This window comes from Chelon labrosus (genome assembly GCF_963514085.1).
Source record: "Chelon labrosus genome assembly, chromosome: 17".
Lineage (NCBI taxonomy): Eukaryota > Metazoa > Chordata > Actinopteri > Mugiliformes > Mugilidae > Chelon > Chelon labrosus.
This window is the reverse complement of record NC_140350.1, coordinates 8,978,057-9,122,235: the sequence shown is the minus strand read 5'-3', so window position 1 is coordinate 9,122,235 and position 144,179 is coordinate 8,978,057. Positions and strand designations below refer to the sequence as shown.

Here is a 144,179-nt window from a genome sequence, read left to right as displayed (position 1 = left end):
CAACTATGGGAGAGCTGTGTGTGAGCAGATGGGCTACAACTGGTGTGTATTGTCTTCTGAATGTCCACTGTCCAGTTTCTGAAGTGCATGCTTTATAAAAGTTAACACATACTCTCATTCAGAGCATTTCTGGTACCTTATAATTTCTGTGATATGCTTTTATTGGACATTAGAAGCACAGAAATGCAGCTCAAGGGGCAGTGTATGATGCATTAGGGTGCAGTTCAAAGTTAGATTCCTAGTCCTTCATACCCTACATTAATGAACAGATAACTAATACTAACAGTAAACACAACTTAAAATGGTCAGGTACAGCAGGTTGCCCCACAGACTAGAGGGTTAGCAGTTCGATCCCTGGAACATGCCACATGGCAAACTCTTGAGCAAGACCCATCAGTTGACATTTTGGTATGTGAATGTGTGAGTGCTTGTGTTAGCAAATGGGTAGATGTGTCACTGTGACTGTAAAGCGCTTTGAGTACCAATAGGCAGAAAAGCAAATGGGAATTTTCTGTGTGTATTATAACATTCAAATTTCTAGCCCGTGCAAATACTTGATAATGCACGACTTACTTTGGCTCAGTGTCAGAAAAAAGAAGGAAAGAAAGATCATTTCCACATTCTGCAGATTTGGAGAGGAGTAACCCTCCTGCATGACATGAGTGTGGCAGTTCAAACTAAGCGCAGCATGCCGGTCTCACCTCACTGGTCACGTGTTTGACCTTGTGTGTGTCCCTCAGGCTGGATTATGTATCCTACGGTCAGACCAGTGCTGGTTCTTTGGCCTCCAATGGATACATGAATATCGTGGTGGAGGAGTTTGAGTGTCCTAATGACCCTAGGAGCTATGCTGTCCGGGGCAATTTGCCCCTGGTAGGGTCTCCCAAGGCAGATTGGTCTTAGGCGAAGGGCCAGACTAAGAACGGTTCAGAAGACCCTTGATGAAGAATAAGAGCAAGAGAAAGTGTACCCGGCCCGGAGGGCTACCGGGGCCCCACCCTGGAGCCAGGCCTGGGGTTGGGGCTCGTGGGCGAGCGCCTGGTGGCCGGGCCTTTATCCATGGGGTCCGGCCGGGCCCAGCCCGAACTGGTGACATGGACTCGCCTCCCTGTAGGCCCACCACCCGCAGGAGGATCATGAAGGGTCCGGTGCTTTGTGGATTGGGCAGCAGACCAAGGCGGGGGCCTTGGCGGTCTGATCCTCGGTTACGGAAGCTGGCTTTTGGGACATGGAATGTCACCTCTCTGGCGGGGAAGGAGCCGGAGCTTGTGGAAGAGGTGGAGCGCTATCGACTAGATATAGTCGGCCTCACCTCGACACATAGCGTCGGATCTGGAACCCAAGTCCTTGAGAGGGGTTGGACTCTCTTCTTTGCTGGAGTTGCTCCGGGTGAGAGGCGGAAGGCCGGGGTGGGCATTTTGCTTGCCCCTGGACTATCTGCCTGTACGTTGGGGTTCTCCCAGATGGACGAAAGGGTTGCTTCCCTACGCCTTCGGGTGGGGGAACGGGTCCTGACTGTTGTCTGCGCATATGCGCCGAACAGCAGTTCAGAGTACCCACCCTTTTTGGAGGCCCTGGGACGGACACTGGATGGTGCCCCGACTGGGGACTCCATTGTCCTGCTGGGAGACTTCAACGCTCATGTGGGCAACGACAGCGTGACCTGGAGGGGCGTGATTGGGAGGAACGGCCTGCCTGATCTGAACCCGAGCGGTGTTCAGTTATTGGACTTCTGCGCGAGTCGCAGTTTGTCCATAACTAACACCATGTTCGAACATAAGGTTGTTCATCGGTGCTCTTGGCACCATGACGGCCTAGGTCGTAGGTCGATGATTGACTTTATAGTCGTATCATCTGACCTGCGACCGTATGTTCTGGACACTCGGGTAAAGAGAGGAGCAGAGCTGTCAACTGATCACCACCTGGTGGTGAGTTGGATCAGATGGCAGGGGAAGACGCCTCGCAGACCTGGTAGGCCCAAACGAGTAGTGAGGGTCTGCTGGGAACGCCTGGTGGAGGAACCTGTCAGGATGGTCTTCAACTCCCACCTCCGGCAGAGCTTCAACCGCGTCCCGGGGGTGGTGGGGGACATTGAGTCCGAATGGGCCATGTTCCGCTCCGCCATTGTTGAGGCGGCTGTTTCAAGTTGCGGTCGCAGGGTCGCTGGTGCTGGTCGCGGCGGTAACCCCCGAACCTGCTGGTGGACACCGGAGGTGAAGGGAGCCGTCAGGCTGAAGAAGGAGGCCTACAGGGCATGGTTGGTCTGTGGGTCTCCTGAAGCAGCAGACCGGTACCGGATGGCCAGGCGATCCGCGGCAAGGGCAGTCGCTGAGGCAAAAACTCGGGCGTGGGAGGAGTTCGGTGAGGCTATGGAAGAAGACTATCGATCGGCTCCAAAGAGGTTCTGGCAAACCGTCCGGCGCCTCAGGGGTGGTAGGCGGCAACACGCCCACACTGTTTTCAGTGTGGGTGGTGAGCTGCTGACATCAACTGGGGATATTGTCCGGCGGTGGAAGGAATACTTTGAGGAGCTCCTCAATCCCACCAACACGTATTCCATAGAGGAAACAGAGCCGGAGGGCCTGGGGTTGGGTGGTCCAATTTCTGGGGCAGAAGTCGCCGAGGTAGTGAAACAACTCCGCGGCGGTGGAGCTCCGGGAGAGGATGAGATCCGCCCCGGGTACCTCAAGGCTCTGGATGTTGTAGGGCTGTCTTGGCTGACACGTCTCTGCAACATTGCGTGGACTTCGGGGGCAGTACCCCTGGAGTGGCAGGCCGGGGTGGTGGTCCCCATTTTTAAAAAGGGGGACCAGAGGATGTGTTCCAACTATAGGGGGATCACACTCCTCAGCCTCCCCGGCAAAGTCTACGCCAGGGTGCTGGAAAAGAGGGTCCGGTCGATTGTTGAACCTCAGATCGAGGAGGAACAATGCGGTTTTCGTCCCGGACGTGGAACCATGGACCAGCTCTTCACCCTCACTAGGGTGCTGGAGGGGAGATGGGAGTTTGCCCAACCAGTCCACATGTGTTTTGTGGATCTGGAGAAGGCTTACGACCGTGTCCCCAGGAGCATCCTGTGGGGGGTGCTCCGGGAGTATGGGGTGGATGGCTCCTTACTAAGGGCCATTCAGTCCCTGTACCAAAGGAGTGTGAGTTTGGTCCGTGTAGCCGGTAGTAAGTCGGACCTGTTCCCAGTGAGGGTTGGACTCCGCCAGGGCTGCCCTTTGTCACCGGTTCTGTTCATAGTTTTTATGGACAGAATTTCTAGGCGTAGCCGGGTGGGGGAGGGTATCGGGTTCGGTGGGCGGAGAATCTCGTCTCTGCTGTTTGCAGATGACGTGGTCCTCTTAGCTTCATCGAACAGCGACCTTCAGCTCTTGCTGGGGCAGTTCGCAGCCGAGTGTGAAGCGGCTGGGATGAAGATCAGCACCTCCAAGTCTGAGGCCATGGTCCTCAGTCGGAAAAGGGTGGACTGCCTACTCCGGGTCGGGGAGGAGGTCCTGCCTCAAGTGGAGGAGTTCAAGTATCTCGGGGTCTTGTTCACGAGTGAGGGTAGGAGGGAGCGGGAGATTGACAGGCGGATCGGGGCGGCATCTGCAGTGATGCGGATGCTTAACCGGTCTGTCGTGGTGAAGAGAGAGCTAAGCCGAAAGGCGAAGCTCTCAATTTACCGGTCGATCTACGTCCCAATCCTCACCTATGGTCATGAACTTTGGGTAATGACCGAAAGAATAAGATCGCGAATACAAGCGGCCGAAATGAGTTTTCTTCGCAGGGTGGCCGGGCTCAGCCTTAGAGATAGGGTAAGGAGCTCGGACATACGGGAGGAGCTCAGAGTAGAGCCGCTGCTCCTCCACGTCGAGAGGAGCCAGTTGAGATGGCTAGGGCATCTGGTAAGGATGCCTCCCGGACGCCTCCCTGGAGAGGTGTTTCGGGCATGTCCCACCGGAAGGAGACCTCGGGGCCGACCTAGGACACGATGGAGGGATTATATCTCTCGTCTGGCCTGGGAACGCCTGGGGGTTCCTCCGGAGGAGCTGGCTGAAGTGGCTGGGGAGAGGGCTGTCTGGGTTTCCCTGCTGAAGCTGCTGCCCCCGCGACCCGGACCCGGATAAGCGGGAGAAGACGAGAGGGATACATGAAGCTGAAGAATGGAAGCATGTATGGAAAATACGTACAGTCACAGTTCACTCACAGGTATACATTCCCGTCTATGGTATCATTTATACACAGTACAGCAGTGATGAATGTGCTGTCTTAAATATACACCTTTTTTTTTTTGTCATCCTTTCCTCTCACAGCCAGACGTGCTCAGCCCTTGCCGTCACACTTAAGTGTATTGGTAAGCTACTGTTTATGACATGTGACATGTGCAAAGCCGATTTAGACAGTGGTACTTCTTTTTGATAAGGGGTTATACATTTACATCTGTGGCTCAGGTTTTTTTCTTTTTTTTTTTTTTCTCTAAAATAAACATAAGTCGTGTTACGCTCCTCCTTCCTCAGAATGCGGCGAGAGTTCAGCAGCTCCCAGTGCTCGAATCGTGGGAGGCACGGATGCTGTAAATGGGGCCTGGCCGTGGCAGGTCAGCCTTCAGATTAATGGCCATCATGTTTGTGGAGGCTCCATTATCAGCCCATACTGGATCCTGTCTGCTGCACACTGCTTCCAAAGGTCTCATTATATTATATTATATTATATTATATTATATTATATTATATTATATGCATATAAAACTCTTGAGAAACAATGACCTGTTACATCTTAATTACCATGGCGTGCCTAGATACACTGCCTGGCCAAAATGGCCTGAATTTAACTAAGGAAATAGGTACGACTCTCCTATTGGATAATTACTGCATGGGGGATTATCTTTCAGCTGGCAACAAGTTATTTCACCCCAACTGATGCAACGAGTAGCTTCTCATTTCTTAAATAACCATGTCTAAAGACAGCCTGTGGCCGTGGAAAATATGTTAGTCTGTTTGAGAAGGGTCAGATCATTGGCATGCATCAATCTGAGAAAAAAATCTAAGGAGGTTGAAAAAAACTACTAGAATTGGGTTAAGAACTGTCCAGTGCATTAGTAAAAACTGGAAGGATAGTGGGGAACCATCGCATCAGGGAAGAGAAGCAGATGAAGTGATGCACCCATCATGCCTAGTTATTCCAGCAATGGATTTTTTCTTCCCTGATGGCACGGGCATATTCCAAGATGACAATGCCGGGATTCATGGGGATCAAACTGTGAAAGAGTGGTTCAGGGAGCATGAGACATCATTTTCACACATGGATTGGCCACCACAGAGTCCAGACCTTAACCCCATTAAGAATCTTTGGGATGTGCTGGAGAAGGCTTTGCACAGTGGTCAGAGTCTCCCATCATCTGTACAATATCTTGGTGAAAAATTAATGCAACACTGGATGGAAATAACCCCGCGACCCTTAACAGGAATAAGGGAGTACAGAAGATGAATGAATAAGGAATGAATGGATGGAAATAAATCTTGTGACATTGCAGAAGCTTATTGGAACAATGCCACAGTGAATGTGTGCTGTAATCAAAGCTAAAGGCGGTCCAACAAGATATTAGCGTGTGTGACCTTTCGTTTTGGTGGCAACTTTTTTTTTGGCCGGGCAGTGTAAATTTCCAGTGACACAGATCACCGTATCAGTATCATTTATTACCACAGTGATTCATGAATTGCCAGGATGGTTAGTGATAGACTGTGAAGCATGCATGAGTGTAAAATCAATACCCACACCTTATGTGTAATTCAAACTTAAGCTCTCTTTGTTTTTTGACTGACATTCAAGAAAACAATCAGATATATATTTTGTGTTTTCTTACTCCCCTCATTATCAGCTACTCCAGTCCAACAATATGGAGGGTATACTCTGGTGACGTGAAGCTGTCTAGAATGTTCTCTAGCAAAAGAGTTGAGAAAATCATCAGTCATCCAAATTATAATTCAGAAACGAGCGACGATGACATTGCTCTCCTAAAGCTGAGTACTCGTCTGGATTTTTCGAGTAAGTGCTGGCAAGTCATATTCATATTACGTCAACTGAATCACACTGGTATTCCAATGAATGACAACACTTGAAGCTCACATGGGTTTCTGTCTCAGGCAGAGTGAGGCCAGTTTGTCTTCCCAACATCGCCATGCCTATAAATTCTCCTGGAACTCAAGCCTGGATCACAGGATGGGGAGCTTTGTACTCATCTGGTGAGTAAATATGAACCACCATGTGCAGTGGAATGGAGCTAATGCTATAAGCTGAGAAACCTGTAAATGCTTTCATTCCTCCATGTAGATTATTTATTCAAATGTTTCAGTGGTCAGCTGATTTTTCTGACTTCAAGATCAAGTAAGAAAACTGTGGGTTAACTGTGGGTGTGCAATCATTATTTTTTTCTCAGGGCCAACGCCTAACATACTAAATCAAGCCCAGGTGACCATTTACAGCAGAGAGATCTGTAATGAACCCGACATTTTAAATGGGCAGGTCACTGAGAGCATGATCTGTGCAGGCAAACTGGAAGGAGGAGTTGATTCCTGTCAGGTTAGTCTGAGTTTGTTTTCTCCATCGTGGCCCCGGGCATATACAAAGACATGTACACACTAACTGAGATATCTGTGTTCTGCAGGGTGACAGCGGAGGGCCCCTGGTGGTCCAAGTTGGGGATGTATGGTTCCTCGCTGGGGACACCAGCTGGGGGTATGGATGTGCTTTGAGGAACAAGCCAGGGGTTTACGGCAATGTCACCTACTTTATTGACTGGATATATGAACAAATGCAGCAGGTACAGTGCAGTATGTTGGTACAATAGAGATGTACTCCTCCAATATGCAACAGAGAGAAATCTTCATTATTATGAATTAACATTAAGCCTTGAAGCACAATAGCTCTGGCAGACCAGTCTTTTGATTTGTTTTTTACCAAATACATTCTCATTTTCTGTTTTTGACTAACCATTTGGTTTATACACCGATCAGTCACAACATTAAAACCACTGACAGAAACAAGTAAATAACATTGACCATCTTGTGACAATGCAATGTTCTGCTGGGAAACTTTTGAACCTGGTATTTGTGTGGATGTTACTTAGACATGTACCACCCACCTAGACCAGACCAGGCACCCCCACCCCATAGCAATGACACTCCTTGATGGAAGCAGCCTGACACAGACACACACACAAAAACGGTTCAGGAACAACTCAAAAAACAGCACAAGGTGTTGACCTGGCCTCCACATTCACTAGATCACAAACTGATGAAGTGTCTGTGGGATAATGCACAGAGGGCCCTCCCCTCAACCCAAAGGACCCAAAGGCCCCCACTAACAACAGTATGTTTTTGAGGCACAAGGGAGACCTACACATTATTAGGAAGGTGATCATAATGTTATGCCTGATCGGTGTATGAAGTTAAAAACATTATCAAAACATTTAGTTTGGACAAAAAAGACCAAATAGCTGTAACGTATCCTCTCATTTGAGAGGCTTGAAATTAGTATTGTTTACTACTTATGCTTGAAAAATGACAGTTGTCATTACTTTACAGTTTGTAGTTCGCAAAGTAGTTGCAAATTATTTTAATTTTGGTCAACTACTCTTATCAGCTCTATTCCGCATTCGTACTAAAATTCTAATGGTAAATGAACAATAGAAAACATATGACCAGCATTCACCAGACGCTTTCTAAGATCTAGACTGGTACAGTAAACTGGGCTTCAAGCATACTTCAGCCATATTAAGCTACAACCAAAAACAATGATCCACGTCACAAGTAGAAAATAGAGCAGGGCAGCAGACTGGTACACTGACTCTCAGTTGGATCAGTTATACGAGCAGTGTTTTATATGTTTTGTGAAATCACATAAGAGGGTTGTGTTTATTAATCACACAAGAGGGTTGTGTCATAAAAACAGAGAGGTGCTGTAAAATATTGCAGAAGGTTCTTATGATGCAATAGAAATGTGTTATTTATCTGACAATAAATAATTAAGGAATACACAGCATAACATTGATGAGAAAGCCTTATAGTAGCTAAAGCTAATCCACCTTTATTATCCTGATCCCATTGCAGCTTTTGAAATCTATGTAATATTATTGGATCAAACTAAATTTCAAGCAAAATTCAAGTTTAGCTCATTAGCTCAAATCAAATTAGGTTTTCCAGTTTAAACACCTGTTACTCATTTTGGTTAAGAACCTTCAACTGAAATTTATATTCTCATACTGAGATATAACTTTTTTTTTTTTTAATCTCTACAGAATCTTTGACGGAGACGGTGGTGAAGTACTTTATCAACTTTGCACTTTGAATGTGAAACACTGATGGAATTTATTGAAAGCCATTTAAACAAAGCCATGAGACAAAACGAATGAAACACATTATTTTTTATATGTCTGTTTGTAGCTTGCACTCAGTGCCTGTATCTGAACAAAATAAGCTATTTATTTGTTCTAATAAAATAAATTGTATTTGCACAAAGAGCTGAGTTTTACATTTTTCTATTTATGAGATTTGAGAATTGCATTGCTCTTTTATTTCTTACTTCCGTCAAGTGCCTGGCAAGTGGGACAAATCCAGTAAGGATTTGCTTGCACTACGCTCTGCATTCACTGCAACACAATTCCAAATCTCCTTTTGTGAAACTTCTTTAGAAAACAAGATGAGAGAAGATCCTGTGATTCAAAGTTTCTTCTGAGGAGAGGACACTGGAGCAGTCAGGTTCAGACGTAAAGATTAGAGTTTATTTCAGTACCACAAGTTCTACATCAATAAACCTGAGTTGCCTCTGGATCGCGACTGATTTCTCGTTGTGTCACACCAGCAAAACGCAATCTCTTCACTACAGTTCAAGGAGAGCTCAGAACCACTGCTGGCACTAGCATGAGCAAGCCCCGAGATCTCCTATGTCATGAGCTAGCTTGTCCAACCTGGATTACATGACCTGGTGCTAAGATTTCTCAGATAAAGCTCTCTCTCTGACCATCTTCTGATGATCAGATGACACAAGCAAGCAGTGGATTTTCCAGGATCCCTCCCCTCTCTGTTTCTCCTTGTTCTTCTGTTTTGATATTTTTAAGCATTCGATTCTACATTACATACATCTACACCAAACAAGTTTAATATACTTTTTAGCACATGCATCTTTTCAATACAGAGTATATACACCGATCAGGCATTATATTATGACCTACCATTATATTATGTCCCAATATTATCTAGGTCTCCCTTGTGCCTCCAAAACAGTCGTGACTCATCAGACAATGGACATGGGCCTTCTGAGGGTGTCCTGTGGTGTCTGACAACAGAATGTTGTTAGTGGGAGCCTTTGGGTTGAGGGGAGGGGCCCCTGTGGATCAATCATCCCACAGATACTTGATCAGTTTGGGTTCTAGGGAATTTAACATCCACACGAATGCCAGGTCCAAAAGTTTCCCAGCAGAACATTGTCTTGTCGGGCGGCACAGTGGTGTGGTGGTTAGCACTGATGCGTCACACTGTGGAGTTTGCATGTTCTCCCTGTGTCTGCGTGGGTTCTCTCCGGGTACTCCGGCTTCCTTCCACTGTCCAAAGACATGCTCATCAGGTTAGTTGGTGATTCTAAATTGACCATAGGTGTGCATGTGAGTGTGAATGGTTGTCTGTCTCTCTGTGTTAGCCCTGCCACAGACTGGAGACCTGTCCAGGGTGTACCCCCGCCTCTCGCCCGATGACAGCTGGGATAGGCTCCAGCAGACCCCCGTGGCCATTAACAGGAATAAGCGGTTATAGAAGATGAATGAATGAATGAATAAACATTGTATTGTCACAAGCTGGTCAAAGTTATTTACTTCTCCTGTCAGTGGTTTTAATGTTAAGGCTGATCTGTGAATTTTCAATACAGTTGGTCTGTGTGTACTGGTGCACATAACTTAAAGTTAGAATGTTATTTAGCTTCACTCATCAAAACAGTTGTTGGTTATTACCTCAGCGCAGCTTGAAAGAGAAAAACGCCATAGGCAAAACAGCAAATATTGACCGTGTCACATAATGACCTGCTATACCACCTACTTCTTGAGTCAGTAATTATATGAGAAAAGCATGTGAGTAATTTCAGGACAAACTGTGTGGGGTGGAAATGTTTTTTACAGCTTGATTATCTTCCATGACTATATTCATATTTACGTCACTGTCCTAGAAATTAAAAACACAGAATCATTTACTCAAGGAAGGCGTGACTTTCCTGGCAGGTGCATGACTGTAGACAAAGGTGTATCTTTACAGACACTATGACCTGAAACCATTTCCTCAAGTGCTCTGTGCATTTGACCTGAAATTGACACCTGCGCAGTTAAATGTATAAGCACAACTTAATAAACATAATTATCAGTATAATATATAGAAAAACAAATACACTCTTTTTAAAAAAGCCTTTTACAGTGTAGTGCAACATTTGATTACCATGGGAAATCTTTTGCTATACTAGTAAATGTTTGTTTGATGGCAAATTAAAATAGACCATTCATTTACACTCTGAGCACACAGTTATAATACAAATGAAAGGGTTAGAAGATTCTTTTATAAAAGTTATTCTAATGAATGAATTCATTTATTTTCTGTAGCTGCTTGTCCTGTGAAGGGTCCCGGGGGGCAGAAAGGCCCCAGTCGGCCTGGATTCATCATCAGTGCTAACCATGTTCTTCCATGTAAGTCATGTCACATGGAAACAAATTAGATGCAATCTCTGCGCAACTCTAATTTGGAATGTGTTGTTTTTTGTTCTTTCATAAAAGCAAGTCATGTACCTGTAGATTTCCCTTACATTACTGTTGCACAGTTTACCCTTTTTTATCATGTTGTTTGTGTGTCTATCTCGTTGCACTTACCTTTTCATTTCTGTGAAAGCTTCCTTGACCTAATATCTGAAAAGGTGATAAAATTGTCTGGTATGACATTATGATTCACGTTTCCGATTGGCTCTAGAAAGCAAAGTCCAGGAAGCACAGCTATAAGGATGGAAAATGGCAGTGACAAAGAGTCCAAATGTGGAGCACCTCTTTTGCACAAACATCATAAAAATAGCGCAGTTCTTGTCATCTTTCCTCTGTGTTCCATCATAAACAGAGGAGCACAGTAAATAATCTTTCCTTTTGGCTCAACAACTAACACTACAAAATGTATTATTGCTAATTAAACACACTGATCAGGGATGACACTTCAAATGTTGGCCAGAATGACAACCAGGAAGTGTACCGTGGCCTAGTAGTCATAAAAGCAGCTTTGGGACCATAAGGTCAGAGGTTTGCGTCCCCATGCTGTATATCAATGGCTAAGGTGCTTGAGCAAGCTCCCAACCCCCAAACCACTGCCTGGGTGCCCCCCTCGTGGCAGTGTACACACTGTTGTGTGAACAAATGGATAGGTTAAATGCATTTTAAAAATTACTGCGTGGCAATAGAATAGATAAATATGTTCAAAGGTAGGCTACCTAGCAACTATATCTATTTCATGTTTCATGGTTTCGTTTACTCGGAACGTGCAGTCATTGGCTATAAAACTGGGATCTTACATTTATACATCCCTGTAGTTTGCATAGCTTTTACAACATACAACGATCAAGCATAACATTATGACCACTGACAGGAGAAGTAAATAACATTGACTATCTTGTGACAATTCAATGTTCTGCTGGGAAACTTTTGCACCTGGCATTCATGTTGATGTTACTTAGACATGTACCACCCACCTAGACAAGACCAGGCACCCCCATCCCATAGCAATGACACTCCTTGATGGCAGCAGCCATCCTCAGCAGGATGCAAAAACTCAAAAAACATGAAAAACAGGTGTTGACCTGGCTTCCAAATTCCCTAGGTCCCAAACTGATCAAGTATCTGTGGTATGATCCACAAGGGCCCCTCCAATCAACCCATAGGACCCAAAGACCCCCACTAACAACAGACACCACAGGACACCCTCAGAAGGCCCATGTCCATTCTCTGATGTGTCACAACTGTTTTGGAGGCACAAGGGAGACCTACACAATATTAGGAAGTTGGTCATAATGTTATGCCTGATCGGTGTTTAATAATGACATCTGAAACTTAACCTGAACCAGTAACAAGTAGAAGCAACTGCAGGTCTGATCATTATCATTTCATCACTGTAAAAACACTATAAAAAACAGAAAGAACACAAATAATGCAAATGCATAACCAGAAGATGTTATTTATAGTACTGTAACATTTCCCCTTGCAGACAAAGGGCCTCTGTAAATTCTTCAAATACAGGATTATAATAGATATAACAGAACAAAGTTCACGAAGCTAGTGTATATTAGCAAAGACACATTTCCCCACTGTGCTCTGGAATGTCAGCAATAACAGAGCACAGTGGGGAAATATTTTCTTCTTGACAGATGCATTTGTCTCATAAGTCAAAGAACCTGTTTTACTGATTACACCAGTTGAAATGAATATGAAGTCTTCCCGAACATTTTTTAAAAATTTATTTATTTATTATTATTATTGTTATTTTAATGGTATATAGTGTGTTTTTCATTGTGTGTTATATGTGTGTCCTGGTGAAACAGGACAAAATGCCCAGTCAGTATTTTTTTACAGACAGATGTTTTCATGGCAGCACCTTCAACCCAGCTATAGTTTAAGGTATGTTTTAATGTTTTAAGTAGAGACAAATTCCTTTTGTCCACTTATATTTCTTACTTTTACATCTGTTCTTTATGTTTGTTTCATTGCCTCATGAATGGCAGTAGTCTTGTCTTATTAAAGTGCAGTACAAATGTACCTGCTGTTTTTATCAGTGCTTCTATAACGATGAAAGTATAGTTATATGATAATGCTTAATACGCAGTAATAATTCATGCATAATTATACAAAACTAATTATTTAATTCTGAAAATCCACACAGTAAGGAGGGAATGTAAATAAATGAGTGTATGGATGAAAAAACATTGAGTCGGGAAGAGAATCAAAAAGACCGTCAGACTTTGTCTGTATCACATCGCCACCTCCTGGCAGCCAATTTCAATTTCAAACATCAGCTCAAGTAAAAAAATAAATAAAATGTGTCATAAAATAAAATTACGTGTTTTGTTACTTGCGTGATTCTAATTCCTTACTTATTCCACCGGATTCAGATTGTACTCGTGTATGTTTTTGTGTATTTGTAATAAAACACTTCAGTCAGTTGTAGCAGTAAATCGCCAGCAGGTGTCAGTGTCGTTGAGGAAGTGTGAGCCACGACCATGGAGACAGGTCAGTGCGCGAGACAAATCAAATCTAGACTGCTCCAACGCGGGAAATTATGTTGTCAAACGATATCAGGATTTTCAGTCAACAGGTGAGCTGGTGATGTTGAACACGTTTGTTGCCTCACTTACGTTGTATTCTTTCACAATGTGAATGTGTCTGTGTGTTTAGGTGTTGTTGACAAACTTTACAGTGATGTTGGTAAGCTAGCAGAAAAGCCAGGTCTTCTCACTGCAGTGGTAGAACTTAGCCATAAACTTTTTCACGGCAGACATTTTGACATTAAAAAAGCAGATTAATGTGATTAGTAACAACTGTGTGGATTGTCTTACGTTTGTGGTCCCTGTGTTTGACAGTGGTGCAGGAAATGCTTCAGTCTGAATCTTGACCTTTTACATTTTGCAGAAAAACATTTAAACAGACAGGCTGTTAAGTCTGTGTGAGAACATACCAACCCAGAGGAAGACCTACAGGCAGTGGTCCATCAAGAAGAGATGGACAGAAGGGAATCATGGGGCAGTTAGAAGATGATATGCGTTGTGAGCCAGGTAGGGTACCTGCATTTTGAATGATTGTAATGGATTAGTGTTTGTTTTTTTTGGTATTTTGGTATTTTTTGGTAAATCGGTATCTGAAAAGCCAGTTACTAAAAAGCTCCAAACAGGCTGAAGCCCACATTACTAAATCTGTTCTTTTATTTGTGCAAAGCCATTGTTCAAGTATAAAACAGTATAGGTACTACTAGTAGGCCTACCATATTTATAGAATGATTCTGAATCATAACCGAGAAATTTCTGAAATGGGGTAAATAAGCGAACATCACACTATTATTAAAAAAACAAAACAAACAAAAAAATAAAAAATAAATAAAAAAGATTTTCATCATAAGGCTGAATAATGTCCACTGAGTACATACTGTAGGTTTAACTGAAAGAGAATGCACAGTAGAGCAAGTATGCAAAATGGAAGCAAAGACTTTAATTTTCGTATCAACAACTCAGACTTGGTTCTAGTAGTGCTGTTGCCAAGTTTGATAGAGTATTCAGGTTCCCCAGACATTGTACATCAGTTAATGATAGTTTAAGGCAGGGGTGCCCAATATGTTGGCCGCTATTGACCAGTAGATTGCCTGCCATTAAGAAAAAAGGCCTGTCTGACATCTCCCCACACATGCGCGGTCAAATGTGCGAGCTGTAGTATAATGATAGTATAGTATACTGTTCCACCTATTTCAGATTTGATTTGGTCTTCAGTTGATAGCAACAGTAAATCGCCAACAGGTGTCAGTGTCATTGATGAAGCAAGAGCCATGACAAGGGAGACAGGTCAGTGCATGAGTCAAATCGAGACAGGGAGGCAACAATGCGGTCAATAATATTGTCAAATGAAAACATGATTTTCAGTCAGCAGGTGAGCTGCTGATGTTGGATATGTTTGTTCCCCGTCTTATGCTGCATTCTTCCACAGTGTCTTTATGTGAGGTTGAAAAACCTTTAAGTGATGTTGGTAAGCTAGCAAACAAGCCAGGTCCTGTCACCACAGGGGTGGCTTTTGCCATACACTTTAGCTGCAGCAGACATTTTACTGCGGGAGGAAAAGCAAAGGTGTAATCACATTAAGGTTGTTCAGTAAACTGCTACAGTAAGCTATTCAAAACCAACCATAATAGATACTAAAAGCATCTATAGCTTTTGTTGTGTTGAGTGAAAGGTAAGTGGTAGAAATATGACGTTGACGTTTTATAGTAAGCAATCCAATATAGAATAGCACGCCACAATATTATGGGGTCAAATTAGAGTCAGTAAGATTTTTACATTGTAAATAATTTCAAAATTTGTGCACTTAAATCAATCTTTATCAACCTGTTAAGTAATTCTGCATAAAAATGGACAGTTTGTGGACGCACAGTAAAGATTTGAACTTGTAAAATTTGTGTAAAAATGCATGCGTGGAAAAAATGTGATTGCACTGTCCAATCAGATTCAGTTGCAAAGGGAACTTTGGAGTGTTGAGTTTTGCAGTTTTCTTGGATAGATCCATCCTGTTTTGTATAAATGGTGGTTGCATAATTGTGTGGGTGAGTTGAAAATAGTCTCAATAGCAGGGGTGTCAAACTGATCCGGGAAAGGGCCGCTGTGGCTGCAGGTTTTCATTCCAACCATGCAGCACCCATTCAGTGGGTGTGGCTGGCAAGTTTTTGTTCCAATCAAGCAAGAGGACACCTGAAGTGACTGTGTGAAGGCAGTTCAGTTGATTGATTGAGCCAAGTCAGGTGTGCTGCTGCATGGTTGGAATGAAAACCTGCAGCCACAGTGGCCCTTTCATGGATCAGTTTGACACCCCTGCTCAATAGTGTCTCAGTACCACTTTCATGGTGCAAAATCACATAATTGCTCATCTGATTTGGTCAACAGGGATGAATTAAGTATTTGGAATAAGGTGCAGAACTGCACCCATTCTCTGCCTCTCTACCATCTGTGTTACCAAAATATCTTGTTACATATTAGCAGCAGAATATTGTTAGGATGAGATTTTTACTTTTGTTTTAGTCTATATGGAAAACCAATTGAATGCCATGAATTTAATCACTCATGTTTTACAGCCACATCAAACCTTTTTGTAAAAAAATATCATAGTAACAGCTTTTAACTGAAAATCTATGAATGACTGTTACGACCCGGCTCGAGAGGCGCAACATAAAGTGGAGACAAATGACAGAGTTAGAAAAATAAGGGTTTATTCAATTATCAAACATGGTGAGCCTCTGCAGCTGAAGTGATCCTCCTATGCTTCTTCAACAAGGCCTTTTATTCGGTCTTCTCAGGTGTGGCTGGTTAAGGTGATTAAGCACAAGCCAAACACACTTGTACAGCCGGTGGAGGAGCAGAGGGGCGTAACAATGACGAATCCATTTACAACTTTTACTTTTACCTGTTAATACTTTTCATCACATGAGCAAAAATTTATTCAGTTCATACCTAATTAGGATATACATTGTTCATCATATTCTGTGGAGTATATGTTATTTGAGAAGCTTGAGCTGATCAAACTTGGAAATACACCTGTATTAGTTATCAGCAAACATTTGCTTACGTTACACTCCTTAGAGTTTAGTTTAACAGATATATATGGACAGAAACTTTACAACTTGCCATTGCCCTTGAAAGCATAGACATACTAGCAATTAGCATCACTCCGTGCTATGTTCAAGTCTGAATGCCTCAGCGTATTCAACAAAAAGCAACATATCTATGTGATCATTCTTATCAGTTACACTGACACATAGTTCATTTGAATAACATGTTATTAATACATATGTGTGGGTGTGGGTGTGTAAAATTTAAGAAATATAAAGGTGTTATTTTATAACAGACCTGGTAGATGTCTTCCCGTCTAATTTGGTGGTTAAATGAAAGAGCTGAATTTACTTATCCTACAGTTGTAGGCAGTGTGCCACTGTGATGTGACAATCTTTTCCTCCGCCAGGAGCATCTGCTGGTACAATGTTGGCTTGACAGCTCCCATGCCTAAGTAGGACCTTCAGCTTGTCGCAGTCTGAACATATTGAGAAACTGTCTTGATTTTTAGCTCAAAGTGATAATATTTGAGGCTACGCACAAGTCTTAACTGCTTGTTAGTGTCTCCTGTGTGAATTCTATGTAACATGAAAGCAGTTGCATAGTTTCTATTTACTGTCTTCAATGGTTTTATGTTTCCTTAACCCATGAAGTAGTAATGAAACAAATAGTTTTACAAAATTAAATCATTAGTAAAAATGTGTATAGAAGGGAACCTCTCCTCTCCTCTCCTCTGTGGTCTCCCTCCACCAGCTTGGCTGTCTAATCACTGTTCATGGAGGTTGGCTCACTAGTTGGCAGATGCTCAATCCCAGAGCCTGCATCTGCTACCTGTTTGTACCAATTAACGGGCCCATGATACTGCACTGACACCTCTTCAATGGGTTAACAGATGCCACAATTAGCCACTCATTTGAATAGCTGCCTGCTTAGCGTGAGGACCCTTGTTGCATCATCTCCAACTGTGGGGACCGCCTTTCATCTATGTGTCTTTTTTCTTGTTGCCTCTCAAATGAGGCGTGGGAAGGCCAGGAAACCCCAGTGTGTTGAGCAAACAGTCTTTTCACTAGATCCCTAAATTAGCTCTTCAGATGCACTGTTACGGCCGAGGGGGTAGACTTTACATGGCAAATGCACTGCACTGCATACATTAGAGTGGGGTGGGGGGGGCTTACATTTGAGCCATTTCCCGGGTGTTGCTTGCCAGGGACATTTGAATCTGTCCAGTCCACCGAGTTGACTGATTTGTGTGGCAGTGTGACTTGAAATAGCGGCTGTTTTAGTCGATCAGCGCCATTACACTGCACAACACTGCACTGTTGTCAAGCTGTTGAATGTTGGGTTGAGGTGGATATATTGGTCTCTAGTGATTGGTTAGGGAAATATGAAAAGGAAACAAGTTGACAGTTGTATTGAGAGCAGGTTTTGCATAGTGTTGTGAGAACCCACATGCTCTATTGTGTCCCATAACACCGATCCTTGATAGTTAAAGAGATATAGGGTTGGTTATTTTTTGGTTGTAGCAAGCTTGGCTTCTGTAGCAAACATGATTTTAACATTTTAAATAAGATATATAGATAGATAGATAGATATTTTATTTATCCCGTGGGAAATCAAGTAGCATCATTACACAGAGACAGGAGGAGTTTCAATCAGCAAAAAGGGTCAAAAAAGAAAATTAAAATGAGGTAGAATGTGTAAAAAGTATGTATAAAATGTACAAGTCTATATAAACACTATAAAAAGTGTGTAAAATATAAAAAAGTATATATAAGCAACAAAAGTATATATAAAATATACAAAAGTGTATATAAGCAGTACACAAAGTATAGATACAAAATTAAATGAAAATAAAATAAATATAAAGAATATATAAAACATACAAAGTATATAGATATATGATATACAGTAAACTAATATATACATATATAAATGCAATAATATAGATATGAAGATATGTGGTAATACAGATGTAACATGTACAGTATATAGTAATATATATCTGAGATATGTAAATGTAAGATAATAAAAAGAGTTTAAAGATTCCCTTCGGACATGTCCTAAAACATATAAAATATACTTACCTGCATCATTACTTGTGCCACACATGGTTCTTTCCAGGAAATAAAATTTAACTATTCAAATTTTTCCATGAAGTCTCCAGTGAATTAGATAGCAGAGCGCTATTTGTTTCCTCATATGAGTGTGTTTCCTGTTAAAACGAATCCAGGGACGTTTGCCCTCTCTCTGAACCGCAGCCAGCAGTGCTGTTGGTGAAGGGGGGATACAGGGGGTGGGAGGAACTTGAAAATTGAAGAAAGTGTTTCATTGGATGAAAAATTTGTATACATCGCAGAGGGTAGGATGAGATATCAACGTTCGAAAAGATGGTTATGTTCAAAAACATTTAGCATGAAATATATTTGGGATATTTTGCCTAAATGCAGTGTAATGTGTTTTAGTTTAGTCTTGTCGCCCCAGTCAAGATTCAGTGAACGTCAGTAAAGACATGATCATTATTTAACAAATCTTATTTCACCAACCAGGTGATGCTCATGTTGTCAAGTACATTTTCAACCTAAATGATTGTATTTAAGTAAAAGCGTGAACTACATGCTGCTGTGAAAAGCAGCCTGTTCCTGAAGAGGAAGCAGTGTTGACATTAAGTATGAACCATGGTGGGTGACGTGTAACAACAAAATGACAGCACTGTTACTAGGGGCTAAGTGCTAATCTTGGGTGGGGGGAAAATGAATTCTCAGAGGATATTTAAATAAAAAAAGAGGCTTAGTGGTGTGATTCTGCCCTAGTTCTCACCAACACTTTGTCACTGTGCGAATGTGATACGTGTAATTGTGCGCGTGTGAGTGTGATAGAAAGTGCTTGTGTTTGTGCACATCTAAGCCTCAAGTGTGGATGTACACACACAAGCTGCTGTGTGTGGGTGTGTGTGTGTGTGTGTGTGTGTGTGTGTGAGCATGTTACTGTAATCCTGTCTGTGTGTATGTGGATCAAAACCACATGTGTCATTTTTGCACAAGGAGTATGATCAATGCAACATTCTTCCGCAGCCAATGAGGAGAGAGCCCTTGTTACTGGGCAGTTATGTGTTTATCCCCCCCTACACACACACACACACACACACCCACCCACTCACCCACCCCCCTGTTCTTTCGTGAGGTCGATGTCACGCGTCAAGCCTCATAGACTCTCAGATCAGCATGAGTCTTTACGACACACCAGGGTCCTCCGGTTGTGGTGAACATCAGCACTCTCACTGGTTTTGTAGGTCAACCAATATTGAACTACGGGTGCAGCCCAGCTCACAACACATGTATTTGTATACGCTGCTTTTATGCATAGATCAAAGGTCACAGGTATTTCTGCTCACAAAAACCTGATTATTGGCTGACGTTGGTGAAATGAAATCTCCACCACTTAATCGGATTTCTCTAATTTCACTTTTTTTTGCTGACATACTGTAATAAGATAAATACAGGTCACTCGTATAATTTTTGCCGTTATTCCAACCTAAAAAGAAAGAGGATAAAGAAGTTACTGTGTGAGCAGTGATAGCTGAATGAACAAAGCTCAACTTCTTTGTATGTGTATTATTATTATTATTACTACTAGTGGTATTGCAAACATTTTGTACATAATTAATCAAGCACAAATACTAAATATTTACTGGTTCTACGATCTCAAATGTGAAAATCTCCTGCTTTCCTCCCGTTTGTTATATTATGAATATAACAAGTGAATATTATTGTGTTTTGACAATTAAACATAAATTATATACAGGTTTATCAAAGCAGAACACCACCCACCTCAAAATGATTAGCCAACACCCATTTTTTTTTTTTTAGAGCAATTAAAATAAATATATAATATACACGATTTAAATATATACTGTAAGTCAGCCTCTAAAAAACAATGAACAATATGTTAGTAATTACATAATGTAATCTCCATGTGTTGTTATATAGGTAACAAAACAAAATCAACCATACTGATAATGACAGCTACAGCCCTAAAGTTTTGTATTTAAAATTTGGACTTTAAAGTAAAGTATAAGGGATGATTGGTCGGTGGCCTAAGGTAGAATGAGATGAGTTATACACGGCCCTTGGTGCATGCATATGCAGTTCAGCTGTGAGTGATCATGCAGAAAGTTTGAGTTAAATAACTTTTGAAATATTTCTGTTTTGGGCATTGAAAATTGCAAGTCAGCTGCTACCTTTGGCCTCGAGGGCTTAGGATGCAGTGAGGTCCACGAGGACATGGTGGCAAAACTGAACTGGGGTAGCGTGTCCGTTCTAACAGTGCAATCACGAAGAAAGGATCTCCATGCTCCACAACTGCTGGAGCACATGTGTAAATGCAGAACAGGCCTATTTTGAATATAAACTCACTAGGTTTTCTAAAATAGACTCCTACATCCTGTAAGTCCAAAAAGTTATTCGAATGCAGTACATTTCTAATGCCATTCAATTTCGCATTATATATTTGTATAAAATAATAGTTAACATCTTGTGATATTACTTACTGCATATATCGGGCCTTGAATACAATATATTTTCCAGAATACCTTAATAATAATAATAATAGCTTGGACTTATATAGCGCCTTTCATAGTACCCAAGGTCGCTTAACAATGGGAGGGGGGGGGGGGGGGGGGGGGGGGGGGGGGTTAGGGGTCAAAGGACTTTGTGAAAAGAAATGTTTTGAGGTGCTTTTTGAACATGGGCAGGGACGGGGCAGAGCGAACATGGAGTGGTAGAGTGTTCCAGAGTGTGGGAGCATTGACAGAGAAAGCTCTGTCCCCAAAAGTCCGCAACCTGGTCCGGGGGATGGCCAGCAGGTCCTTGTCAGAGGACCGCAGGGAGCGTGACTGAGTGTAGGGGTGGAGGAGATCAGTGAGGTATTGTGGTGAGAGTCCATGGAGAGATTTGTAGGTGAGCAGGAGGATCTTGTAGGCGATGCGTGACTTGACTGGCAACCAATGAAGCTGTTGAAGAATGGGAGTGATATGCTGCCATGGCTTTGTGTGGGTTAGAACCCTGGCAGCTGAGTTCTGAACAAACTGGAGTCTGCTAAGGGCCTTGGTGGGCAGTCCAGACAGGACACCATTGCAGTAGTCCAGGCGGACGGTGATGAAGGCATGGATGAGTGTCTCAGTTACTGAATGTGTGAGTGAGGGCCGGAGTCGTGAGATGCTTCTGAGGTGGTAGAAGGCAGACTTGGTGACACTGTTAATGTGAGACCTGAAGGAGAGAGTGGAGTCCAGGATAACACCCAGGTTGCGCACCTCAGTAGATGGGGAGATGGAGCAGCCATCCACGACCAGGGCCAGGTCTCCAATTTTCCTGAGCAGTGGTGCAGGGGCCACCACCATGAGCTCTGTCTTGTTACTGTTAAGTTTGAGTAGGTTTGTGGTCATCCATGATTTGAGTTCCTGCAGGCAGTTGACAAGTTGTGTGGGTGGGAGATGGGAGGAGGGGTTGGTACTGATGTAAAGCTGAGTGTCATCGGCGTAGCAGTGGAAGTTGAGTCCATGTTTACGGATAATATGACCCAGGGGTAGCATGTAAATGGTGAACAACAGAGGACCAAGCACAGAGCCCTGCGGCACGCCATGGTTGACGGGTGCTGGAACAGAGTTGGAGCCTTTTAATGTGATGAATTGTTTCCGGCCTGTCAGGTAGGACCGGAACCAGGACAGTGCTGTGCCACTGAGGCCGATGAGTTCAGAGAGGCGACGGAGGAGGATGGTGTGGGAAACTGTATCAAAAGCTGCAGAAAGGTCAAGGAGGATGAGAATGGTGACGCGGCCATTGTCGGCAGCAAGCAGGAGGTCATTCGTGATTTTGATGAGGGCGGTCTCAGTGCTATGATGGGTTCTGAAACCAGATCTTTGTATATTTTTGCAGAGGATGTTATCAATGAACAAATATAATAACACTAAAAATCAGCTCAGAAAAGAACACTTTAGTTAGATCAACGCTTGCATATTACTTTAGTGTCAATCATTTGTATCTAAACCTTGTTAATATAAAACTGTGTATCACTTAAATTAGAGTTTGTCTCTATATCTGTATTTGTATATTTAGTTGCATCACAACACACATAGCAAGGCAGGTGATCATAAAACATTCCTAGGATTATCTGTAATGAATGTAATAACCTTATAACAAGAACACTATTTTATTATTTTGTCCTCAACCAGCAACACCACCCATGACCACATGGTGGCATCACTCCTCACCCACTAGGCCATGACTTAACCATCACTGATGAGCTGAATGTTGGGAAATCCTCTTTCCTGGAAGGGTTAAACTTTAATCTTAACAATCTCTTTACACACTTGATCTAAAAAAAAAACCCAAAAAAAAACATGCATCAATAACAATAAGGCAAAAACATCTGTCTTAACCCCTCCGACAAGGAGAATAACAATGGATTTACCAGTAAGACAGCTTGTTACTGGTAATAAGATCTCCTTGGATCGCCATATTATTTTCTAATGGTGGATACATGTATTTCTCTTAGAGAAAACGTTGAACTTATTTTGTGAACTTTAGTAGTCATCTTTTCCACATAAGACATTAACATCTGCCTTTAGAGACATGGATTCCCTGACCATATATTTTTATTTGTACTCTTTTTACAGAGTTAAATGTTTGTCTCCCCAGTGTTTTGGTCGGTCAGTGTAGTATTGCTGTTGACAATTTTGTATTTAGGTCAGTGTGGCCCCCTCAGGGTCTGACAAACCACTTTCTCCCCGAGTCCCCGTGATTGACACATTTTCTTATAGCAAATGAAGTCTTGCTCTTCCAGTTTTAAATTCTTGATGAGTAACATGTTATAAAATACAGCACTAAATGCTGCTGCTTGTGCACTCTCATTTGGATATCCCTGAATGCCATTTAGTTATCCCCAGAATACCACTAATAATACTATTAATACCAATGAGTGCAATAATATTGCAATTATATATCAGTCTGTCTGTATATATTTATCTGTTTATTATCAAAATGTTAATTCCCACAAACAGACATGTGTCCCCTCCGGGTGTATAGTGTCTTGTTGTGTCTTGTGTAGACTGCACCACGTGACCCGTCCTGCATAGATGGCTACCTGTTGTCATCTGTGCTTCCTCTCACCCTCACCACTTCTAGACAGCATGGTAATAATCAGCAGCCTGGCAAAAACCAGAATTACCAGGACATCCTCTAAGAACATAATGCCTGTCTTAGACACTGGGCATCTGGTGGTATTTCCTCGCAGTACGCTTGATACAGGGGAGGGGGTCGTGGTGAGGAGCAGGAAGAGGTGGAGGGAGGAAGAGAGAGGGAGGGAGGAAGAGAGAAGGATAGAGGGAGGGAAGGAGCTTTAAGTTGGATTAAGGGGGAACTGTGAAGGGGGGAAGATAGAGAAGAAATGACCTGACCACATGCTCCATCCGTAAAGCGCTTTTCTTCTGTTCTGGCCCTCTGCCCTGAGCAGCCAGTCCAGGTCAAACCAAGAGCCCCCACTGGGAAGTGCCCCATGCTGCCGCCAACAACCATTGTGATCTGCAGGTCTGCTCAGTCAGCCTCTCCGATCTGATGTGTCATTTTGGGGAAGAGTTTGACAGGTCTGGCAGGTAATCTACAACTCTGTGGTAAAACATTTTAATCAAGAATTGCAATGCACGTGATTAAAATGTTTAGCAACAGTACTATACAGTACAACTTCATTGCCACAAGGTATTTACAGTCTTCCTTCACCGCAGCTTTTTTAACCTTGATGTTTGTCATCCTGGAAACCCTGGGCCTCTTTAATTGGTCCAAAACATACCTGTCATTGTTTAATCACGTGGATGCCATTTACCTAATTCTATGAGACTTGCTCATAAATGTAGTATCAAATCACATGTTTCAGATACCATACTATATGTTTTTGGGAAACTAAATTCATCCATGTTTGCTCGTGTATTGCCCAAGTAACATTGAAGAAAAAAAAAAAAAAAAAAAAAAGGAAAATAGTAATAATTCCCTTATTTGATCACAACAGTCTATCTTGGCAGGCTTCAAGCTATGCTTTTGGGGGTTTTGGACCTATGATAATCTAGTTAAACTTATTCTAACTAATAAACTATTTCCAGTAGCCCAAGGTCATATATTTAAATTGGTAGTTTTGTTGACAGAAAGTCTAAAACTGCGTTTTACTCTATATGTACAGTTTACTGTAACAAATGGCAAAAGACATACAAACATAAAATCCTCAGGAGAAACCAGGACCAAGGTAAGTTGACATTTTTATTTGTGATGCAACAAGGTTTTACCTAGAAAAAGAAAATTTTTTAAAATGTAACACAGATGAAACCGTTTTCTTTTGAGCACTGATCATTTTCATTTTTCCGGTGGTTTGTCTGGAGAGTTCGGCTGAGCATACATATATATAATTTTATTATACAACCTTCAATGACAATGAAGTGTCTTATGTCATGTATCTCTTTAATCACATGATTGGCTCTTAGAACAATTGGGGAAAATCTTACAGATCGTTTTTTTTTATTTCAGTACAGTCATCATCTCTGTCTGTTTGCAACATTAGGGCCATAAAACTATTTTTTTCTGCCCTTTTGTCTCGGAGCATACACATTTTCCACATTGTGCCACATCAAACCTAGTGCACACTATGAAGTTGCTTTTAGATATTTTAGATTGAAATAATAGAAAGGAGAAATGGGATCAAGGATAATCGTAGTTCCTTTGCACTTACTCTCTACAACCACAGTATAATTGTGAGTTCTCTTTAATTTTAAAGAAAGCGGCATTTGAAATCACTAATCACTAGTCACACTCATCAGACGTTGCATTTCATTAAGTGTAGACAGCAGAGTTTGAACCTCCCTCCCACCATCTAAACTCTACAGACCAATCTCCAAGAGGGTACAACATTTTGCGCAAGGTGACTTCCAAGTCCTGACAGGCTTTCTGTCGACGAAACGTTGAAGATGCCTCGGGGCAGATCGCCAGCACCAAGGCCAGATGGGAGCCCCAGTCTCTACCTGCCACCCCCCTCCACCCGATGCCAGTCCCCTGACACCCCCCACCACCCTCGCCATCTGTGCCGACCTGCCCCTAGCTGTCAACAGTTCAAGAGCGGGTTGTGGCGTTTCAGTCAACAACACAGCTGTGCAGATGTTGTCAGGGCGAAAAGATGGCGACAGCGAGGCTAACATCTGTGCTCCCTGTGGGAACAACAGAGCAGCACTTTGCAAGAAAGCCAGTCGCTGTGATACTGTGTCAGTGAGCTGGCAGACGCAGTGCTTAACGTCCTGTGTGGAATCATGAGCACTGCTCCTGGCTCATTAAGGCCGTGGAAAGCCCCACGCAGCCACACACACCTCCTCCTCTTCATAATACCTTGTCAGTTCCATAAATATGTTCTGTGGATTAAACACAGATTAAACACTATAAACTAGCCAGATTTACATCAACTAAGCAGATCATAGAGATTTGATATAGAGAGCACACGGAACACATAATCCAGATATTATTATGTTACTTAAATCTGCATCCCTTGCATGGTTTCATTTTTAGTGGCATAAAGGAAATATTTCAATGAAAATGACAGAAATGAACCTGCTGTCAGACCTGCATCCCTCTGCTGTTTCCCTGTGTACCTTGTGACTGCTGATTTTCCTGTGACTGGATGCTCTCCCCCACCTCACTCACTCCAGGCTGCTTGATGCAGTATGTGGCATGTGTCAGGTATAGCCCTTCATTACCACCCTGCTGCTGCTCTCCCCCATCTCTGTCTCTCTCTCTCTCTCTCTCTCTCTCTCTCTCTCTCTCTCTCTCTTTCTCATACACATACACATACACACAAGAAAACACATTTGGGTTATGTCTGAATTGTGTGTGCATCTGAGAAATAGAGAGAGAGAGAGAGAGAGAGAGAGAGCGCACACCAGAGAAGGAAAATGAATAAAAGGACTTCATACATTTTTATGACTGTACCGATAAGGTCAGTCATGTGCTGTGGTTACTAAGCAACGCTGCCACCCCATGTTGGACAGTTACGGACCAGGAGAGTCAAACTCAAAGATGTTTACTATTGCTCTGAGAACAACAGTCTCTGGTGAGTGCTATATCACAGTCACTATAGGATGAAGATGAACATACATACATACACACATCTCACGGTGTCACACTAAACAATGGAAATCCTTTACTCTTAAAAGTTATTACATGATACAGTAAAGTCATACATAAATTAAGTCATTTATCAATCGGTAAGAGAGTAATTCTACAGGTTTTAAAATCGTTTTTAGAGGATTTTTGATTGCTATTGCAACCTATTAACTGAATAATGAAAATTATGACATTTAGAATTTAGAATTTAGAATGCTAACACCGTGTTTTTTTCTGACTTAAAACAGTAAATAAATATATATATATATAAAAGAATAATTCCTGGAAAGATGTACCCAGTACTGAATGTTCCTGGAGCAAACCTAAAGTAGGAATGTTCAGGAGACTGAGGGTGATCGATCGAGTCGCTCTTGTGTTGTGTCTGACACTGATAAGGTCAGCATAATGAGGTTTTATACAGTTTTATTTGCTCAGTGAATGTGAGGGGTATCTTGTTCAACTTTAAAAAAAAAAAAAAAACAGTTTTAAATGGAAAATTAACTTAGATTTTTTTGACTTCCGATTGTCCTATCGTCGGATGGGAATAAACATTAGGGATCCGTAGAATTTGGATATACCTGCACAGTGCAATGTATGCAGTCATAATATAAATTCCTGAAGCCATCGCAACATTCATTATGGCAAAACCGTATTATAAATTGTTGAAAAGGAATTCAGTTTTGTGAATCTCATCAGGCAAACAACTCAGAGTACACAGTTATGAATTCTGCATCTTAAATTTCAAAAGACTTGTTATCCTAGAATTACCTCTGGATGACCCTGCTGTCCACTCAAGCATTGAGCAGTGAGATGCGAGGAAGTCAATGAGTACAATCAATGAATAGATCTGCTAAGGTGGCCCATCACGGAACTCAATTCCACTCAATTGGTTGCTACCGTACAAGGTAAGATCATTATGGAAACCACTAAAGTAAAGTTAGTGTATTTCATCCCCATTAACTAGGATACTAGCAGGCATTTGTGTATTTCTCTGTTCTTAAATGAACCAGTTAATATTCAGTGAAAAGTAGGTCAATTGGTAACAGAGTGGAGGAATTTGTGATTGCATCTATTTAGTCCTGCAGTATAGTAATCAATGTACATGTGGCAAAAAAAGAAGTTATAAAACTTTGAGACTCTGTGACAGACAGGATAGGAGGAACGTCAACAGATTTGTTTCTCTACAGTATATTCCCACCTGGATTTGTCTTTTAAATTCTCTGTTGGCTTTGAGAGCAGAGTATCATTTCGTGTGTGACCCGCAGTGGGAAGCTTATGGCACATAGCTAATGTTCAAGCAGACACAGCACTTTCTACCCTCTAATGGCAAAGAATTACTCTCAGAGGGAACACGATTTCTCCATTTCTTTATTCTGCAGACATGTCGACTCATTAAACTTGAATTGTGACTTTGTCTCACATTCCTATCAGAATTTATGGGCAGAGAGCAGGATTCAAAGATGATCTAATAAAATGAGGGTCTCAGGATGTATGTTAGACTACTGTTTCTCCATTTTTACCTCATAACGCGGTTTGAATTATTCAGCAGCCTGACCCCGGCAGCAAAGCTCCCTCATTTCTTATGAGTTGCAGTTTGAGATGAAGCTGCCATAACCGGTCGTATTTAAGACATGGTCTGACTTATATTTTATTGTGTATTTTGTTAATAACTGCCATTAACGTTTCCCTGGAGGAATCCAGATCTTTGTAGTTATGATCAATGGATACGGTTGAGCAGGGATCCCCTGATCCTTAACGGGCCAATAAAAGCCTTTTTAAAATGATCGCTTCAGCCCAATTTTTTGTTATAGTTATTTATTTTAGGTTTGCCATAAACCAAAGCTACATCCTTGTAGCAAGAAAACGTCTTTGTGCTCTCCATTGCCTAGCATCAACACTACAAAAAATTGAAATAGAAGAAGAAGAGGAACCAGACAGAATTTCAGACAAAAATTTGTAAATTTTGCAATGTTCAATGTATGGTATATCGTATATAGGAGATTGTCAACAAAAAAATAAATAAAACAGAATATGCTGTGTAGACTCAGGCAAAGGCTGCAGCAAAACAACAACAAACACTGAACGCTGCATTTAAAAGAACAGAAAAGTTTCTCTAGGAAAACGTGAAGGTGAAAAATATTACAGAGAAGGTTATGGAGTTAGACCAGTCCATTTCTGGAGCAGAGAGCACAGCTACCCTCTCCACACTACATTAACTTTGACAGATCTGTTTATTGGTGCACAAGTGATTTTGGGCAACAAGTAAGATTAAAAAAGCCTTAATGAAGGACATTTTGTTCATTTAGGCTTGGAACTCGGCCGATACTGAATATTAAAAGATCGGTATCAGATCAGGCAGCAAAAAATAATTGATGGGGACATCTTTAATTGTGAGTCATTGGTCTTATATGCACCTTATATTGTAAATGGGTGGTGACTTCAAAAGTTTGGGCACCTTTGAGCCAGTGACTTGTGACTTTTGCTGCATTGTTCAGTGAGTGGAACACAGAGCATTTCAGCCACTGGTAATGGTGTGTACTATAATGCGGCAGTTAGCTGTTTACGCATCATGTCACTTTCCATCAGAAATCTATGGTAGATATGGGAGCATTACAGGCCAAACAAATGACTTTCTTCCCCCTTGAGAAATGCATGGCGCTCTGTTTGAATCCATTTTGACTTGGTTCAGTGATTTCAGGAATATCAACCAGGAGTAAAGACAAAACCAGAAAGGAAAAAAAATTAAAGCTTGGGCTGTATAAGGTCAGTTGAATGAATTGGACCCTAATGATTCATCTAGTCCCACCAGTGGAAAGAATGTTTAACCAGTATAGTCTTTAATGATCAAGGTCTAGAGAAATGCTTGTTGGGCTGCAGGTCATTTTTGTTGCGATACTGTGCGAGACCTCATCCATTAACACATCCATTCTTACTTTCTAGTTATTTTGTAGACACTAGGCTTCGTGGAGGTTACATAAGAATATATATATATTCGAAAGATTCACGATTCCAAGTACAATATTCTACTTCTGTAATAGATTCACTAACACACATGTGAACACAGACAACATTACACCTGTTAAACATCACCATGTCAGCGTTTTCATTTTTAGCATGTAAGCATGCTAAACCACTACCAGCTCAGCATGGCTAGTCTGCTTTAATGTCCAAATCATCTGCAGTGGAAACACCAGAAAACAAAATAAGGAGTAATCCTCAGATTGTCAACTTCACCAAGCTGCTGAAACACTTGTTTGTTAAAATACTGTTTATCAAGACTGCATTTCAGTAGAGTAAATGGCATTACCGTATTTTTCGGACTATAAGTCGCACTTTTTTTCATGGTTTGGCTGGCCCTGTGACTTATACTCAGGTGCGACTTATATATTAAAATATATAATTTCACGTGTTCGTTATTTTCACACTGACAGCCGCGAGAGGGCACTCTAGGCTTGTGTGCCAGTATCTGCTACTTCTTTTACTCCTGCGTAATAGCGGCAGTGCGCCGTCTACCTCCGAAGTTCGCGGAGTTGCTTAGAAGTGACACAGAGGATGAAGAATTCAATGGATTTAGTGATTTGGAGTGAGATCGAGAGTTTGGTAAACTTGTTATGTTATGTTGTTTATGCTATAGTTATCTGAATAGCTGTTAACATACCAGACACCTATTCAGCCCGTTGTTCTATTGTTAGTACTATAACTTGCCTTTCAAGATGAAATGTGTTCTTGGTCTCCGATTTTATCAAATAAATTTCCCCCAAAAATGCGACTTATAGTCCAGTGCGACTTATATATGTTTTTTTCTTCTTCATTATGCATTTTTTAGCTGGTGCGACTTATACTCCGGAGCGACTTATAGTCCGGAAAATACGGTATATAGCATCATAGCTGAATGTTACATATTATGAAATCTGTTAAAAATGCTATATAATACTGACATTAAAATGATTACTGTTTGACACAGATGCTTAAAATAACAATTATCACCAACTTGTCAATTTTTCCAGAAGGTAAATATATCAAACATAGGTATCTTAAGATAAAGACAAAGTACGCCCTATGTGTAGGGCATTGAAGGAGCCTGCAGAGATGTTTGCCTGTTTAACATTTAAATAGCAGAAGGATTTAAAGAGGATAATACCTTAGATTTGATCATAACCTCACAACATACCGTTGTGATAAAGCAGGGATTAGAGAAAAACGGACTGAGCTCTTTATGACCATACAGCCAGTGATTTTAATCCAATCTATGTACACAAACATCCACTGGGATGAAGACTGGATGGAATCATTCACCATATGGTTAAATGATGAGACACAGCAAGACAAAAAAAAAAAAAAAAAAGCCGGTGGATCAACAAGAAATGGGAAATGGGTCAGTGCCAAGTTGATTGTGTCTCACACAAACAAGTGAGTATATGTCAGCTGTAGATAAGTTATCCTGTATATCTCATAGCTGTTTGGTTGTGTGGATTAGACCCCTTTATACTGCAGTTATATCCTTGAGTTTGATTTACCACAAATTTGTTTTGCAAACTTGGCTTCAGTATTTGCGTTAAATATTCATGAGTTACTGGACAAATCACTGACAAAAACCACACCTTAACGGATGCAAGGTCCACATTTAGTGGCAGACAGGACATGAGGGAAATGGAAGGAGGGACGTGAGGGGTTGAGGGAAAGAGATTAGAGAGGGAGAGGGTTCAGACAGGTAAGCGAGGGTTATAGAGTGACATGGAGCGTGAGCTTGTTCCTGAACCTAAGTTATAATAACTTGCAGTAATCCAGGCAGGATTACCAGTAGGAAGTTACCTGCACTTGGAGCAGAATATGTACAGTAGGCTTCTTATTAACAATCCGTTTGAAAATGGTATTGGGGTGTTGAGAGTGCCAGGCTGTAGACCTTAGCTTTAGCTAGGTAAAAGAAAAGGAGGTGTGCATGTAACAGCAAACACAACGTCATAACTGGATGAACAACAAACCCCCTTGGTGTTAGGAACCAAGGAGACTGACAAGGACAGGCATTAGGAAAAAAATCCACACAATACTTTGTATACAATGTGTGAGGAAAAGTGCCTGTTTTCCTCCCTGCTATCTTATTTCAGCTGGCTGGAGTCAGTGATAATGATCTGTTTTATTTTGGGGGTGCCTGGCTGGAAGCGCATGCAGGGCCAGACAGGCAGTGACAGGTCCTGTATTCCTGGTGCAGAGCATGTTCATGTGCAGGTCTGATGTGGATGCTAAGCCTAGGAGACAGACACTGTATCCGGGCGGCGGGCTAAAGCCTGAATCGTCTTTGAACATAAATGGGCCAAGCTAAATTCAAACGGTCACATGGCAGTGGATGTCACTGTAGCTACTACTGTGTCGGTGAGGGCAAAATCATTTGGGATTCAGCCTGTGGTGCATATGTGACTTTCTTAACACCCTATCTAAAAGAACGAGAGGCGTTTGCTCGCTGAAGATTTTAAAGTAAACACTTATCGCCCACACGCTCTCGTTGTGTCTCAAGAAAATCCAGATAATCACTATAGAAATTCTACAGTTGACATTTACAGGTACATTCCTCCTTATTGTAACCAAACGCTTAGTCAAAATGTTAAAATAGAGGTCAGCACTAATCATTTTATACAACATATGCTAACTCTACGCTCATTTCCTTCTCACATTATTTAGCTTTCTCATTTTAATCCACAGCCGCCTCCTCCTGTGGGGTTTGATTGGAGGTGAACTCATGTGGGGGGGCTGTGGATGTCTGACATGGCCGCTGTTTGATGCCCTCTGGTGCATTGGGGGGGTCGCTACTTATATTTGTCAAGGTCAATTAATGAATGCAGGGCTAAGGCTGGCGGGGTCCCCAAAACGCCCGTGGGGCTCATAAATTATCCAGAAAACACATTAAAAGACAGGATTTGATCTCCTCCAATTAAGATAATTTAGCTTTTTTCCCCCCCTCACCAAATGCCCACATAGCATCCAGTCAGGTGTAGCCTACATCACTCCCTCTCCCTGCCTCCCTCCCTCCCTCAGCATCCGTCCTCCAGCCTGCAACACCACAGCAGTAGCAGCAAGCCTTAGAAGGATGTCCTGCATGGGCTAATTCATGCTTATGTTAATGTACAGTTCTCCCTCCCTGAGTGGGGCACCTTGATCCTTCATCTCTGTGATAAAAAAACAAAACAAAAAAAAAACAAAAACGAAAGAGGGGTTTTAACGCTCCTCCAGAGGCTCAGCTGTGCGCCCCCTCGTCGCCCCCCACCCCTGCACCTTTAAGGCAATGGAGAGGGAGAAAAGCGGCTGCGGAGAAGGAGGCGAGGGTTTATTCCACAGTGCTCTGAGGCAGGGCAGGTTATAAGCGCAGGGACCAGTGTGCGCAGTTTGTGTGTGCGGCTGCGGGGGGAAGATGCGTGTGCTTGTTGCTCGCCGGACGGAGAGAGGCGGCGAAGAGAGAATGAGTTTCCAGCGCAGCTAACAATCAACTCCACGCGCTTTTTAATCCTCAGAAAAAAAGATCCAACTTTTACGCATTTTTCCACGCACCTGCGATGACACATTTTGCAGTTTTCCGCACACACACTTCTTATTTATTTATTATTTATTGATTATTTTCTTTATTCCGATTTTTTTAGGCTTTTTATTTTTTTTCTTCTTCTGTTGTTTTAATTGTTTGACCGTGGAGTTGGGTGTGCGCATAGGCAGTTTGTCATATGCGTCCCAAGCCTCTGACTCAGCAGCAGTAGCATCGGCACAGCTCACCTGGACCGGAGTGCACCGAGCCGAGCTCCCTCATGTACCAGACAGAGCAGCGCTCCGATACGGAGGGACGGCTGCACTGAGGCCCGGCGCGGTGCGGTGCGGTGCGGTGCAGTGCAGTGCGGTCAGTCCAGAAAAGGGGGAGACGCACAGTTGTGGATCATATACTATCCCCCGCTGTACCAGGAGACAATCAGCAGCAGGAAGAAGCTCAAACCTCCTCCTCTTCATCTTCTTCCCAACGTGAAGGATTGAGAGAGAGAGAGGGAGAGAGCGAGAGGGAGAGAGAGATATTTGCAAGCTCCCTTTTTCTTTCATTGCAATTGACTTGTTGAAGAAATAAAAGGAAGAAATAACAAGAAGAAAGAGTGCGTGGAGACAAGAAGAAAAAGCATAAGCTTGGATATTGAACGGAGCGGGGCATGTGGATATTGGCTCTTATCTTTTCCCAGTGCATCTTGAATGGTAAGTGATGCATTTGCGCACGTCGAACTTCAAGTTTTTGTTAATTATCCCTCAGGGTCGAGAGCACAAATACTATTCTGAATAGACTGGAAGCATTTCCACATTGAAGAGATTGATTATTTATTTATTGTCCTGGAAAATTGAAGGGAGGAACAGGCTGTTGCTATGTCCTGTCACAGGCAGTGGGGCTTTTGGTGGGGGGTTGATAGTTACATGCGGACTAACCTTCATAAAGCTTAAGTGTAAAAACGTTCAGGCACGCATGCACGTTCAACATTTAAGAATAACCTTAAAGAAATGGAGAAATGAGAAGATGCAGAGAGAGGGAGAGAGGAGAAATGTAGGTTGAGTGATAGGTGCATCATGTACTGCAGAAGGAACCAGACATTTTTAATGTTTTTTTATTGTGTTTTTTCTGCATTTAATTTTTTTTAGTCCATTCTTGGGCTAAAATAAAATCTAACAATTATTTAGTTTCATTCTCAACTGGTACGATAAAGGATTATTTATTCTCTGTCACCAAACTGCACTGGGCCTCAGTCTGGGTGCATTTTCCTTATTTTCCTACATTTTTAGCTGATCAATGTGCATATTAAGCATTATATTACGAGTATGGATATGGCTCATGCACAATTATCTTTTAGTAAATAATTTGGTTGTGATGTATTTGCATGTTTTCCTGGTAGGGTCAGCATTTGTTTGTTTAAATCTCAAACCTGCCTGTAAATTGCATTCAAACTGAACAATTATTTGCTTAATGAAACTGAAAGAATTTCTTTATGGACATTTACTGCACATTAAATTTCAAAGTAGGCATCCTCACCAAAAAAAAAAAAAAAAAAAAAACAAGAAATGAAAATGTAATACATGAACTTGCTTTTTATAAACAAATGTTTTTCTTATTATTTTAAACTGAGCATGAAATGCATTAGCTAGCACATCTGATTGCATGTTTGTGTGCTTTCTGTTAAATCTATCGAGTGTCTTCTAGAAAAAGGATTAAATAGGTTGGCTGTGCTTTTTTTTCTGGCATTGCACCCGCCATATTAGAAGCACAGACATGGAGTCATTTTGGATTGGGAAAAAAAGAGACAAGCCCTTATCACCCTTACCCAAGTGCACATCTCGCAAAATGCATCCAGATCCCGTTTTGTGTGCAGCGAATTCCTCAAAAGATAGCCTTGATAAGTGGCCGTTGTTTCTTTCTTGTTAGGGGGGACTGATTTCTATTTTTTATTTTTTTTTTACAGCGAATGCAAGAAGTGAGAAGGGGGGGCAGTGAGGAGGACAAGAGGCTGTGGGGTAGGGGGTGGGATGTGCGCGTGTTGGGGGGCAGAAATCAGCTCGAAAGAAAATTGGGGTATTTTGAAGACCTTTTGAATGGTAAACGGAAGGAAAGGGGTTAAAAAAAATCAAAGGTGGACACAACGTGAACTGAGAGTAGAGGACAATGCGTCAAGCAAAGATGACAGGAAAACCATTTTGTGGTCATGCTGAAGGGTTCAGTGGAGGCAGGGGTTATTTATAGGCGAGAACAGAGTAAAAGAAAATACTCGTGGAACTGAGGGAAGGCAATGGCCCAAAAACAGAAAGGACACGGGTGTTCATTTGAAATCTCACACAATGCTATAGTGAAATCTCTGCTGTTTGCTGAACGCGATCCATTGCTTTGCATGTGAGTAGCTTTTTTCAGTCTCTTTGGTCCAGGCAACAGCGTTGCAAAATGGCTGCTGCTAGAGACATCTACATGGAAACTTTGAATGGCAGCAACAGCACTTGTAATTGTGATGAATGCTACGTTTGTGGTTTCTGCTGATGCAGTGCCACTCGTAGCACAAGACTCCGTTCATTTGACACTGATCTTTCCTACTGATACAAAGATTTAAATTGTGTTTTTGCGGCAGAAATGAGAATTACCCAGAGTGCATTCTGACAGTTCTCTCTTTGTGTTTTTTTTCTTTTTCCCTAAATTGATCGTAGACAGTAAAAAGGCTGCGACTGTTGCAGGCTTCTATCAGCTGCACTTTTGTTTTGTTTTCAGTGAACATACCTGCAAAGATTAGACTTAATGAGCAGCTTCCCTCAGAGTCATACATTTTGCACCTCTTCTGGATGGAGAGCCGTAGCTTCCTGAAATAAAGGCTTTTAGAGCTCTGGTCCAGTACAGGCTGCTGAGGTTGTCTCTATGGAGACCAGGGTAATGAGTGTGCTGCAGTGTGGGCTTTGGGCTTGAGAAACACTGCACTCTGTTCAGGTGACCCAGGCAATGCATCCTGATAGACTGCAGCCTGTCGCTCCTTTCTGATAATAGATATGAGAGTGTAGATTTCATTTACCACATTTGATTTAAAGGTTTTGTTTCTTGAATGCTTTTACTGATATAGTCTTGTTTTCTTTATCATATTTTTGACTATTTATGTAGATATTGACATTTCCTGTAACCATAAATTAAATTTAAAGGTTGCAGCTTGAGTCCACCTATTTACACTTTACCTTTACAGTGGCCATTAATGAATAGTATGTACTGTACAAGCTCCATTTTGCTCTAAATTGCTATTTGCCAAGCTGAGGACACATTTGCAAGCTCATCTACAGGAGATATAAACAATTCACAGCTGTAGAGAGTAAAACCTGCTGTAGAGTTCACTTCAGCGGTGCTCGAGCTTTTAAAGTGCTCTCGCAAAAGTGTCTATTAAAACCTAAATGGAATACGAACAACATATTCCAGTTATGAAGAGATAAAATTGGGGAAATGGCATAATGTTGTTTTTGCTTAGCTGCGCCGGGGGGGAAATCTGACACATGCTCAATTGGACACTAATAAGCTGTGTAAATTTACAGCGAAGCTCCTCAATTGGCGCTTAGTATCAGTCTGTGCATGTGTATTTTTAGCTTTCAGCTTAGGATGCCAAGGGGCCGCTGGAGAAAAGGTACCTCTGCTTATTAAAACATAAGCATTTTCACGATGACTTAATCATGTTATCAGACGCGATTAATGCGGAAGCAGGGTTTAGTTTCCCTTTACTTTTCCCCCCCCCGGTTCACATCATCATAGCAACAGACTGAGCACAGCAAACTGTACGTTATACTGAACAACAACTTTGGAGAAGTAAACATACAAAACACCAGGGCATCCTGGAGTGCTGTACCTGCCATTAGCGGAAGAGATTAGAATCAGTCAAGCCCAGAGAGGAAGGCTGGGTTGTGATTACGGCAGTCATGAGCAACGAATTGGTCTCAAGTCCTGGTTTACACATGGTTACTAGAACGTTTTTTAATCATTATTATCTAATATAGTTGCAGAATGTCCACACCAAATGAGTTTGTAAAATGTTTTCACAACAATATTTACTCTTCCTGAACTGTAGGGTCAAAAGTGAGTTAACCTTATTAACATTTAATTAAAACTGAAGTCTGTACCTGTATTTAACCAACATCTTCTGTTGCCAAACCTCGACTGCACATAACACAACTACCTGAGTCTGCCTTCCTGCACATTGCATACCAAAAAGACATTAATGACCATAATCCAGGTCTTTCCTCAAAATATATTTGGCAGAGCAAAATTAGTAATACACAGCATGAATCTAACTCCCATTAGTTGTTGTACACGGAAATACAGCAACTGCATTTCTATCCACAAACGAAAACCTGTTTTGATTTTGGTGCTAAAAGTGAAATCTGTTTCTTAAGGTGGAGCTCGATGATTCGGTCCCACTGCTGCATTATCGTTCTGACAAATTGTCACCAGTCAGAACGACATTGCTTAGGGGTCACATTAAGGCCAGTGGGAAACTAGGTCTGTGCAGACTCGTGTCTTTTGGTATACATCTGTCACTTCACATAGAGCCGGGACGGGTTGACAGAGTCACGGCAACACACATCAGTAAACAACAACTGGGCTCAGCTCCTCAAGTTGCACGTTAACATCAGCACACCAGTCAATACAATGTAGGCCACTGAAAACAAACGGTTTAAAATGCTGCGTGGTGACTCGTTTAAGTTTATAGTGATAGTGGTGGTTTCTTGACGTGTTTTGGATCTGGATCTGGATCACAGTCATTTTTGATAATAGTAGGATATTCATGTTTATTAAATCTATATTTTTTAGCAATAATATGCATGGTATTTGCAGATGTATGTGAAAGTGCTTTTAGTGTGACTCAATTTCTTTTAAATTATATATATATATATATATATATGTGTTAGTGTAATAAAAGCAAAATCCCAAGTGAATGAATTTAGGTCAGTGCTTAGGTTTGTCGTTGAATTAATTACTTTTGTGCTGTGAAAGAAATCATCCAGAAAGATTTATTTATTTTTTCTTTGTTTCAATTATGCCTAAAGCATTATATTAGAAGTTATTAGTGGACTCTCTAATCACTCTGAGATCTGTCAATGCCATCGGGTTAAGATTTTTTTTTTTTTTTTTTTATCACTCCCCAGTATGTGATCGTGGACTCGGGTTGGCTGTTCAGACGAGAGTAGACTCAAGCATATGTTAATGGATGCACATTGAACTGTTAAAGGTTTCATTTAACCCAGGCCAGAATGCTTAAGGAGATGATAGTGTGTAGTGAGGCAGAAAAAGAGGAGGAAGAGAGGAGAAAGAGGGACACACAGAGTCAGCTTGTGTTATGCGGTATCTAAAGCTCAGAGTCATATCAAATCAGCATGGTTCTCCATGCAGAAAGGAGGCTATTCTAGGCAATTTCCAGTGTCAGGGAGATATGTTGTGAAATGCTGGTGAGGACTAAACAATCCTTATTATTCTTAGTTCAGTTATAGTTCATGGTTTTGTAAATACTGAGCGCCATGATCTTCATCCTTTGTGCTCACACATTGTGGTTAAATAATGTTCATGCAAAGCTTCCTGCTGCTTTTCCAAGTGACAGTCCAAGATGCAACTGACATGAGAACATGATGATTTATTAAATGTCAGCAAAATGTGAAGTTGACTTTAATAAGGTCAAGTCAGTTGGGGTAGAAAAATGCTTTACATTAGATAACCGCTTACTGCAAAAGCTACTCAAAGATGTTCAAGCATACAATTCTTGTTTTATCTAAAACATATTCAAGAATTCATTAACAATTGTTAGCCAGTTCTGTCATTCACATGCAGCACATCTGCACCTTTCTTTAATTTGTTAAAATCGAATCAGTCGCGATTGAAACTGAACCCAAAGAAAGCACACTGACAAAATCAGCGTTTAAAAACATGCATGCAAACAGACGGAATAAGGGAAAATATACAAAACGTCTTTACCACTTCGACAACTCATGTGCCACAAATACACATAACAAAAAAACAATTCCAGAAATGTGCTACAAGTAGCACAGACGACAACAGATCTTTTTCCAGGGGTTAAAAAGTGAAGAATTCAGTTGGGACACGCCTGTTGTGCGCGCAAAAGGGAGAAGTTTATCTTCAGGGCTTTCTGATAAAAAGCCTTTGGCAGTTGACATGAAGAGTGGCAAAGTCTACATAAGGAGGAGGTTGTGGTGGATGAATGGATCAAAAACAGGATTTTCCACCCAGGAGACAAGAGTTTGTGTCCCATGTAAAACCAATAGTTAGTGCTGACTTATGATTTTTAGTCTTCATGTTGTATTATTTTTCAACTATTTTCAATTCTCAGCTGCACTTACATCATGTACTTGGTTCAGTTTAGAAAAAATCATGTTTTGGGTTAAAATAGATCTTTTTAGAACACGTTTTACAGTTTTGTCTCAGAAAGCCCTGATGTTCTGGGTATTTGGGCGGTGTTTCTTCAGTGGTTCGTCTATATATTTGCAGTGTGCTCTCAGCTTGATAAAGACATTTTTTGAATTTGCTTTATTTGTTTGATATTCACTTAAAGTCTGTCAAAGTATCCCAACTACTGTATTTTATTTTAAAATGAAGCATCAATAGACTGATGCGTCATTACAATTTACTGTGATGACACAATTTATTACTACACCTTGTGGGAAACGTTTGCAGAGTTTTCTTTAAAATGTTTCCGAAAGGTGTTAACTGTGCTGGTGACTTAATAAGAAGAAAATTAGTAGTGTTGTTTGTGTCTCTGGGCTTCCAGTATAAAATAGGGCAGTAGGTTAATTCTGTGACATCTAGGTACTGCCAGACGTGAGATAAGTTCTTCAAATAAAGGCCTGGGGTGATGGCCTTTGCTGACTTACTTTTGGACTTCTTACATCACCCTGGAGTGCTTATATTTAAAGTATATCTTACATGGCAGATAAACACCAGACTGAAGATGCTTTTGATTTGGGGAAACCGATATATGGTTACGTGTAGTGGTCACTCTGACTGACCTCAGCACATCTGCTGTACAGCCCTTATCTCTGCAGACTCGTTTACATGTTTGCCACTTGCTGTTAGGGGCCCCTGAAATCCTTATAATGCAGTCATAATAAAGACAGACATGGAAATAGCTCTGTTTATGTTTGCAGAAGGCCAAACACAGATCAGGTATGATGATATTAAATGCCACATGTAGACACAAACATCCAGGATCTCACACATTATGGAAAGCCATTTCTAAATAAACTTGCCACTTGCAAAATTCTCATCATACGTGACCAGTTTGCATAAAAAAGTGTGTTGAGGATTTACAAAACACTTGCATACAAAACATTCAATATTAAGGTTTTGTTGATTAATGGAAATTGCGTTTCATTGCGCCCTGAAAAAGATTTATTATAAGCCAGCATGCTGCAGCAGCGTGCACAGATGACTTGTGTGATGCAGTTGTTGTCAAACAACCCGTACAGAGACCTGCCAGCTGGGGTTTTACTTCATGGACAGGTGTCTGCATGTCACAGTCTTGATCTGTTAACGGCATTTCTCATCGTCTTGTGTTTAAACGCCCTTCATATAGATGTATATCTAATTTCGGGTGCACAAAATGACTGCTGCGTGGAAAATATACAACACATACGGTGGGTTTCAGGAGGCAAACAACATAGAATCCATGTCAGTGATCCTTTTAAAATTCAATACAGACTGCCCCATTCATAACTTAATATTTCTCCATCATTTCACATTGTTCCTTCAGTTCTAAACTTCATAGTATGTGATTTGATAGGTGCAGAATGTAGAGCATGTGAGGATGCATTGTTACCTGTGAAAGCAGCCACCATGTCTAGTAAACTGCTCATTATTTAAATGATGAAAATAACTAGGGTATTATAAAGGAATTATATAATAATAATTTATTGTTTTAGAATGAAAATATTTTCTCCTTTATTGTTGCATTAAAGGGAAGAATACAGAATACGAATCCAGCAGTGGCAGAATATGAAACCAGGACCTCACTGGCAATCTCTTCCCCCGTGGCTGACTACTGGACGTGTTCATTAGGCATAACCAAACCACGCTGATTAGCATTCAAAATCCGGCTCAGTTCCTGTAGCCCGAAATGTGTAACATTTCCAAACATTCTGGCAAATGTTTCATTAAAGTGTTGCTAGCCCCCAGCTCCATTCCGCTCCAGTCTCCACTCTATCAGGCCTTCCCCAGAAGTGATTATGCTAATTGCTGTTTGATCAGATGATTAAATTATAATTTGATTAATCCCGGGCACTAAACGCTCTGAATACGTTGATGTGTATTTTGCTGCCTGGCAGTGTTTGCAGCCCCCCCCCCCCCCCCCGTCACCAGGCTGCCAGTCTGATACACACAGCCCAGGTATAGGGACAGGCTGAGATGAATGCAAGGCTGCACTGGGAGGTAGATATGAACATGCATGAAACACTGGTTTTGATGTACTCTGGTCTAGTAATCACAGAAAACATGAAGGTTAATAAAGGCTCACTCTCGTCTCTGTGCAGATTGAGTGCGGCTCTAATGCAGAAAGCTGCCATTTTCTCAACCATTGCCTGTCTCTGTTACTCTCAATTGAAAGTGTATCCATCAGGGTGATTTATAATAGTGTGGCTGCAGACAGCCTTGCACAGGACTACATGATTAGGTTATAGGTTTTCTACTGTACTCCCACATCACAAGGTGTATTCTAGGTCTGCCTATTATGTGACTTTTTAAATAAAGATTTTCTTGATTGAAGATAAACTGAAGGGTTGAAGTGGTGCGGAGACACACACAAATCAACACTTAACAGACTGGCTTACTATTGCATGTGTTAAGTATTGGATGTGCAGTAAGGCAGGACTGCAGTGGGGTTTGCTGAAAATAAAATACCGTTGCCTCTGAGGGAAATGGTGGACTGCTGATGGTAGGGGAGGGCAGGCGAGGGGAGGAAAGGATGAGGGAGAGAGAGCATTTGGGGGTGGGGGGTTGGGGTTCGGAGACGCAAGAGGATGGCTGTGAGCGGAAAGGCAGCGGTGTCTAGTCATCTGACCCACAATCCCATTTAACCCCAGGACTTTGATTTGCCCTCCACTGTCAACTGCCAGCCTATCTCGCCTCTTTGTTTCTCTCCTGCAAATGGCATTCATTCTGCCCCGAGATAATGCAAAGACAACATGGCAGTGGAGCAAAATGTCTTCCTTTTGTAGCTTACTTCAGCCTTCAGACAGCAAGTCATTCAGGAAATACAGTATTCTATTTATTCTGGTGCCATTAAACCATATGCAAATACTTGCCAATGCAATGCATATTGACCACCATGAATAAGCAGCTGGATTCTATGTTCATAACTATTAATTAATGCATATACAAAAACAGCATCCGTGTGGATTACTGGATCATAACCTCCAATGAGGTCCAAAGGAGGCTTAATGTGTTTGTTACATAACCAGAGAGCTTTCTTATCCCACCCTCAATGCGATCCAGAATATTCTCTGTGTCTAAATGGACGCATCCCTTGTGTATTGAATGGACAGGTGTTTCAGTGGAAGACAAGTCAAACCAAACAGCACCAGAAAGGCTGAACATATCCGGCCTGAACACGAGTAAACATTTCCCCATTTGGCCTGTGGTTTGCTCACCAGCCATGCTGCCCTTCACCCCTCAGTCATTCATGTCAACATGTTAAGTCGCTGCTAGCCCTCAGTCAAACCAAGTCAGCTATATTCTTATTAAAACCAACATTTAAGCGTTAGCCATTAAGTGCGTTACAGACATTTATTTCACTCTCTTGAGTAAAAATAAATAAATCTGTGTGTGTGCACATGATATGAATTCTCAATGTAGGTTACTGAGTCTTGTGCTGTGCCGTAGAATGTGGACTGTTGTTGATCTTCAAACTGTCAGTCAGCCTTCCTCCTCCAGCTAATCTCCTCGTTCATCCCTCCCTGCTGGGTTTAATGTCCTCCTTCTCAGCTCACCTGATATCCTCTCTCTCTCTCTCTCTCTCTCTCTCTCTCTCTCTCTCTCTCTCTCTCTCTCTCTCTCTGTCTCTTTCAGCTCAGTCTGTCACGATTGTGCTTAACAGTACAGTATGGCAAACAGAGGTGGGATGGATGTTACTGAAATATAAATATTGCCACTATTCCACGTGTATATTTTGCCGCAATAATATAAATGTAAACTACTCTGGAGTTGTTCAGAAATGGAAGTCAATAACTAAAAAGGGCATCTCTATCAGTGACTGCGACTGATCCCTTCTATTTTCTCGTCTAAAAGGAGAAGGAAAGCAAAATATGGCAATAATTCAGCGTTAAAAAGAAATGAACACAGTCAAGTTCTTAACTTAGCACTAAGACTGATATTCTTTTTACCTGATTTTCTTAATTTTCTTAAAACTGGTGTCTACAAACTGAAATTTGAATGGGACTTCCTGGTGCCTCTGAACTAAACTACGTTGAACTAAACAGATCAGCTGGTAGTATAATATAAATCTCACCATCAGAGCAGTGGTGCAAATAATGCCAACTTGGTCCTGTCAGATAATTCTATGTTGGCTAATGTAATGGATCCATACATCTGACCAGTAGACGTTACCGTCCATAGTCCATGGTTTTAAGCATAATATAAAACCACGGACTGTGGATGGAGCCGGTTAGCTGTTTGATCCCCGGAACGTGCCAGAGGTTTGTTTCATAGGTTTGTGAATGTATGTACTCTTATGTGCGTGAATACAAGACCATTTATCATTCAACAGCTGTTTACAAAAACTACTGTGATTATTAGGATTGCATAAATTAAAGGCACACATGGCTACTTATGGGCTTTAGTAAGCTCTGTAATGCGGTATTCAAACTAACGACTAATGCTCTGGGAAGTGGCCAGTGTCTGATTCACAATGTGATATTCATGTGGATTAATATTAGAAGCTGCTGCAGTGGTTACATGCTGTCATTTCAGTGCCGTGTCACTTACGGAAGGTAATGGAGCATTATGAATGTCTCACATGATTGTTTCTTTTTTTCTTTCTTATGATGTGAAGAGTAGTTTTTTTTTTTATTTATCCCCCCACTGTCTCAGTCAATTTGCAGCATTTGTCTATTTTCACCTTTGTGATGTAACTGATTAAGGTCTTCAAAGTGCCCAGTAAGTGGGAACTCCCTCCTCTTCTGTTGACGCTCATGAAAATGAGCGTTCGTATGCATCAGCTAACCCACTCCACAGTGACTCTTTTCTCGCCCTCCAGAGAGTTGACATCAGAGGAGGGTATCATTGGTTTTACATAGTGGCTGCATGGCACTGAGCACACCGCTCAACATTATTCATGAGGCAAATTGGGCGCTGGTGATTTGGGAGAATGAGGGGACTCTGTTCTTCAATCTGTGCATCTCAGCTCAGCGCAGCACTTCTCTTTATCGCTTATTGTGTAAGCCCCTAGGGCAACAGAGGGGGGGAGTAGGAGGCTGGTGGTGGAAAGGGGGGTGGATGCTTACTCACTGTCATCATGAAGCCATCCCGTCCTCCACCCAGTCTCCACCCTTCTCTGGCCATACCCCTTTTCTATTCCCCCAGCCCCCACACTCCCCTCCCTAGGCAGTCTCTGCAGAGCTCTGCTTTAATTACCTGCATCGTCTGCTACGAGCTGTCAGTGTGGCTCAGAGCTTGTTTTTGCCCCACTGGAGTTGTCCTAATGTCTTGATGCCCTGGTGCCCGCTATAACACCACCGACATGTATGGCCTGGTGAAGGCCACACCGTAGCTGAGAGCCAATCAGAGTTCAGTGTTTAAATATATTCCCAGCCTTGGGCAGGGCCGACATGTTGTAGCTGTTAGCTAATCCAATGTGATAAAATCATAGGAAAGGGGTGAAAATCCAGCTGTTGTTGCAGAAAGCCAGTCAACCGGGATAATATGAAATAACATGAAGCATCAGTTTTTTTGTCATTTCAACGAAACAACAAGAAGCTTCTAAACAGATTCAACCAAGGTTGATTAATGGTGTTTGGTTGAGGTAAACACAGGCTGAGCAAAAAGCCCCTGACACATCAGTGGGCTAATGCACAGGCTAATGCATAGGGCTCCTATTTATGTTGCGTGTTAGTGGGACCTGTATTGATCAGACATTTACTTAAATAAATTGCTTGGGTGATTTGGAAGCAACCACTGATTGGCATTTTTAGAGTGGAGGATCATGGGTCTTATGGACACAACCCACAGGAGGTATGAAAGGCTTGTTTGTTCATTGTTTTGAAGGAGTCATATCACTGAGGATCTTTCTAATGAGTGTACTCGCCTTTTTACCAGTATCTTTGCGTATGAAACATAACATGTGAGTGCTTCTATCGTAGACCAGAAACACTGCCGTCTCCATTGACTATTTGCTGTCTGGCCTGTCAGCCCAGCCCATGTCAGCTTCTATGTTCATGGGCTTCCAGACGTTAAGACCCCCAACCCGCACACACACACACATCCTTCTGACACGCCTGCGTGCACTCTCCTTGACCAAAGTGTGTCTGGTGCCCTTGAGCTCCAAACGTTGTTGCAGAAGCTCCACAAAGGGAAAATTGCACGAGGAGTCAACTGCAATCCATGATTAGAGGCCTCAGCAGGGCCTGCCACCAATAGGTGCTGACATCTGGGACTGTGCCAAGCATTATTTCACACAGCAAGAAGAAGAAAACCACTTCACTAACCCTACAGGACCCCCCCTTACTGCCCGTCCTCTTAGAATTGCTAAAATGGAAAACACAGGAAAAAAGACTGTCCATCTATTATACATGTGTGGGATTCATAATTGAACAATATCACTTTTTCCTCTTTGTGGTTTTGGCTCGGGGAAAACTGATGTCGATTAAGACAGGCTCTGGCACAGTTTGGCATGTGGCGGCTGCTAGCGAGCATGTGTGTGTGTGGGCACAGGAGTGGGTTGGTGTTCCTCCACATACTATTGTAATGGCATCTGTGTGATGCCAAAGCCATATCAATGGACCTGAGCTAGAATTCATTTCATGCTTTGTACAATTGAGAGAAAAAGCAATGCAGCAATTTGTATTATCCAAAATATCAGTGCACTGGACAGGACACTGGGTGGAACTTGAATTAATTTTTTAGGTCTATTCAATAAGCTTTTGCAACATCTAAAGAGGATCATTCATTTTAAAGTAAGATTGAAAAAAAGCAGGACTATCAACAGGGTATGAAATCCTATGAGATGTGGTCCAGAGGGTTTCCAAAGAGCCTTATCTGCCAACCAGGCTGACTGACTATCGATAGAGTCCACATAAATCTTTCATCTCCCGTTTCAAGCTTCTGCGCGCTCTTGTTTTGATCTTGCTCATGTGTTCTCAGTTTTATCGATAGATCCTCAGACATATGCCTCATCCCTCGGCAAAAGCGGTGCCATACGTATCTCCGAGATGTGCATTTGTATGTGTTACATCTTACTGTTCTGTGACAGGCGTTAATGAGATTATTATTTTACGGTGGTGTACACAAACGCACTTGATGACAGCCAACAGCCTCCCACGTACTGTCTCCTTTGCTTGCAAGCGAGCATTATGATACATTTTCTTAGGCTTTTAATTTACAACTGAATATTCAACAATATGCAGCAAAAAATACAAATTGTGTTTATGTAATTCTGGTTTATTAGATAATTCTCAGTGAAGAGTCATGAGGATAGACTGTAAGGAGTGCTACCCTGATTCAGATGCATTACTGGACAACTGGTCCAAGTAGGTTAACGTTTGATAAAGGAGGATTTTTCTTTTTCTGAATTCTTTTTCTGGTTCTTTTGTGGTTTGTTTTCTGTACAGGGAAGGTCCGACTGCAGGGAAGGTCCGGTGGATGATAAATGCAGATGAGGAGAGTCAGTCAGTGGACAGCTTGCCTCATGCATTGTGTATTTTTTGCACCTGTATTCTTGTATAAAGGTGGAGCAAGTCTGAGTATAAAAGGCAGGGTCAGAGCAGTGTGAAGGAGAGATGAAGGTTAGCGAGGAATTAAAACAGCCAACAGAAAAAGCGGGGTATGGGGAAAGGGACTGAGTAGGAAGAAAAAAAAAGGAAAAGGAATCTATATTTGAAGGAGGTTTTGAAAGATGTAGCATGCCTTTGACCTCTGTCATGACATCCTTCCTATCCTTCTGTTTGTCTTTACGTTATCTTTCTGTCTCGCTCTGTTAATAGCCGGCTGCCTGTCACTGTCTGAGTGCTTTCCAGCTTCCCTGCCTCCCCACTCAACCCCCATCCTCACCGGTTGCCCTCTTCCCGTGCTAAAACATAAATGCACTCCCTCTGTATGTATCGTAACTATTGGGATCTGGCAGGGGTTCGTGTCCATCAGGCTTTCTCGTCTTGAGGAATCAGCCACCCAGAAATGGAGTGTGGTAGGTGGTCGGGGATCTCAATATTTTATGAGTAGGTGAAATCTGGGTTGAGACAAAGGCATTCATGAGGTGGCTCCTCTCCTCATCCCTCAGTCACCTTTTAAACACGCTCAGGCCAGAGGCTGCGTGATGGCTGATTTAGGCGGCGATCTCTCCGATGGGTGATTATCACAGCGAAATGCTACACTGGTGTTGAGGTAAATTAATGTGAATACGTTATTAGGATATGACGAGATGATGCACTTGGAACCGACGCGAACAGCATCCGAATGCCACGTGTTTTATTCGTTTTTTCCCTCACTGACCTGTCACTGCTATCTTGCAGGTGTTAACCTTAACTCATGATGCGAGGCTTCAGCTTGCACCCTGCTTGACCTGACAGTTAACAAAACACTGCGAAACCAAATTTAGAAGCGCCCCTTTTGTAAAGAAAGAGGATTTTTCTTTTAACTCTTTTCTCACCGTTTTAAGCTTTTTGGGTGTTTGCGGCAGTGTAGGTCCAGATCGCGCGCCGCTGTCTGTGTCTCGTGCCGAATGTCCCCCGGATGGATAAAGCAGTGGCACGGTGAACTACCTGAAACTACACCAATGCAAACAACGTCTCAATAAAGACATCTGTGTGCGTATGTGTGCGTTTTCATGGTTCCGCTAGGACTGGTATTTGGCAGATCATCATCAGAAATGTATGCAGATGGTGAGAGCCAGTATGTCGGTTTTGGAAGGAAATTAATTACACTGTGGTGAAACAGTCATCCACATAAAAGAGCCTAGCTCCCTGCTATTCACAACAGATGCTGAGATTTTATGATCATCTTAATGGCAGATTTTCCTACTTGAGAAAACCCCTGACAAGCTGTTACTCTGTGTGATTACATGGCCGTAAATTAACCCCTGAGAAGTTCTCCATGTGTCATTACGGTATAGAGCGCAATTGAAGAATGATTTATCATGATTTGGGCTTGTTTTTTGGCATTTTTATCTACTGTCTTTGTGACGCCAAATTAAAGCTCTTTTCTATATTGAATACAGCTGCATTGAAGAAATAAACAAAATACGTTAAAAGTAAGAATGCTTTGTAAAAAAAACAAAAAAAAACAAAAGACGATTGATGAGTTGCCAAACTAGCGCAGAAGCGCCACATGAGCCGTGTAACGATAGAACCTGTCAACAATTATCGCTGAAGCTTATCTGCCCAAATACTCAGCGTCTTGAGGTAATTAATGTTCAGGTTTCAGCATGGCCAACCTGGCAATCAATAAAAAAAAAAAAAGGACTGAACTGTGCGAACTGTGTGGTGGTCCCTCTGCCTTTTCTTGCCACCTCACGGATAAGAAACTCATCTTGTAGCTGTCGACAACTACAGGCATTCCCCTTTCAACACCTCCGGGCCTGGCCCTCTGAGTACTGTATGTGTGAAGTGAGTGCAGCTAGAAATGTGCGGAAACATGTGTATGACGTTGTGTTTGTTTATCGTAACAGGTTGAACGACCAGTGGGTGGAAGTGGCCGGTGACTTGAGAACGCTCATTAGGAATTTATGAAGCGCTAAAATGTTTGGTCTCGCGGGAAGGGGGATTGGCAGCTGTCGCGCAGGCAGGCAGGCAGGCAGGCGGGCAGGCAAGCAGGCAGGCTGGCAACGGGAGGAGGGAGCCCACATTAGCGGAGTAGAGACACCGAGAGATGCCTGAAATATTTAAAGTAGGGGAATGACCGTGGTACTTCATGCAAGAGAGGGGGCTGTTGAATGCTTCTTGAATGTCTTTACCATGCAGGGGCAGAAACACAAAGGCATTATTACAATTCCAGCTCAAACTCAAACCTTTTGTGGCCTTGTATACATCCTGAAGAAACTTGAACTCTCCAACTTCATAGGTGATCAGACAAATTAGACCATTTCACATTTACAGCTTGTTTAGTTATGGGGCTTATGTGTTAATTTGCTTCTGTGGATTGTGTTTTGTATATTTGCACATTTTCCTAAGGTGTCACATATGTCAAATCCAGCAGAAACATCAATGTCGACCCAGTAAAATGACAAAAATATACATAAATATAATTCATTTTACTCAGAGTTCTCCTCAGAGCCTGTCCTCTAAGAGTACTGCTCATAGTTGCTGTCCTGAAAGTTTCCCTGGCCGGGTCAGGTTAGTCAGCCCCAGGATTGGGCGGTCTTTCCTCACAATATCAAGGTTTTCCTTCAAAGTTTGCCGCAGAAATGTCTTTCTAAGAAGATCTGCTGGAAGACCTCTCCACCTTCCACCATCATGAGTTCAAAACGATTTGCTTGTGCAGCTTGTAACAGATGAACATGAGCCGCTAGCTTGGCTTAAACAGAGCGGCTCTCTGACCCTCCAATAAGAGGACGCAAAAACACTGATGCTACCGTAGGCCACAGAGAAGGCCTAAGAACACAAACTTGAAATGTGATTGGCTAAAGGAACAGCATCATTACAATGTGTTTCAAGCTTTAGCCGCCTGCAGTTTTAATCGTGAAGGCCCAGGCAGGTTTCTTTGACTCCGGCAACACGTGATGGCTGAAATATGATTGAATAAAAATGCAGAGTTAGACTGCCAGAAGCACCACAACTGAGAGACAGACAAGTCATAAAATGAAAAGAATAGGCAGTTGGGATATATTTAATAAGATTAGTGGGAAAATATTAAAATGTAAATCAGTGATTTTGACAAAGTTTAGGCCAGCAGTGAAGGCTTTGCCGGCCCTGACGGCCCGCCACTGCTACACACAGTGCACAGTTTTCATTAAAATGGGAAACCAGACTAAATATATGTTTACAAATTAGCTAATGTGTGAATTTCATAGATATTAGTGAATGCATAGAATAGAAGAAATGATTGTCATGACTTGCCCAGTTCTGTTTTTTTGATGAGGCAGCACAAAACACGTCTTTTAATAAACATTGTTCATTGTTCGTTTCTGGAAGTACCATGCCTCTCAGAATAATGATGACGAGTTGATAGAAGAGATATACAAATATACTACGTATAGTTATCTCACGTTATGACTTTATTTTGCGCTGAATGTATTAAACAAGTCCTCCTCCCCTGCTTGGGATCCAGCCAGTAAACATATCCTGGCTGCATGCCGACCGTGTGGGTTGTCCATTACGGCTCAGAGTTGCATTGTCAGTTTTTTATCCACAGCAGTAACTTACTACACAGGAAGTACATCACATTACATTGACTTGCTTCATTAGTTAAAATGACTTGGAAACATCCTCTGCTGCACAATGTGTAAATGAACATGACGGACTGCCTATCAGCCTTTAGGGCTTTTTCTTTTTTCTTTTTTTTTGCCAATATCCAAACAGTAATTATGGAATCTGATTCTCTGTGATGGTAAATGATAAATGACTTATTTAGATCCTAGATTAAACATGGCGCAGTCTGCAGAATTTGTGACAGCTTTTAATTCTGTTGAAAGCCTACTCAAGGTTTGTCCGATTTAATAAATGGATGTTTTTTTTCGTATGAGGGTGAACACAAAACAAAAATCTGGCATTTTCTTCTTCAATTTGTGCTTGATTAATCATTTCAGCTTTAGTGTCCTGTGTCGTCTCTCTCTCTCTCTCTCTCTCTCTCCATATTGGCTCCTTTTATTTCACATCCTTTGCTGCTCTCCTAGAGTTTTGCTGCAATGTCTCTTCACAGACAACAACAGACACACTCCTGCAACCCTCCACTGCAGTGAGCACAAACAAACGGTCAGCCGAGGAAAAACACACTCGGCCTAAATTCAAAGAACAACAGACACGGGGGAGAGCACTGTTCTCTCGAATGTAAAATGGATTTAACAAGAGCGTTTATAGTTTGTAGTAATTATCTAGACATGACATGCAATACTCAGGTTTTGACAGGAAGTAGAAACGTACATAATTGCTTGTCTAACGTTTTTTTTTCTAATCTCATTTCTCTCCCTGCAGTTTTCTGTGAAGATCTACGTTACAGCTTATATTTTGTCAATGCATCTGTGCAAGAGGTAGTGTTTGCCAGCACCACAGGGACATCGGTGCCCTGTCCCGCTGCAGGCGGGCCCTCTGTCTCACTGCGCTGGTACCTGGCCACCGGCGAGGAGATCTATGATGTGCCAGGGATCCGCCATGTGCACCCCAATGGCACCCTTCAGATCTTCCACATCCCCCCTTCCAGCTTCAGCAAACTCATCCACGACAACACCTACTATTGCACAGCGGAGAACCCCTCAGGGAGAATCAGGAGCCAAGATGTCCACATTAAGGCTGGTCAGTTTCTCATCTCATGACTGTTGCTTGTCTTAGCCTAGTCCCGTTGTCAGCAGTTTTCCATGTTTCGCTCAACACACCTATTTATCCCCCTCCTCCTAGTCCTACGGGAGCCCTACACTGTCCGGGTGGAGGACCAGAAAGCCATGAGAGGCAATGTGGCGGTCTTCAAGTGCATTATCCCTGCCTCAGTGGAGGCGTACATCACTGTTGTGTCCTGGGAGAAAGACACAATGTCAATCAATGCTGAAAGTAAGTCAACGGCATATTTCTTTACTACAGTGACTGCTGCTGCAGAAAGTCTGAAAGGTGGACGCCCAAGTGAACTTTTGCTGAATGGTAATTTGAAATTCTGCATCAATATTTAGTGACTGATGAGGGTCTAGTTTCACTCTGGGCCTCATGGTTCTTTTAATTCATCATGCCTCACTAAACGTTATGAGAGACTTAGACAGTGGTGTGCTTACCGGTAATAAGAACAAGTTAGTCGCTAACATCAGATCCCATGTTGTCAAATCCTTTGTGATTTACCATTTTTAAAATAAGTGAGCAATGGTTCTGTTTAGCTTGTGGCAAACTTCTGTTGTTAACACCACCGCTACAGTGACAAGAAGGTGCTCAGTTTTGTTGATAATGATTATGCTTTGTTAGAAAAGACACTTTTCTGTCGTTTAGACTGGTCGAATGACAACTACAGGTGGTGTTTGTCCTGAAATGAGCAGAGAGTGTGTGTGGTCTGGGGCCTGGCTCGCAACAGCTCTCCAGGCTCATTCGATGTGTGTCTGTATTACCACGTCTGTCTGACCCAATGACAGTGAGGTCCCGCTCCTCTTCCTCTGCCCGGTCTTCCACGAGAGCACAGGCTGCCAGCCGTGTCACTTAGTCTCAGTGTATTGACCCATTTCTCTGGCTGATAGGAGGCACTGCAGCGCTCCGATCATTCAAATCACTTAAATGGAACGCTCGCCTGCATGATTGTTTCCCAGCCCTGGGGGGCAAATTCGCTTTATGTGGGGCATTTAGAAAACTCAATAGACAAGAGCTAATGTCATTTTGCTTTTGGATGGAGGGCAAATGCTGGCTAGTGACTGCTTTTTTTTGGTTGACGTTTCACATTTGTCCGCTGAGGCGAAATTGCCCGTGCTGAAATCTATAGCAATCTCCCAATTGTCCATAAATGGATTTGCCAGAGGCATGTTTTCAGACATAGTTATATACAAGGATTATATTCATAAACTGTTGCTCTTCTCATTTGAATGCGTTTCTTGAACTTATCACCGGGCTGTTAAATTGTTTTACAGTACGCCAACAACTTAAATCAACCAAAGTGCTGGAGAGTACTGGATCTCTGTCAACCTGCTTTTTCACTTGTTATCTTCGCAGAAAAGTTTCAGCGCTGTCAAAACAAAGTGTTTATCTTGAGCCGTAAAAATCCTCCCATCTGTAGCCATCAGCCATGTAAACGCTGTCAGAAAAATCATCCAGTCACCAATCCACTGCTCTTCTCCATGCTAAATAATGGATGACGGAAGCCTATGAATCCATGAGCAAATGGTTTTTATTCACGTCTCAGTGCACGCATCCTACTGAGGCACTGTCCATTCTCCTCATCCCCTGCTACACACATTTTAAGTGCACTTTGTGTGTGTGTGTGTGTGTGTGTGTGTGTGTGTGTGTGTGTGTGTGCACGTGCCAACATCTATATGCACACTGACGGACAGCTCAACGCGAGATGGCTCAACCCCTCATCTCAATCACCATCATCTTCAGCAGTTTAATATTTAATGACGAAAAAATAATATCAACACTTGGAGTTCAAACAAAAAACTGAAATAGAGCTTTTTTGTCTCCGACATAAATAATTGACTCAGGCTCTTCAGCCTGTAGCCTGGTGTGCAGCGCTGGTCCGACAGCCCCTCTAGTATTCTCTCAGGACTGTGCTTTTTGAGTTGTTGCAGGGTTGACTAACAAAGCACCACTTAAAAAACCCTGGTGTACATTAGAAAAGAATAGAAACGTATGTTGAAAATAATTCAGCGAGGGCATCCGAGAAAGGAACGGTGCAGTACAGTTGTCTGATAAAGTGGTTATGTACTGTAGAGCTCTGGTGTTTTAACAGAACTGCTGCTGGAAAAATAAATAGTTTTAAGCTTGAGTATTTACTCTGTGTGTTGTACTAGAAGAAAAGCTGCTAATGAGGTTGGACGGCTAAGAGTTGACTTTCTTTATTTCCTCTGGTAACAAATCATTTCCACTGAGCTGAACACTTAACGTTTCGTGCTGTGATATAAATGCTAGCAAACATCTAATCTGTGTGAGGCTGTAAACTGTAAACTAACATGATTTCAAATATTGTTTAGAGAGGAGAACCAGTTAGGTGGCCATATTGGACACTGACGTAATAAAACTGTTAAAGAAGGCACAGCATGTCTATGCTATACTTACTGATAAATAAGAACTATGTTATGACTGCTACACCTCGAGAGACTTTGTTCAATTTTACCGCAAACATTCACTTGGACCAAAGATGTAAATATAGTAAAGACAGCATGTTTCTCATTAACTGCAATTTGGAGCATTATAATTTGTGGTAGTACGGTTTAAAACTGACTGATTTACCACCACGTTGTGCAGTCGTGGCAGTTTCTCCTTTTTGTTTCTCCTTTCTCCTCTAAATTTTATTTAATCTTTTAGTATTTTGCAAGCTTTTGTTTGACAAAAAGAGGAGTCAGATAAATTTGAATTTGCTGGTCTTAATCAGTCTTCAGATGGTGCTAAGAAACTATGAAATAGCTGCTGACGATGGTTAAACATAGCAGAAGTGGGTAATATGTGTCTAACCTTGTTGGTGAAGGGTTCTGTTGTGTGATAGATCTCCAGGCATTACATATCTTTGTCAAAATTAGACTTAATACTTTAAAATACTGGAGCTCATTAGTGATCTCTGCTATCAAAATATAGATATAGGCCCAAATGTTGTAATGTTGTGTCTGATTAGAGTTTGAACATCAGCATAGCCCACCAAGAAAACCTTGAGCACATCCCAGACCTTGCACGTTAGTTGTGCACCATACCTGGTAGATGTGTGTGTGTTGTGATGGACTGTGTTTGGCTTCGGCTGTGTTGCTGTGCAGGCCCGTTCCCCAGGTGCAGCCTGTGCTGCAGTCACTAAGGAGGCCTTGTAGTCATTTGCCTCGGCCTGACGCTGCCTGCTCTGCATTCAGCACCAGTAAGGCCGAGAGGGGGCCGACCCCCCAGCACTATACTGCAGAGACTCGCACACAAACACACGCACGCACACACACATACGGGGGGCTTCTTTTTATTCAGCACACGAGCTAAGCACAAGGGCCGTCGGCCATCACACAGATTCTCTTTTCTCTGCTCAGACCTCCCTTATCTTTACTCCATTTCAGTCTTTCCCTTTTCTGTATTCATGCCCCCGCTATTCACTCATTCTCCTACACGTATAGCCACTATTACATGGATAAACATTCCTTCAACATGCACTGTACAAAAGCACAAAAGTGTACGTGGTTAATTTCTCAGGCTAACCATCGCAGTGCAGCTGCTAGACAGTTGTTTCACAGATTGCTCTAACATTTTCAGTCGGGCTATTTGCTGAGCCATCTTGTGCATTTCACAGTTTCCTTCTTGTTTGTTGACATTTTGGATGTGTGTCGGAGTTATTTCTGCAGCCAGGCTCGATCCTCACAGCCATTGCCGAGAGGGAGAGGAGCCAGCCACACTATGTTGGTTTAATTGGCTGTGTATAATGGGCCTTTGAAGTAAATATCAAGAGTTACTATCAAAAGGCTGCTGGATTTTATCACGTGATTCCACTGTGCCTACTATTTTTGCTCCCCTCCTCCATTTCAAGGGAGCTACAAGTCAGACTGGTGTGGAATAACACAAACATTTATAAGAGTTATACGACTGCTCCTCGTCAACCCTGAGGTGTTCTTGAAGGCAGGTGTGTTAGGCTATGTTAAAATTAATATTTTAAGTAATTGCATACTAAATGCAATTCATTGGTTATGTTCAGTATATATGCATGAATGATTTGCATCCCTATTGCTGTTGCCCTACTGTAAACATTTGTGTCAAGGGTAGGATTGCAGTTAATCCTTTTCTGTACACTGTGTGTTGTAGCCTACAGGTAATGTGGTTTAATAAATGGCTTTGAATGGCTAGCTGCAGCCCTGCAGCTTGCTCGCTGTCGGTTTTGCCCTTTTCTTAGAATGCATGTAGGCAGCACAACCATTGGAGCAGCACAACCTTGAGCTGGGGGCTGGGGAGGGGGCGTAATGGTTTTACTGGTCCCTGTGTGATGAAGATGGAGAGGGAGAAAGAGGGAAGGCGCAAGGAAGAGGGAGAGAAGAGAGAGGATAACTAACTCTCAATCCGCTTCCCTCCCTTTTCCGCTCACTCCATCCCTGCCTCACTCTGTCGACAGGCAGGGTTGCGACTCTGACGTGTGACAGGCTGGATGCAGAGTCTTTTTCCAGCATTCGTCATTCTGTCTGCCCATGATTGGCTGGAGTATTGTTATTCACACAGAAAAATGGGTCAGGTGGCCTGTGGAGAATGGAGTGTTTGTATGGACGGATGGACGGACAGCACAAACACACACACACACGCGCACGTGCGTGCACACGCATACCTACACATGCATCCCACACAGAGCAGGATTATACTCTGCAGCAAAACAGTGCTGGCAGATAAATAGCAGATAAATGAAAATAAATCCAGGTTATGTGGTAAGCGTCGCTCATGTTGAATTCACTGTGTCCTCTCACAAGCTGCAAGCTGGTTCTCTCCTCACACCCAGTGGCAGGGGCTTAGCGAGATAAATAAAGGGTTGCACTGAAAGAAAAGAAAAAAAAACTGGGAAGAAAATCAATACCTGTGTGCATGAATCTGGCTGCAGCTGCCACAAAGCATTATGGGAACATGACGGGTAGATACACTTGGGCTGGGCAGCGAGCAGGCATCATAATGAGCTTAAAAAAACAGAGGCACGCACATACATGAAAACAATAGATAGATAGATAGATAGATAGATAGATAGATGTGCTTGTGCTCTCTGTGCTCACTACATATCTCTCCACACAGCCTGCTGCTCCAGTCTTAGCCTGAGACTGACAGAGATATTAATTAAATTGGCTGATGCCCTTTCTCTCTCTTCACTGCACTGGTGCTGCAATGATCACACTCCCACCTCCGTACTCCGCTGTTTGCTCACCAATAACCGCAATTTGTTCTTTATTAAACTCTCGGGGCTCGGAACAATTAGGGTGTGAGCTGGAGGTGGTGGCATATGTGGGTGTGTGTGTGTGCTTGTGAGTGCGTGCGTGCACGCATGCGTATATTTCTGTGCAGGCAGGAGGAGGAGGAGGAGGAGGAGGGCCGGGGAAGAGATACTAAACACTGCTTAATCTTTGATAAACAGTGAGGTCTCCTTTGTGGCGTTGCAGTTTGGCACATCTTCTCCGGGCTGCTCAGCGCTGTGCTGGGTAGCTCATGGCTGCTGCCTCCGCGGCTCCTGGAACTGGATTGGAGCCAGGTCATGCGTGGCTCCCTGCCAGGATACAGATTAGCTATAAGCGCAACATGAGCTAATCGTGGAAGGAGCCACCAATTAATTGGCACTTTGACATTCTGTGGACTGTATGTACTTTTGGCTGAATGGTATCAGTGGATCACAGCGATTGACATATGCCTCTGTTGGTTCAGTTTATACATCATGTAACACATCTCTGTAATATAAGTGCATGTATGTTAAAAGCAATCTTTCTCATAAGCTCCAGTTGTATTTAAAGCACAAGCCTGAAAGTTGAGGGGGCTGGGTAGGACCAGGTTGTAAGTATTTGAGTCAGTGTGTGCTTATTTGGAGGGACGTTAGTCCATGGACCTTATATCCTGTTTGGATGGGCTCAGACAGTATTGTCATGAATGATTTATTCTGGCCTTTGGAATGCAAGGTGACAGGATGCATGTGCAGTTCTAGTCCAGAGGCGATGAAAATCACGCCCAGTTCTGCAGAAGGATGCACAGAGCTTGTATACTATGCAGAGACAGGAATTTTTTTTAATGATTATCAGACTCTTAATGGATCGATTATCTGAATATTAGAGAGGGCCAGAATGAAAAATCTGAAATCCGACTGAGGCAGCGGACAGACATGGCGGACAGCTACGTAAGCAAGCATCAGTCACAGCTCTTTGTGATTATTCTGTTGATGATAAAAAAAAAAGAAAAGAAAGGTGATTCCCCCCACCTTGCCATCTCAACAATGTTTAACACCGCTATACTTCGGTGTCGAGAGAGGAAAAATATTTGGGACGACAAAATTACTTTCAGAGAACACCTTTGGACGGTGACAAAGGCTGGCTGAAACTGCAGCATGTATGGAGGAAGGCTGGTGTGCATATAAACGTCTGTGTGTCTGTGTGTGTGTGTGTGTGTGTGCGCGCTCGTAGAGAAACGGAGAGCAAAAAGTGCATTGGTGTGTGTATTTGGTGTGTAGGAGGAGGAAAAGGGGAGTTGGCTGTGAATGGTTGCTCTTATCGCGTGCATGCAGCTGCTGCAGTGTCTTTGAGAGACAGAGGGGCTGTCCATGCATGCCACTCACTCTGCCTATTCACAGCCTCCCTCCCTCCCTCCCTCCCTGTATCCCTCACCGTCTCTCTCTTTCTATCCCTGCATTTTATGGAAAGGAAGTAAACGACAGAAAGGTGGGGGTGCGGGTGGGGGGATCCTGACTTGGGCTTTAATGCAGACTCATGGCTCACAGACCCCTCGGTTTCCTCGTGATGATTTTTATAACAAGGGACAGGCAAGAAATTAAATGTCATTGAACATCACCACATCGCTGCGACTGACATGTGACGTGTCCGCCTTTGTTGACACAGACATTTTAACGTTTCAGTAAATCATGATAGTTTATGTTGAAAAGCTGGCTATAAATATGGCCTGCTATTATCCTATAGTAGTTACAATACAGATTGTATTGTTGGATAGGCAGAATGTATTCAGAAAATATTATTAAAAATAAAGAAAGCGGTGTGAACCTGTCTCACAAATCAGTCAGAAGATAATGCCAACAAGGACACCCCCATTCCCAGGACGCTAATCAGAACTACGAATAATAAGGTTAATTAATTCCATTGGGAGCTAGTGCCGGTATATAGGTGACTTGTGGAAAGGTATTTACAAGAAAAGCTGCCACGAGAAATCAGCTTGATAGATCGACGTCTCAGGCAGCTAGGGAAGCGATATCCCCAAGCAATGCATGTAGAGTGCATTCTGGGATTTATATCCCACCCCTTTACCCCCCCTCGCCCATCCAACTCCCCAACCCACCCACCCATCTTTACCCAGGTGCCCTGTCATGTATTGCTACAGTCCAGCAGCAGTGTTATTCAAGCTGTGATATGTAACCTTGACTCCGGCAGAAGCAGATGGTGAGAAAGGATGATTAAGAATCACTGGAGAAAGACAGTTCATGTCTTTGTTCAAGGAGATTTTAAAGGGAGACTTTTTTAAAAAAATTATCTCTTGATTACAACATTCATTTAGCCACCAAACTGATAAATCATAAATAATGTTTTAATTTAATTACATTTCTTAGCTGATGGCGAACGGAAAGAAACTGATAATAAAGACTTTTATATAGAGAATATTTTTTATATTTTTTTATTAATAATGTTATATTTTACGCATAATATAGAAAGTCTATAGGTTGGTATTTTCTTTTAGTTTTTCTTTCATTTGTTAGGTTTTTATTTATTTACATTTAAGGAACAAAATGTTAATAGGAATAATTGTTTTTCCATTTAATAAAACGAAACTCAAACTTAAATTTATTGAAAACACTGCTGGTATTTAAGTATCTAATTTTAAATATTTTTTTCGGCATTATACAATATTTTATCATATATATATATTTATATGTTATCTTGAAAAAGTAAAATAAAAAAAATTCTCTGCATGCAACTTTGCAGAAATCATAACATTTAAAGGAGAATTTTCAGTTGCCAACAAAAGCTTTACATTATTTTGTCTTAGGTGAGGAAACCGAATTTTTTGGAAATGCTTGCATAATCGCTTAGTTCCACTTGGCGACTATAGAGAGAGATACAAAACCGAGGGAGTCTGTGTAAAAATAATTCAGAGGACAAAGAAATTAAACTGATAACTGAATGCACGGAAGGTCGTTTGCATAATCCGAGATAATCCATAATGCAGAATGCAGAGTGAGCTGTCTAAAAATATCTCTGACTGCCTTCACAAAGTCAAGAAACAGGTTTGATTAGCATATTGGAAGCAACCGCTCATTCTGCATCTATCGATAATAATTTTACTAGTACAGGGTTGGGCTTTTACTTGCATTGACCCACACTTTCTGATAATGACAATGCAGGAAAAATATTCAATGCAGCTCAAATTGAAATATCCTATTTATGTGCATGTCTAAAAGACAAGTTAATTTTTATTTTGTATGTGATTTGTTGGATGAGCAGGACTGAACCCCAAATAGATTTTTCTCTTGCATACAGTAAATAGTCGTGTTGTTGCTGAGGGCCTGAGTTGACGCTGTCAGCTCCACCTGATTGGCTGGAGCTTGGTATGACTCGCCACGCGCTCAGCCAATGCGATTTGCTCAGGCTTTTTTTCTCCCCACCCTAAATAAATTGCCTGGAGAAATTGAACAAAAAATTAGAGAAGGAGAGAGAGCCTTTCATCTAATTGAGAAGCTCGTATTAACTGTGGTGGGAAGATAAGCTCATCTCTCTGAGCAGCTATTAAGCTCACTGTACGTTGGCCAGATTCTTTCTTGCTTTCTTCCTCGTTTCAGTTTGCATCTTTAAAGTTGTCACATCTGTACATCATTTGGCGTGAGGTGCAGGTTTAAAGCGGGATGTGTTGTTTACTGGTGTGTGTGTAAGGTGTGTCTGACACGCAGCTCCACGCATGCACAGTTCCCCAAAATGGAAACCAGGTCATGTGACCTTGGGCATCAGCCATTTAGACACAGAGAGAGAAAGACATGCACAAATACACACTTACTTGATCAGCTGTGTTTAGCATCATCATACACTTGTACTGTGAAATGATCTAAAACCTGACGCATTTCTTTTTATGAATAAATCAAATTGGACGTATTTAAATGTCAAGTTAAAAGTACAGTTGTGTAAAAGCTGTGCTCTCCTCAGTGCGTCAACACAAGCGTGTCATGCATCGATTAATGCGTCCAAACATATGTTCTAATCGACATTGTGGCTAAACCTCTGCTTAGATTTATCTTGTGGTCTGATTCTTGGGGTGTAGACGTTGTCCCTGATTACATTGTGTCTTCTAGTGCCTTGATCCCTTCAGAGCCCCCACCCCGCAAACCGGGATTACATTTCCACAATCTAATCCTTGTTTGGCGGCCTGGGGTTGAGGTGTGGGGATTGGGGGGGGGGGGGGGAGCTGGTCACGCTGCAACCCCCAAATGTCTTGGTGTGACGGTGATATTGTGGGACTCTTGGAGGAGGGAAAAAGCAATCAAGTGGTGTTATAGTGGCGATTTGTTAATCCTCTGTCAATAAGAGAGAGGGAAGAGGGAGACCGCTAAAAGGTTTGCTCTGTCTAGGCTGCCGCTGCTGCTCTGGCTTACTGCCTCTTTCAGTCCAAGGCAGCCATTTTGTGTCAGCCAGGCTGTGTTGCTAGAACAGTGCTGGTACACAGTTCACACTGGAGAGGAAAGCTGATCAGAAAAATGCAGCAGAATTTATTTGTTTTTCTCCGTAGAGGCTTTAGAGGGAAACGATGCACTGCAATGTTGTAGTAGCTCTTTAAATACTGTAAAGTAATCCTGAATTTTAAGTTGTATCAGTGCAGTTTTGCTTTAAACAAGCATCATTTAAAAAATAGGCCGTTGTTTAACTTTTATTTCCTGTATTTAATTTCATGTATTATATTTTCAAGCGTGTATTTTGAGCTGGACATGAACCCATAAACTCTCCCATCTGCTCGTCCTGTCCTCTTCAGAGGCAGGTGCACTGCTCATCAGATACCACCATCCGCTGGAGCTCTAATAGTTCCTTATCTGTGTGAAAATAGTGGTGCTGTAGTAGCAGTATTGTGTGCCTGTGCGGGGCCTGAGCAAACACGCCATCTATGTGAGTGATCAGTCGGCCCATTGAAAAGGCCCCATGATGGCCCCAGCTTCTTCGCGTCTTGTTTGCTCTGTGTTTTGTGGCTTTAGCGTCTGGCAGATGGGCCATCGGGGATTATACCTGCTAACGAAGAGAGGTGGAGGGAAGGGGCGTGGGTGGGAGGTTAATAACAAGTTATGATGCGACCATGCCGGGGACAGAGCATTGACAATGCTCCATTAAACCACTCAAGGGACTGCAGGTGTTTTTGAGATTACAATGGGGATCGTTTATGAAATCTATTTTATGTCTGGCTGAGTATTATTTGCTGTTCATTTATTTGTTGTGGTGTTCTTGCAGAGTTGTATAGTTTGTATAGTATTTCTCTGCATAATGCTGGGAAATTTGTGTTATAAAATCATAATATTACATTATTATTTCTGTTTATTAATATCTCTCTATTAGGTCTCAGATTTCTGGAACATAATTGTCTTTGGTTAACCGGCTGAAGGCACATAGCAGGTGTTGCAGTCAGACTGTTATTGTCCAGTACATTTGGGCCTGCTACTAGACAGAGATGCACAAGGCCCAGTCTTTCCAGTGTGATTACACAAGGCGTATGTCCAGACAAGATGGCTTAATCCCTGACCACAGCCCAGCCCACCCACGCCCATTCACCGCACACGCTCTCCCCCCTCCCTCTCCACCGCTTAACATATGGAGATGGAAGGAATTAGTGCTGTGGAAGAAAATAAATGATTTAAATCGGCCAGCAGATTAGATCCCAACATATTCGTTCTTGCTGATCCATCTGTGTATTTCTAAGAAGTGATGCACTCGTGGAGGAATGCCTGTTTTTTCTCCTGCCTTCTAAACAGATACACAAGCACTTAATATGTGTATATTTATTTCATTGGGGGTAGGCGAAGAGGTGTGGTGTGCCTCGCTTTTGATGCACAATGTTTGTGACCACACCACCCTAAAAGCCACAGCCTGACCCCGCCGGGCTCCTCATGTGACCCCACCAACACTCCTCACCCCAGATTCCACACAGATCTTGTTAAATAGGATTAAGCTGGCTACCTGCCATTCAGTGGCTTGGACAGGACCTCTTATCTCCTGTCTTCAGATGGCTGCCAAGAACAACATGATGCACAACGACCTACATTAAACAATGCCACATGCAGGTTTTGTATTAGGCCTATGTCTCATGGCCGGAGTATGTATTGTTCTCCCGCTACTGATTTCCATGGCTAAGTGTAGGTTACTAGGCCACTTACATGCCTAATCGGGACCTAATGACTGGCCTCATGCTAAAAGGAATTGAGGCTCAAGCCAATTAAATGTTTTGATGCTGGCCATGACCATTCATGTGTGTGTAAGTGTGTGTGTGTGTGTGTGTGTGTGTGGCCATTGATCTGGCTTGTCTAGGTCCTAGCCTATGCAAGCGTGTGTTTTAATTCCCCGGCCCTGCACTCCAGCCCTTACTCTAATACACAAGGTTTGTCCGTGTTTTCAGCAGAAGGGGACTCTGAAAAAGACTAGAGAGAGAGAGGTTTAGTCCGTGTCCTCCAAAGCACATGTGACAAGTCTCAAGCATCCTCCCATACTCTCCCTCGAAGCAGAGACACCAATTCAGCAGTGTAAGAGGCTTTGTGGCCAAATCCCCAGTTGATCTTCATAAAGTTTGTGTCTTACAATTAAGTACAGATGGTTTGCAGCTGGTTGTAAGGCTAGTAAATAACTCGGGCCTCTATTTTCGCCAGGGATTTGGTTGGGTAATCCCTCTCTCTGACAGTTTACCAGATTCAAATCAGTCTGGGCTTTGCTTTCCTTCCTCCACTTCTTCAATCGTTTTTTTTTTTTTTCTTCTCCTCCGCTCTCCCCCCTTCATTCTATCAAAAGCTCCTTATCCTCATTTGAATATGCTATCATTTAGCAGGAGCGCACACATGGCACAACTGTATCTCGGAACGGGGACGTGGGTGATGCAAGAATCTCGCTCAATTACCCCTTAAAGCCCCTTTCATTCTGACGAGGCTGTGGTGTAGGCTGGAATCAGCGTTCACAGCTCGGTGGACGTGCTAAGAAATCCTTCCTGGTCAGTGTGGACACCAGGAAGATTAGCAACTCTTATGGAAGAGACTAATAGGATCCAAAAGGCAACCTACTACACTATATGTCCATTCAGTATATAGACAGAGTGTTACATTATTCACTCAGTTCACACAGTTGGTTAGTTTTACTTTATTTCTCTAATACAGCTACTCTCGACAACAGTGGGACTGTAAAGCTGCATCTTCTAATGAAACTAACCGCAGCGTTTTTTTTATTTCCTGAATTACTCCATGGCTGAATTTACATTTAGTCTTTTCAGCATGTTTGCTTTCACCGAAGGAGCTAAAATACACGGTGGACAAAACCCTAATCAATGAATGTACATGGTTTTATTAAGTGGTCATAGCTTATGTATGTAGATTAAGGGCCTTGTATTACAAATGCATCACTCTGCTCGTATTTTGAACACCGATATCAGCTGAAATGCTGAATACAAATGTATAGGTTAGCATTCTACTGTATCTTCATGGCTCTCCTACTGCATGTCAGCGTGCATAGAGGACCCCTGTTAAGCAGATCTCTCTCCTGGGACGGTGCTGGGGCCCAGAGGAAGCCCAACTCTAATGAGGACGTAGTTACAACACTCACACGTTCTGGAAGAGCTGTGATCATCAGTTGGTAGAAAGCAAACACTCCCTAGGAAACAGCTTGACCCTGCCGCTCCTTGTTTCCCCATCCTGCCATTCCTATTATTCAAATGTATTTATATATTTATATCATTATTCGTCCGCTGTAAGTAGAAGGAGCCGACGCGGCAACACCTCATCTGCATAAAACAGTAGCTAACTGTCCTAGAAGCGCCTCGGGATACGAACAGATGGGAGTGTTTAGCAACCTTACCCACCTACTCCTCCCACCCAAAACACACATACACATTGACACACACCTCTCCCACCTCCCCTCCCTTCACCACCTCTCTTCTACCCTTTTTACTCCCCCGTGCACCCCTGCCTACTTTCTACCCCCCGCCAAATGTTCAGTTAACCTGTCAGTTCTTATTGCCCAAAATTCAAGATGCCACATGCCTCTTCTCTGACTTCTAACCCTCGACTGCCGCTCTTCCCTGTCTCCTTCATGGTGACATGAAAGTCCCCCTTGAAACACGAGGATGTCTCTCCTCTGGTGTTTGATTCAACGCCTGGCTGAGATCACAGCGATTGCCTGCGTAGCTTGTCTAGTATAATAAAGGCAGACACTTAGTAGTACATGACACAGTAGGAGCACGTTTACCGCAGACGCATCAATGAGATTTTTGATGATTTACCTGGGTGGGAACAACAAATAATTTATGATAAAACAGGTGCTGTGCTATCCTCTGTTTGTGACGGGAAGGAATGACTGATGTGTGCAACACAGAGCTCACGTGGTTTTATCAGCGGGCTGCTCGACGAATGGAGGTGGTTCACTAAAAGCGACCGTAAACAGAGCATTTACTAATAAACCCTGACAGCCCAAAAGCTTATCCTCTGTTATAACATCTAATAAGAGTCTCCTCTGCGAGCTTCGGCTGTCCTGTCCAGTGAATTCCAGGCCATTTGCCCTTGCACAGAGGGCAGCTCCCAGCAGGCCTGGCCATAGTGACAGTTTGTTGTTGTTTATAAGGTCATCCCCACCATAGGGGGCAGCATATTCATTACACCCACCCCATGGCTCTGTTTGTCTCTGGCAGTCTGTTTCTCTGTGGGCTCCTGTCATAAGGTCAGAGGGTACTTACTATCATCCTCCTCTTGTCTTCACAACAGGCCAGGAAAGTCACAATGCCTCCAGAAAGAGTAAAAGGTTAATTGGCCTCATCAAAACAAAAATGCCAAGTTTATATTGAGAAATGGGCTAAATGTGTAATAACGGCAGGCGTAGCAAGATTCAGGTACATAAGTGTGGTGATCCAACAATTTGACCATTCATGGATGACTCGATGAACAGTAAATTGATGTGTCAATATTTTGATAATACATTAATGAATTAACATAGTTTTAAGGAGGAGACATCATGCTTCTTAAGTTATGGTGGCGCCTTGCAGTGCCGAATGTCTCCGATAAGTCACGTCCACCAGGAAACCTGCAACAGTAAACCAGTTATGTTCATATTTTGTTCATTGTGCTTAACACAACAGCTGTCAGTTGTGAGCACAGTGGCTGCAGTTCAACCGCTCAACTCAAATCCATAAATGGATTCAGTAATGTCAGTCATATAAAACAAATGAGCTAATCTCAGCCATCGTAAATTGCTAATCACACCAGACTAAGGCAGTAAAACCCTTAAATGTACTGAATTGTAGATGCATGTTTTATCACCCATAAACCATTCTTTAGACGAGGGAGAATATGCAATGACATCTTTAAAAAGTTACATAGTTTGGCTTTATGTGCTTTATCAAGCAAAAGGCTAAATAATATATGGTTAACACCTCTCACATGCTGTTTCAACTGTTTTGTTTTTTTCGACTGTTGGTCAGACAAAACCATGAGTACCGCGATGCTTCCTGAGCTCTTGCTTTTAAAAGATAAAATGAATGGATACATTAGTTGTAGAAAAAAAAAAATGAACAGCTCTATCTGGGTATACATGAATGCAAAATATGTTTTATTGTTCAAATTTAGAAGCTTAGCGCCAACAATTAATATCTTTAGTACAATCTGCACATCACCTGCAACAGACTCAAGCATGCAGTGTGTTCTGAAAGGGAGACAGTACAAGAGAGAGACATAGGGTAAGGAAGTGTCTGGGAGTGGGAGCAGCAAGCTAAGTGAGGTTGTTAGAAGGAAGCGCTGACAGTCCAATCCAGCACAGCGACCATTCAAAAGACAGCTCCTTTTGTTTCTGCCTCCCTTTCTTCTGCCAGGGTAGAAAAAAGAGGGTGAATCTCTCTGTGCGCAGTAACCCACTGACACCTCCCTCTGATCTGCCTCCTGCACTCTACCTCCTCCACCCTACCCTCCCCTAGCCACCACCACCACCACCACCACCACCCTTCCCTCCCTCTACTTCATCCCTCCACCAGCACTCTCCTCTCCCTCCACGGCTCTGTCTCTCTCTCCCCCCTTTCCTATGCATATGGCAATGCCTAAGAGTCACTCTCCTGGTTGCCACAGTAACCAGCTCACCTCATCTCTCTCTTTCTCTCTCCGTCTCTCTCTCTCTCTCTCTCTCTCTCTCTCTGTGTCTTTCTCCTTCTCACAATGCACCTAAACTGGAGAATCTGTCTCAGTCTGACAGAGACAAGGGAAATTGGGGGGAGGCATATTTCAGAGAGACTGCTGTTGCACAATTGTCTTCCTTTCTACAGTTCTTATCCACACACGCCACAGAGCAGACAAGGCAGGAGAGAAAGAACGAAGCGAAAACCAAACAGCAGGGAATAAGGACATGGTAAAAAGAATACTAGGAAACCACGTGCACAAAGTATGATGGCCGTTTTTGTGTGTGTTTTTTTCCTCTTACATTAGCAGCACCAGTAGCACTGCTGCTAACCAGTATTCTCCACCTGCTCCAGCCATATTGCCCCATCCCCCATATCAGTCTACCCACCTCCTTCATCCCCCTCTCTTTTGCCTTGTCGTGTGTGAGTAGCAGTCAGGTGGCGGTGGCGGTGTTGGCGTGTCTGCCCATACAGCATTGTGCCTTAGACAAGTCATTCAGCACCTGAGAACTGTCTGTCTGTCTGTCCGTCTGTCTGTCTGGCTGACTGTCTCTAAATGTGCCCAATGCCCAATTACACTCTCATTACCACCTAATTACTCTGGACACAACAGCAACTGGTAGCACAATCAAGAAGAGAGCAGAATGTAAATCAGTTACATTCATTCTGGCATTATTTGTGGGACTTTTTTTCCACTGGGTGGTGGCATGTTAAATGCTCCCCCGGTGATTGTGGTAATTTAGAGCAATATGGTAATAGGGGTCCTGATGGCTATTTCTCCTCTCACCAGCCGCTGTTTTCGTCCTTTCATGAGCTGTTGTCGGCTAAATTACATTGAAGGTTTAATTGGGTATTTTAGATCACGGGCATCACAGTTGATGAATGGTAAAAATCAGCTCAATGATCATTGATTATCACTTTCCAGAGTATGCATCATGAATTAGGCTGTCATTTGTTCATGCTGTTTTATTTGTATAAGCTAAATAAGGACGGAGAACACATGGTCTTGAAGGCCCAAGCTATCAACTACGAGCTATCACTGCTAAGGTGACATATCTTCTATGTTTGGGATTTCTTTCTACAAATAATGGTTGTAAACATAGGTATAAAACATGCCTGCATTTACAGTATTATCACAGTCATTGTCATTTAGAGAGATCAAAATGTATCCCAAACACTTGACCTATACATCTATGTAAAATCCTTGTATGTGCACATACACTTAAAATATGGCAAATGAAGCTGATTTGATGTGATATACATCAGCCACATGTCACACTGCTGTATGTTAATGTTTTAAATGTGTCACTCATTTTCTCATAGGGCTTAAAGATATGGCTTCATATCTTACACATTAAATATTCATGATTAAATAAGTAATGGTCAAATAAACAAAATGCATCATTGATGAATGGATTGAACTTTGGCACACAGTAATATGTGGGACATTTAGTTGCACACATGATAACTTAGTCCAGAAATCATTATGACTTCCAGTTGATTGTACAGATATGGTTATTTGATCCATTTTAGTAGTTTATTAGATGGTATTCAGCAAAGAAATCGTAGTTGAAGAATTGATATCAGGTAATTTCGTAATTTGTCGTAAGATCTGGCTGAATTTTTATCATCTTTACTGATACATATCAGTATAAGGTCACGATGAACAAGGCAGTTTCTCTTTGCCTGCCGCACTGTACTGCACCCCCTGCCATCTTCAAAGACATCTTCGATATGTTGGAGTTTTCTTTCTCAGGACGCTGATTTGAAATGTTTGTGTATACACCCAGCCCAAACATTAGCGCTTAGATTGCGCAGTTGATCCTCTGCCAGGCGCTGTTCTCCTCCTCATTGGAGGCTACACACCTTTACTGGTCTAAAAAAGTACTATGCCTGCTGCCAGATTAGGGGTCCTGGATTTTTTATTTTTTTGACATTCTCGTTTTCTTCCTGAGATACAGTAGCCTCTTTTCTACGTGGACATGTTATTTCTGTCTGGATTTGTCATTCATTATTGACAACTTGCTCAGTGGTACAGTACTGACAGTTTTCATTTATTAACAACTATTTTATCAAGTTTGTTTTCTTATCATCAGTGAGGATGTTCCAGGGATTGACTTACAGAAACAACAACGTGAACACGATGCCATTCAAAGTGTTGTGTAAGGTTCTGGCTGTCCTGGGTTTGGAAAAGCCTTAGAAAAGAAGAAAATTTGCTTGTTGGACATCTTTAGATTCGACAACAGTATGGGTAGCCTTATCCTATAGCATGTCTTTTGTAATTTCATGTGGTGCACTAAAGAGCCCTGTGTGCCTCCACTGGTCAGGGTCATATGTTCTGACAGACTAGTGTTTTTAGAGGGTGCATCCATCACTTGTTGTTCACTATGACTTATTTTAGTATGTTTTTCCTTCACATGCAAATGGCAGGTGTAAATGGGGTGAATATAATTTCGGTGTAAAAGAAAGTGTTTACAGTGGAGCAGCCAAGTGAACAATGTCCAAAGTCCAGAATGTTAATTTATTCTTTAAAATAGTGATTCTCCTCTTGAGTGTGCATCCACCCACCTATCCATCCATCCATTCCTCCTCCACTCTTGCAGGCTGGTGTCTGGTGTTAATGGGCTTCCTCAGCAGGCAGGGTTGTTTAACGAGGGCAGGGGGACAGCGTGGCACTAATTGCTGCGTGTGATTTATACCAGACTGGGGCTAGGCAGGAACACAGGCAGACAATGGTACTCTGAGAGCAGCTGCTTCTCCCAATATTTACTTAACCCTCCGCTGGCGGGCCTGGCACTAGTGCCACTGACGATGGGTCTGTGGGGAGTCATTTCACTGCTTAGCACTATGTACAGCAGCAGGGTTGGGGCCTTGTTTGGAGACTGTCTCAAAGCGGGATCGTGTAGAAGTGTATGGGAGGTAGATTGGAGCAATTAGAGGGAAGAATGTGATTGGTCTCATGACAATTGTTGTCATGTGATATAATAATATCAAAACAATCTCTTTTTTTGTCACCGCCGGCTACATTTTGATAAATATACATAATACAAGTAAATATATTTGCAGCTCTAAGTTATTTTTCTGCTAGAGAAAAGTCATTAATAGTGATTAGTAGCACTATGACCGTGCTCCTATATTGAGCCACACGATTTGTACAGTGCTCACTCTTCTGTCATCTGTTAGCAGTGACAGACACTTCCATCCCACGCCTGTCTGCCTGGCTCATCTGGAGTGATAGTCTGAGACATCTTGGGGTTTGCATCCGCAACTCAATTAGTCACACCTCAAAGAAATTAGCAGCAGAAGGTGCCAAAGTATGTTCCTGTAATAGATCCGTTCAAGAAGTTAAATGCTATCTAAATATTCACACCTTTTACGAGCCTAATGATTCATTTACACCTCAGAGGAACAAAACAAACTCTGGATCATGTTCGGTCCACGAACGGCAGCACAAAAGACCGCTACGATGGAAGGAAAGGGATATAAAATAAGGGGGAGCCTGATTCTGTCACCACAGCAACATTGATTGATATTCTTCAGGTGGAGCAGCTGTCAAGCGGCCTGACCGCTGCAAGCTAATGCGCTGCGGGGAGAGAGAGGTGAGGGGGGAGGGAAGAGAAGGGGGGGGGGAGAGGGAAACACCAACAAAAAGGCAAGAAATGAAAATCCATGAGACAGAAGGGACAGTGACAAAGAAGATGTGCAGAGGAGGGAGGGAGGTAACATTGAAATGTGATGATATAAAGGGAAAGGAGAGATTTTTCTTTTACTGTGATTTTTGAGCCATTGTGGGAAAGGTGGAGGCTGCTGTGAGAAGTTGATTACATGGCAGTCAAGCCATCCTGTAAACGAGGGGTGTGTCTCCGTTCTATTCACCAGAGACGTGGAGGGGATGAACAGTGTGTGGCGTGAGGTCGTTAAAGACCCCTGACACCACTGATAGTTAGTTTGCCGGTGGATGTTCAGTTTTGTTCCCTTATTATCTGGGAATTTTAAAATCTTACCATGCATACAACATACATTGAGCTTTACGCAGCGATGGAAGGAAGAGTAACAGCATCATAGTCTTGCACGTCATCTGAATGCAGTGGAGTCGAATTTGTTTCCAGCATAATGGCAAAATACGCACTATAATGAAATCCAAACTGCTTGTTACCACACTCTCAGACTGTATTCTGATAGAAATAGAGTCTGGCTGCATCAGGCTAGTGCAACACCGTATATTTTGACTTTGGTTTGGTAAAAGAAATGGCTAACAGTATTACTGAATCTGTCCACAGCTTTTTATCCATCACGTATCTTTTTTTAAATAGCTCTTATTTAAAATCTAGTTTGTGCATGTGTGCGTGTCTATTCTGTTTCTTCTAAATATCCAAATTGACTGATGATTTCATGTGCATTAGGTCTCAATGATACTATCTTGTAATTCAATTGATGCTGCTGCATATTATGAAATCTTAACCAGGATGTCTGTGGAAAAAAGTCAAAAAGGAATATCTACCTGCAGGCATGTATCTTTTTCTGCTTTAGATTAGATTCATTTTCATCAGTTCACGGCTGCTCTCATAGTTGCTTCAACATGTGTGCCAAATTCGAATTCCTGCAGAATCTCCTAAATAGCTCAATTGGGTGTTTGTCATACATACAGTTATGAAATAAATAAATGGCTGCTGCATAAGTACACAGATGTTTGCAGCTATTATTGGATGAGACAGGTTTATAATGTGCAAAGCTATATTAACATTTGACACCATGTTTCTAGTCATGTATTAACTAGGGTAATGGAAATAATGAATGAAAGTTGCAGCCATGCAACAATAGTAACATGAAGAGCATAATAGAAGAATAAGTGAAAACTACATTACACTAATAATAATTAATGTTATTTATTTAGGACCCATTTTGTTTAATCGAGAAACATGTTTTACTGACAGTGTTTCAGTAGTTTTATGTTATGATGTTGCTGTTTTTAATTTTGTTATTTTGTTAATGTTCTGCTGGCTTATAGCCCCTCTTTTTAAATAGCCTTTTCAATAATTTCACTTGTTATCAATATATTCTCATATAGTTTTTGAGTTTTAATAAATGAAACACTAATTCTGTGCATCGAGATCGGGACAAGGCTGCTTGGTTCAAGAAAACCTTTAAACAGGCTGATTTGCTTTAGAGATTTAATGAAATTATCTCGCCCCATTGACTCTCATTGTATGAAAAATGTGGTTTTACGGCCTGAAAACCAGAGTAAACGTCATGTCAAGATGTAGTTTGCGCAGAGTTGTGGATGGAGGCTGTGGCTCCGGGCCATGATCAGACATGGTGACTCATTAGAGAGCAGCACTCTGTCTCTTCACTTCCTTCTGTATAATCACTGTAATGTGGTTTCCAGCCTTTTCATTTATAGACTTTCATACTCGCAGCTTGTCAGAGTGGTTTTAACCTGTCAGGATTTCTTTTTTTTTTTTAATTTTAGACTAGTTCCATTAGTAAGGAAAATCACACTTTGATCCGTCAATATATCCGTTCGGTCGTTCTCTTACAGAGCAGGGGAAGACATTTTTTTCTCGATTTGTGATTAAGATCCACTTTAGGTGTTTAATTTTAACAGCCTATATCTTAATATCCCCATTCAATGAGCCTGTGCACGGTCCAGATTGTCATTCATGGGTTTTGGTGCTATTGAGCAGCTTAGTTCAGCACCACGGAGAGCTCCACTCAACATGTGTAACAGGATGTCCAGGGGAATGTGGTCTAGTGGAGAACTGAAACACAAGCATTTACTTTAGTTTCTTCTTTTTCTTTAAAGTAATTCCTGACTTTATTTTTAATGTTGTCTGTTAAAGTCTGTGATCATTTGAAAGGAACAAAAAATCAAAACACCAAAACTGAAATTGTATTTTATAATAATGTAATAATATGGTCCCTATATACAGTTTATTCCCAACAGTATAATGACACTTAAAAAAACTCCTGAACAACAGCAATAGAGTGGAGTTTATGTTTTTTTATTATTACGTTTATTTTTATGAATTTAGTGAATATGTGAGATAAAATGGTTTTGCTCAGATGTGCAGAAACTCCTCCAACTTAAACATTAACTTACTGACATTGACGATATCCAGCAAATACATTATTTTTAATTCTGTTGTGTCTGGCCACAACAACTCAGTAGCACCTTGACCCTTTTATGTTTATGTTGCTATGTTAGAAACACATCTTTATCATTCATCCCCAGATCCCTTGATGCAAGGACATGTACTTATTAAAAGCTGAAATGTCCCTGCATACTGTCGGCTTTAATAAATATTTTCTTCTTCTCAGCTGGGATGAAAGTAAATGTCTCTATCAAGCAGTGGGCAGACACACAGAACATCCTCCCACATACTTTTTCCCACTCCTCTCTCTCCACCTTCATCTTTCTCCCATCGCCCCCTCCTTCCCTCCTCTCCTCAGTGTGGCTCCTGAATATTTAATAAGCCTGAATTACTGAGGCCCTCAACTGTAATGACGGGAAAATCAGACAATTAAAGCAGAAGGGCTCCGGCTTTAAGTCTCACCTCCCCCAGAGGAGCCAGAGATTATTTAAAGTGGCACACTGTTTGATTATCTAATCCTCCTCTTGCCCCCTCTGCTTTACTCACAGAGCAGCATCGCCTGCGCCACTTGCCACTGCAAATTACCATGAAACACCAATGAGCGCTGTGTTTAAGTCCTTTTTCCATAAGCGGGAATGTAGTGCCGTGGAGTCTCGAGGGAATGGCACTATGGGAGTAACTATTTTACACTGAGGTTACCACAGTTTAGCAAGGGCGTCAGAGGTTGTCTTGTTTTCACTTAGGAAATGTGATTAATAGCCATGTTGAGATGTGGATCTTTGCATGAAAACCACAGTGCTTTATAGTAAAAATGGCTCTTGCGAATGTGTTAACAAACAGGTGTGTGTCAGTAGAAGAGGATGTTGGCTGCAGTGGAAGCTTCTCTTCCCCAGGTGCCACAAAGACTGTTCAAGCTTTTTATCTTTTTCCTTCAGTCGGCTTTCATCAGGCGTAGGTAAAAGCAAAATTCAGAAAATAACGCCCAGGACCCGCCGTAACCCCGACCCGGTGGACAGCTCTTTGAAGCTGCAGGACTAGAAACGGGCTCTGTCCTTTATTTCCCTCCCAAAACAAAGCCTGTTTTGTGGAGGTTTGGCGATAAGCAGAATTGTTGTCAGCTTTGACTTATTATCCAGACAAAGTGACGAATTGTGATTGAATAGACAGTAATAGCTTCTTTTACGCCTGCCAGTGAAGCACACACACACACACACATGCATACATACACAGAGGTTCTCACAGACAGAGAGATGAATATTCATGATTATACAGCTGAGGCTCAACACTGGCTCATTTAGTGCTGGCCAGAGAGAGGCCAATGATAGCATTGTAAACACATAACCATCAGGGGTTTAATAGCTCGACTCCACTACTGGCTAATTACACCACACACGCGGCAACGCACACAGGCAGGCACAGATTTGAAAGCTATTGTGGCGAGATTTCCCTTCTCAGCTTTGACTTCGGCAGACAAACATTTGTCTGATGGAAAAAAGTACTAACACAGCTGCCTTGAAAGAGTCTGCCGGAGAATAGAGACTTCCTGTCATAGTACGCCACTGTCTGCCAATTAAGTCCTGTACAAATAAACTCTCATTCTTTCACTGTCCATTGTTTGATTCTGTTTATATTTGGTGAGATAGAGTTTCTGTCTATGCAGCCGGTTGGGCCCACAGTTTGTTGAATAGAGGCGCAGTGGAGCATAATGGACAAAGCTGCTGACAATGGACGCCACTGTCGCTCTCATATTGGGTCGCAGTGATTGGCCTTCCACAGACTTTGTTTCATCCCATCCAAAGAAACATCAGATACATCCGCATTCAACTGAAGACTATTCAGAAAATAGCCGGTACTGCACTGAACGGAAAAATCTAAAATCACATCGTCCTCAAATGTCTTGTAGCACAACTCTTTGAAGACAGCCAGAATCTGAAATCTCTCCGCCTTTTAACACGACGGAGGAATGTGGGGCAACGATGAGGCCAAGCGCCTCAGGGTTTAAGCTTCCCTGTTGCCTCCTGATTTGAATATCGTTCAACGTCTATTTGCATCTAGTTTTAATAGCGGTTTATTCAGTCAAGCAGAAGATGACATCTTTATCTGTGGTTGACATATGAGGCCGTTAGCCTGAGGCTAGCGTGTGTCTAGTTAATGAGCAGAGGGATGCTGCTGCTGATTAGGAGCGGCAATAAAAAAAAAAAAAAAGCTCAGCCTCCTACTCTGAGTCAACTCTGTAGCAGGCACATCAGGCCCAGACCCAGATCGGCTGTGTAGTCCAGGTGTGATGAGAAACGGGGGCAGGTGTTTAGTTTCTGTGTATGCTCCACACTTTTTCCACACTTACAAGGGACAAATTAACTTACAACTCTTCATGGAAGGGAAGGGGGATTTAATCTTTGTCCTGCCCCAGTAAACAAAAATAAATAAATGTGTGAATGTTTCAGTACGGTGTGGTTACAGTGGTCAGCTCCTTTCTTGAGATCTAGGAGATCAGCTGAACGTTCGGCAAAATGACATACTTTTTGTTTGTTTTCTGAATTTCTAAGACCGCGTGTTTTCATTTTATGTGTGCAAATGTCATTATTGCTGCAAGTAATGATTGTTTTCATCACTGATTAGTCTGCGATTCTTGAATTAATTATTTTCTCTATAGACGCCTGTCAGTAGAGAAAAACACAATCACTGTTTCCTAAAGCTCAGAATATCTTGTTTTGTTTAACAAGCGGTCCAAAACTCAGAGAAACAGTGTGATTCCTCACATTTAAAAACTATTCTGCTTAATAAATAATTTAGCAGGATTTCTGATTAATTTTGTCACAGTGGATTTATCAGCAAATTGCTTCAGCTCTAAACTTCATGTCCACTTTCTCTTTATGTGTTATCTGTGTGTACAGCCATGGAATGATTGTGAGGTGTATTCTAGTTGTTGAACTTATTATGTATGTATTTTATTATCACTACAGAGGGTGGTTGAAAGGGTACAGTATACTCCTAAGAGAGGAGCTAAAAATACTCGGGCACCAGGAGGAGTATTATTTATCGCTGCAAGCTGTGACATAAGTAGGAAGAGTCAAGTCCGTCTTATTTATCTCGCCCCAAATCACAAATCACAGATTTACCTTGAGGTCTGCACAGTATATGATGTAACAGTCTTTATTCCTAGACCCTCGGATTAGTGAAGGAAAAAAACTTTATTAAGCTGAAAATAGAAAGAAAATCAAGAGTAATCCCTCTTCCAAGACATGCTGTAGAGAGTAAACAGTGACACCAATAGTAAAATTACATCACAGTGAATCAGACTATCAATAGTATAAGCACACAGTCACTCTCATGGTATAAATTTTAATCTTAGCATGTGTCTAAGAATTGAAACACATGACTGGACAGTGTACGATACGTGATTTCATGTCTCCACCATTTACAGCACTGGGATTATTGCTTGCTAAGGGAAGGCGAATGGTGGCCAGTGTGTTGCCATGGTAACACCCGCAGCTGTCAGTTTGCCTCCTGAAAGAATGACAGATGATTTTTATTAGAGGGGCTGTAAATTGGTGGGGTCCCGTCTCTCCGTAGATACGCTTCTCCCAGCCCGATCAAATTGGAGTCACTCTGCCAATAACTCTGACCGGGCCTAATTACAACACAGCCCCTCCTGGGCTCATCATCCACTCATTATTACTCACAGACTACACTGGCAATTCTGGTGCCAGTCACTGTGTGACATTGTCGTCGCAGGAGCCAGTGTGGCGCTGATATGGCTGCAGTTGTTGGGATATTAAAACCTTGTGTGGTTTACACAAAGAAGATGAGTTGAAGGTGGTTGTTTTGTGCAGTGTCTAGCTTTGAGATTTGAGTGTGCGTACACAAAATGTTGCATTCGTTTTCATGTGGACAATGTGAATCGTGCAGCGCCTTTGCCAAAATCTACACCGTTCTCCTAAATTACGGCGCACATTTTTTGACTTGTATTTCTTCATGTAGGGTCCCAGTTAAAAGACCTCGTTGGCTGTTGGCTTGTTCACCTCCAACTGAGCAAGCAGCATGGAGTCATTATTTATTTATTTTTTATTTTTTCATCAAGCTGCGTGACTTTGAGTGGCCAAGGTTACGATGACACTGTAGGCCCCGGCTGTCTCCAGGGGCAACCCTCCACTCACTAATACACTCCAAGACAGTTGCACAGCGGGGACACTGCCAGCAGAGTGATGAGGAAGCAATTTTTATCTGCATTGTTTAGCTGACTCCGTTGGTTTCCCCGTAAGTGGCGTCCAGACTGTTGGCGTTGATCAGGTCAGGCCACTGAAAGTTCTTCAGAGGAGTCAGAGGAGTGCAGGTTGCGGTGTTCAAGGTGACATGAATCTGACAAAGGAGTTACAAGAGTAGTAAAGTCAGTGTTTTCTTTATGTGCGTTCTCATTTTACGTTGTCACAATGTCTGTAGCTTGGGTTGTAGTCAGTATTTTTTTTTCTACAAGCATATTTTATTTGAGAAAAGCGGACAGTGTAAAAAAAACAAAAGACAAAGAGAGAAGTACTGGCTTCCTGTTGAGATCTGTCAGACAGACAGGGCTGATACTTTTTTTTTTGATAATTGCTCTTCCTAGCCATGATCTGAATTAGCATATGAAAGTTGTGTCTTTTTTTTTCTTCGCTGGGAGCGCATAGCTGTTAGCTAATTTGTAAGTCATTTTAGATGACAGAGTGCTTGTATCCCAGAGGTGCTTCTTCCCTCTTGATCTCTTCTCCCTCCTCTCTCTCTCTCTCTCTCTCTCTCTTTCTCTCTGCTTCTTCACCCTCTACTCCCATCTCATCTATTCCTCACTCATGTCTCAGTCATGGAAAAGTGAAAGGACAGAGGTTGTGGCGATAACTCCTTGAGTTAAAGTGTATTTTGAGGGGCAGATGGTCACCCAGCATGTGTGGGTCTAAGTTTTCTGAGCTGTGTCACTGTGTTCCACCTCACCGGTCTCTCTTAGTCCTTGGTTTACATTAACCTCCTGTATAACTATTGATAACATACACTATCTTCTCTCGTGTAATCAGCCCTAGATGAAAAGTGTTACAATATGGACAAGATCCTCACTGTTTCTGTTAGGCGTCACAACAAAATTTACTGCAATGCCTCGCAGTTTGAATGAACAAAGGGTCTACTTTCAGGCTCAGTGTGACTTATATGGGGATTAATTGAAGCTATTGAGTGTGGATCCACAGAAAGGGACTTGTGTTTGTAGCACCGATGATGCCAAAGCAGCTGGGTGGACCGAGGAAGGGAAGTGGAGACGACTGATAGCCCGGCGAGCCACCTGGTGTGAAGTGAAGCCATAGTTTTAGAAATATACACTAATACACACAGGTGTGCACACAGAACACATGCTCGTATGTCTGGCATGCTTACAGACCCACCGCAAGAACAGTGGAGGCTGTTCTCAAGCCGTGTTAGTATGCAGTAGAGGAGCAGGGAAAAGCGTAATGGAGCACCTTTGATTGTTATTATTGACTGGTCCTCGCTTGCATGCACACATGGCATAGAAACACGTACGTCTGCTCGCGCACAAAGACTTTATTATACGGGCACACGAGCCGATGCGATTCCCAAGAACCTGCAGTGGTAGTAAGCATACACAGAAATGCCCTCAGCTTGCAAGGACATGCACACACAGCAATGTAGGCCTGCAGCTCTGTGTCAGACAATCAATTCTGTTGTTGGTAGTGAACACAAGCTGGGTCAGAAGTGGAATCTAACCAAGAATCAAGAATGTAATCAATTACAATGGCCCTGAACCGTTGTTATATTTTATTTCGCTACCGCCCTCTGTTCTCTCTGCAGTGGTCTAAATATGCAGCTTGATGCACCAGATGGTTTGTTACACGGAAATATTTGAGAAGTCGTCACTGGAAATTGTTTTGAAAAGGGCAGGCATTTTTTTTTTTTTGACAGGGACAGGTGATTGGATGAACCGTCTGCGTAACCTTGTATCACTGGCTAAACACAATGATGGACGGTCTGAGGAGCTTTTAAAGCAAGCTAGCTGTGTATTTAGCATATCACTCGAGGATTCTTGCAGTTTTTGTAAAACACACAAAGAACACAGCCATACTTACCAGTGGTTGCTCAAAAGCTTCTAAGCACATTGTTTGAAGCCTTGCAAAACAGGTAGTGATGTGATTTTGTGATCTCGCAAATCTCGCTAGAACCCTGAACTTGCAAATTGACTATAATTAGACTACAGTTTGCTACAAAGAACTGAAACATAAAAACTACTAAATGGGAGGAAGAATCTAAACAAGTCTTGGCTCTGGGAATTTACAGTCTGGGACAATGTCCCATTTCGACACATGCTTTAAAAAACATCCCAAGACAGTGTCATTTTTCCTTTCTTCTTATTTTTATTTCCTCGATACGAAGAAATTATTGTCAACATAAAAAAGCCGAGAAAGGATAAGGCTGCAAAAAGCATTTTTCCCCCAGACTGACGAAAAGACATAGGACTGCTGAATGAGAAGCTCCCTAATAACCCATAGACAGTTTAATTTGCTGGCAGACCCCAAACATTTAAACGCACATGCCATTGTGCGTGTCTCTTTCTACGTGCATGTAAAACACAGATGTACTCGGCTCACCCGGGCCTTGCCTTTTGTCACCGTGACAGGCAGTCTGTTCTAATGAAAGCTCCTCTCATTCATAAGCTTGTCAACTTTTGATACCAGACAACTTTCAAAGGGAAGGAACGAGAAAGGAGAAGAGGAAGACAGAAGAGACAGCCATCCGCTTCCCTTTCATATCCCCTTTCTCTTTCTGGGTTCTTACTTTAAAACAGACTGCAGTTGCAACCAGAAAAATAAAAATTTGGTCATGTTGTGTGGCATGTCTCTGTAGGTAATTAAGGACTATGGACACAGGGGTATCTTCCATCTCTCTCATTTTATCACTAGTGTAACGTATTTTGAGGATCTTAACCACAAGCTGTAAAAAAAAAAAAAAAAATCTCCTTCAAGATATCAAACCCATGGTCTCACATTTCTAACTAGGTCAGCACTTGCTCACAATAGCATCCTCACTACCCTCCTCTGTGTATTCCTCCCTCTCCTTCTATGATCCCCCCCCCCCCCCATGTCCTCTCATTCATGCCTTTCTTATCACACCTTAACTGCCTCTGACTGTCTTTTTTTTCTAAATCGTATTAAAAGTTTTTTTTTTGCTTTAAGAGACCGTCCGTAAAGTGTCAGATCAGACTTTTTTTTTTTTCTTCTTAAAATATAAATGATCTGTAGCGACAAAGTGTCATTTTAATCATGTTTGCGGTAATGGGTGATTTATAGCCGGACTGTTCCTGATTCAATTTTTAACACGATGATCATATCTTGCACTTCTTTCCAATATTTTAGGCATTCACTGTGCAAGCGGCTGTAGCTGCAGTCTTAATCTATGTTAAGCTGTCATGCCAGGACTAAATGAGGGTAATTCAACACCCCATAAAGTCTGCTTATGATATCTCTAGCAGCACTGCCAGAATCCCCCAACGTACGGTCGCCCCATTTGATCCCCATCCCAGATAGGCTTCTCGATCATCGGTGACATGAAATACCCCGGCAGCCACCAGCTACAGCGCACATCACTCCTCATAAACACTGACTACCTCTCTCTACTTCCATGTGTTCACACAAATTAGCATTACATTAGCATGATATTAGCACATCCAACCTGCGCAGCCATGCCTTATCAAAGCTCTCTGTGATCCCTGGCTGCCTTTGCTTTAGTCAGGAGCGGCGGAAAAAGAGAACCTGAGAGAGAGAGAGAGAGAGAGAGAGTTTCCCCAAGAGATGGAAAGAGAGAGAGAAGAGAGCGATGAGCTACATGATAACGAGCTGTGTTACACTGCTACACAACACACAGCCTTGTCACTGCGCCTCAGAGCTGTGCTGAGCTAAATGGGCTGCAGCAGATGTTTGGTGACTACAATCACACAGAGCTGCGTACCTCACTTGACTTGCAAATATTTGCTAAGAGACTTCAATATTGGATTTTCTGTATTTCATTCTTTTAGAACGTGTAAGGTAGTGATTCCAGAGCGTAAAAATGAACACGCATGGTTTTCTCCTCGACTACCTATGACTGTGCTGTGGAACAGTTTCTTGACGTGAAAAAAAGGGTCTCCTGTGATGAAATCCAAAGGCAGCTGATCCCTTGTTTGTTCCCCTCATGTGTCATGCACTGTTTCAGGCACCGCCAGTTTATCCAAGTGTATGTTGGCATTTTCTAAATGATAAGCGATTATTGGTATTGGCACTTTGTTGCAGGTAAAAGCATACATAGAGATACTGTTGGTCTTTTTTCTGTTTTGTTTTTGCCATTAGCCTATATTAAGTGATTTTTCTTGTGTATGTTCTGTTATGCTACACGTTATTGTTTATTTTATTGAAACACTTATTGCACCAGACAATTAAGCTAAATGAGAACAGAGTGGAGCCTAATGAGTAATAGAGAGATCCATAGACGCTTTGTGTTTTGTAGTGTATATATATATATAATACTGATTATCCAGAGGCTTATTTATGCTCCTTATGGGTTACATAAATGCCCCATTTGCTTAATTTGCTTTTGTTGTTTCATTAAGACTTAAACTGTTTAAAATGTAAAGTAATGTGCAACGAGTTAATACGCCTCATGTATCTATTCACTTCCAGTGTCAAGGTTTCTCATCACATCGACGGGAGCCCTGTATATCCTGGATGTGCAAATGGAGGACGGGCTGTACAACTACAGGTGTATGACACGCCATCGATACACAGGAGAGACCCGACAGAGCAATAGTGCCCGCCTCATTGTCTCAGGTAAGAGGAGCCCCGGAACATCAACAGTGGTTGAAAGTATCACGTAACATTCAGCCACGCGATCTCGTTTATCTGTTTGACACAATACACGTGTACATACATCTTAGTCTGTTATATGCATTAAATAGACGTTTAACGGTTGATTTAGCTCGGTTTCAAATTTGCGTGCTTATGACATATGGAAATAAATATGTTCTTGTAAAATAACATGTACTGTTTGCCATTTGAATAAAATTGAGGATGACAGGAGAAAATACTTGAATTAAAGAGGGGGTGACATGTGATAAAGGTCACTAGAACTCTGCCGGTTTGTGGGAGAGTTTCGGGACATAATATGCCCGTCCTTTCCTTAAACTATTTAAAGAGAAACAGATTTTACACATGGCATCGGTTTACTGTCTTCTTTTGCAACAGAAAGCCTGCGTTATAAATTTGGGCCGTGGAGCTTGAAGACAGGCATTTACAAGGCAGGCAGAACAGATACATCTTAGCCGTTAGGCCGAAACCAATGTTATGAGGATGGATAAAAACACTCCAGTTTCACTCAATCATCCCAATTGAAGCTCCATGTGATGACTTTACAATATGGGTTTGGAAAAACTAACTCACATCTCTTGCTATACTATACCCCCCTGCTTCAGATCCAACCAACTCAGCACCCCACATCCTGGACAGTTTCGAGCGTCGAGAGGTGATGGCATCTCATCGAGTGGAGCTGCCCTGCAAAGCCTCTGGTCACCCCGCACCCAAATATCGCTGGCTAAAGGACAACCGGCCACTGGAGCCAGACACACGCTTCAGACAGAGTGTGACAGGCCTACTGATAGAGAGAGCCCAGCCCAGCGACACAGGGACGTATGTGTGTGAGGTGTGGAACGGTTATGGGAATGCTGAAGTGGTTGGCAGGCTGCTTGTGAAAGGTGAGTACCCCTGGGCTAGTCATATGGGTTGATTTTTATCTATACACTATGTCAAAACATGGGAAAGCTGGGAAGCTACATATGCAGCTCCAGATTTTAACTAGTAACATTTTACTGTCTACTTAATTATCTTACTGTGGTAAAGCAACAGGAAACAAATAATTCTTATGTAGCAGCCACTGAACTTGCCCCTCTCTGACTTACAGAGCCCCTGAAGGTTGTTGTGAGTCCACGGAAAGTGAAGGGCAGTGTCGGAAGCCAGGTTTCACTGTCCTGCGGTGTAACCGGCTCTGAAGAGTACCAGTTGTCTTGGTACCGCAACGGAGAGCTCATCTACCCCAGCAACAGTGTCCGCATGACAGGCCAAAACAGGGAGAACCTGGTTATGGCTGGCATGGCCAAGAGCGATGGAGGAGCCTATCAGTGCTTTGCCAGACATGAAAAGATGTCTGCGCAGGACTTTGTCCAAGTCATCCTGGAAGGTCAGCATACCTAGTGAGATATGTGTGTGTCAGTTAACTGATTTGTCATGTATGATTTTTGTGTTTTGCGTGCACATATAAATCCGAACTGTGTTTGTAAGCTTGTGCTCATATCTGCTGCATGTAGCTTATGTATATGTAAAGCTTGCATACTGCTACATGGTGCTGCTGCAGTGTCTGCCTCCTGTGACCACACCAGTGTAAGGAGAGTATTGATAATCAATGGTGCTGTGGAGTCAGAGCTATATTAATCTTCTAACAATTCGACTATGCTTTTTGTACAGCAGACATGCCTGTGTTCCTGTGAAAAGACAATCTGGGTCTTAAAAGGATTATAATTAAAAAGGCTTCAAATATTGTTTCCTAATCATCCACTACAAGAGGGGAATTAGTGCAGAATAAAATAATATACACTGTCATGTGAATCTTGTTTCTCTGTCCAGATGGCACCCCCAAGATTCAGGCTTCATTCAGCGAGAAGGTCTATAATATCAACGAGTTTGTATCACTGTCGTGCACTGTGAAGGGCACACCGGAGCCCCGAGTAATGTGGACTCTGGACGACGAGCCCGTGACACGCGACAGCCGGCATCGAATCTCCCACTACACCAATGCCGAAGGCCACGTGGTCAGCCACCTCAACATCAGCCAGACCCAGGTCCCGGACGGAGGGGTGTACCGGTGCATCTGCAACAATTCAGCCGGGACAGTTTCCTACCAGGCGCGAATAAACGTAAGAGGTGCTTGTCAGATCAACTCTTCCAACACACCATCACATATACACATCAACATGTCTTGAGTTGTTCTGTTTTGATTCGTTTTTAATTGACTGCTTTAAAACGCACGCAGATGTGCAGATGTTGAAAGAATGCCTGACTAAGTTTCTAAGGAGCTGTAGTTTCTCTCACACTTAGAAAACCTTAACATAGTTCCACTCTTGTTCCTTCTGAGAACAGAGCAGATACTCCAGTAGCGACCTCTCCAATAATCAGTCATCGGCAGCAGCATTCACTTTTTAATGCCCCGCTTCTCACCAAACACCTGCTGATAGCTTTATACTGGGGCACTATTAGGGTGATTTACTGTTAGCACTAGCCTTTAACTGTAGGGGTATGTGCTCTCTACAGGTACATGGTTGACTGGATAGCTTTTACCATGTAGTGGTAATACCTGGCCACTGAAGCTTCCTGTGCTCGGTGCAAGGCCATTAGTATGTCCCTACTGCAAAGAGGGAATGATACTTTCTGTACACTGATTGGTTTAATTTGATTGTGTTCATTCTTGCATGTTGTAAGGCTAAATAGGGCGATCCTCTAGCCCTAAAGGATCCGCGGATGCAGAATGCAGCCAAGCAATGAAGATAAATTTCCACAGGTGCCATTGCGGAGAAAGTGTAATGACTGTTTCTCACATCGTTGGCTCCCTAATCGTGCTAAAGAGAGTAGCAACCCAGGATATGCTTGTGCTCAAAGTACACTACAGAGCCTAGTTAAACTGTCTTCTCCAGTGCTTTAAAGAGAAGCCTGATAGTCCATTTCCCTGATAGACACTGAGCCATGGAAGCCTATTGGTTATTCTGTTGGTTTTTCACAAGTGTGCGTGAAAGCCGGCAACATGAGTAATGGTTTTGATAATAGCTTCATGAGTGGAGAAAGGGAACATTCCACTCTAATGCTTGTCAGAGGCAATCACAGCCAGCACCGAAGAGGTGGGAGCAGAAGGTAATATTCACTACGGTCTCAAACAGAGCGGTACACCAGTCCCTGGTTCTGACGAGACAAAAAATAAATGGTATATGAAAGTAAAAATGTGTCCAGTATTTGTGATTTCAACGTGATTTGACTTAATCAGGCAGTCTGAAACCCTTAACCAAATCTCGGCAACGTTTTCATTTCTCACAATCAGAATGTATCAAGGCATGTGAACTTTGTGGTGTCTCAAAAACACACACAACACAGCACAACTATGTTTAACACCACCCCCCACCTCAAAATCATTTTAAGAGAGTTGTCTCTCCAATGTGTCCTTCAAGGGCCTGCCAGCATCAGACCAATGAAAAACCTCACTGCCATCGCTGGGCGGGACATGTACATCCACTGCCGTGTCATTGGTTACCCGTACTACTCCATCAAGTGGTACAAGGACTCCAATTTGCTGCCATACAACCACCGGCAGCGGGCCTTCGAGAACAACGGCACCCTGAAGCTATTCGATGTGCAGAAGGATGTGGACGAAGGGGAGTACACGTGCAATGTGTTGGTGCAGCCACAACTGTCGACACACCAGAGCGTCTATGTTACTGTGAAAGGTACGGGCCTTTAGTCTGATCTATTTTCAGTTATACAGCTCATTACTCACCACCGAGCCTTATATTTATAGCCATTTATTTGAGATGTGCATACACACTATGACTTATTCACATATTCAGTGCATTCTCGGGTACTCCATCATTGATCTCAAAGGGAAAGGGAATCACTTTATCACTTCATCGGCACGCTGACCCCTGTGGTGTTTTTCCATTTGATGTGCGTGTCGGTGCGCCACCTTTAAAAGTCGCATTAAAACATCACCACAGATGTCACCACCTTCTTTCTGCAGAAAACACAGATATGCAGAGGGATATTTGTATATCACAACTTGCACTCACTTCACTGATAGCAAAGCACCATCTCCATCATCCACCCAGCTTATCTGGAGCTCATCTGAATATGCGACAGCACCCAGCCAAGCCAGATGATGATAACCTCAGATGGCTCTCTTTCTTCAATGACGCTGCATAATTTGAAATGTTGGATGTGCAAATTCACCCCCGCCCCCACCCCTCCCTCTTTCTCTCTGGCGGGTCTTGACGTGCTAACAAGTGTGCGAGGGGGAAATCACACAGCATAGACAAAGCTACGCCGCTATTCCGCCTCGGCTAATTTGCCTCTCGGCTGCTTAGCATTCCTCCGCTGCAGAGAGGGAATCCCCAGGAGCCTATTATGCCTATTTTGCTGTGAATTAAATAAGCGCTGAAGTGCCGCTTATTCCAATGTTATTTTAAATCATTAATTTTCCAAAGCATCTGGTTCTCACGATGGCTACAGTGTCCCCAGAGAGGAAAAGAGAGTGAGAGCAAATGTTATATGCAGGCTGTTTGAGAGAGAATTCAGCTACTCCACGTGGCGAGATGGAATGAAAATATTTCCTGCAATCCTCCAAAACACAGCATTGTGTTTAGACTTTGGAAAACAACGTGATAAAGAGAATTGTGACTGATGAGTTGCTTTGTAAAGTAGAACAGCCGTGACATATTTAAACCTATTGTCTGTTAGCGTGCATATGAGAGGTGAGAATCATTTGGAGCAATATTAACAGAAGTTAAACCTAGATTGTTTGCATGTTAACCACAGGAAAATTCAAACGAATTTGGAAATTATTTGTTGTATCTCTTCCACAGTCCCACCTACCATCCACCCATTTGAGTTCCCTCGCTTTTCAATTGGCCAGCGGGTGTTCATTCCCTGCGTGGTCATGTCCGGAGACCAACCCGTGTTCATCACCTGGCAGAAGGACGGTCGGCCAATCCCAGCCAGCCTGGGGGTCACTATAGACAACATAGACTTCACCAGCTCTCTGCGTATCTCCAACCTCACTCTGATGCACAACGGCAACTACACTTGCATCGCACGAAACCAAGCTGCTGCTGTAGAGCACCAGAGCCAGCTCATTGTCCGAGGTGAGGAGGGGATGATGGTGTGAGAGACAGTGTGGAGGTGATGTGGTGAAGTGTTTTGAAGGAGTGGGAAGGAGTATAAAAGATGAATGTAGCAAACTGGATATACAACATATGTTTGATTTATAGAAGAAAAAGTCTAAACCATTGGCTACTTTACTTTCAGTTCCTCCCAAATTTGTGGTGCAACCTAAGGACCAGGATGGCATATATGGAAAGGCAGTGATACTGAACTGCTCAGCTGAGGGCTATCCTGTTCCTACCATCCAGTGGGAGTACTCTAAAGGTAAACACACGTCACACCTACCAAACAAACTGTCCTTCTGGAGTTTTACAGGTTTTGAAAAACTTCTAACTTGCCCTTCCTTTCATTTGACAGTCTTGCTGAATTGAAAGATATGTCTGTTTGTTTGTAGTTGTTTTTTTTTCTTTTGTCCTACAGCAAGCTAATTCTCTGTGGTAGATAATCTGTTTGCATATGCCAGCACAACAAACATAATGTCCACAGCCTTGAGGTTGAATGCATAAAAACAAGCTTCCCAAGTCTAAATAGGCACTACAAGATGAAAAACAGCAGCACTTCAAGGAAGAGCTTTTATTTCTCTGGAAGTAGGAAATAAGTGTAAAATTGCGTAACGATGAAAATAACACTTTTCCAGCTTGGCTGAACACTGTAGTAATGTTTGCTTAAAAAAACAGAAAGGCGTTTTGCTGACATGAAAACCCACTCTAGAGTATAAGAGGTTTTTGGTATTCAGTGAAATACTGATGATGCTGATGTTTTGATAATGAAAATTTGACTTTAAATTTTAATTCAACATGATTTAAATCTTAATTATTTTCAATTAACTGGCCACTGCTGGGCGACATAACCCGTTACATTCAGTGGTATGAGGAGATCTGGCATAGGTTGATGAATATATTTGTTGAGCAGTCATCCTTAACCCAGCCCACAAAGTCCTATATCTGTACAACTGTATCAGTTGTATTAATATATTTCTAATAATTAATTATTCTTATTTATTAAGAATGTGTGTTTGCAGATGTAGTCAAATGTAATGTGGCAAGTGGGCCATATGTTGTTGTTTTTTCAAACTCTCATTTATCTCTCAAGTGTATTTGTCTTGCTGTACAGTACATTGGTTTATCACCAATAAACGCTCATTCATTTCTCTGCCAGGCGCCGGGGTCCCTCAGTTCAAACCCATCGCCCTCAACTCAGGCTTTCGGATCGAGGTGCTGGTCAATGGCTCTCTGCTCATCAAACACGTGCTGGAGGAAGACAGCGGCTTCTACCTGTGTAGAGTCAGCAATGATGTTGGGGCGGATGTCAGCAAATCCATGTACCTTAATGTCAAAAGTAAGTCTCATAGTAAAACACAGCCTGTTGAAACCTAAAAGCGTAAATGTACGCACTTGACTTGATCATTTTTGCCAGCCATGGCTGCTGGTAGCATTAAAGTAAAAAGTTAACTCAAAAGAACAAAGGTTAAGTGAGTTGAACTGAAGCTGGCTTTGATTGTTGCAGTCAGGCCACCAGCAAAATGGCGTCATAGTGGTCACTCTGTGCTTTCTGCCTGAATGAATACCACAAACGCAACACGCGCAGCCCCCGCAACTGCTTCTCTTGGAGAAAGTACAGCATTTATCTGCTGTGTAGTTAAGGAGTTAGCTACTCTCAATTAAGCCCTGAATTCTGCATGCAGGCAGGAGCTGCCATGTGGAAAAGAGGGCTGAGGAATGCAAGAAAAAGAAGAAGGCAGGAGGAAGTTATCCATGTCCTCCCTCTGTCTGTCTTTCTATAATGTGTCCTATCTTTAATCCCCCTCTATATATATAATATATTGTCCTGCCTTTATGGTCACAATGGATAATACAAATTTTATATATATAAAAGTCAGTCATAGTTTAGGATAGCATATAACATATATCATTTTGCTACTACCAGGCACATGTAAAACATAACTGTGGATTTACTTTTTTGGAGGTTTAACTCATTTATTGATTGGTACGATAATGTAATTATAAATATATATTAAAATAATACTTATACTATTAGTCATCACATATTTAGTACAGAAATATGTACTACAGACATTGGTACCAGAAAGCTTTGCTGATTTGATTCTATTTCATGCATATACACCATGAGAGTATGGCATCCACCATATTTTCTCTAAGAGGAGATTCTGAGACCTGTCCACAGTAATGGTGGAAACCGCGTCCTTCTCTCTGAGGTGCAAACAACCATGTCACCAAGAATGTGCCTGAATTTAACAAAAAAAAATGTGCAGGTCTTTGAGTTTCAGTTTGTGCATGTGATTATGGATTTGCATGTTCGTGTGCACAGTGTGTGATCTCCAGCTGGTCTATTGTGGCCGGGTGCTCATTTTGATCAGTCACCGCTAGATGAGGCTTTTGCCCCTGCGGCTCTTATCAAGCCAAAACAGAGTACTCCCTGCTGAGTGTCTCACTGTCTGCCAGCCACAGCCAAATAACCTAGCACTCCTTCATGACCCCTCCTGTCTGTAGCCTATCACACTCCCTCGCAGACAAACATGCATGCACAGAGACACAGAATCACAGGCTCTCACTGCAGACCCTTTAACTGGAACACATGGTAACCTTGGTTGTATTTTATCCATTTATTTACAAAAAAGCTGTAAAAGTGTACATGAAATTATCTATACCACATCCCTTTGATTGTGTCACAAAAACAAAAACATCATATGTGGTCTCCAGGCCAATCAGGATATCAGATTTCATGTAGTAAATAAATGTATGCAAATGTGCATGCTCTTTTCTGTAAGTACTGCATAAAACAATAATGTGGGTAATGTGTGATAGAGAAACCCAGCAATTCCTCATTGATCAATTACTTAGCAACCGTAAGAAACCATCAACAGAACCAGAGTCAGGGTGGGTGACCACCGGCCTTAACCAGTTGGGGTTAAGGCCGGTGGTTGGAGGAGTGTCTCATGTGCATGCTCTGCCCCTGTTGTTGCAGTGGGTTGTGCTCTCTTTATTTGTCTCTTTTCCCTGTTGTTACTCAAATCTCCCTGGATGACGGGGTAGCCACACCTCATCCTATGTCCCCTGTGTGTGTATGTGTGTGTGTGTGTGTGTGTTAGTGCGCAGCCAACAAGCTCATTAACCCTTAAAGCTTCTCCCTGAGCTTTACAGGTACAGTGTAGTCCACTATAACGTCTGAGGCTGTGATGTTCTGTACACTCTGTGCTGTTTTTATGTTGTTTATTCAGGCCAGCCTACACCACTTGAGCAGTGGCGGCTGCCTAAGAGGCTTAGGAGCCAATTAGGGAGGCACACTAGCTGACGCATGATGAAGTACTCACGTGATAGATAGTATGATCTTCATTGTGTATTATTGGCTGTCCAAATGTGGCTTGATCTATCAGTAAACAATCTGAAGCTCCGAGATGTACAGTATAGACAAACACATGGGGAAGATTGCTATCAGGTCAGAGATGTGGCACAGGTGAGCAAACAAGCTCATAAGCACAAACAGAAGACATACATTTCACACACAGGACAGTGCACTTTAATGTAAAGCCGTAATGTAAAGGCAAAGATACAGTGCAGCGCAGTGCAGCCATTACAAAAGAATAATGGGCCAGGAAGCTAATGCAGTGCTTTAGATAGATCCCACTCCGCCAGGCTATTGTGGTGGACTCCCTGGGAAATGAATTGCAGCTATTGTGATGTCCTAGCTTGGCACTTTCATTGTTATGAGTGTGTGTGCATAGGCTAATGTCTTGTCACATACACCATGCATCATCCAGTAGGAAAACCACCACTGCACTAACAGACAGTAGAAATTGCTTGCATCCACTGCACCAGGATCAAGCTGTACGCACTCGAGTTTATGTTTATTTTTATTTTATAGGCTTTATTATGGGAGCGGTAATCTGTTTTTGTCGCGTCTTGTCACTGGCTGCAAGTAGAAGCTCAAACAAAGGATTGTATGCAGTTTTCACTCGAGCACCCCTACCTCCAAAACAGATGCAATTCAGTCAATTCATTACCAATCCACAGCGGATGCTATCAGAGTCAGTCAACAGCCACTCAATGTTTATCAGAGCCAATTAAGACCAATCAAGCCTATTAGACATCATAATGTCTGCAGACACAGTGATGAGGGCAGAGCAAATAATAATGAGGCTTCACTGAAGAGCAGTGCTAAATGGACTTATGGTCACTGAGCAGTCTCCTGAGCACAACGCCCTTCAGACAGCCATAAGGAAGTCCCCCCTTCATCTTATATCTACTTCTTTAATCTTATACACTTGCACCACTGCTACGGAAGCCTACCCCTTTCTGCAGGCAGTATATTTGGTATCATGCTTCATGTCCAAACCAATTGTGCAGCTAAGAGAATTATTTCAGTACATTGCAGTCGGCCAGTGAACCAGTCATTTTTGTGCGATCGCCACAGCGCTCTTCCCTTCCCCCCACCCCATCCAGGCCTTCTCATCTCTAGCGCCCACTTACAGTGTGCCTCCGGGGCAAAAACGCTAGATGCATCTCAGCTTGTCTTCTCTTGTCTGGGCCTCGTGGCCCCACTGAGCAGGGGTGTCCTGTGGCTCACACTGACCTGCCAGGCAACCCCGGTAGAAGGTGGACCACCATCCCCGTGCACCCAGCATGATGAAGCCAGCTACTATATATATAAAAAAAGAAGAATAGAAGTTTGCTTTTCAGTTAACAAGATTAACCATTCAGAAACATAGAAACTACTTTTAGAAAAGCAAATATTTGATATGTATTTATGGACAGGATATAAACTGTTTAGCACTGACAGCAATAGGGGTTTATTTGTAAAAGCTAGAGGAAAAAGCCCCCTAGAGAAATTCATCTACAGAATATCTAAGGAAAAGCACACATTATTTAGTTATTTTATTGTTTTTACTTTAGTGTACTTTAAACTGCAGCGTCCCAAACACGTCATCACCACCTCCGTAAATGATTGCATGATTTTCTTTCTGCAAAATGAGTAACTTCCAAAGTGGAGATTGCTGTTTTCCGTCCCCTTTTTCTAAAAACAATTAATCCAGCTCAAATGATACTGAAATAAATGTCTGTAATCCCTTTCACCACCTCTTACGTCTCGCTGAACCTCAGAGATTGTCTCGCCGCTTCCTTTCTTTGGTCACAGATGAATAGCCCCACACTGAGGTAGCCATTCACCTATAATTATGTGTTATTATTTTTCTCCTGACTCCACCATTTGGCTAATTCTGTTTTCCACATCACTAACGCCACCAGTTAGAGACATTAGAAACATTTTCTTTTTTGTATTGTCTTTTATTTCTGCATTGCGACATTCAGGGTGTGATTGTGTAATCATCATCACACTCCCGTGGAAATCAATGGCAGGTCCATGTTCTATTCCTGGCTACTAGAAATGTCCCTTTTTCTAAGAGTAGAGACTAGAGAGAGAGGGAGGGAGAGAGAGGGAGGAAGGAGGAGCGGGAGGAGGGAGACGAGGTAGGGAGAGGAGAAACTGTCCGACGCTGGTTGGCATGGTAACCTGGCCAGGTGAAAGGGAGCCTGGGAGAAGGGAGGGAGGGAGGGAGTGGGGGGTGTTTTGTCTCAGGGGAGTAGCCTATCAGCAGCCAGCCTATCCCCCACAATCCCCTGCAGGCTTAAGCGTATCATCACTGCCCTCTGGGTTGCTGTGGAGGAACAGGGCTCTCCTCACCTCCACATAAAAGGCACATTGTACCGTGCGGTAAACATACACTACACATTCTGCCATTTCTTCTGCCTTTATCCTAAAGCTCCAATGCTGCCGTTTTCCTCCTCTCTTCCTCAGCAACACATCACATCTTATTGGCTCCTGAGGGGGAACAGTGCATGAGTGGTTTTCCAGCGTCTGTGTATCTTTATGAACGAGACTGAGCTCTATTTACTCATCTCTTTATGCTTGGTTTCAACATGTCACTGAGTTTTATTAAGTATACTGCACAGCACATACATTCAGTCTATTCCAGAGAGTTGCTCGCACATAAAGTCGGTTACTGTTAAAACAGCGTGATCCAGCTGGACAAATAAACAATATCATTGATAAGATGGACTTATAAATCATAATAAATGCGTAATAGAAAGAACAATATTAAGAAGAAAACGTTTAAGACTGAATTAGGCTCCCTTTTTCCTTCATCTCCCGTCCTTTTCCTTTTTTTTCCCCCTCTCTCCTCTCACTCCTCCCTGTAGTTCTGCTGCTTTAATTCTGTTAGATATTAAAGAAATACATCAACACAACAATTACAGGGCCACAAAGTGCGCCTCAGGGGTGGCTCATCTGGGCTGCTCGCACACCAGGGAAATGCGCTCTTGTACATACGTGCATTTACATAAACACACAGATCGCATGTGCCTCATGTCGGAGTCCTCTTTACGCTGCACGGACACACCCTTTATTGATTGTCTGTTTGCTTTTCTTGTGCTGCTTTCTTAAACATTAATTGGAAAATAAAAATTGTATTTGTTACGTATTTGCCACATATTAAGTGCAGCAGCGGCTTTCTGCCGAATGACCATCTAAATAAATTAATGATGGAACAGAGCTCCTTGAATACAGGAGAGACAGCTTTCTTGATGGTTTGGTTTGTCAGTTTCCAACAATTGCTAGTTAACAGTTTACCCTTATTTCGCTCTGATATAGTATGTATAACTGATTTATTTTGTATTTGCAATTATGTATTTTATTGCAGCAGTTCCTGCTGTGGATTTTATGTGGATTTTGTTTAACAACTTCCACATCTACCTAGATCTAGATTCTAGATCATCAATTGTTTATTTTTTTCATTTTTAAACTAAAAATGAATGTAGATGTTTATTTCTATAGTGCACCCAACTACAGAGCTATTCAGCTGTGTCTGTCATTTAGAAAGAACAGCTGCTCTGTTAATTCATATATACTGTGCATCATCAGTCGCTCATCCCTTTTCCTGTAAATTTAATTTTATACAAAATAAAAACAGACAGAGCGACATACGCTGAGTATTTTCCCTTCGCAAACTTCATCACCAGTAACATTGTCATTAATATGCTCGAGATTATTGCTGTAGTTTATTATTTCTGCAATGATTACTGTGCATCTAAGCTGATATCAGACCCTTGTATCAGCACATCAATGAACAGTATCTGTCAGACTGTAACATATAGAAAACATTGCAAATTGATATTACTGTAGATTTAATTTGTTCCACCCTCCAAATCCTGGATATTGACATATCTTTAAAGTTTACAGCGCAGACATCCTGTGCACATCCAACAGACAGAACTGTCTCTTCCCTCCTTCCTTTCTTTTTGTGGCCTAGCAGCACCCCACTCCGTCAGGTCTGTCAAGGACACCACCCCATGCCACCTCTGAGCCACTTACATGGCAAAATGAAAGTAGCTGTGCTCTAAAACGCTAACGTTTACATGAAGCCCGAGCAGTTATTTCTTCCCCGTCCCTTTTCCAAACGTGTCTCACAAAAAATTCATACTTGTCATGCAAAATAAATCAGCGTTCTTTTCTGTAGCCGAGCCCCAAATGGCTGCGGAGTGAATAAGAGATGAGACTTAAATGTTTGCAACCTCTTGCCTGACACTTCCCATCACATCAGCGGAGTCACGCTTTGTGTGTTTGTGCCCGCGCGTGTGTGTGTGTGCGTCAGACGGAAAACGAGAACGAGCGACCGTGTTTGTGTGCATGCACACGCCTGCATGTGTTTATGTGGGTGTGAGTGTGTGTGAGCGTCTGGGAGTAGAAGGTTGTTATACACTCTGCTGTGGGTGTAATGAGCCATGTATGTCGTTAGTGTGCGTTTAGCGTGGTGTCTTCAGAGTGTTGTTAGAGCATCACTGTATCATTTAGGACCCTCTGATACTAGATACGGACCAGGGCCGCTTGTTGCCTATAACACAGCATTTAAGGGAGGTTTTATGTTTGCTAAAAGAGCTTTAACAATGCACAGTACACCTTAGGGTGCTTAATGTAGTCAGTTTCAGTTGCTATAATACTCCACAATGTTTCAATTTACACTTTCGCTAATGCACTTTTTTTTTTTTTTGCGTTAAGACTCAATAGATACACCAAGAAAATGTTTAGAGCAGCAAGAAGGAAATATATAATAGAACCAGCAAATTTATTAATCATTCTGATTTGATTAGGTTTTCTAATTTTCATAATAATCAGCTCTCATTGTAATTGATTTATTTGTCTTTATCTGTGTTAAGGCATAAGTGTCCATTATTAAATAAATATCAGCTGTTGTATTAAAATTTTGGTGAAATAAAATAAAAACCAATTGAACAATTATTCATCACTACACCATCATCATCATCATGTTATCTTGTCGTTTGCCCGTACAAGATTTAACTCAACTCCTATCAAGTACTGAAGTCAGATAAATCTAACAAAATGCTATCTTTCTTTCCACATTATTTTCACTCCAGTCCCTGCCATGATCACATCCTACCCCAACACCACACTGGCCACGCAGGGTGAAGAGAAGAAGATGAGCTGCACAGCTCATGGTGAGAAACCCATCATGGTGCGCTGGGAGAAGGAGGAACGCATCATAAACCCCGAGACCAGCCGCTACGTGGTTTCTGTCAAGGAGGTGGGCGATGAAGTCATCTCCACCCTGCAGGTAGGAGGCTGCGCTTGGAAGTGTACAGTCTGAGACCGTGTGTTGAATTGGTGATTATTCTGAATAATATGCCACAGCACACAGAAAGGATTTCCTTTGAGTCATATCATAATCTGAGGCTGAGGCTCCCAAACACACAGTAGAAAGACAGATGATAAACATGGTTTATCTTCCCAATCTGGGGGTCAGGATCCAGGATGGACACTGAGATGAATCTGAAGGGTCACCAGATACTAAGAGATAAGAAAGAAATAATATAAAACCGTGTTTATCTCTGTTATACTACAAAAGCTTAAAACTCCTTCCACTGAAACACAAACTAAACATATACAGTGCATTAACAGCGCTCCATAGTCCAAGTTACTGTCCTCACCATAGTGTCACAAGTTCGATTCCAGCCTGCTCTCTTTGCTTCATGCCTTTCCCTCTTTGTCTCCACATAACCTCTTGTATCTCTCCATTAGCAACTATGAAATAAAACCATAAAAGTCAGAAAGACTACCAGGCTGAGGCAACAACTCTCAAAACATGTTACTACTATGTTTTTAGCTTTTGTGTCACTAATGCACCAGTGGGCATCCACCAGAGTGTTGTACTTTCATCAGCTAACATCATTTCATCCTTGTGCATCCGCTAGATCATGCCCACAGTGAGGGAGGACTCTGGCTTCTTTTCCTGCCATGCCATCAACTCCTTTGGAGAAGACAGAGGAATCATACAGCTCACAGTACAAGGTATAACTGCACCTCTGAACAAATTCTACCGACCCTGCACATTGTGGAAGTTGCCATTAAAGGTTCAGTTTATTAATGCTAAAATGTACTGATCAACTTTGTACCTTTTAGAGCCCCCAGACCCCCCAGAGGTGGAGATCAGAGAAGTGAAGGACAGGACCATTGCACTGCGTTGGACTATGGGTTTTGATGGCAACAGCCCAATCACAGGCTTTGATATTGAAAGCAAGAACAAGTCAGGTATGGGAAAACTTATTTAGATGGTATGATTTGGTTTACCACTCTAGTCATGACATGCATCACTCGTGGAAACCTAAAAACCTGCGGAGGATCGTGCAGTTTGGGATGTGAATTATCCCTGCATTCACTTAGTCCCAGCAATCTAATTTAACACAGCCTGTCCTGATGCACTTAGCTGGATTTGACCTCTCCCCTGACTTCAGTAACCCCAATAAACATTGGCCTCTCCCCTCTCAGCCTCCTGGGATACTGCTCAGAAGACCAAAGATGTCTCACCTCAACTCAATCAGGCCACCATCATAGATCTGCACCCCTCCTCCACCTACAACATCCGCATGTTTGCCAAGAACCTGATCGGCAAGAGCGAGGCCAGCAACGAGCTCACCATCACCACCGATGAAGCAGGTGAGACTGAACTTGTGGACAATAATCTTTTCGTTCCATGCTGCCTCCTGTACAGATATTAATAATGCATGCATGTTAACGTCTAATTTGTTACTGTGACATCAATCAGAGGAACAAAAACAGCGTAAGAGACTGACTTTAGTGCAAGCAGTGAATGAAAGGCAAGATGCAAAAAGAGGCCGACTCAGTCAGTTCATTAACTGCCCAGTGACATCAGCCCATTGGCTCTGTTGCATTATTGAACACATGCTGACCCCACGCTAAAAGCAGAACTTTTCAATTAGCGGCCTCAGTAGTAAATGTCACACTACGGTCAATAGACTGAGGCTGGACCCCTTTTGCAAATTACCATCCGTTCCCCTCATCTCCCCCCTCTAAAAGCCCTCGCAGAGCACTTCTCATCACCCTCAGCAGCCTCCTAAAATATACCATCACATTGGTCCACGTGCTCCCTCATTCTCTCCCTGAGACAGTTGTTGGGTATGTGCAGATTTAAGACATGCACCTGTTTCTCTGATCTCAGCTCCTGATGGACCACCTCAGGATGTGCAGCTGGAAGCCCTCTCCTCTCAGAGCATTCGAGTCACGTGGAGGGTAAGTTAATCTGACTCAGTGTTTCTATGAATGAGTGTGAAGAGTATCTGTCATTAAGGATGACAAGAGCTTTTAGGATGAAAAATCAAAAAATAATTCGAACCTCCAAAGTCAATCTCTGCTCTGTGTCAGTGAGTCTTTGAATTAAGCATCTCAGCTGCTGCAAGAAGTAGAGCTGTACTGGTCAGAACTGAGGTGTTTAGTCACACAGTATTGCAGGCATTATCAGTCTTGTCTTTTCTTCTCTGGTGGATTAAATGTGGTGTTGTTGGTAATTTTCCTGCATGTGCCCCTGCATTTTGGCTTTGTTCAAAACTTAAATGTTTGTCTTAGTTAGTCAGACTATCTATAGACTATATCCAGCTGCTGATTTCACACACTGCACCAAATTGCATAGAAACATACTATGTTACCTTTACCTGGCTGGAGCCATGCTTCCCTGCACACTCCTGTATTATGGCTATCATGACCACTCAGATATGAACACATGCATTTTTGGATTTATTTTGGTATGTGGTTGGATTCCCAAGGACATGGACTTCCCAGGATGCATTACATTGTCAACTGTGAACTGGTTACAGGCCTTGGTGAAAAACTTAAATGTGCTGGACTTCTTTTGGGGGGGGACAAGGATTACATTTAAAGTTAAATGTTTGTCTTTCATAGTGGATGCTCGCAGTGAGCGGAAATAAATCTGTCTTCGTTATTGGCTCAAAGAACCCCTTTTATTTCTCTGCCAGGCTCCCAAGAAGCACCTCCAGAATGGGGCCATCAGAGGTTACCAGGTGGGCTACAGGGAGTACAGCTCTGGTGGAAACTACCAGTTCAGTGTGATCAGTGTGGAGACAACGGGGGACAACGCAGAAAGCCTGGTGCTGGATAACCTGAAGAAGTTCACCCAGTATGGAGTTGTGGTTCAAGCCAGCAACAGCGCTGGGACAGGCCCATCATCCACAGAGGTGGCTGCTACCACACTGGAGGATGGTAAGAGAGGAGGGAGGCAGACGAGGCTTGAATTAAATGTGTTGTTTTTTTGTTTTGTTTTTTTCAAGCTCAGTAAAATTGTGGTACTAACTTCAAAAGCTAATTTTGGATAGGGGTTCTGAATACAACACAACTAAGAAACATATTAGTTGATGTATTTGCATTGCATTACTAACACTGCTACTGTTGCAAACGCAGCTGCGGATGAGGCAGACTATATGGATCAATGTTAGAGACATTTGTGAGTATATATCACAACCTAGTGGAGATCAGAGGTTACTGCCTGGCACTGTCAGTCCTCACAGAGGTACTGCAGAAAGTAGGATAGAGAGCCCTCAAACAGATGTAGAGGGCTGACACTGAGCATCTCTACACTTTTTTACCATTTTCAGAACGATGCAGTAGGAGGCGTTAAGCTCGTAGTTTGCGGTGAACACTTATAGGGTTTTCCGAGAGTCGGCTATTTTTACAGTTTGCTTTTCTGGTTCTTCGCCCTCAGTTCCAAGCCGTCCTCCAGAGAACGTCCAGGCCACCGCCACATCTCCCGAGGTCATCTCTCTGTCCTGGCTGACCCCTCCCAAAGACGCTCTGAACGGCAACCTACTGGGCTTCAGGGTCATCTACTGGGCCAACCTGCCTGATGGAGGTATACACTCATACTGTACTTAAATGTAGTTGACATTACACAGATAATCATCCCATGCTTCCCAGAAATCTGCATTCTGATGTCGAAATATTTAGTTAGTGACTTAATCATTGCAGGTTTTATGACCTCAAGCAAACTAATACATTGGTGTAGTACACAAAAAAAAAGAAAATTTAATCTGCTACATAGAATTTACTACATAATAATAGCTGTGTAACCAATACCGACCCAAAATAATTTTCTAACCAGCAGTACTGTCGCTATTTTCTCAAATTTAGAAAACCATTGCAGATCCCCCACACTACTTTATTTATCTAATATTTGTAGTAGTTGTATATTGTAGTTAACCAGGTGGAGTTATGGTAACCTCCACTACTGGCCAAAAGTCTGCATGGTCCCGTGGACGTCAGACAGCACGGCTTGGCATTGTCACATGCCGGGTTTGTGTCAGCGGGATTGGTTGTGACAGCGTGATTACCTTTGGCCTCTGCACTGTCACATCACGTTGGCCTGTCTCTGGAACATGAACGCTCAGGACCCGACAGCCACGGCTAGTTTGCATAGCAACCGTCAGTGGCTGAATGCTCAAAGTTGAATTTAAATCTTATTAATTGTGCTGTTTGGCCTATATTGTGAGTAAATGTAAGGGCTTAACATTTACCATGTACCTATTGCAAAAAACACTCTCTCCACACCACTCGATCCTTGACAAGTGTAATTTGTCCTTTTGGGAGAAGCCTTTCTCAGTAGCCAGTAGAGGGAGATGAAAGCCCTCAGTAACAGCAGTGGTGCAGTCGGTATCAAAATCCAGTTGTTGTTGGAATCAACTACCTTGGTTTCATCAAGGTTTGTGTGGCTGCTTTTTAGACAGTAACAATCAATGATATTCTTGCTTTTTTCTGTTATTTTCTTGGTTATTCAATATATTTTTTGACCATAAATGTCCACAGCTACAAATTTTTATGCCGGATTCCCAGAGTCCGTCTGAACAGTTATTAATAATATTCAGTTAAAAGCATCAGATCATCACAGCATCTGCAGATGTTTGCCTTTATCTTGAAAAATGCTCAATCATCTAATTAATTAAGTTACAAGCATAAAGTTTCAGAAATGAGCAAACGGTAACAGATTTTTCTCTACCAGGATGTTCTGGACATTTCAGTTAGAGGCAAAAACTACTGAGAGATTTTCCATGCTGACAAAACAACTGGATATCAAGACAAAACTATAAAACACACAATCCTGCATAAATCATATATTTACTGTATGGCCAAAAGTTTTATAAGTATTCTAGGCTTTTTATTTGCTCATTAATACTCTGAGGAGAACAGAGGCAGATGGTCCTCTGCTGTAGATCAGTAGAGATAAACGAAAAGAGAGAAAGTATCGTGAAGAAGGGATGTGGACAGAGAGCGGTGACACAGTGGGGTATTAGTAATTCAGAAACAGCTGATGGTAGCAGGTTGCCAGTCAAGGCCTGCCTTAACAACGGACCTTGGATGCAGGGTTGTTCAAACTTTGGGATGTGAAATCACACCCAAGGCTGTTCTGTGACACCCTTTGGGGTGACATTTATTTTTATGTAGGCGACCTTACATATAAGTTATTAGTCACACCTTTGAGCCAGTGGTCAGTCCTATCGCTATGGGTGATATCATAGAATGGCAAATAAATAGTATAGCACATTTCGCATGTCATGACAAGGCACATGAAGCTCTTTTAAGATGGTTAAGGTTAAGGCTAAGGACGGATTACATAGTGTCAAATAACACTATAGCAGCTTGCGACCTCTTACATTGCTCATATGCTTTTAGATGATACCAGGCTGACCTGACTTTCACTGGATAAGGCTTCTGATTTTTTGGTGACTTAAATTATTATACTTTATTTACCTAATCTCTCCTCCTGTCACCTCTCTGTCTTTTTTCCATCAGAGCTTGGAGAGATCAGGAACGTGACAACCTCCAAGCCTTCTCTGGAGCTGGATGGACTGGAGAAATACACCAACTACAGCATCCAGGTGCTGGCCTTCACCAGGGCCGGCGATGGTGTTCGCAGCGAACAGATTTACACCCGCACCAAGGAGGACGGTAGGAAGACTGAGTCAATTCTCCAAATTAAAAGGGGCAAGGGCAAATGTCAGATTGTGCTCGTCAAGGCGAGCTTCTGTCACACAAGTTGTTTTATAGGCATGGTGAGATTAGCACTGAAGCGTAAGTTGGACTCGCTCAGAGCCTGAAGGAATAACAATATTGCTTCTCTTTAATATTTTACTGTAGTAAAAATGTGACAGGATCTTAAATAGAGTTATTAAGAAGAGAGCTGTAACTCTTGCACGTAGCAGAACGGGCTGTAGAATATGTCACATGGCCATCTGTTATCTTACTGTATAATCAGTGTAAAAAGAGTAATAACTTTAACTTAATGTGGGAAATATAATTCAGCTTGATCATCTTGTCTTTTCAGTTCCTGGTCCTCCGGCTGGTGTGAAGGCAGCAGCCGCCTCCAACTCAGTGGTGTTTGTGTCCTGGCTTCCTCCTCTCAAAGTGAACGGCATTATCAGGAAATACACAGTTTTCTGCTCCAACCCACACCCCACGGTAAATCACCCAAAACATGATAACATTAAACAATCAGTAATTGGCTATTTTTGAGGTTTCAGTTTAAATATAAGACCAGTTAAAACCTGCTTAGTCACTACAAGCTGAGTTGGATTCATTTAAAGCGAAAGCATTTTAGTACATTGTGAGGTCATTTCTTCTGATCACACACATCCGTAAATGACCATTTTTAACTTTAAGCTGCACCAGGATAGAGCATACACAATTGACTAAAATTAAAAGGTATAACTCACTCGTGTGTTTTTATCATTTTTTTTTTTCTCTTCTAGGTGAGCAGTGAGTTTGAGGCAGCGCCTGACGTGTTCTTCTACCGCATCCCCAATCTGAGCAGGAACCGGCAGTACAGTATCTCGGTGGTGGCCGTCACCGCTGCAGGCCGTGGAAACGCCAGTGAGATCATCACCGTCAAACCCATGGCTGAGGGTACGTGAAGCTGCTCCGTGATATTCAGCGCTGAACAACACTGAGTCGCTTATGTGTCACTGTAGTTTTGCTTAACCAGGACATAAAAGCTTAGTGTACTGACGGTGAAATTCAAGCTGCATCCCTTCTGGAGACCCGTGTGGTTGGGTAAAACGTACCTCTATATAGGAAGACAAGTGGGAGATCATCAGCTGAATATAAATAACCCTGCATTTGGCCTTGTCAACGCTTTACATGCTTGGTGAGAGCTGATAAGCTGATTGCATATACTGATAGACCCTGTTCTGTCTGGAGTCAGGACCCACAGCTCCTATCAGGACATTCACATCCTGCCTTGGGTCCAGGTGATGGATGTTCTCTCCTCCGTGCTCCACTGTCCACATAGAGAATAAAACACCATCACACTGTGGCCCCTGGATCTGTAGCCCTGACTCAGTGATCTAAATGGTTTGAGGATAAAAAATGTAAAAAAAACAAAAAAAACATTGTAGGGTCAAGTTTGCTCCATATGTAACACTAAAACACATTCATTTAAATATTACACCCCCTCATCTGCTGATTAAGCATGTGTGTAATTCTGCAGCTCCAGCTCGGATCCTGACCTTCAACAGGACAGTGACGACCCCCTGGATGAGGGACATTGTGCTGCCCTGTAAGGCAGTGGGTGATCCATCCCCAACAATCAAGTGGCTGAAGGAGATGTGAGTACAGCGCAAATCCAAAAAGCAGTAGGTGATAATAGATGTGAGTAATTATCCATGTGACGCACTGTAAACACATCTGTGTTTCAGCAACGGAACCCCAGCGCCTGTTGTGATCGACAGCCGGCGCAGTGTCCACGGCAACGGCAGCCTCGTTATCCGCACGGTAAAAGCAGAGGATTCTGGTAACTACACTTGTGTGGCCAGTAACAGCTTTGGCTCGGACAAGATCGTTCTCAACCTGCAGGTTCAAGGTAAAAAAGAGAAAAGTGCTAATACATTACATGTGATGCGAATGAGCTTTTCAGTTCCAGATATTTCTTAGATTGATGTTTATTTTTTTGAATAATTAGGAAGCTTTGTCTGCTTTCTTTCCTCCAGTCCCACCTGACCAGCCTCGCCTCACAGTGACCAAGACAACCACCACTTCAATCACCCTCTCCTGGATCCCAGGAGACAACGGAGGCAGCTCCATAAGAGGTCAGGCAGACCCACCATGACGTTTTTTTTTTCCAGTCTTTATTTATTAATGTTTTTATTTGCTGAATGACATTCATGTCCCCCTCTCCCTGTGCTATTGTTAGGCTACATTCTGCAGTACTCAGAGGACAACAGTGAGCAGTGGGGTAATTTTGCCATCAGTCCCAGTGAGCGTTCCTATCGGCTGGAGAACCTCAAATGTGGCACCTGGTACAAGTTCACCTTAACGGCCCAGAATGCAGTGGGTCCAGGACGTATCAGTGAGATCATTGAAGCAAAGACCCACGGGAAAGGTATAAACAGTTGTTGTTGTTGTTGTTGTGTTGTTTGTGTTTTTGAGGGGTTTTATTTTTGTATTAACTTTTTTCACAAACTTCACAAATCTGAATTGTACATTTATAATTTGAATTATTTTAGTTTTAGACATACTTTTTTCCTAGCCTGAAGATGTAGATAATTATTTAGTTAACCGTTTTAGATACAATTGCCTTCATGGCCTCAGCACAAAATAAAATAAAAGGTTATATTGCATCCTGCATTTAAGTCAAATGTTTTATGAGTTATGCTATGAAGCAACATTACTTTAAGCCTAAAACTCATCTCCTCAGAGCACATGGTCAAAGTGGCCTTAAAAAGCCATTAAATAAATTCATTCACTCTTATTTCCTAAACACAGAACCTCAGTACTCTAAAGAACAGGAGCTCTTTACCAGCATCAACGCCACTCGGGTCAAGCTCAACCTGAACGGCTGGAATAACGGCGGATGCCCGATCACCTCGTTCACCCTGGAGTATCGGGCAGTAGAATCACCCACCTGGACCACGGCACAGCGCACTTCCCTCACCAAGAGCTACATCCTGTACGACTTGCAGGAGGCCACCTGGTACGAGCTGCAGATGAAGGTCTACAACAGCGCCGGATACGCTGAGAAGAGAGTCAAGTTTGCTACACTGAGCTACGACGGCAGTGAGTTTCCCTCTCTTTTCTTTACAGGGCACAGAGTCACTGAACTATTTGTGCTGAAACTGGCAGAGTACCATACCTGTATGAGTCACTTACGGCTGCTCCTCCAGTGGTAGTATAATGTGAACACTGACACTGACTGCTGAACAAGTAAGGAATCTGTGATAAGCTGGCCTTAACTAACTTAACATTCAGAGTCTGACTAACAGTAGTATGTTGAGACATAGCGATATAAGTCACTTTTTTGGTAATGGCAGAGCTTGGGGCACAGAGAGGTTGAGCTATCTTTGATTAATTAAGCAATAAAAACACCTTTTAAAGCCAGTGGCTGTAGCTGGTTTAGGTGAAGCAGTTAATGATACCTCTATCATAAGCCTGTTGCACATAAGCACATGTTAAATAAGCACCTCCAGCTCACGTTGGACTCTGGGGGCTCGGCAGTATGCTGTCACAATCACTTCTGACGATCAACCACTTCTTTACTTACACCCTGCAGCTGCTGAAGATATGATCAGGCCCAGCATATGGAATTTGGCATATAATGATTTCATTTGCACCGAACGTCATCCTGGCGAAGTGGGAACCAAGTATTACTGCCAATTCGGCATTAAGTCAAGTGGTCGGGTGCCAGTTTGCATCATAACCCACACTAACATCACTGCACCTCTGCACAGGTACCATTGCACCTTTGGTAAAGGCACCCAATGTCAGCGAGGACAACTCCGGAGGGGGTGAAGGTTTGAAGATGATGGTTACAATTTCTGGTGTGTTGGTGGGCATCGTGGTGATCTTCATTGGGCTGCTGGTCCTGAGGAGGAGAAGGAGGGAGCAGAGGCTCAAGAGGCTCCGAGGTGAGATGAGAGAAGGCACAGAGACATGTACATACACATATGGAGACGTGTATTCTCCTTGTTAAAATTATGATTTCTTTGTTTGTTTTTCAGATGCAAAAAGCTTGGCTGAGATGCTCATGAGGTAAGTGTGCGACCCCTACAGTAAGCCATTATCAGTGATCTCACTGTGCAATCAGTTCACTCTGAGCAGAGGTAATTACGACAAGATAGTGTGATGATGAAGTTCCCTTCTTGTTTTGTGTTCTTCAGCAAAAACACACGTCCAGCTGAGCCAATTAACAAACAGCAACAGACGCTCCGCATGCATATCGACATCCCCAGAGCCCAGCTTCTCATCGAGGAGAGAGACACCATGGAGACTGTTGGTAAGCACACCGCTAGCATCATGCTGCTGTTGTGTGCTGTAGGACATAAAGCAAATGAACCCGACTGTTGGTGCTGTAGCGCTGAGCTTGTTTTTTTCTCACAGACGACAGGTCCACTGTGTTACTGACCGACAACGACTTTGGGGAGACCCAGAAACAGAAGTCGTCCACAGTCACCCACACTGTCCACTACCAGTCACTCTCCCAGGCCACCGGTCCACTGGTGGATGTGTCTGATGCCAGACCAGGAACCAGTAAGTCCAGTACGGACCATTTTTTGACTTCATAACTTCATGTGGTTTTGTTTTCCCAACATTTTACTGTGTTTTTCCCGTTTTCTGTATTTTGAATTCTTTGGAAATTGAAATTATTATTATTATTTGCTCCTTCTTTACTTTTACAATTAAAGCGGGAATGTTTTACCTTGCCATTCTGAACAGAACCGTAAAGATGGCTGTGTGAAAGGGAGAGCCACATGATGGGAAAGGGCTGTGACATTTTGATGACGAGTTGTGTTCGGGGAATTTGATGATCTCTGAACTAATTTACCAAAACTAAGATGCTACTGTTGAAAATAAGAGATCGATAGTGATAGAAATGAGCAGAGTTAGCACCTCGACCCTCAACACTCTCTTTGAAAAGTTTAAAAAGCTTTAAAATGTGTTGTTGTCACACTAGACGCAGACACTGTTTTAGTAATGACCACTCGCTGTGCTGGTTTCAGTTCATTTAGGTTGGCAGACATATGCAAAAACTAAATCAAAGCACTTCTTTTAAGAGGGATACTATTCATTCTCCATTAGCGTACAGTGACGTATACATCCTTTCTATGACCTGCATAAGTATCTTGTATTCTCATACTAATTCTCAGACCCTACAGCCCGCCGCACAGCCAAGGCCGGCCCAGCTGCTCGCAACCGATACGCTAGCCAGTGGACGCTGAACCGCCCCCACCCCCCTGTCTCCTCCCACACTCTCAGCACTGACTGGAGGCTGCCCACACCCAGAGTCGCAGGCTCGGTTGACAAAGAGAGTGACAGCTACAGCGTCAGCCCATCTCAGGACACAGGTGAACAACATAGAGCTGCTGTAAAATTCTAACAACGCAGCACTACTCTTTAACAACAAATCTTAACTTTAACAAAGTTACACCCCATTAATTATGCCACTAACTCTTGACACTAATCCCTCCACTAACTCCCAACCATATCCAGACCGCGCGCGAAGCAGTATGGTGTCAACGGAGAGCGCATCCTCCACCTACGAGGAGCTCGCCAGAGCCTACGAGCACGCCAAGATGGAGGAGCAGCTACGCCACGCCAAATTCACCATCACCGAATGCTTCATCTCTGACACCTCTTCAGAGCAGATGACAGCAGGCACCAACGACTACACCGACAGCCTGACCTCCAGCACGCCGTCTGAATCAGGCATCTGTCGCTTCACTGCTTCCCCTCCCAAGCCTCAGGACGTCAGCCGGGTCATGAACATGGCCGTGCCCAAGGCCCACAGACCGGGTGAGGAGACGCCGTCCAGAGACGACACTTCTGTCTGCCTGGAAGCTGAAAGCTTGCTAGCCTGTTATCACTATGATCTTCCTTCTGCTGCTTAATCACTAAACATTAACTACTAGTCTAATGCTGACATCCAGTATTAACACCAACAGTGAATCCAAATGAACTGCTGCAAAATGTATTCAGGTTGATGACTGTGTCTTTGGGTTTGGATTAAAGTGTTAATACTAATTCACAAACTCAGTCTGAATGAAACACAACAGGACGACTGCAAATAAAAATAATTTACTCTTCTTAAGCCGACATGTGGAATCAGCTCCAGGTGCAGTGTGAGTTGGCAAAACCAAAGCTATTAGAGACCTATAGAATTCCTCCATATCATGTAATTATAATATTCAGATGAGAACATGCAAGTTGTTGACGTGACCTGTTGGTGTAATTATCAGAACCGAATTATTAAAAACTAACGATTGCTTACACAAGACAGAATATACAGCAAAGTATTAGGTGGTACTCTAAACGGGAATGATCCAAATATAGTTTGAGATAGTTTGTTTGAGAGTTGGTATAAGGGAGTCCAGTGGAGATAGAAATGGCATTTATTTTGACATTTTAATGGGAATCTGACATTTGAAATCTAAAACTTGCACAGTGATTTCTGTCCAGAGGGGTGGACGTCGGCAGTCATTCACCTCTGTCCATCAGTCTACACACATTCACTTGTAATATCTGTTTTATACTGAAAATGTGAATTGGGTACTGTGGAGCACAGTGTAGAACTAATGACAGTTCCTCTCTCTCTGGTTCATTCTCTTTGTTTCAAAATAAGAGCACGTTCTTGTTACAGATACTCTCTTCCAAAGCAAGAACCTGGATGATAATAAACAGGATTATTTTAGCCTGATAACAGCATGTTGTGCTTGCGTTTTCTTGAATTAACTCTGGTGTGTGTGTGTCGTCCTGCAGGAGGCGAGTTGGTTCACCTTCCTCCATACCTGCGCATGGACTTCCTGTTAAACCGAGGCATGACCTGCTCGGGGTCATCCAGGGGGACAGCTAGTGGGGAGAGAGCGGCCATGGGTCAGGCCTGTCTCGAGCCGCAGAAGAGTCGCTCACTGAAGCGGCCCTCTCGCATGGCGCCCCCTACGCCCACAGAGGCCCCTCAGGCCAGCAGGGACCCAGCAGCCCAGTGGCAGCCTGGCTCTGCAGCCACACTCCCCCACAGAGAGGGCTCAGAGCTGGCCCAGGCCGCCAAGCTCAGCACCTCCCAGGAGTCCCTGCTGGACTCGAGAGGACATCTCAAACAGAGCAACAACCCCTACGCAAAGTCCTACACGCTGGTATAACAGCAGGGGCACATAGGGCGGGACTAGAACTCACTCTAACACTGGACTTAACACTCAAGTGCAGTAAACTGACTTTCACCACGCAGTTCTGTATATACGTCCTCTCCCTCCAAGGGCGGGGCCACTTTTACTAATCTCCTTTTATTTATTTTAGATTTTTTCTTTTACCTCTTGTTTGTATTTCTTTTTTTTGTTTGTTTCACTTGAGAAAAAAAAAAAAATCACTCATCAGAAACGACTCCAGCCGGAGCTTTGCCAAACTAATTGAGTAACGAGGGAGCATTATTTATTCTTGTTAATTCTTTATGATTAATCAGTAATTATTAATTGTTAGTTGTCAGCTATTAATGATCATAAATTATTGATTACCAAATGACCTATTACCACCATTACTACAATGTTTTCATAAGAACCCGGACATTTGTTTTGGTTTTTTTTATTATTTCTGGAGTGGAAGATGACGATTTGGAGTCATTTTTTTCCTATGGAATATCCTTCTGAAACACTGAATGAAACTTGGGAGAAATCTTGGAATGAAAGCAATTGACACCAGTCCAAACTTTTCAGCTGCTCTCAAATTGTTACTTTTTTTGAAGAAAAAAAAAAAATCTATTTCCTATGGATGCATGGGGACTGACCAATTAAAAAGACAATGAGGATTACGATCGTGGCTGAACAGCCTAGTCGAGCATTTTGTCACACTATGAAATGATCCAATGTGAAGATTTATTATTCTTATTACTATAAATATATATATAAAAAGAGAAATCACTTTTATTTGTGGATATTACAGGGAAGAATTGATTTGGTTAATAAAGTCCTTAGTCATGTTTGCACATATCTCGTTTTAATTAGGAAATTGAGTCTCTGTTGATCTTTCTCTGTGTCCCATTCTCTGATGGTGCAATATGAAAAAAGATATGAAGTATATGAAAACTATTGCTCTATACTGTACTGTAATGATGACAAATAACTATGTTGTGAGTATACTTACAGGGCCGGACGCACTCCAGCTTATGTATTCAGGTGTAGTTTACCACTGCTTGTTTGCCAGGGTGGTAAATGATGTTAGATAGAACAGGGAGGGTTTAGAGAACTAATGGTTTGCACTTCACAACAGCCCCACTCAAGTGTGTCCAGATAGATCCCCCTACTCTCAGTGCACTAGGTAGAGCCTTCAGGGCTCTCACTCTCCTCAGTAGATTTACTGTTGCTGCATTGCAGTGATGCTCCTCTACAGGGAAAGAAAAAAAAAAGAAAAAAAAAAACGTGAGACAATCCAGCAGAATCCCCCCCTTCAAACCAAACCTATAATGTCTACGGGAAATATCAGAAAAATATGTGGATATACGTAAGAAACTGTTTTTTGTTCCTGTCTGCCCTGGCCCATTTCTGTTCTTTCTGTTTCTTTGAGTTAGCCTGAAGGGAGAAGAGTTTGATCCAAAATGCTGTGAGGTCATAATGTCAGTTTCTATGATTAGTTTCTATGATTAACTGTCTTCATTATGATTATACATTTTAACAACAACGACAAAAAAAAAAAAAAAAAAAAAATGTCACTTTTTATTTTTAACATGAGTGTTCACCGTGGTGGCACTGGAATAAAGAGAAACTAACACAAAGGTTCAAATTTGATTAATAAAATGGCTGTTCCCCAGAAGTGTCCCCGCGCAGGTTTGACATGAGTGACTGGAGGTGGGGTGGACATGCAGCAGACATCCGGGGAGCAGGTGGGGGCTGTGCTCTCTGCCCGGTTGGGTCATAAACCTCAGGAGAAGATGCAGAATCTTGTCACTTTGTTTTCATCACGACGACGGTGAAACGTCAGCGGTGTCTCTAACATTGTATTCCCCGTCTGCAGGTGGCAGCCTTGTGTTGTTTATTGACACTTAACCAAAACATATGCAGGTAACTACAAGGAATGAGTGAGTGATACTTTTTAAAGTTCTCAAACTTCCAAAAAAAAAAGGCATCAAGCTTTTTTGTGCATGTGTGTGTCAGAAGTAACAGCCAGAATAAAACTGTTTCCCCACCTACAACTCAAAAGACCAGGATGCCATGCAGTTAGAGACATGCATCCTAACTGTAGACTGTGAAGCGTAGTATACAGTGTATACAGTTTAGTGTAATATCTAGCTGACATGATTGTATGAGTGAGTATATTGTTATTGAGACCCATCATAGGCATGTCCCAGATCCACCTGTCTTTACGTTGGCTCTGCTGACACCATGGGTCTGTCCCAAAGTGCCTGCTAGTGTGAAATACTGCCAATAACCGCCCCTGGAGGAGGTCACACCTGATTAACGAAGACATCCTGTCATCGGTGGAAATACTACCGCAGCACATGGCACAGATGATCGGCTGAATCATTACCCGAGAGAGGTCACTCAGGCTATAACAAGTTGTAAACGGTAAATGGTCTTGTATTTTCTATTGCGCCTTTTCTACCTGTTAGTACTCAAAGAGTTTTACAGTCACGGTGATACATCCACCGGTTCATTCACACAAGCACCGGTGCCAAACACCAGTGTCTCGCTCAAGGACGCTTCAGGGATCAAACTGCTACCTACGGAGCCACAGCCACCCTATAACTCTTCACAGCATTTAACCCTTTAGGACACTGTGAAATACTTGGAAATTCTAAAATTCAACCCTAGAGTGTTATTGCAGGACATAAGAAGACTTTTTTACTTTTGTGAAATTTTTCTAAATGTTTCATTTTCATGCAGAAAGTCAAAGTTAATGAAGTTACCATATATGGTTCCTTGCCCTTAAGTGGTAAATAAATGTAAACATGTATTTAGACCATTAGAACATAAGTGTTATGGATTTATCCAGGGGAGGTAGGACCCAAGTGCAGGACGAAGCGTGACGAGGCAGGAGTGAGCAAAGAACTGAGTTTAATTAAACAAAAGGAAACAAAAAGCGCTGCTGAAAAAAGCAGGAACTCCAAAGACAAAGAATCAAAACTTCCAAAAAGATAAAAAACATAACAACAAAAGACTAGGAACACTGGGGAACACAGAGAAACCGAGGAAAGCAGTAAAAACACAGTAGAATGACACGATAAGGAACAAAGGGGAAGGCAGGGCTATATATGCACACACGAGGAACAGAGGGGTGACGAGACACAGGTGACACAAATCAGAAGACAAGGAGGAAACCAATTACCTAATCAAAAAGGAGGGAAACACAGGGAGTAATACAACAGGAAATCAAAAACTTAACAAAATGAAACAGGAAGACAAGAAACATGAACGAAACTCAAAACGCGAACACAGGTGAAACAAAACCAGAACCATCACAATAAGTGCTGATTCAGGCACTTGTCAACATACACATTATCACATTAGACGACATGCCTTGATCTTCTCTGATTGGCTGAGTGAAAACCACATGCTTCTCAACCTCACTGAGATGCACAGGGAAGTGTGGAAGTTACCATATATGGTTCCTCGCCCCATAAAGAGTCAAATGAATAATTCAGTACTACATTTATTATTGCTGTTGATGATTCTGGTAGTATAAAGCTGAGTGAGCTGCTGTTCCTGGACCAAATGGATCAAAATGGACTCATGGCTTTAAATAGGTGTGAACTGGTGGAATGACCTGCAGCATTTGACAGATCAGGACCAAGTCTCAGTGAAAGTTAGGACTTACAAGCTCCTTATTTTCTTCCAGTTCAGGCAGTTAGAGGTTGCTTATAGCCTGAGCATGTTTCATGAATGTTATATTTATTTATCATTCTCATTACTGTCAATAGGTTAATACGAGTGGAAATACTGCCATAATGTTGAATTGTATGGATGAATATTCATCCACTGAACTTCTTCATGTCCATTGACAGCAATGGCTAGTGTGGCAGGATACAATGTGATAAATTATGGGATATATTTTTTAAATGAATACCATTTAAATCGATAAGATTCTACAGTATGAGACAAAAACCTAAACTGTGGGTTTGCATGGAGGTACTGAGACGTGTCTTTACATCCACAAAGTTTCAATAACAGCTTAGCTGTCAGAAGTCATTCTGGGAAATGTAGGCAAGAAAAGGGCAGGATAAATAAAGGAATATATCAAGATTCCTTCTAAATCTTACCACAGGTGTTTAGTGTCTTGTGCAGAACTGCGAACATTATGAAGAATCATTCTAATCTGGTAAATTAATGAAAGCCTACAGAGCTGTCACAGTGAAGCTCCTGCCTGAGCCTCACATGTCTTGCCTTCTCAATTGCATCCATGGTCTTATATCACCGGAGGGAGGTTTGGCAGGAAGCCGTATTACTCGGCGTGACAGCTACGCATACCTGCCTTCCACTTCTGAAGTCCACAACAAATCGAGCGTGGTGGCGGAGATTTACTCGCCGCCACAAGTGGTGGTTAATAAGAGCTGTCATAAATAAGGTTCAGGCTGAGCTGAATTCGTGCCTGTGATCAGCCTGAGAAATGTGAAGCTGTCCCCCCGAAGCGCTGGGGAAATGATTGAGAAAATGGAAGGTAATAAACATGGGGGCACGTCCCAGCGGAGAACTGGAGCTCCTCACAAACTTGGTTATTAATAAAAGGATTTCCCACAGATTTTACCTGATGGTCACTGAGAGGCCTCCACAGTGAGGTACAGTATGATCAGTGGATGTTAGTTGCATTTTATTTTAAGGTAGAAATACCTGCTCATACCATAATTTGATCATCACGTCCTGATGAGATGAAATATGTCCAGTCAACTTCCAATACATTTGACCTTAAGATGAACTATGTTAATGTTATACTATTAAATAAAAATGTTACTGTCTCAAACCTCTTGTCCTTTGAGACACACAGTAATGCACTTTATTAGTAATGCACTGTACAACAATCACTAACTGCCAGCAGCTTATTGACAAACTAAGCTGCTCTGAAATATCTAAGCAGCAAGTGGCGGCTGACAGAGAAGCAGAGACTCCTCTGAAGCTCAGTCAGTGAGTTCCCTCTTTTAGACATGTCCCAGATATGCTCATGGATTAGTTTAATATAGGTTGCCACACAGTTTCATAAAAATAAAAACTAACTTAATTTAAACTTTAAAAGTCAGACCCCCTAGCTCCAGTCAAACTCGTATAGAACCGTTTCCGTGGTAACAAGTTCCTAATAACTTCTAGTCTGTGGCACCAAGTGACAGAAAAAAGAAAGCGAAACATGACTCATTGTTTAATGATGTTCTGAAAACTGGATTTCCTATAAAGAGAGAGAGAGAGAGCGAGAAAGCAGTGAGGATACTGTCAGATGTTTCTGTCGCTCCTGCCAGACCGCTGAGTCCTGACACATCATCATCATCAAGACACAGAGGCTCTGCTCTGCTGAGTGTTTATGCCACTGGACATTATTAGTATTTATTTTTTATATATATACTTTTTTCCCCTCACTTCTGTTGAACTGAATGGAGCTGATGAATTTGACACTGTCCGTCTTAGCTTACCCAGAATTCATAGCAAATGAGTCCTACTTACAAGCAGACGGCTTTGACTAGTGGGTGAATTCAGACATCTGACTGATCAGACTGACAGCGTGTCTATCTGTGTGGATGCTCTGAAACCTGAGGCTTGATTGTTGATGCTCAAAACTACTGGTAGTGACAATCTACAATAAATTAACAGTGGTCAGTGTGTGGGTGACCATATGAAATGTCAACTGTTCACCCATGGACACCTAACGTTCATCAGTAGCCTACTGAAACATGTATGTAAGTTGGAACAGGTCTTCTGATATTCTGACGTATTCCAACCTGAGAAGGATGACACATGATTGTAAATGGATTTACAGACTTGTTGCACGTCCTGCAGGCGTTTCAGCGCACTAAAGAAAACTTTCTTCTTCTAATAATTCAAACATGATATCAGGATTTACTGCATTGACTACAGCATGTGTCAACTGCAACATCACTGCACTCAAATGCTAAAATAACAGTTGAAAAATACAAATGCTTGTTCGTGTTCGACCTCCTTTTTCAAAACCTACAATAGCTGCTGAAATGTGTGTATGCTCCACACATTGCAGGAAGTGTAATTTAGCGGGAAATGATAGAAAGTAAATCCTTCTTTTCCATTGTCTTTATTTCTTTCTCTGTATGTGAGCACGTGAGTGAGGTTGCATGCATAAATGTATGAGCTTGTACAGTACACATGTGAGCCTACTCATCGGTGACATGGTTTAAATCACACTGGAACAAGAACGAACACTGAAAGGAACACAACGGGAGTCAAATCACAAGCACAACATCTAGAGCCTCTACAAAGACACGCGGCTGCTTTTGTTCAGGCGGAAAAGACGAGACGGAGGGGAGACCTCCTACGTCCAAACAGAAATTAGCGACACTGATTTGATTTTAAAAGCATTAGTCATAGAGAGTGAAAGCACTGGCAGCCGTGTGGGATCATTTTACTCAGCCTGAGGGAAATGTGATTAACAGATCTCCAGTGGAGCCCAAAACTCTTTTGATTAGGTCTGTCGGTGAAGACGTGACATGGGTTTTAGCGTCAATCACAACAATACATGTGGCTTTCTATTCCCCCGGAGGAAAGATAATCATTGTTTGACAATGTATGATAAGACCTATTTAAGTTTGTTGTTTACATGGGTATATTACACTGAATGTGACAGAGGACGGTCTGCTGCAGCTGCACTGTGAAATGTCTTTGAAGTAAAAAACAGAAATAGCAAAATCACAGGAAAGATTTAAATACATACACCAGGAATTATATCTTTTTGCCTATAGAACTAATTATACACAGACATTTATTAACCCCGCCCTCACACCTCCACCTTCAGAAAGCCCACCCCACCCTTCCTTTTCAGTTCATAACAGGTGCAGTTTGATCGACATGCAAGACGAAGCCCTGATCAGGGCGACAGCGATCTACGATCTACGACTTCACGTCCTGCTTCTTTTTCTGGAATTTCCTGAACTGGGACTGGATGGCCACGGCAGCCTTCTCCGTCTCCGGGTTGTCCATGTCGATGTCGAAGTCCTGGGGGAGGTTGCTCTTCTTTTCGTCTGGTGAGAGGAAAGAATTTCACACACAAGTTCTGACACACAGTTTGGCCAAATCATTCAATGCATCTTTATCCTTTAAGCATCCTCCTTTCTTATTTTGAAAAATATAGAGAAAAGGTAGAGCTGTGCATTACATTTACTGTCCTACATATTAAATCTGTCTGGGTTCACACTGTCAACACTTCATATGCGTATGGCCTGTGCTGTACTTTCCGCACATAGTCCCATAATGCAATGCTCGATCTTTTATAGATGCAAAAAGGATCCTTGCAGGGTCATAGGAGCAGAAACCTGAAAAATAAAATGTGCTTATTATTAGCAATGGATAAGTTTGGTCTGCTCTGGTGTGAATGCTTTGAAGAGCTGTATGATTATTTCACGTATGAGCGAAGCCAGTTCATCAGGGATTTAAATTGATAAGACGCAATAATCTGGTGTCAGTTTCTCCGTAACACATTCATGGATTGAACAAAGGGTTAGTGAAGGCGACACAAATATCTACTGCATAGTGAACTGTTAAGTGTCTGTTCCAAAGGGAAGGAAGTAGCGAATGAGTGAACAAGTGGATAGTTTCATCTTCTGCTGTCTGATTAAAAGTTCTAGTGCTACGCCACCACATCTCAATGTGGCGTACCAAACCATTATGGCCTCACCACAACCCCACTGAGGAGAGCCAGAGTTGTAGTGTTAGGGCAATAATTATTTCCACAGCTGTTGTGTTTTTTTTTTTTTGTCTTTTGGTGTTACAAGAGAAAGAAAAGAGACTAACTGCTGGCAGTATTTATGTTTAATACGTACTTCAGGCTGGTCTTCCATTTCCATGGTCCCAATTAGTATTGTATTAGAACATAAAATGCCTCTGTAAGTACTTCATCTTATTTGACACTACATGATATGATGCTCCATGCCTTACCTATTTAAAGAGATGATGATCTCAGGCAATGGAAGCTAATAAATTATTTTATAAATACATAACTAAATTAACTGAAAATAAAAGGTTATACAGGCAATCCTTTGTTTTCAGTTGTACTGTTAAAGGACTGACTTGATTCATGTCACACGCAAATGTCATTACAAATGCCTTGACATTCAGTAAAAGGACAATACAGAGGCCCACGTCGACAAACAAAACTAAAGAGGTGTTCTTCATAGTCGGATGGTGTCCAAGATGTTGGTTATTCTTAGTTTATATTTATTTGTTACTCATACTGTGATTAAATCTCCTGTTTGAAGACAATGAGAGATACATATCATGTTTTTTAAATGTTCAAAAACATACACACATTATCAGACCCATTCTTTGTGGTGCAGTGTCCAAACAGACAGGAAGACTGAAGTGAAGTCAGTGCTAGCTGCTCAAACACACAGAGGTGATTAAAACAAGTGAAAAGATTCAGTTTCATGGGACGTGGCTTCAGTTCTCACTGCAATAAAACACATCGCTGCTCATTCATTCAGTAATACCTAAAGGTCAGTCATTTATTCAAGCATCATTAGTCATGTGGTACGGTGCACGGGTCCGTGACTGTGCTGACCAGCTGTGGTGTGGTGAAGGCGTGCTCTCGCGCAGAAACGGTGATTTTTCTAAACGGCCTACTGTACTTACGTTTAGATGCAACCTTTTGTTGACCTTGGAGCCCTTGGATGACAATCACAAAGAAATTCATATTTCAGGATTGCACAAGCTCACAGACAAACACGCACGCGCAGCGTCCTTCTCCACATTCCCACCTGCTCCACGGGGTCGATGCCCTTTACACCACAGAGGGACTCTATAAGCCAGGCACATCGCACGTTAAGTAACGCGTCGTGCTGCTGCACAGATGATTCAAATTGCCACAATGCATTATGGGATTATTTCCATATGGGGTTTGCGAAAGGTCACATTCAAATTGGTTTCTGTGAGATTTAAGGCAAACGAAGAGTATATGGACAAGGATTGATGAAGGCCTGGTCAAAGCACTGCTGAGCACACAAAAAGGTGATGTGAAGCCAAGCGACGAGTGTCAAAAGACTTTAAACATTAACTTCCAAAGGAACGTGTGTATTGGTTCTGATTGTGAGGCACTGCTGGAAAAGGGTAAGTTATTGATTTCCATGCAGACATGATGACCTTTCAGTCAGTCCCGACAGGTTAGCCTTATTCAGTCGAAGACGATGATGCTGATCTTTATAATGCTTATGATGGAGATGCGAATGTATGCAAGCCCTTTGAAAAATATAGCATATAATGACATTGATTGACCTGGGATGGCTTTGCCCTTAGAGTAAAGTCTAGTTCACTTTAGGTCAAAGCCGACAGCTGACAAACTAGCTAACAATGAGCCCTCAATTTTTCTTTTTCAATATAAGTCTAACTTTACCCTGTCTCTGGCAATAACACTCACACTTATCACAGCTGTTAATGAGGTAGCTGGCCAGCTATAATTTGTTAGTATGTATATAAAATCAGAAATTGTCATGAACATATGTATTTATCCATTTTTTGTACCACCCAGCCCCATTTTGTCCTTTAACCTTCCTTCTCCGATGTATCCAAGTAGATTCATATCCTGTAACTCCTCTTAATGCAAAACAACGGAAAGACACAAAAAAGGTAAAAATGGGCAAATGTCAAATGAATGCAATTCACACATCTGTCAAATTCAATTATGCCTCCTAAAATCCCTCCCGATTGCCGCTGGGATGTTTCCCTCTGGGCTGAACCACAGCCTCACACTCAACACACTTCATCTTCCCAGAAGTTGGGATGGAAATCCATTTCAACGCGGGGTCTTTACAGTGTTATCAGCAGCCCCAGAGAGAGAGAGAGGAGGGGTGACACATGATCTCCAGGTACATGGAGGATGCTTTATGTGCTAAATGGGGCTATGGAGCCATTGAGCTGTGAATGGTCTGCTATTAACCTGCTGCATCCATTGTGTGAAGAGAAAGTTGACTTCAAGGAGTGGGGGAGATTACATTGTGTGATTCCTCCGTGTATCGTATCGTATGCGGCCATGAAACCTAATTTAGTGAATGTGCACGGTGCAAAAAGCAATTAAAAGATTTATAGTATCTGCTTGTGGAGCTGAGCCAAGAAAACCAAGCAGCTGTAACTGCTGAATGCATATTGATGGCAATATATACGTATATAATAAACCACCACACCACAGAGGAAATGTCAGACGGATTCTCATTCGACTCACCTGAGCAAGGTCATGAAAAAACCCATTAATTGATGAGAGGTTCATTAGAAACCAGTAAAACCAACCTTTGTTCTTAACACCATTTATGAATTACAAAGGATCCTGTGAGTACAGCACACCCAACTTTACTGTTTATAACTCAAGGGATTTGAATTACATTATTACACCAACAATACCATGGCCCACTTTACAAAGTAGGTCTGCCTGTGAATTGGTAACACGGTGGAGGAGACCGTGGAGGTGTTTCTTATATAAAAGGAGAATAGAGACATCAAATAAAATGAAGCTAAATGTTTCAACGTAATTTGGGCTAAAGGAGTAAGCAGAGTCAGTAAACTGTGCTCAGTATGACTGAAGACCAGCCCAAAAGCAAAAACCCCACAACGAGCAAGACCCGAAGGAGTCCGCGGTGGAGACACCATCACTATATAAAACGTCTGCAGAGGCCGACGGGAGGAACACTTCAGGGAGTCATTGACTGCAAATGATTTTCTTCTAAATGTCACATGTGAAGATTTTATGTGACTTTGTGTGTATGTCCCCAACTCTGTTTAAATCATTAAGCTTCATGTGCTCTACCCATATTTCTACACGGTTCTCTCTATATAATAACTGACATAAACCTACTAATAAAAGCTGACAATTTAATGTCGAACCCAATTTATTTCATTGGTTTTAACTATGCAAACACTTGCAATACATAAATGCTATGTATCAGTGGTGTATTTACTCACATAGTGTATTTAATTGTATAATACTTGCACTCGACTGCAATCAGCTAAATTAACAGCTGCAGATAATGGCTACTTAGATGACAATATTAAATGCCTATAATGTGTATATAAAATGTATTAAAGATTAATACAATTAAATTAACTCAGTCAGCTACAACATTACAATACAGCTTATGATGCAGGAACAATGATAACTGATCTATTTTAATTATATAACACTGGCAGAGCTCATTTTAGCTTCATAATGTTAGTTAGGGCTTAGATTCTATAATATTTGAAATGCTAAGCTATAGCACTGTTCTGTTGCCCCGTGTAAAACGCAGGCTGCGTATGCACCACCTGGTGAAAGCTGCACCAGGCTAACAGTCTGCGTGGTGTTTCTGCATGGTTGCACTTCTTAGACTGAACCTGATGGTCAGAACATACCTTGGCTAGCAGGTGGTTTGCTGTTCCCAGTCGCTGCTCCAGATGCTTGTCTCTGCGATGTAAAAAGAGAAGAATACGATCACTCGTTTTTTAAGATCAGAAAAAAAAAAAACATGGAGAAATACAACAAAGGTTCCTCTTATTTTAGTTTTTTATTTTCTTCTTATTTATTTGCATCATGTTTAACCCTTTTCTGACAGGGTTTAAGACAAGTCTTATGTTCAGATAGAGAAAGCCTCATTGGAGGTTAACTGCATACTAAGCCCTGCCTGACTGAACATGCTACAGGACAGTTTCTGCTCTGTGTGAGAGGAGTCAGGATGAGATATGTTGATCTATAATCCATGTTTCTGCAGCGGAGGCACGCTCCCTCTGCCTGCTCCAACAGCTCCCAATTGTTCTCCCCTGACAGGCTGGTGCCGTTCTGCAACCTCACAAGATGCACACAGCTTCCAAAGTAAGATGACAGTTCCAAATGCACAGACACTGGTGTGTGAGAGAGGTGGTTCGCTTCAGCTGCAACATTTACATCTTGGATTAGTTAACCAAGATACAAGAGCTTAATCCATATAGCTGAACATGGTGGGTATGATTTGATATAGTGCACATAGTATTTCACAGACTCATCTGCCCAGCAGAGACTCTCCATCTTGCCTGGCTCAACCTGAATTATTAATCCTGTGCGCTCAATGAATTTCAAATGCCAAAGCAGTTTTGATGTGTGTGAGTCAAGTGGGAACAAAGCATAAATAACCAGAGATCTTCCTCTTTACGCCTCCATGCGCCATCATGACGGCCAGTGGAAGAAAAGCTTGTTTGGCATTGTGGCCACTTGTTTTTCTGTTCACTTGTAGAAACCTAAGGAAGTCAGTGCCGCTGGGAACCCCGGCACCAGCCCCACTCTCATCCGCTTGATTGCGCTCTGGTATTAGTTGGGGTGGGAGAGATGCAACACAGTGATGGCGCCATACATCACACCTCCACCCACCACAAGTGGGCGTTCAGCCAGACAGCCCGAGCGGACATCCAGGAGCAGAGCAACAATAATGTTTGAGGGATTGTCTGGGTGAAGTATGAAGAAATCAAGACAAATGGACCCAGCTGAACTCAACAACCAACTCAAAACTTCTGGGTGGACAACGCAATCATCAATTTTCCTAGCTTCTTTTTGTATCCTTTCCTTATGTTTCTCTTTCACCCTTTTTGCCCTCTTAGACTCTTAGCTGATGGACAGTATATCTAGAGACTCAACTATGTCTATGAACAAAGCTAATCCAAGTCTTCCACCAGCCGTAAAATATTCGTATCCATCATGAGGGATGTGGCTTTTTGTGTCTATATGGGTTAGTGACATTAATCCTGTCTCCAGTTGAGACAATAAGCCATGCTGTTTCAAAGGTGGAATATGCTGTCATGAAATGTGAAATTATACTTAAAACGTTGTGACCAGATCTCTCATATGAACCTTCCATCCTTCTCTTCGCTCTTTGTCTTACTGACTGGATGCAATCAGAGCTTATATAACAACTCCAGTCCTAATGTGCTTGGGATAACTTTTCACGCTTTTCCCCACATTATTCCCCTTTCTGCTAAATTTTTCCTCTCCATTGGCGGATCCATCTTTCTAATTTCAGCACATCATTTGCTTTACTGCACCGAACAAAGGAAGAAGAAACAGCGAGAGGAAGCAAGGGTTTGCATCTGCAAATTCATATGAGGGTTTTCAGGAGGAATGAGTGAATCTTTAAGTAGATGTTTGTCACAGCCCATCTCGGTCTTTGCATGTGAATTTATTATTTTCTTTATTGTCTTTGCAAGGCCCATCAGATCAGCATTTCAAATCTATGTAAACGTGTGATGCATTCTGGACACGCCAGAGTTTCGTTGTTTTTTGTGATAAAAGTGAAATGCTATTAAGGAACCAGTTGGCTGTCGTCAAGTTTAGTATAGTAACATTCACCTCCCTGCCACAAATTTCTGAAAAGGATCACATTACAGAGGTGTAACAGGAGTCCTAAGGTGGACTTCTCCAGTCTTCATCCTTCAAAGTCCCAGTGTAAATGGTGATGCAGGACTATTAATATGACTTAAATGGGTCAAAGACTGTGAAGAAAACAAAGGAGTGAGAGGAAACAATTCGGACCGACAAGTGCAAGCATGAGCTGTCATTGTAGCACGTCTGACCTCCCGTGGCTGTCCGGTTTTCATTAACCCTCACACCTGTCAACTGTGACCTTGACTTCGAGGATCGCACATGACACTCAAGCTGGCAGGGGAGCTGAGAAACCCGCTACCATGATGAATAATACTGGCAAATGAGCAGGTAGCACTTGAGGTTTGGTTTTATATAAATACAAGAACCGAAGTAAATGTACCACAATTAGAAATGCTGTAAAATGCTTCACAGATGATTTTAAACTGTTGTCGGAGGTACAACGCATTATTGGAAAGATGAGAGATGTCAGAGCTAAGCTTTTCAGGTAGGCTGCTCTGAACTCTCAAAGCACTGGAGACAGAAAACTCTTTTCAATCTATATTTGGGAGCAGTCAGTTGGGACCTAAATATTTTTAATCTAGGCTTTGGAACAGAGAGTGAGAACCTGCTGGGTTCACACCGGGTTGAAGGATGTGTGATGTAATTGATGCCAGAACTATCCATGCGTTAAATCTACATGAAAAGCGGTAGTTATTATAAGAATGGCACCATTGTATCTGCCAAAATCAGCCAGTCCCCACAACAGGGGTTTTTCCACAAATTAATTTTGGAGTATGGTGAGCGGTAGGAAATCCTCTCTGTGAAGTGTATGTGATTGATTACAATACAAAACTGTCTAAACAGAGGGGAGATGCTACTCTGCCAATAATTACAGTGAACTGTGAACCGCTGGGAAGCTTTCATATAGTGCAGGATTCAGCTGTGTGATAACTACTGTATTATGATTAAATATGTAGCATGTAGTAATATTATGTAATTTGTATTTGGCTGGCTTATTTGAATCATTTATTCAGTTTGGAAATCATAATTATGCAGTTTGTTTACTTTTTATTACTACCAGTGGTGCATTTGCTCTTTGAAACTCTCCTTATTAGGAGAAAGTATGACTGGTCAAGACAAGTTGTTAAATAAGAGATTACTGTACGACTGTACGTTATTTTTTCTGGCCTCTGGTTTGAGATATGTGAAGAGAGCTTCATATGGGATGTAATATTGTGTTTGTGCATAATGTGTGCTATGGAAGTCTGTAAGCGGAGAACAACAAAGGGCAGAGGACGAAGCCTTGGGGAATACCACAGGTCGGATAGCCCACTGCAGAGTAGGCAGCATCAGTGATTATTGAATTTGTTTTGTTTGATAAATATGGTCCAAATCAGTCTTTCTGAGGTATCTCTAAGGCCAACCTACTTCTGAAGGCGATCCAACAGATGCGCACTGGCTGGAATATCATCTGGATCAAGCAGAATTAAAATTGACTATCACCAGCATTAGCTAGGCCACTGGTTACTTTTATTAAGGTATTTAAAATAATAATAAGGGATCAGTCATTAGGATTCCTCATCTGGGCATCATGGTTAACAGATCTATCCAATTCTGTGGCATTTATTCACATGCTGACATGGTTGAAACCTCAATTAATGCCTTTCTTGCTTTCAGTCTTTCACCTGTGAAGAGCTTAACTGTGTATTAAACAGTTTGCTCTCTGCATTTACTGTAACAGATATGTTCACTGTTATTGTCACAACCCTAGACTGCAGCAAAAATATTAAGACAAACCTGCAGCAGCAGATACTCTTCCAAGCCCGCCAAACAACACAGGTCCTCATCAGGAAGCTGGATGAGAAGAGTCTCACATGCCTTCAGAGCCAATACCATAGCCAGGATAAACTAGGACTCTATCGCTGGGTTGCTGGCTGGTGTTTGAGCAGGGCTCGTGTACAGCTTGTGCAGACATGTCATGCTGTCACAGTCCCTGAGGAGGGACCACGATGTTAGTCTGCTCCCAAGTCCCATATGATGGAGACAGAAGGAGCTTTACAAACGGATGGCAGTGATGATAATTACATCGCTAATGATGATGTCCTTCTGTACGGTGTACAGCATGTGCCACTCTGTTTGCTATGGTTGACTAACAATGTACAAAGCTTGATAAACACGAGAAATGTGTTGTCCTTGAGTTCCTGGATTACAATCCAATGTGATCCAGCACAGTTATATGTGTGTGTCTGAGTCCTAAAAAACCAGACCAACTTCCCCACCCAGGAAAGTTGGTCTAGAATTTCTGTGATGGGAACTGATTATGCTCCAGTAAAGATCTGTCAGGCCAATCAAACATTTTGGGTGAGCTTTATGTGGTGATGGACAGAGGAGTAGCAGTACCTGTGGGGTTGAATTTGTTTACAACAAAATGGGACTCATTAGTTGAAGGACTATCCAATTGGACACAGAGGTCTTTTTTTAATGCCAAATGTGAGTTCAATGCTCAGATACATCGATCAGGCATAACATCATGACCATCTTCCCAATATTGTGTAGGTTGCCCTTGTGCCTCCAAAACAGTTGTGACTCATCAGAGAATGGACATGGGTCTTCTGAGGGTGTCCTGTGGTGTCTGGCAACAAGAATGTTGTTCGTGGGGGGCCTTTGGTTCCTATGGGTTGAGGGGAGGGTCCTCTGTGGATCATTCTAGAGATACTTGATTAGTTTGGGATCTAGTGAATTTGAAGGCCAGGTCAACACCTTGTACTGTTTTTCATGTTTTTTTTTTAGTTGTTCCTAAACCGTTTTTGTGTGTGTGATGGGTGCTGCCATCAAGGAGTGTCATTGCTATGGGGTGGGGGTAACTGGTCTGGTCTAGGTGGGTGGTACATGTCTAAGTAACATCCACATGAATGCCAGGTCCAAAATTTTCCCAGCAGAACATTGAATTGTCACAATACGGTCAATGTTATTTAGTTCAGTTGTCAGTGGTCATAATGTTGTGGCTGATAGGTGTACGACAAAGTTATTGTGACAAGCAGCTAGTCTTTTAATGTTTGAAATGGCTTGAGGTTATTATTATTATTGTTATGACAGTTTTGCTACACTTTGTGCAGAAATGATTGCAAGCGTTTCTGTGCTGGGCCTTAGAGTATATAATATCTTGAGCACCCATTACAGTGATATGTAGATTGTTGCATCTACCTAATTTAGTTTATTTAATTCCATTTTCTTTTCTTTTCCTGTTTTGAGCTGCTATTGTTGCAGTGTGCATCTATTCAGATGAAATATATACCACACTCCGCAGCAGATTGGTTTTTTAGTATCAGAAGAAGCTCAATTTCGAATCCATGGATGATTTGTATATGTGTCTCTTCTAAAGATTTGTTGCTCCCATCACTGCTTCCGGGCGATGCTCACACAGCTTACGTTTTCTGAAATTCTTCACAGGCATGAAGGGTTTGTGTGGACATGGAGGGAACACGTAAAATAAATAAATCACCTCGCCTGGGTGTAGGGGGGCTATTTTTGGTTCTTATGGCAGTTTGGGCTCCCCAGAGAGATTCCATGCTGCACTCAGGATCTATTAACAATTTAACGAGGAGACAGCAAAACTAGGTCACAGACAGCTCATCCCAGCACCCTTACAACTCCATAGAAGCCTCCCCACCAACAGGCTGGAAACGGATGACAGCATGGAGTGACGCTGCTGAGCAATGATTGACTGAAAGAACAGCAGGATGACACAGAGACGGACAAAAAATACAGTCATAAAATCATCCTAGCTAAAAACAAACCGCTTTTGGGAGAGCTATTATTCATGTAACCTACTGTAGAGGATGTTTGAGATATTTGCAGCTCAGGTAAAAATAGAACTTTGTTGTTGATCAAAAATATCAGCAGTTAGGCATCAGAAGACTAAGAGCATACAAACATGCTAGCAGCTTTGCAGCTACACCAAATGCTAATGACCAAGCCAGTAGAAATGCAAGCAGCAGTTAAATAACAGCAAGTTAGTAGACTGGTGGTTAGATCATAATGTTTACCATCTTAGTTTAGCACGTTAGCATGCTAATGAGTTACTAAGTGTAACTCAGGCTGATGGGAATGCCATCAGGAATTTGGTATGACTTGATGATGGTCCTGGATGAAATGGAAAAGGAAAGTTATTACACTTCACCCTGCAAGTAGCACGGAATAAATTATGTTTTTATTCAAAATGCAAAATACTGGAAAATATTAGAAACCTTCTGTGGTCCAGCAAATCTCCAAATGAATTCAGAAAACCTGAAGGAAATATTTTTTGTTCCCACTCACAGACTTTTTTTGCATAAAAAACAGTGAATGGAAACACACGGTAAGCTGTTTCAACCACACGTATATATCATGCTTACGGAAAAATCTAGATCACCACTGTCAATAGGTTTCATCCTCTTTGGATAATGATGAAATTATGTCTTTAAATCTGTACAAAACCAATCCATCGCATATTTTAGATCTGGGTCTAGTGGTGGGATGACCCACTGACCAATGGCCATATTATTTAAATAAGACAGAAGAAGGTGGCGGTAGATGTGGCAATAGCAGCTGATGCCAACATCAGAAAGAAGGAACACGAAAAGGTTGAAAAGTACCAAGGCTTGAAAGAACAGCTGGAACAGATGTGGAAGGTCAAGGCGAGTATGATCCCTGTGGTCGTAGGACCACTCGGGGCAGTGACCCCCAAACTGGGGGAGTGGCTCCAACAGATCCCAGGAACAACATCAGAAGCCTCAGTCCAGAAGAGCGCAGTCCTAGGAACAGCTAAGACACTGTGCAGAGCCCTCAAACTCCCAGGCCTCTGGTAGAGGACCCAAGCTTGAGGATGACACAGATACCACCCCAAGAGGGTGAGAGGGACGTTGTTTAAGTTGTTCTGATGGTTGAAATTTCTCCATCAAATCCATGTCAATTAAGAGTTGAAAACAGGTGAGTCCTTTGCTTGGAATATCTTATACTGCTAAATATGCTTAGAGAGATGGAAGAAAATTCAAACACTATAATAGGTTTTGAAGAGGACACACAAATGACAGTTTGTTTTATCATTTAATTTGGACAACTTGAAGACTGATAATCCACAAAACACTCCACTCACTATGAAGAATTGCTCCCAATGAGATATACTTAAAATATCATTGTTTAACGTCTTGGGTCTTTAAAGTTTTAAATTCCATTTAATTCTACTAGTGTGGGAATAAAATCGTAAAACTTCAGAGACCTGCTGTACCCACTGGAAAATGCCTTTCTCAAATAAACAAGCACACCGACATTAACAGGAGCTTTCCAGTTGGAGTCATTCAAGCGACAGTGATGGCACAGCAGCATGGTTTTCCCAAAGAACATTAGCATGCATTCATCACACTACACAGTGTTCCTCCTCTCTCTATTAAAAAGCAATTTTAAACACTCTGAAGGCATGAAGAAAGGAGAATAAACAACACTTCTATTGCTCTGTTTACACAATGTAGACTGTAATCTGTCTGCAGAAGCCAACAGGAATCAGATCCAGTGCACATTCAGTGGAATTTAAAAAGCTCAGCCTCTGTTTGTACCTGCTCACAGAGGGACTGCGGTGCTACTGGTGGATTCGGAGAGAGGAACTGTTTTAGTTGAAAAGACAAAAATGCATGCATCCCAAAACAATAGATAAATGAATGTTTGTTTTGATTGTCAATTACATGAAGGGTACTGAATACATTATATACATTTAAGATGAATTAAAGGTATTTTTTAAATTCTTGATACAAACATATAAGGCTGGACTCTTGACAGATAAACTAGCTGATTTCTCTTTTCTTTCTTTAAGTGACTGTGTGTAACATTGCAGATTTAATCAGGCGGTGGTCTCGAGTGTATTATAAGGCAGAATGTAAATGTTAACAGCTCCCCCTCTGTGGGATTATGTGCAATTCCCCTGAGAAATGATGTGTGACATTTTAAGAGCCTCGGGGTAAACCTTTTTGTAAGGGTCTGTGCAAAAGCTGATAATGCTACTGTAGCACTGGTCACGTATTAACAGTTTAAGCATAATCTGCTCCGTTTTCCCCCGTGTTGACCGCTGACAGACTACTCCTCAGCCACTGATGTTTGTCATTTTCTATCTGCAAAGCCCGGCAGAAGCCTTGATTGCGCCCGCGAAGGCACCTCGAAAGCCTGCTGACAGTTTAGATGGATTACAGATTATTTCAGCGTAATCTCTGCTCATTGTTTAAAGCAGGGATTAGAAGTCGGTTTACATGCCGCGCAACAAATCACGGAGAATTGATTAAAATGTGTTCATGTTTATGGTCAGTATGTGAGAAAAGAAAAAAATCACATTACATTAACACGCCTGAAATTATCCTTGAACGTTTCCTCCAGGAGTTGCAGAGGCATTACTTTTTTTTTTTTATCACCACTTTGGTCCGGATCTCAATCACTTTGTCTGTCTTAAGTCAGCAAAAAGGATTTTTAAGGAAAATCCATCCCTGACTGCTTTTTCCCCACTCAGCTTGTAGTCCTTTTTACACTGATCAGCAACTTTTAACACTCTTATCTCATTAGTTTAATAAAAGGCACTCCAGTCCACTTTGGATGATGAAACAAATGGCTTTGCCAAGTAGCCACCACTCTCAGTGTAATTAAAATATAGGGCAGATGAACACAGCAGGAGACCACTTAAATGCTGATGCATTGATTGAAGGACCGGCCATCACTAAAACAGGACACCCCCTTTAATACTGCACATGGGCGTCTTTCAGTAATTGCATTTCCAAAGAGATTTTAAATAGATGGCTAAAGAATTGCCATTTAATGGTTCAGCCCACCGTACCCAAACTGATTTATCTCCACAAAAATTACTTTACATTCAGACGGACAGTCAAATCCTACAAAATTTAATGTCAGCCGGCACTTAAGCACAATTTGCTGCAATTAACCTGCAGCTGAGTTATGGAGACATATCAAGAAAAATCATGTTTCCACTTCTGACTGCAGTGCTGTTTGCATCAGCATTTAGCAGCTTGAGCTTTCCACTAAAAGCTCTTATGCACTACAGCATTTGACACCAAATACTGTGTCAGCCATACTAATGGAACAGGAACACTACGGTGTCAGATATATGAAAATTAGCAGATAAACCCATCTGGTTGCAACTTGAGTCACATTTTTTTGTAGTTTTGGTCATCTTCCTGTTCCTGCACTAAGCTAATGTGAGGATATTTGAAAATATGTCGACATTTGCTGCAATGAAGTGAGCTGTCAGATACTGTCAGTCTGCAGACTGAGTTTCCTGTACAATGAGGAATAATTCATGTCAGCCTCCGTCTGTGGGGTAGGAAGCAGCCGAATGTAAATGCAAATAATGTGAAATTATTTATTATACTATTTCAACTGTGAACATAAGTCCAAAACAGCAAACAAAAGTGTCTATCTCCTGTCATTAGGTTTCACCTAAAGATTTGGCTGTCTAAAACGTCCCACTGCTTGTGTTTCTAGCTCCATCAGTAGTCAGACCTCAATATTCGGATGGCCAAACTTAGTCCTTACTCTTATAAAATGTCTATGTAAATAGCCTTTTTAATGTAGTATTCGAGCACTGGGTTCATGTAACGTTATCAATCACTTAGAAGATAAACTTCAACATTTAGACTAGACGCCCAGCCTGGGGCCCCTGGAGTCTGTTCTACTGCTCACTTTCTATGTGACTAAAGCGATTTGAATGTGGCTGAGCGACACTGACATCCACACAGTCCAGTGATCTAAGTAATGGTCTATAATAAAAAATGATTAAAGATCTAAGTAATATGCCTCAACATGTCTTGGGGATATTTCGCATAATCACCTCTATCTATGTTTCTGACAACAATCGTGTTTTTATGGCTGGCATCTTTGCCTCCTGAGCCACAAGAGTTCTGTATATTTAACACCTGGCGCGGAACTGGCTACGGGAGAGATAATTAGCTTTTTTTCTGAAAATCTGAATAGCAGAACTGACACATCTTGGCTGAAGAGTCTCAACCTGAGGCTTAAAACGGAGGAGGAACAAGTCTCCAGATCATCCCGTGAGACAAACAGTACGACAGCAGCCACTGAATATTCACAGATGTGCAAATAAAAGTCATTAGAAGTCAGTATTTCAAACTTCAACTAAAGGATTTTATGTTTTCGGTATAAAGGAAGAAGGTGACGATCATTTAGAGCTTTGAGGACGTACGGGAGAAGCTTTATATTTCAGACATGAAGAAATGGGAATAATGGGAAGTGGGTTGACAAAGACCTACAGAAATAGTTAATAGATGGCAGAAATGCAGCCGTGGCCAAGTCCAAAAATGCTTTAATGTAACTTTAAAGTCTGTGAGTGGACTGGAAATTTTAAATTATTGACTGTACATTTAACACAGTGCCAAAGATGAATCAGCCCAGGTCAGAACAATACTGTAGAGGCTCCTTGTGGCCTCATCTCTTCACATTAATCATTGCTCAATGTAAAAGTTAATATGGCAGTGATATTGATTTTAAAATACTACCAATCCTAGTGTGAGTGCTCTCTGGCTGTGAAGCAGTTCGGACTGCTGTAATGCACTTACAATGCGTTTATCAATTATACACTACCTGTATTTGATATTAGTGATCAAGAGCCCCAAGAGAGGTCACTCTTATACAACAAAACAAAGATTTGAAAGCATGCAGTGAATGCTTTTAAGATCTCTTGCCTGGACAATGGTCAGCTGGACGCCTTAATGATTCAAAAGAAACAATAAATCTCCTCTGTCAGGGTGCCAGTTATCCTGATGACCATTAAAACTTTGTGGGAGTCTGAACAGAATAAACGGGGGGGAAACAGGAGCAGAGTGTGGAGGTGGATGGAACCCGGCATTGATTTTTATTTAATTATTCATTCAGAGCAACATACTCCTATCCAGGCCCTGGCTTTTTACAGACACATGAATCCATCACTGACACGAGATACAACTAAATTTCCTGACTTTTCCCGCTGCGTAATGTTTTATTTATAAGACCCTGGCTTCGCTCTTCAAGCAGCACAGAAGACGGAAAGAGGAGTCAACAATATGACTGTACCGTGTGTGTGACACTGTGCTAAAAGACATCACACGTCTGTAATAAAAAATTCATAGGGACGGAAGTGACAGTGGGTGGTTTTAACCGTTTACATGTTGTGGGAGCACTGATAAAGAGGTAATACTCTGACTACATCCTGAATCAAAAATCTGTTTGATTCTGCTTCACATAATAAACCTGAAGTGGACCATTCTGAAGCTATGAGGATGAAAGTCCATAACAGGAGACAGATTAAAAGCAGGCTTAAACCGTATGAATTGTAAACCAGTTCCTTGGTAGGAACCAGCTCGTGATAAGGTCTTTTCTGAGCCTGTGCTCCCCTGTGTCCACTGTGAGGATGTTTTATTTCTCTGGGTTCGCGGCTAGCCCTGAATAATTCAGCGACCGTAGGATGTGCTCTTTGCCCGTGCGGCTTCTTTCTTCAGATCTCCGCTCTGACATTATCTGAGACTCATCTCCTCTCTCAAGTCCACATGCGAGTTGTGATGGCTCAGACCCGTGAAATGATGCATGGACTAACCGTGTAGGTCAGCGCTGCCTCTGCTCCACTCGGCCCGTGTAAATGCCGGATTGAGCTTGATTTTGAAATGTCAAAGTTAAGATGCTGTATATTCCTCAGGAACTTTAATAGTCTCATGGGACCGGCTCACATATCTGCACTGTCCTGACTGTCAGAAATTATGGATCACTCAGATCTGCAGGTTATGAGCAGAAGTATCTAGTCTAATTAAAAAAATATATATTATTATCCTTATTATTATTAGTAGTAGTAGTAGTAATAGTAGTAGCAGTAGTGGTAGTAGAAGTACTAATAGTAGTAATAAGCCTTTATGAGTGGCAGTTTTAATCCAGGACAGTAGGTTGTTGTGTCAAATGTAAAAATCTGGGTAAGTATGAGAACATTTAAAAGAAAATCTCTCACTTAAGCCATTTGTTCTTTACACTAATCTAGTGCACATTTCACGCAAACATAAAATATCGACGATTGCTCTATTCAGAGTTCAGTCAGTTGGACAAAGCGCAGCGCTCACAATGTCTTTTATTTCGGCTGCTATGTGAACTTCGCTCCAGGTGTAATAAGAACACAAATATAAGAGTTGTTCAAGCTGCTGGATTCGATGCTTTAGGGCAAGATTAAGCAGAAAAGCGGGTTTGCATCCCACAAAGAAGCACCTACCTCGCTCATGGCTGCGCCGTGCGTGTCTGAGAGTGGATCCTGGTTGTCTGTGATGCGCACCGGCTCCTCTGAAGGTACAGTCCTGTCGAAGCTCTGTCTGCTGCGCGCAAACGCCGGCTGCTTTTATAGTAGCGCGGCCAGTCCCGCTCTCCTCACCACATTTCCATGAAACCAATGGGCTCAGCTCAGGGTCCTCTCGTCTACAGCTCTACACTGCAGAGCAGCCTTCGTATTTCCAGTCCACTACCACGTGTTTGGCTTGTTTTTTCAGTTTCTGGGTTGATGGCAATGCAACCAAAATAATGACACACACCCCTACTCACTAACGAAGAAGTTAATCTGAGCTAATTGCCTACTAGATGTGGAATAGTCTGTGCACGATCAACACGTGGCCTCTATTAGATGACAAACACATTAAATATTTCAGGAGCACGGCACTTGGCTGCTCCACTTGCAGAGACATCTACAAAATGAACCCAGAAGATCCAGTGCTGTTTCTGAACATCTGCATGTAGGCATCTCATGCACACTGATCTACAGTAATGCTGTCAATGAAATGCAAACACAGACACTCAGGTGTGTTCACTCATGTTGTCTTATTAGACTCTTCTCGGGACAAATGAGGTCTGTTCATCCAGAGCAGCTGAAAAGAAAAAAAAAAAACGCACATAGCTGCAAAACTAGAGCTGGCAAATATGTAGCTGAGTAAAAGGAACAGTATATTCCTTTCAGTGTAGCAAATTAGAGGTGGAATGGTGGAAACAATTGAATAAAGGGCCATGAGTAAGTAAAAACTGTAAGTTAAGTGGAAGTGTTCACCCCAGAGGACAGATGAAAATGACATCTATGTCCTGTATCCTAGTGACAGAGGTCTATGACCGCTCTGAAGAAGCTGCTCCACAGCTGATAGGAGCTGCTGTATGTAGAAATGTTGTTCTTACAACAACTTAGTGTGTTGTAAGAACCTCACCTGTCATCTGGGAAGGTGTCAGAAGACATATTGGAGATTCTGACACAAAACTAAAGACGTCTGCGTGGTGTGATGAGACCACATCTGGCTTTTGTTCTGTGTGAGGCAAACACAGCACAGGCAGGCTCATGCCATGCCCAGCCTGGAGTCTTTGTTCCACAGCGACGTTTCTGACGGTGATGAGGAAGCCTGTTGGTAGTAGGCTGATGCTGTGGGGACACTTTGGCAGCTGGATGTCTTATGTGGACAGAAGGAACATTAATACAACATAAAACAGGGGGACCTTGCCGCAGAGAACTGCAAAGCTGGAGCAGCTTTATTTTCAAGCATAACCATGACAACAGCAACCCAGCCAAAGCAGCATTAGAAAGGCTTTAAAACTGCCACACCAGGCCCAGACTTTAATCTACTCCAGAGGTTGTCATTGTACTTTTTCATGGTCTCTGTTACATCTCACAGACCATGAACCTTGTTTTCTCAAAGGAGCACTTTGCTTTTAATGTGCAGGCTTACTTGTGGTACCCAGAGTTTCCTAATGTGGAATGGAAAGCAGAGCCTTCAGGTCCCTCTATGTGGAACCAGCACCAGTTTAGGTTTAGGAGGCAGACATCCTCTAGACTTTTACAATTAGACTGAACACTATTCATATAGTATATAAATAAGGCAGGCTCTGGTGAAACTTGATCAGTAATACTGCTATAGGCCTAGGCTGCTGGGGGACGTCCCATGATGCACAGATAATTTACAGTTATATATGCCATTATCGTATGTCATTAAATAAGTCTAGTTTGTGTTTTTCCTCTCTGTCCTCTCTGTCCCTGTATCTCAGAGCTGCTTGTTTAGGGTGTGAAATTAGTGTCCCATCAACCTTCTTGTGTTTATTGCATGTTGTTTCTCAGTCCTCATCTTTTGTCTCTCCAGTCTAATAGGTGATTTAGGCTTCTGCGTTAATTTGACGGCGTAGCTATGGTGACAGCCCAGACTCTATGAAGATCCTAATAGGCAGTTTATACTTGTGTGTTAAGTTTTACGCAGAGGCTACGGTGACAACACAGGCCCCTACTCAGACCCCAACGCCGTTGCTTGATGTGCACTTCCCCAGAAAATGTAACTATGTGTCACAGGGACGCAGACCACAAGAGCTGCGATTGGTCCGCTAGGTAGTAACATGTTTCCGCTTTATTTCTAGTTGGTTCTCCAGCTCCGCATTTTTCAAATTGATTGTTTTGAATCAATAAAGGTGAAACGCATTGAGGAGAGGTTAACTGAGGAGGTTCGGAGATACAAACGTTTGTATTACTCGCGACATTTCAGTGAAAGGTCCAGTCACCATTGTTGAAAACGAAGCAGGAAGTAAAAACAGAAATGAACCCGACTGGCAAAAAGGACACCGAGCCGGATAGTGTTTGGGTGGTGTTGTTACAGAGCGGACCGGGCTGATGAGGTACAAGCCAAGTATAAATGGCTAGATGGGTAGGTTAAGCCGTCATATTGCAGAGGCATAAACTCCACTTTAACCCCAGTCAAGTGTTTGCTCAAGGGTTTCTGTCAATTACGCAGATATTACTATGTAAATTGCCCTAAGACAATGAAAATAAATGACAAGCTATATGGTTCAACGTGAGTGACTATTTGCTCGAAGGGAATGAATGTTTATGCAATTAATGATGCCATGTGTTTGCTAGGAACTTAATTGGGATACTAGTTTCCATGGTATTAAACCATGTGACTGGTGCTGTATATTTATTATAATATGCATAATTTAGACCGTTGCAAAACTGCAACTGCTACTAATTAGATATTCATATTTAAACACCCAAAATTAATGCTATTGATTCGCCCAAAAAGTAAAATTTAAGTTACATGATACATTATATGGAACAGAAATTATTAATTCAACATTTACTCTTGTGTACACAGATGAATGAAGAAAACACTTCATGTCCCAATAAGTGCTCTGGAATCATATAACAAACATTCTCAGATTTTTATTTTTTTAATTATTCCAGATACAGAGCCAGTATATTTCACCCGTTTTTACCGAAACGCTTTTATTGATTTATTGGGGGGTTAACCATATCTCTCCGCACATGTGCATGTGAGTGTTAGTCAACAGTCATTAATCAGTCCGAGTTTGCTTTTCCCCAGATCAGTCATGTTTTAATCAGAGAGCTTAGCTGCTTAGAGATCCACCGGATTCAGTGTCCCCCAGGATCCATGTCTGGGGACTAATTGATCGCCGCTCACGCCGATCATTGATTTATTTGGACTGCCCACAGACATCGAATCTCATCAACCACTGGAATTAAAGTCTCAAGCAGTGTGCAGGGAAAGAGTGTTTGGGAGTCTTAGGTTTTCATGTGATCCAAATAGTAACAGTCTAACCTAAAGATTGTTCTACATTTATGAACATTATATACATTTTTCAGTTTAATCTTAAATTGTGCTGCACGAGCTTGCAGTGGTGGCTGTATAACAGCAGCGTGTGGAAGAAACGTGTCCTCAGCTCCCACTGCTAAATATAATCTGTTACGTTTTATTATTGTGGTTTTAAGTCTTTGAAGTCATTGCTGTTCAGAAGGCAGACATTATGCATTAGCAGAAGTGAATTGCTCTATTTTAAGCTGCTCAGGGTCCTTTTGTGTAATACTTCATATAGAAGAAAGGCTGCGGGATTACTATCTACACACTGCCACAGTCACTGTAGAAAGCTTCCACTTCCTTTATAAGGCTGTGGATTTTGTTGCACTGCAGTCAGACAGTACAATATGCAAATGTAAGAGTACGAATTATGATTCAGAGTTTTTCCATGATATTTAAAGTATAATTTATATCTTCACATGACTGTTTGCAATGCACGTCCCCATTCCACTCCGCTCCTACAGTTTTGTTTCACTAATACAGCTCTCAGAGTGCTCTTCAGTGGCATCTGGCAGAAAAACTGAAAAAGCTACTGTACCTAACTAACCAGCAAAACAACCAACACAAGGTTAGCGACTGTTAGCGGCTAGTGAACACAGCAGGTATTAAACAACTAATGTGGAGACCAGCCTGTCATTCCATTAAGTACCTTCTAGATTGAATATTTTGGAATGAGATCAGTGTATTACCATTTACTTGGTTGTGAAATTGGGTGTTATATTTAATTCCAGTGGTTGATTGGGTGTTATAAACCATTGTGCCAGGTTTTGGCATCAAACAAGTCTTTAGACTCTTGGATTGTATTCAATGTATTCACCTACTGTATGCTACCAAGCTAACCATGTGATACCCAGTGAGCCACAATACTACAATGAGCCCAATTTTGTGTCATTTTAATGAATCTTTTGGGTCTGATGGACTGACAACATATTATGACCGCCTTCCTAATATTGTGTAGGTCTCCCTTGTGCCTCCAAAACAGTTATGACTCATCAGAGAATGGACATGGGCCTTCTGAGGGTGTCCTGTGGTGTCTGGCAGCAGAATGTTGTTAGTGGGGGCCTTTGGATCCTAAGGGTTGAGGAGAGGGGCCTCTGTGGGAACTTGATCAGTTTGGGATCTAGTGAATTTTGGAGGCCAGATCAAGAAGATCGATGTTATTTACTTCTCCTGTCTCCTGGTTTTAATGTTGTGGCTAATCAGTGTATCATATAATAATACTGGTCCTCAAAAAGAGTCACGCTGACCATGATTTACTTGTTATTTCATTGACTGACCACACACAGCCTGATAGCCAGGCCAAAATGCTTCTTTCGTGTAACTGATAAAACTGGACGTGTGGGCAGATTTTTGTTGCAATTATGGTAAACACACATACAGGTTTGTGCGCACATTAAGTCATCACCGCTGCTGGCAAGAATCAAAGGCAATCACAGGATTCCTTCCTCCGAAGTGCTCGGACACATTTTCATTTATAGCACATTGATCGGAGCAGTCGTTAAAAGACCTGATAGATAAAACTACAAAAAACAAACAAAACAAACAGACCGATGTAAACTGCAACGTTGACCAGGCGCCACTGTAATGAGTCAGGGCTCCTGGCTGCAGGCTTAATGTTGTCTTCTTGAATAAACCAGGCCTCGTGGCATGTTGTACCCACAAGATTAATGATCGCATTAATTTTGAGGTGTTGCAAGCACAAATTAAACTACTTTTGTTAACAATCAAAGGTCCCAGGGAGCCTTCGTAGTGAGCCAGCGAGCCAAAACCATCTCACTAATTAGGATGCAGATGCACTCCTTAAACAGCATGCCAAGAATCTCAGCTGTGAAATAAGTTTATTCACTTGATAAAAAATAATTCTGTCACATGTGTTACAGCACAGAGGAAGAAAAATGCGACAAGACAAAAACATTTAATCCCATCACAGTCACTACATGAGACTACAAAGACATTTTATATGATAAACACTCTAGGATCATATGTGGCAACCACTCGGAAGAGGTTGGATAGTCGTAGGTATCCAGATGGTGTGCAGAGAATGAATAGGAATGTATCCACTGCCAGTTGGTGAACATATTGGCTTTTACAGATCAAACCCGCAAACTCTTTCTGAAGTCTAGACCTTCTCTTCCTCCACGTACTGAAGATGTATTGGCAATCTGACAAGGCGGGCAGTCGCGCGTTCTCTCTTTGCAGTCTAAGTTGCAGAGTTTGTCTTTACTAGATGCTGTGCCAGTATAGGCTACCCTCTTTGCCTCAGTCTGTCAAACAACTTCAGTATGACTAGTAATGAGGCTGAGGCCATTATAGTGAAATAGCCGTGAAAGCCCGCTATTGTTCTGCTCCTCCTGAAGAAACAGGCTCAAAACAAATTGGAACTTCTCTGTTATGAAGCACTTTAAAAACAACACAGTCCAAAGTGCTGTACACAGACATGAGAACAGATAAAACAAGATTAAAATCATAAAACAATCAAACAATAAAAACATTAAGAGCCAACGTCTCAAACTGAGTTAAAAGCCAAAGAGAAAAAAGAGAGTGGATTTAAAAAGAAGAAGTGAGTCGGCCCATCTGCTGTGCAAAGGCAGGTCATTCCACAGTTTGGGGTCAGCGAACGTCCTCTTTGTCTTAGGGACAACCAAAAATGACAGATCTGCCGACCTGAGAGAGCGTGAGGGAGTGTACGTCTGGAGCAGGTTGGACATATACTGTGGAGCGAGGCCATGAACACATTTAAAAACAAATAAAAGAAATTTAAAATGAATCCGGAAACAAACCGGAAGCCAATGAAGTGCCTCCAAAGTTGGGGTAATGTGTTCTTGCAGCATTTTGAACCAGCTGTAGACGAGAAAGTGACGTTTGGCTAAGCCCAACATAAAGAGCATTGCAATAGTCTAAACGAGTTGTGATAAAAGCATAGATTAAAATCTCAAAGTGATGCAGAAAAAGAAAGAGTTTCACTTTGGCCAGTTGTCTCAGTTAGAAAAAAATGGACTTAACCACTGATTTAACCTGTGCATCAAATTTGAGATCGCTGTCGAGTCCTACATCAAGGTTAGTTGCTGTCTGTATCAAATGTTGATTTGAAGGCCCCAGATCAGCATGGACCTTGGAGGCATCACTAGGCACCAAACAGCATGACCTCAGTCTTGTTATCATTTAGGTGCAAAACATTTATTGCCAGCCATGCCTTGATTTCTGCAAAGCACTCGAGCAGTCGGTTTGCGGAGTAATCATCAGCCTGTTTAAGTGGCACATAAATCTGACAGTCATCGGCGTATAGATGACTACTTAAGCAGGATGGCAGTGGCTGAAAGAGTTAATGAATAGAACCACTAGAATTAATGAGCAGAGCTATGGCAATGATCATACTTTATGAGGTGACATCTAAAACTGAATTGCAAATAACACAAGTCATTATAACCAAGCGTGCCACATGCAGTAAATTCCACCGAAAAAAAATGAATGGATAAACATGACTAATGTAGAGGGATGGATACACAAGGAAAATCTTATAGCAGATTTATGTAGTCGTCTTTGATCAAAGCTCAGTTTAAAACACCCACTGTTCATTTCTGCTACAACTAACTATAGTATATACTAATGATGATGAAGACTACTGTTATCATGCATTTCATTCTCTCCTCCAGACAAACATATCCAGGTTGAACACTCAACATGCATGAAATAATGGGACCAAGACGATTTTGGAAGTGCTCTATTTACTAATCAATAGCTATCAATAGCAGCCAATATTTCACGGGTTATTCCTGTCTGGTAAATGTGCAACACTTTATTTTCCATTATGTGCTGACGGCCAGTGGCTTATTCCAGCAGGAGGTGTGCGTGCCATCTTAGCTCCCTGCAGACAGCCAATTTGATGATTGAAGTCTGCTTTGGTAGATTAATTCACTAGACGTTCCTTATGTAATGGTAAAACTGCTTAGGGAAGGGCCCAGAAAGCCAGAATGACTCTACAAACCACTCTATATATGGCTTATCAATAGTCATTACCATAGCTCTATTCATTAATTTTAGTGGTTCTGTTCATTAACTCTTTCAGCCACCAGCAGCCTGCTTAAGTAATCATCTATATTTAGAAGTCACAGCGGAGCGCTGTTTTCTGCTCATCAGGTCAAATTACAGCGCTGTTTAATTGCAGTAATGGTTTGAAAAGTACGGAGTAAATAAATACAGTCGTCCCTTTCCAGAAAAACTCAGCTAAAGTAACACAAAGCAACACAGGTCTCAGAGTGGAGAAAATAAAAATGTAAAACTAAAGCTCCTCTTTCATATTTATGCCATCTATCCCATGTAAAAGAAGCTAAGTGGAAGAGAACATTACTGGCTCTAATGGGGTTTCCAATATGGAGACATAAACAGTGCAGGTAATCGGATTTAGTGTTGGGTTTCCCAGACTTGAAGGGTTCTTACAGCAAGTCGTATTCCCCATCAAGACGCTCTAACCCACTTTCTCAGCACGTCAGCGCTCTGCTCTGAGTCACTCCCATCATCTGTCCAGACACAGAGATTTCACGAGGCGTTACAGTAGACATGTCAGTCACCGTGACGGATTCTGCTCTCTATCAGAATCGTGTCCTCCCTCACTGTTAATAATAATAATAATGTTTCTCCTCTTTTTAGTCACGCCCAGAATCTCTCTAAATTGAATATTTACATTTTCAACTCCTGTGAAGAGAAAGGAGATTAAAATTTGGTAGGTAAAAGGTACAGTAAAGTCCAGTCATTAAACTTTATGAGCAGGAGTTTATGAAGAGTTCTACGTCTTGGGGTTACATAGAGGCTAAAATTCTAGACATAATTAGACATAATTAATCTGTTTGCTAACAAGTTTCCACTATCAACTTTACCCCACGAAAATGTGTCAACGCCATGTTTGCTGCCTATTTTCAGCCGCCAAGCAGCCATAAAGAAAACAGTTAATTCGGGTTCGAGCATATCAGGGTTTATAAATCTGGCTCCCATTTGTCTGGGGACCTTTTAGGACAAACTGCTGGACCACATTTGTCCCAGAAAAAGACACGTCCATGTACTCCAAATGAGCCTTGGGTAAACAGGCAGTCAGAGTGATGGAGCTTTTCCACCGCAGGAAGCAAACGCGTGAATGTGCTGACAAATCTGCTGGTCAGATATAAGCCTCAAGGCATCCAGAGTGGGATAAAGCATTCAGTCAAAAAACGTATAACCAAGGAGCTCCAGAGCTCATCCCAGACTTTCAGTGTCATTAAATCCAGTCATGGATTAAATGGAACCTCTAATTAAACGACTGATAATGATGCCATGATGTCTGTTATCACCTACCTAATCCACAGTGAGCGGCACCGTTGCTGGCTTGTCTCTGATTCTGAGGCTCAACCAGGTTGATCTATGTCCTCTCCAAAGGTCATTTGAGTTCAGCTGGTAGAGCCTTGCAATAAACATGAACCATTAAAGAGTAGGCAACTGAATGCACTTCAATAACAGATATGTTTAGATTGCGCTACAGCAAGGATTCTTAACCTTTCTGGCTTGTGACAACATTGAAGTCGTCACACAGTTGTATATCACCGGCTACATTGGTAATTCAGGTGTGACCATTTTCTCACAGATAAAAAAAAATAAAAAATCAGAAAATAATCATCCCATGTTTTCTTTAGAGTAAATGTCCATATTTGTCAAAAAACTAAGTCAGAGCTTCCTCTGAAAATCTAAAAATTTAATTCACATATGCATGTTTTCCCTAAAATCCAAGTCAGAACTTCTGTTGGAAATCTGCTGATTAAAATCTCTTCTTCTCCTGTAACCACTTGTCCTGTGAAGGGTCGCGGGGGATGCTGGAGCCTATCCCAGCTGTCATCAGGCGAGAGGCAGGGTACACTCTGGGCAGGTCGCCAGTCTATCGCAGGGCTTGATTAAAATCTCATTTGCATTTATTTTGTCCAGAAAAATGTGGAATAAATATTTTCTACTTGATCTCTGAGTTTAGTTATAGATCGTCTAGCTGTCAACAATGTAAAACTCAGTTTAAGATAAAAATGAGATGAACAACGTAACAGGAATATGTCATTTCTGCTTTCCTCTCATGTAAATCATCACCATTCTACAATAAAACTGATATTTACATCCATCTCTTGGAGAAACTGGCTTTCTCACAACAACTAAATCAATGTGTCTTGTAATTAAGTCTGTGATTGGACTCGTCTCAGCTAAATGGCTCCACAGATTTTACAAACTCAAGTTACAAGGCTGCAAATAAAGCAAGATGCCAGCAGATCTTTTTTTTCCACCATGACTTTAGTTTATCTTAGTTTTTTTTTATTATTATTATTTCTGCTATTTAGTCATGCGTGACCAGTTGTGGAATATCCAGTTTCTAATTTATCCGCTCATGGTTTGTGCATTGCTCAGAGCCACCTTTTCTACATTTGCAGTTCTAGCCGTGTACACTGTTTGTTCACAGCTGATTTTTTTCAGAGCACGTACATATCTGGTCATGCAAATGTAGCACGTAAGGAGAATTCGGTTCCAAGTGAGCATTCAAGATATTTACAAGTCTAGGAGAAGTAAATAATATTACATTATTTAAATATTTAATTCAAAACATGAAAATATGCACAATGAAGAAATGTTTCAGTATATTCACCATAATTTTGAAAGTTCAAATTGTGTTGGTATAACTTATTCCCATGTCCGGCAGCCTCGACATTACAGCAAAATCAGTCTTTGGTATGGGCTAGTCCTTTTTTCATCTAGTCTTTAGAAACCAAAGCAGCCAAGCTTTAAGGTGCAGTGCAAGTTTGATCCCAGGCTCATTGCTTCTCGTTCCTCTCTGTCTTCAGTTCACACTTCAGTGCTTCACACAATTGTCATATGTCTGTGTTTCTTGACGGCGAATCCATCCACGACATCGATGCTGGCGTCTCCTGTGTGGTGACTGTTCACAATATCAGGCATCTACGAAAGAAAAGCAAACCAAAGTCAGCACTGCAAACAATTTATCTTTGTTGCTTCTTAAAGTTTCCAGATTTTACAGCGTGGCATAGTTTTACCATTCTACCCCGTTTTATTAGCGAGAGCAGATTAAAATCCACAGAACACATGAACTATATAGCATCAGCTTGAAATGATTAGGCTGTAATTGAGGACTTGAATAATGTATTTGTTTATGCGTTGCCTTACTCATTACTTAAATTAGCTGAATGATCAAGCAATTAATCATCCATATGTACCGTAGACACGTAGAATGATTACATCTCTGTAATTAAAGTTAATAAATTCATGGGGCTGGTAATTTCTTCATTTCATTTGTTAGGGCAAGGGGATCTATATAAATAACTTCTCAGGCGTACAGCGTGAAGCACGAGTTGCTCTGATTTATTCTCGCAAGAACAATTTTGTAAACGTTGAGTTTCTATTATTGTATGTCGTACAGTATTGGAAACTGGGGAAAACAGTGTGAACAACATTGGCCCTACTGTGTAATAAATAAAAGCTAGCATTGTACCCTTTACTGTAACAATGTCAGCCAGTCAGTCAGTGCAGCGCTTTAAGAGCACAGAGGGGTTATTATTATTTATCTATTTCTTGTGATTTTGACAACTGTTGGTTTAATATACAGGAGATTTAATATACAGGAGATTTCTTATAGACAACCTGACAAGAAAATATAATAACTCGTTTTTTATAGTTAATTACCAGCAAAACTAATGATGCTAAACTAGGACAAAAATGAATCAAACTGCTGTGTCTATTTATTGACAGGGCTGCTGGCATGGCGGTAGACTCTTGCAGTGTCTTCAGACAACAAATGTAAAAGCAAATGGTTATGGAAGCTGGCAACACGAAGCTGAGAACTAAAACATACCCATGTTACTGTATGACCAGCGCCACATCCTTTAGGCCAAAGGTGAGGTGACCCTCTACTTTTTACAGAATTCCAGCAACGCAGCGCACCAGTCATATGTGCTCGGTTCACCAGTTCATTTTTAAACAGACGGCAACGTTGCATGTGCTCAAAACGACACATTTTGAGCTTCAGTGAGCAGCTTTCATCCGAATGGATTGGATGCCATCTTGGACTTGGTATATGCGCCTCACTGTTCCTGAACATTTTATACTGATAGTGTTTGCTTTATCACTGAGTACTACTGAATAGCACCTAAGCCTACCTGAATAACACTGCAGCTGTTTTCCCGGAAAAAGTCACTGTTAGTGACTACACTGGGAGCGACACCTGCGAAAGAACAAGAAAAACAGTAGTAAGATGGGATACCGACTCTGGAAAATGTGCAACTGGCCTGCAGCCTCGGACTTCCACGGTTCCAAAACTATATTTCGTCTGCGTTAATTGCTTTTTGATCGTGTGAAATTTGTATGGAAAATCCAAGTACAATTGTGTTCTGCATTATTACTTATTCCATCTATAAGAGGGGTCAAAAGATGTGAGGACTTATTTCAGTGTGGTGTGGTTGC

General features: G+C 42.1%; 2 protein-coding genes and 1 pseudogene across 5 annotated transcripts in view; 2 read left to right on the top strand and 1 right to left on the bottom strand.

Moving 5' to 3' along the window:
• The window catches only part of LOC311502145 (transmembrane protease serine 2-like), a 10,450-nt pseudogene extending 2,066 nt beyond the window's left edge, over positions 1-8,384 (top strand). The window contains exons 4-10 of the transcript in view: positions 1-42; positions 741-760; positions 4,506-4,682; positions 6,132-6,230; positions 6,287-6,567; positions 6,653-6,808; positions 8,285-8,384. The exon at positions 1-42 is cut by the window's left edge and continues 88 nt beyond it. The product of the transcript in view is annotated as a transmembrane protease serine 2-like (transcript). The remainder of the gene's footprint in view (positions 43-740; positions 761-4,505; positions 4,683-6,131; positions 6,231-6,286; positions 6,568-6,652; positions 6,809-8,284) is intronic.
• Positions 8,385-33,709: 25,325 nt separating this feature from the next.
• dscama (Down syndrome cell adhesion molecule a) lies at positions 33,710-108,813 on the top strand (the record flags this gene model as incomplete). Of its 3 annotated transcripts, XM_084564414.1 has the most annotated exons (33): positions 33,710-33,752; positions 51,387-51,704; positions 51,807-51,956; positions 81,883-82,029; positions 82,671-82,949; positions 83,156-83,431; positions 83,875-84,171; positions 85,464-85,739; positions 86,871-87,149; positions 87,313-87,432; positions 88,327-88,506; positions 95,613-95,809; positions 96,447-96,543; positions 96,655-96,783; positions 97,021-97,188; positions 97,712-97,782; positions 98,523-98,766; positions 99,266-99,412; positions 101,347-101,502; positions 101,879-102,012; positions 102,303-102,456; positions 103,040-103,157; positions 103,248-103,411; positions 103,539-103,637; positions 103,742-103,930; positions 104,314-104,604; positions 105,276-105,452; positions 105,546-105,576; positions 105,705-105,820; positions 105,925-106,083; positions 106,692-106,889; positions 107,035-107,337; positions 108,301-108,813. In XM_084564414.1, the coding sequence occupies 33 exons, from the start codon at positions 33,710-33,712 to the stop codon at positions 108,678-108,680; spliced, it is 6,087 nt and encodes a 2,028-aa protein (XP_084420540.1). In that variant the 3' UTR covers positions 108,681-108,813. The 3 variants fall into 3 exon arrangements, with proteins under 3 accessions (XP_084420540.1, XP_084420538.1, XP_084420539.1); XM_084564412.1 differs by lacking the exon at positions 33,710-33,752 and having other exon boundaries at positions 51,167-51,704; positions 105,925-106,074; positions 108,304-108,813; XM_084564413.1 differs by lacking the exon at positions 33,710-33,752 and having other exon boundaries at positions 51,167-51,704; positions 105,925-106,074; positions 107,035-107,350; positions 108,395-108,813.
• Positions 108,814-115,583: 6,770 nt separating this feature from the next.
• On the bottom strand, positions 115,584-123,933 carry pcp4a (Purkinje cell protein 4a; the record flags this gene model as incomplete). Its single annotated transcript, XM_084564277.1, has 4 exons — positions 115,584-115,714; positions 117,321-117,353; positions 120,063-120,114; positions 123,835-123,933. The coding sequence occupies 4 exons, from the start codon at positions 123,931-123,933 to the stop codon at positions 115,584-115,586; spliced, it is 315 nt and encodes a 104-aa protein (XP_084420403.1).
• Positions 123,934-144,179: the final 20,246 nt, after the last annotated feature.